Below are 116803 nucleotides of genomic sequence, written 5' to 3' on the forward strand. Positions count from 1 at the left end.
TCAACCCAGTGGTTTTTTTCAAAAATATAATTTATCTTTAAAATATTATAGAAACCCCCTGTAAAGCATGAAAAAAAGTTGTTTTTGTTTTAGGGTACCGTGTGTTAAAAAATTTAGGGGGGTACTTGTGATGGGAAAAATTCAAATTTAAGGGCAGGAAACCCGTTTCCGCCCCCAAAACCGAAAGTAGGGTGTTTTTATGAATTTTTCATTTTTTTTTTGACAATTTTTTATATTTCTTTCCATTTGTCCCGGGAAAATTTATATGAATATGAAAAATATTTAAAAATGTATGATGCATATAAATCAAGCCCCCCAGGTTCATTTCAGCCCCCAAAAAATAAAAGTCGAGGGGATGGGGCGAGACAAGACATGTCGATTTTTTGTAGGGTTATTTTTCTTTTACCTGTCCCCAAAGTGACAGGGTGAGCTTTTGTTGGGTCGCTTTTCGTTTCCCGGGGTCCGTCCGTCCCTCCGTCCGTAAACTTTGATTTAAAAGGGCATCCCCCTCATTTAAACCCCTGAGCCAATTTCTTTCCCAAAATTTACAGGAATGGGTTCCCCTTTTTGGTTGGGCACCTTTTTAAAAAAATTTTTCCCAAAAAATTTAATTCCCTTTCAAAAATCTGTTTTCCCTGGCAACCCCAAAGAAAAAAACTTTTAAAATCTTCTTTTAAAAAAAACCCTAAGAGCTAGAAGCTTTGATTTTTTTGGCATGAAAAATTTTCTTTGTGAAATTCTACCAAAATTTGTTCAAAAAAAAAAGCCCTGCGGTCCAAAAATTTGGGCCCCGGGCCCCGGGGGGTCATTGATTTTCCCTATAAAGCCAAAATAGTTAAAAAACTTAAAAAATCTTTTTTTTTTAAAGAAAACCCCAAAAAAGCTAGAGCCCAAAAATATTTGGCATGAAACATCTTCTAGTGAGTTCTACCAAGTTTGGGTTTAAATAAAAGGGCCCTTTGGGTTTAAAATTGGGGCCCCCCCCCGGGGGGGGTCATTGATTTTCCCTATATGCCCTATTTTTAAAAACTTAATAAAACTTCTTTTAAAAACCGTAAGAGCAGAGGCCCTTTGATATTTTTTGGGCCCTTTAAAATTTCTAGTGTAAAGTTTTACCAAGTTTTTTTTTCAAATAAAAAAGCCCTGCGGTCAAAATTGGCCCCGCCCCCGGGGGTTTTTTTTAAATTTTTCCCCATATGCATTTAGTAAAAAAAATTAAAAAAAACTTTTTTTTAAAAAAACCATAAGAGCTGAGCTTAGATTTTTTGGCATGAAACATCTTCCCAGTGAAGTCTACTAAGTTTGTTCAAATAAAAGCCCTGGGGTAAAAATTTGGGCCCCGCCCCCCGGGGGTCATAGATTTTTCCCATATTTCATAGTATAAAAACTTTAAAAAATTTTTCTTTTTAAAAAACCCAAAGGGGCTTTGAGCAAGATATTTAGCAAAACATCTTCTAATGAAATGTCTTTCCAAGTTTGTTTTTAAATTTAAAAACCCTGGGGTCAAAAATTGGCCCCGCCCCCCGGGGGTTATTGATTTTTTCCCTTTTATGCCCTATAGTAAAAACTTTAAAAAAACTTCTTTTAAAAACTCAAAGAGCTAGGCTAAATTTTTTAGCATGAAACATGTTCTTTAAAGGGGTGTCTACCCAAATATGTTCAAATAAAAAACCCCCGGGTTTAAAAATGGGCCCCCCCCCGGGGGGTCATTGATTTTCCTTTTAAGGTTTTTAGCAAAAAAATTAAAAATCTTCTTTTGAAAAAAAACCCCAAAAACCCAAAGTTTTGATTTTTAAGCCCTGAAAACCCTCTTTAAGTAAATATCTACAAAGTTTTTTTCAAATAAAAGCCCGGGGGCCCCAAAACTGGCCCTGTCCCCGGGGTGTCATTGTTTTTTACTATATGGATAGTAAAAACTTTAAAAAACCCTTTTTTTAAAAAAAACCCAATTTAGCCCAGAACTTTAGATGTTTTGCATGAAAACCCTCCCTTTTTATGGGTGTCTACCCCAAATCTGTTCCCAAAAAAACAAAATAAACCCTTGGGTAAAAATTGGCCCCGGGGGTGGGGGGGGCCCAATTTTCAGGGTGAGCGACCCCCCAGGGGCCAAACATGGCCCCTTGTTGTGAAGTTGTGAACATTTAAAATCGGGCCCACCTTTAAAAAATAGCACATAATTTTAAAAATTCTAGTGTTCCCGGGGGTATTAAAATTTTTTTCTACATGGGCATACCTCCTTTCCTTTTTACAATGAAATTTTTTTTGGATTTTTATCCATTTGCTTTGGTTTTTTTTTAGCCCGAGAATGACCTGGGGTAGGTTCAGAAGGGTACCGTTTGAGCAGATTTTGCAAAGAGGGGGACCCAAAATTTGGGTATGCACCGTTTAAAGTTTGTTTTTTTTAAAATTTTCCAGGGCAACGAGCATGTTAATGAAGAAAAATCAATGATTTTTAAAGGGAAAACCCTTTTTTTATGAAATGAAACCCCGCGGTAAAAAACCTCCATCTGGAGCTAAACTATGCCTCCATATATTGGTTGGGCCTGAGTTCTTGACACCATCTTTTTTTTAAGAATTCTGCCCCCGTTCTTTTTTTAATTGGAGTTTGGTTTAAAGAGGATTTAAGACAATTTTAAACCGATTTTTTGGCATTTCAAGTGAATGCACTTTATTGAAGCACTAAAGCAGTGACCACCCCAAAAATGGGTTGTGGTTTTTTGTTTTTAAAAAAAAAAAAAAAAAAAAAAAAAAAAATCATATACAATACGTCAACATATATTGTTTTTCAGCCCCAAAAATTCATCAGATATTTAAAAATTTTTTCCCATGTTTATACATATCTTTCATTGATTTTTCAAGCCAACTTTAGTTCATGTTTCATTAAATATAAATTTCAAACTTTTTTTTCCCATTTTTTCATCTTCCTCCTTTTTTAAGTCGTACAATTAACATTTTGGGAAAAACCCGACATTTTAGATGGGGTTTTTTGTAAACCCAAAGCCTTTCCCAATAAAAATTATTTAAAATTTTTTTTTTTTCTACGGATAAACCATTCCCTTCTTTTTAAAAGGGAATTTAAATTATTTACACGGTTTTTTTTTATTTCATTATTAGAAAAGGAAGTTGACGTCCATATATTGTTTGTTTTCTAAGGTAGTATACACAAAAATTTTGCGGGTACATCAAAAGGCATTCGAAAAAAATTTAAGCAGTATAAGGGATAACCAAAATTTATTTTTTTATTAAATATGACAACACGTTCGGGCACTTTATTCAGAGATTTTTATTCGGGGCCTCCTTACATGGGTTATGTCATGGGTGATTTACCCAAAAAAATTTATATTTATTGTTTTGACTGGATACATTTATCCCTGTATTAATGTAGTTCCCATGTCAAAAAAAATTTTCAGTAAATGTATGTAGATAAAAATTTTATTGTCGCATTCTTTAAACCCCCTATAAATTCCTAACTTTTATTTTTACATTATGTTTTTTAACGCATTAAAAACGAGTTTCAAGGCGGGTTTTAAGCAGTGTAAGTTAAAAACCTCTAAATCCCTGTACGTATATATCGCCTTCAGTGGGCCCACCAAAGGAAAAGGTGACCTCCAAAAGGGGGTTTTGTAAATTAAAATATATAATTTTTGTTGTATAGATTGGGATCTTTCAAACGAGTCCTTTTAGTAATCTTTTTTTTCAAAAAGCACATATTTTAAAGGGAAGATTTTTTATAAAAAAAACAAAACCCCAAATACACCCATTTGTTTTGTTTAAAATTGGGTTTTCCATATGATTTTCCCCTAGAAATTTTAAAAAATCGGGCCAATGTCTAAAATTTGGCCCGAAATTTGAATTCATTGAAAGAAAAAAACGATACTCACACCCCACACAGCGACACACACCAACCCCACGCCCCACCGCACGCACCCCCACGCACACACACACATTTTGGGAAAATTCTGAATAAAAACCAAACCCATAGTTCAAGTATTATTTTGATTTAGTTTTTTAAACGGTATTTTCCATTTTTTCTTCTTCCGTCTTAAAAAAGTACACATTAAGGGAAAATTGAGACTTTTAAAATGCCGACAAAAAACACTTGCCCAAATGAAAAACCCAAAGGGAATTCAATCCACAATTTTTTTCATTTATTCCCCCCCCCCAAACCCCCTCTTATCCCTTATTAACCGTTTTAAAAAACCACTTTCAACCAAATTTATCCCAGTGTTAGTTGAAATAAACACTCCTTTTCCCCAAAAGCAAGTACATGTTAAATGAAATTTTATGTATTGCACTTAAGTCAGGATCGAACCCATTTTGACCTCCAAAAGGGGGTTTGTCCTTTTCCCCAAATTTTTTTTCACAACCTCTTTTTAAATAAATTTAAAAAAGTTCGCTATTTCATAAACTTCCCCTTTGTTTGAAATTTTTATATAAAATGGCTAAACACGTAATAGAATAAATAAAAATGAATATACATTTAAACCCTAAGATTTCTCCGCATCCAGATACTGGCCTTTTTCAGAATTTCATTTCCCAAAATGCCCCCTTTTTTTAGTGATCATCCAATTAATCAGTTTCCCGTCCCCCGACCGGTAGCCCATACGCTGGAAAAGCCCCAGATTGACCCCTGCAAAAGCCCCCCCGGTTTGATCCAAAGGCCCAACCCAAGGGCGATCCAGGCCCTTAAGCTAGAAATCCCCGTGGGTTTAAAACGCGCCCAGAACATGATAACATGATTTTTTAAAATTGGGGTTCCCAAAAAAAAATTTTTTAAATTTTTTTATTTTAAAAAACAGTAATGCCCCTAAAGATTTTCTGAAAAAAACCCCCCGAAAGACTGGATAGAAGGAAAATGGGGGAAAGGGGAAAAAAAACCCCAAATGCAATCATCGCAAAATTTTCGGTTTGGGTTTTTTTTGGGAAAAAACCGGGGTTTATCGGGGTCTTAAAACCGGGGTCCCAAACCCTTTGGGTCCATCCCCAAACCTCCGGGGTCCCGACGGGATTCTCCGAGGCTTTTGCTGGCCCTTCTCCGGGGGTCTGCCCGCATTCCAAGAGCTCTGCCGTAACCCGCCCCTACCGCTTTTTATCATACCCCCGGTCATACCCCGGGTTTTTTCCGACAGAGGGTATGGTGCTTCCCCGGTGTAAAACCCCGGGTTTTTTCCGGCAGGGGGAAAAATTAAACTATACTCCCCCGGGTTATCACGGCCCCCCCCCCCGGTGATATTAAATATTTTTTTTATTTCCCCGGGGTCGAAAAAGCCCCAAAATTAAACCCGGATCATCCAGGACGTTGCCCGGCCCCGGTTATGGATTTATTCCCGGGCCCTTCCCAATCACCTTTGGGGCGTCCCACCCGGGGCTTTGCCCGGGGTGTAAGTGAGACTGTTTGCTTAAAAATTAAAGTACTTTCACTTCAGGCAAAAGGGAAACAGGGCAGGTTTTACCTCAAAGCGGGTTGTCCCTTTTTCCCAAATTTAAAATGTTCTTAACGTAATCTTAGCTTATTAAGTACCCTTTTTATAAACCAAAAAGATTTTTAAAGTAAAAAGTATATAAGTAGATTTTAAAAAATTTTTTAACCCCCCCCGGGCCTTACCCTCCGTATATTGGTTTTTTAAAAAAAATTGTCAAAAATTTTTAAAAACCCTCATTTATAAATCAAAAAATTCAAATTTCCTAAAATTGATTATTTTTAAAAAAGAAGGGTTTTATATTTAAAGGCCTTTTACACTAATAGAATTTAAAAGGAAATTAATTAAAAGGGAAAAATAAAATGATTTTACATTCAGACATTTTAAAATTAAATTTTCTACATTTCCCGATACGGGTTTTCAAATTGCATTTTAAAAATTTCACTTTTTTTAAAGGGGGAAAAATCATTCAGTTTTTCAGTCTTAAAAACCCCCGGGAGGCTATACACTTTATTTTGATGTATAAGGGTATAAAAAAGATGAAACCTCCATAAAATTGGTTGTCGTCATTGATATTTTAAAATTTTAAATCTATCGATTATGGGCGGAAAATGTTTTTTATGTTTAAAATTTTTACAGGTAACATGCGTTTGGGGTTTTAATTGAAATTTCCTACCAAAATTTCTTATTATTGGTGGGTACCCTTCCGGGAAACATGTCCCTCTCAAAATTTTAAAAATTGCCCCTTTAAATTTTAGGTTTCTGTGGGGAGGTTTACCACCCTAACGGGTTTTTCCCTCTTTTTTTTACCCCAAAAAATATTTATTGGGGTAATTGATTTTAACCCTTTTAAAAAAAAAAGGGGTTTCCTTTAAACCCCAAATTTACGACAATTTTTTTGTAAATTCAAATTAATAAAAGTAAAATTTAATTTTGTTTTGGGAAATGGGATAAAAAATAAAAAAAGCAAGTTTAAAAATAACAATTTTACAATTATTAGGCCCCTTAAATTTTACAGTTAAAAAGACACGCCAAAATATAGTTTGTGATGCTTTAAGTTGCTTTGAAAAATAAAATTCCCAAATTTAACGAGATCTTAAAAAATTGCGATATAAACAGTTTTCTTTATTTTAAAAAAAAAAAATGATGGAAAAAAATAAAAGTTTAAAATTTTTGCATATTTACCCCTCCCTTTTTCCCTTCACTATAGCAGCGTTTTACCAGACGTCTTTTTAAAATTCGCCCCCAAAAAAAAACGCTTATAATAGTAAAAAAAAATGATAAAAAAGATCGACAAGGGAAAGGGGGCGTTCCCTGAAAAGCAGCCCCCCACCCGACCCCAAACAACAAAACGCCAGCGGCCCAAAGGAAACCCAAGGACCCCAAAGAAAAAACCCGGACAGGGCACAAAATCCGCCTTACTCCAGGAAAGGGATTTTCTTAATTTGCCCCCACCGAAAAAAAAGGCGTTTTTTGTGAACAGGGCCCCCCGGAATCGGTAAAAATTTAACCAATACATATTTTTTATATACCAAAATGTTCACAAACATTCCTCTGTTTAATCAAAAAAAGCCGAAAAATTTCCATCACCTGGGTTTTTGACAAATAGTACATCCATGAAAAAAAAAGCAAATCGTTCGGCTGTTTCGGATCACGTGAAAACCTTTTCCCTACTGGGGGTGTTCTCAAAAAAGGACAACTTTGGACTGTCAAGACAGCTGGATATTCAAGTCAAATTGATGTTTTAATAATTGTAATCTATAGTGTATTACATCTCGTATTGTATTGGGTAGCGTTTTTCCTGAGATTAACTGTGCTGGTGGATTTATTGAGGATGTTATTGTGTTAAACTGTGAATTTTTTGTTAGACTGTTATCTGATGTATTTAACATACAACTTTATTTAACAGACGACTGTCAGGAGTTATTCATTTTGGAAAAAGATGATATTTAATTGTGTTCGTCATTTTTTAATTGTGCCTGTTTGTATGGTGAAATTAAAAACAATTGCAAATAACATCAGTTGCAGCTTAAATATGGAATAATTTTATTTTCATAGAAATGGGGGAAATGCCGCGAGAGAACATCGAGAGTGCCAGGCTGTCAAGAAAAGAAAACGGGAGGCAGTTAAAAGAAGTACAACAGGGGCTCACCTGGAAATCACTCCAGCGTGCCAAGAGAAGTTCTGGCCATGAGAAATTAAAAGAGGTAGACTGGTGTAGGGAAAGCAGTACAGAACTGTGAGTGGCTTATCTGATGGTTATTTACAGTAGGCGTCTTTCCTGGAGGAGGTTGAATAGATAGCGAATGGTTCCACAGGGCCGATTTCAAACTAAAACTAGGAAGAAAGAGTATGGGTATGTGAAAGAATGGCCAGTCCGAGGCATGGGTTAATAGCTCGGGTAGAACGTTTGTCGTGTCGAGCGATGACGTGTGTCTATACAAGTATTGAAATGGTAGGACCAATGCGCGATTATAGATAACAATACACCGATGTGCAAATAATTTAGGGCTCTGGATTGAGTGTGGACTTGGTACTGGATGCATTCTGAGGCGGTATAGTAATGTGGTCACGATGCGGTTTTGATATGAAGACCGAGAAAACCCAACTGGAAACTTGTAGAGACTAACATTACAGAAGAGGAAGACAGACAAATGGTCAGTTCATTTAGAGAGTTTTTTGTATTGAAAGGATTTGATTGATTAATTAATATATGTATAAGTGTATTGAATTTTAGCTAATTATAGTAGGTATGTGTATTTTCTAGTCCTTGTTGTATGTTTTCTTATGTTGATTATTCTTGTGATTAACTGTGATTCGGACTGTTAAGAATGCCAATATATTTAGATTATTGTCTCAATCAGTGTTTACATGCTTTTAATAATCTAAGTCATTTGTATGGTTGTCTATTTGACTATTGGTGCTTATGTTTTTTATTCAATTTTATAAATCATGTCTCAATCAGTGTTATACATGCTTTGAAGATGTAGGTCATGTATTGTATAGTTGTCTATTTTTGTTAATTCTTCGATTAACTGTGATTGAGTGGGAGCCGGAGTCTGGTTCAAGGGATCCAATTAATTTAGAGATCATGATCTCAACCAGTGTTTAGGGGGTGGCTTAAAAATACTTAGTCTATTTGGTATGTTGTTCTAGGGGTCTAGTTTGATTATTTCTTTGTTAACTGATGATATAAGGTTAATACCAATTATTATAATATGATTATCTCAGAGTCTAGGTGGTATACATGCATTTATCTGGTTAGGCTCTGAGGCTTGAGTGTACCTTGCTTGTTTAATAAATAATCTCCTGAATATGATAGTTTAGATCATTATTCATATAATTCGACCCAGTGTAAATGGCCTTTGTCTGGTTCTTGCTGAAATTAATGCCAATATACACAAAGAATATTAATTGGCACTACTGATTATAACCCTTGAGATTTTGAAAAATGTTTTGGAGAAGGAATCCCCAATATGGTCGAAAGCTGCCTAAAGCTGTAATTCGAAAGGTAACCAGATAATAGGGTATGCTTGTTACGATAGGTACAAAAGAATGAAAGCTCTAGCTTTTTGCCAAAAACTATGTTGGGTTAAAAGAGAGGAGAAGAATTTATCTTTCTTCTATGAAACAAATAAAGATTCAGACAATGCTACTTCTCAGCATGTTGAGCAATATAATTGTGTTAGCGATCCAGAACGACACGGTGCTAGGAAACGTGTGTATGTTATATTACATATATATGAAATGTCCCTTAAGGACAGGGTTGATATTATATTACTTTGGCTCGGAAATGTCAGAACGGCAAAGAATAGTGTCAGTTTTGTAATTGCAAGCTCGTTCATCGATGTGTCGTTTGGTATTTGATATTTATAGAAGTATGTAACATCCGTGAGTTCTTTCCTCCGGGATACGACATTACACCATTATAAAATATTCCATAATTGACTAGAGCATGTAGCTATACGTACTATAGGATGTCCCTGTCTTTAACAAGTCCTGTACAAAGTGCCATTTAGATACATACTTAATAATGTGTCATGATTCACAGTCGTGGCCACGACTTCTATTGCGGGTGCCACGACTCACGCCTCACTCTCGCCACGGATAACTATGGTCGTGCCACGAGTTACTAAGTGTGGCCACGAGAAAGGCGTAGTCTTGGGCCAACGAAGATACTCTTTGCCGAGTTACTATCAGTAGGGACACGTGCATATTCGTGGCCACATAGAAATAATAACAAAGAATACATCCATTTTATAATGGAAATTTTCCTGAATTATAGCTAGACGTTTAGCTAGATACAGTGAGAGCAGGATTGCCCCCTTGCTTTACAGAACCTAGTGGAAGGCTTGAATTGAACCCCCGAGAATCCGTGGTCGTGATATATATTTATATTGTGTTCATGGTTGAAAATATAATATTGTCGACAATGGGCGTGTTTTTAAATCATGGTTTGATGGAGAAACATAGAATCTTTACAACATCGCGTTGTAGTCAGCCATGGTCGACATAACATTATGTCTATTATAAAACAGGACGGGACCATTTGAACGTCATAATGATTGAATTGCGGAAAAGTAAAATCGCTCCCGCCATGCGAGTAAGTTAGCTGACGTACTGTGGTAATATTATTCGGGTTGATTTTATTTATAACGCAAATATTATGAATCGTCGCTTTAATTAAGGAAACAATTTCGGTCGCTATATTAAAGTTTATCAGTTCTGAGTGTTTAAGTTGATCTTAATGTACAATTGGGAGTTGATATTTGTTAAATATCAGCGTTTGATCCGGTCAGCTGCACTTTAATTTCTCACCCTGTGACATGAATTTAATTGGGGTAATAACTGCTAGTTCAGTTAACGCCATATAAAAATGCACACAGAAACGGACATATACCAAATTTTATATTAGAAACAGCAGAGTGACCTACCAAGTGTCTACCACAAATATGTTTATTGCAAAAGGATGTAACCATTCAATGTACTGAAGAATTTTTGTGTTATGGTGGAAGTTTTACCTTTCCGAATATTAGCATTGGGTCTTGTCCGACACGTGCCCGTGCATATGTATTAGTAGGCGGTGATATGTAATTGCCAGTGAAGGAGCTGTGAGGATAAGATACATTGACAGTAGCATTATGTATTCTGCTTTCCGCATTAACACTCATATCTGACAAAAAAATATTCGCATGCCTTAGGCACCATTGCCCCCAGCCACCGTTTTTATCTCACGAAACAATGGATAGACTAGATGGTCATAGTCGGCGTTTAGTCGACATGTAGACGCCATTGAGTTGAATACGGTAACACGGGCATTAGAGGGCGGTCAATTCAAGCTTCCATACTAAATCCTGTAAAAGCGCCATTTATAACAAACTTAATAAGTGTGTACAAGTACATTCGTGGCGCACGGACTTTAGCTATCCGTAGGTCACAGAATTAGTACTTTCAGTGCCCACGCTAGGTAACCGACCGCCAACGACATACAGTAATCTCGTAGGCCACGAACTTAAGCAATCATACGTGGCCACGACTTATTCAATCTCATGACCACGACATAGGTAAATCTCGTGGCACGACTTAGATGCGTTATCCTCAAGTGTGCCACGACTTGAGTAACGTCGTGGCGCACGCAACGAGATAATACGGCACACATGTACACCTATTGTTGCCACCACCAGTACTTTGACTAGTTACTATGATCAGGTAGTTTATGCATAACGTTTTCTCACCAATGGTGAAAGCAAAGACAATGTATTGTGTGTGTATTCTTGCATATTCAAGCTCATGACCATGAGAAAAGCGCTGAAGTAGGCATCACCTGTGTAAATGTTTGCAGAGCAACGGGATCACATGGAACTTATTTTACACCTTAGTATTTATTTAAACTACTCCTTGTACTTCTGGTATTTTATGTCGAGGGGATGTACATGTATTTTACAGGTAATGGATTATTTATGTAATGTTTTAAGATATATTAGATATTCGCATGACGATATTCAACTGTATTAGTTTGAGGGAACCTAGGGTCGCCTACGCAGTATTTATTCAAGACACCAGAGTATGCACCTGAGATAGAACAGCCAATACGTCGATAGTTAGCTGGATAAAGCTTATTAACCATGAATTATGTGAACTCGAATAATAAATAGCATTCTCTCAGGCGTTATGAGATCTTAAAGTGTTCTGTGTAGTTATAGAGTGGATTTTGCCGTGATTGTGATTATTCAGCTCACTGATTGCGCTGCGGCTAATGATGTAGAATTGAGTAAATAAACTGTGACACTAGATATATCTTTATATAGTATATGAAATTTGTGAGATATTCTTTGAGTATTAATGTGATGTAAATATTCCTATAGTGTGATGGATGGAAACTGCGATTGGTATTACTTTAAATGTGATGAAGCTCTGATTGTTTTTTCTTTGAGTGATGAACTGTGATTGATAATTTCTATGGATGATGAATTGGACAGTGACTATATTATAATATTAAATTAAATGTGATAGATATTTTTTGCGTAAATGGTACTGTGATTCTAGTTTTGAGAGAATGAACTATGATAAGTGGATTCATTAATATAGCGTATGAAGTAATTAACTGTAATGCGTATTCTTTTAAGTGGGTGAAACTGCGATGCATGTTCTATATGTACTGAACTGTGAACGATATAAATGGATATTTGAAGACTAAAAACAAAGAACTTTCCGCGAGTCAGATGTTTCGCCTTGCTGAACAATATAGCTGTCTACTGGAACGGCATTTTCTTGCTAAAACACTGCTCTTACAATGTACCATGTACCCTTTCACCTTTACGTGGGCGATTTGAACTGATCTGTAACAATGTTAATCATCAGGATTTATATAAAAACATGGTAACGAGCCTTATAGTCGGAAGAGACAAAATCAGGAAACACTATAATCAAGTACGAATGTACGTAATTGAATCTCCTCGTCCAGTCACTGGGTGCGGTGATGTGCAACATAGAGAAGTTTATTCACATAGGAAGAACAAATAGACCATGGTATGTTAAGTCTATTGTCTTTACCTTTAAAAACTTTAATTTTATTGCAATGTGAAGATATCTGATGTAAACAATTATTGTCTCTACTGGCAACAATGACGCTTCTTGTCGGATAACATCTGTATACATTACAAAAACACTCGTCAAAAATGACTATTTTCATCTTTTAAAAGTATGTTTCACGTGCTAAATTAAACTTTAATAATTAAGCTAGTCTTACATCTTGTATTTTATGTCAAAAACTAATTCATATGCCATTTTTCATCGCCTCTTGCTTAAAATCTGGTAGTTTTGAGTAAAATTTTCATATTATTTGCCAATTCACAAGTATTGACCTGTTTACTTCTTTAACCTTGCCATACATAATTACATAATTAAAATGCAAAATTACAATCATAAAGCACCGGCTAACAGATTTATACCCGATTTTTCAAATGTTCTGGAGTTCTTGTGATAACTCTGAAGATGTCACAGGGTTCTTATGATAACTTTTGTTATTGCCAGTGTGTTTCTTGCGCTAAATCTCGGCACGTTTTGGCGTTTATTATTTTTCAAAAAGATTGTAAATCATTCGTTGCAGAACACGACCGTTTTGGCTGGGTTCAGTCATGGTGTGGGCGGGAATAAGCGCTTAGGGGAAAACGGACCTACACATCATTAAAAAGGGTACACTGACGGCAGTAAGGTACGTCAATGAAATCTTAGACGTCCATGTACGCACGTACGCTGGCTCAGTCGGTCCTGATTTCATTCTTATGGATGACAACGCCCGTGCACACACAGTCCACATCACAAACCGATATCTTAAGGAGGCAACTATAGTCGCATGGATTGGCCAGCGAGGTCCCCGGATATAAATCTAATAGAGCATGCTTGGGGTATGCTGCAGAAAGTCATTTCTTCACGCCTCGGCAAACCAACAACAGTTCAGGAGCTAAGACATGCAATCATAGAAGAATAGGCCTAGATTTCTCATCACCAGTCAGCAGCATGCGGCGGCGATGCCAAGCGTAATAAATGCCCACGGACACCATACTCAGTATTAAACACCGCAAGATTTTTTTATTCCACTATGTGATCTCCAAAATGTTGATTTTCGTCCAGCACACTCTTTCCGCAACAGGCACACGTCAAGGAACACTTCCGTTGTCATTATTTTCTTAAAATCAATTCCTAACTAATTATATTTAATTTCTTTTAATCAATTTTCACATTTATTACAAATACACAAAAGTAACGCACTGTATAAAAAGTAATCCTTAAAAAAATTTCAGTAGTATATATATATATGTAGATCATCTTCAAAACCAAAAAATAGTTTACACAACTTCACCCATATGAACCCTGCACTATCAGTCTCTTGTACTATTAGTCCTTGCTTAAGACTGTGTTTATAGAAATGACAAATTCCACCATGACCTCTCTTAGATTTTAAACTCTCAGGCCTAGTTACATAAATAGACTCATACCCGTTCAATGAAAAATTAGTATTACTTTTTTGTCATGTTTCATTCAAAAATATGATGTCAAAATTATACACAAAGTTGAGAAAGTCTGTGTCATTTATGCTCGTATATTCCACGAAATAATGCTCACAGTGTCACACTTTTCTCCACCTACCTAAGCATTATTTTTACCTCTATATTGTACATTGTCGAAAAACAGTTTGTCCCTCACAAGGACAGCTCGCTTGCCCGATTTTCTTGCCTCAAGCATGACTGGGATCAATTCCTTACGCCGATCTTTGACTTCTTGCAGATATTGTTCCGGCACGATATAGTCACTTTGATGAAGCTTAATCTTTTTCAGAACACTTTTGATTAACATCTAAGAGTAAGTATCAAATTTTGCAACGATTGGTCTTGTTTTACCAGGTGTCATCTTACCAATTATGTGTGCTCGTATTACGTAGTAGGATCACTAATGTGTAAAATTTTCTCACAAAACACTTTTTCAGTACAATTTTCAGTTGATCCACTGGTACCATGCAGAATATGAAGGAGGGTCGGAAGAAAAAGTATAAGGGCTGCTATCCTGGGTGCATGTAAAGCCATTCTCAATGGATCAAGATTCAAAAGTCGAGACTATGGGATCGAACCTTGGACCTTTGTTAACACCAAAAAACAACAAAGTATCCCTCTTTGAACGACACTTTAAATCAATGATACTTTCTGTAAATGAGTGATTGTCTAATTACACAACTCTGCATTTGCATCTTGATAAAGACTTTACTTCAGCCTGTAATTTTGCAATGTTATGTTTGTTTGACACGGAGCAAGCGTTTATTTCGTCATACTGATCGCTCATGAAGTTTTGACTACGCTTTATTGAATTTATTTGATGCTCCATGCTCTTCAGTCGGTCCTTCATCTTAATGACACTAGCCTGTATGGAATTTAGCTGATCTAGTTTGTTGTCCATGCTGTCTAGTCGTTGAATTATACTTTGTAATAAATCAGAGTTCATCAATGGCGGAGGCTGCATTGGCTGCATATGAAATACAGGAGATGTGTGCTGGTAGTTTTGTTTGTTTGTTTTTTGGGGTTTTACGTCACATCGACACAGTATAGGTCATATCGCTACGTTCCAGCTTTACTGGTGGAGGAAGACCTCAGATGCCCGTCTGTGCATTATTTCAGGCACGAACGGGCACCTGAGTAGAACCACCGACGTTCTGTAAGCTAGCTGGATAGCTTCCTCACATGAAAGAATCCAAAGTCCCTGTCGGGATTCAAACCCACAGCGGTGAGGGGCAAGTGGTTTGAAGTCATCGACCTTAACCACTCGGCCACGGACGCCCCGTGTGCTGGTAGTAGTTAGGTGCTGAATACATAGGAGTCATTGGAGTCATTGGTGTTATAGGCGGTAACGCAGAAGATTGACCATTTTTGTGATGAAATATTATTACCGTTATTACTTGACGCTATTTTCTTTAACAAGTTATAATGGCGGGGGGCTCAAAGCAAAATCACGCAAATAAGCGAGGCGCTAATCAGCATCTTTTCGCTCCTTGCATTTGCCGTTTTATTTCTTTATTTTAAATCTCGCTCAGCGCCCCCGCGGGGTGAAGTTTTATTTATTAAACTTCATTCCGCGCCCCCGCTAATTAGCGACTTTTCGCTCCGATCCCCCGCCATTTTAACTTGTTAATTTTCGACTTTTCGCTTGGCGGGGTCGCGGAACGAAAACAAGAATGGCAAAAATTAGCCACCATTTATTTGTACTCATCTGCTGACTTTTATAACTTTTTCACTTTAATATTGAACATGAATTGTTCCAGAACATAAGTTGCTACAATATATCATAAAACATAAACGAAGTGTTGAAAACTCGTAAGTAACACATAGATCTATGGAAGGTACAGGGGATGACAGTAAAAGGATATGTTCTGCTATTTTAACGGAATAATTAACTGATGACCGCATATCGAGTGAGTGTACTATGCAAAAATACCCTGATTACAGAGTATTGTATCAAATTTGTTGGTCGATAAATAGTATGATTCCTCAGAGCATAATATATTACACATCTAAAATACTGGTACATAAGGATATTTCAAGTCATCTAAAACTTTTATCAAGGTATCGATAGCGCCAATCTTTAGGTCATTCGGTCTTGTACTTTAAAATTTAATGAGTCACTTTGGATACGTCAAAATTACGTCAGGTGAAGTACATTAAATAATCAGAGAAAATATACTTGATAATGACTTTTAAAGAGAGTGCAGTGCATTACAGCACCTGTTTCCCTTCAATACAATTACCTGAGTAATACACGGACTGTGCTCAAAGACGATAAAAGAAAAGGTCAGAAATATGAATGTTTCTAATGTACGATCACAATAACAACTCCGCTGGCAAGCGGCTCATTGAGTTCAAAACATACTTCACCCATTCTAAAAAACATTGTAACATGTGCATATAGGTTATTTGGCTGGTTTTTTACTTAAAAGTTGATGGTTCAAGGCAAAAGGATTTCGTCTATACAATGCTTTAAAATATTCGAAAGAAAATATTCAAAACATCAGTCACCATTTGGCTAATGTGGAATATTTCAGCGGTGGTTTGAAACTATTTTGGTACATTGGTCGAATATGACAAGTCAAATCCATAGGCCCAGGCCTATCGTTCCAAACGTTATGAAAATTCAGCCTTGCAGATTATTGTTGGGTGATTATTTCAACCATTTTATATTAAAATACATGTTTGTTATAATATTTCGGTTATTATTTAAGAGTTGGAAAATGTTTTGAGCAAAACTACACAAAGTTCCTATGCATGTTTATTTTTGGTGACAATACTATCTAAAATAAGCAAAATACTGTTTAGGAATAAAGTTAAACATTTGAATTATCATGCTTCTAAAATACAATTGGTTATTCTTTACAATGATTTTTCTCCCTTTTACAATTTTCTGCCGTGTAAACTATATTATAATGGATGGGAAACTAAATCTATCTTTTCTTGTTTAAGTGTCTATAAAAAGATGATGTTCTCAGGGTAAGTATTTTGCCGCTGGTTCTTGTTGTTGGGTCGTGTGGGTGTTGCGTTCATTGAACGCCGCCCTTCCTTGTTGATCTTGCGTATCATGTAAATTCCTCTACTTAATCTGAAACTTAAAACTGATAACAAAGAAATTGAATGCCAAAAATGGGAAGATTATTCCGATGTAACATATGTTGATGTTCACGGGGTTTTAAAATGTTTGATCTTTTGTTTATTACAAAAGTACTTTTTTCTATTAAAAACTTTGTTATTCCTCTACAAAGACGAAACTCTCCTATACTGAAATAGTAATAAACGGAATCTCTAAAGAGCGCCCAAAACGACAATGTTGAAAATGTTGCGGGCTTTGTTTGATTTAGCCTATTAATGAACGGTAATGAAAAGCGCAAGTTACCGTCCTTGCCTCCTAGCACCGGCTTTTAAAGCAGAATTCAACTTTTAAACATGGAATGGTGAAATTTTGAATTTAGAAACATCCGCAAATGTGTTTGTGAAGACGAATAATTAGTGGAGGAATAAAATACATTTTGTATTGAAAAAGACATGTTCAAGAAGCAGTGTGCTCAACTTTTCTCAGTACTTGATAGTATGGTTAAAGTTCAAAGCCGGGCATTTATTGATGATTGTGAAATGCTTTCTTCTTTTGATTTTTGTTTCTTTATTTAATTAAATAAAATTTTTACAGTTCCCGAATTAAATATTACGGAGTATGTTGATAATTTTTGAGAAAAATTACAAAAAATATGTAAGAAAGATTTTTTAGGTGAAAGGTAAACCTGCTCCTTAAAGAAATGCATTCTTGTTTCTAATAGTTGATCATGTATTTTAAGTTTAAAGTGAATATACTTGATAGTTTTTAGTTTAATATAAGAAGGGCATATTGAATTAGGGAGATATAGAAATAGGACCAAACATGTTTAAGTCTCTCCAAATATTACGCAGTGATATGAATAAAGAAACAAAAACAAAAGATTTGTAAATATAAATGAACCTTTCAAATTACGATACCAGGCCAGATTGTTAGTAATGTTCATGTAATTCAACCTATTTTTGTGCACTTAACATTTCCAAATATGTTTTACAGTAAATTGAAGATTGTAATTAAGTGTCATGTTTATCTCTATGTTGTTATATGTATTTAAAGTTTTGTCCGTCCACTTTATCTTTGTTAAATTATTTAATTTCATGAAATTTGCACTTTTCATGCCATTATGTGCATGCTTGTAAAATTGTAAATGACATAATACATATAGATTCTCATTCTTCTTCTTATATTTCTTCTTCAACGTGGCAGTGTTGTACGATATTTAATGATTTCACTTTGCAATATTTGACAGCAAATCTTACTTTACTTTCTAAACTTAATACGCATCAAATTCCTATTACCATTATATTAATTCATTCGACTGCATGTATTTAGTTGATACATAATTTATATTTGTTCGGTTGTGTTGGACGCTATATATTTGTAGACACACTCTTGAAATCCGCTCCTGGAACCAACCATTATTAAGGAATGTTTGTAAAACATCTTGATCAAGACAACAACTGGGCTTGCCTCTTATGGGGTTTGAACCCGCGCAGCCTGCCAACCTAAGATTACTAGTACGGTGTGTTTATCATTTCCGCCACTCTTATATGTAAAAACAATATTAAATAAGTTATGTTATATAGTTAAAAAAAGAAGCAGCTTTTCATGCTAGATTTATTCTTAAAGATTTAGTACATGTATAATAGCAAACTTTATAAAGCATGTCAGAGAAAAACTTCAATGTTTTTTGGGAAAAATTCAAAGGGCCCTTCTAAAGACCCTGGTACTTTAAAGGGTGTTCGGGTTGTCCCAAATGTGTCAAATTCTTTAATATGTAATCCTCCAGAACCCAAATTTTGCGTTGGGAATCTGCCCTAAAAAATTAAAAATTTAAAAACACCGGGATTTAAAAAGCATAAAAAACCGTTTCATTTTTGGGGATAATTGTTTTACATGTGTTTAAAAAAAAAAAAAAGATGTAAATCCCTTAAACATTTTTTTCAAAAAAGAAAATTTTGTATTGCTTCAAAAAGAGTTTTTTTACCATTTTTTTCAAAAATTTAAATTAACAGGGGAAATTTAGCGTGATTTTAAACCCAAAACCCCTTTTATACCCCGTATAGATAGATAGTTTTAATTTCCCCCAAAAGGGGAAAAGGGAAAAACAGTATTTACAGAATAATAATACAAATATAATACAATTTAATGATATGCAATTACATAATAGCAAAAATATATGATAACAGAAACAAAAATCATATATAACGGAATTCACACTACTTCTTAAAGCGATAAAATGTTGGTGGTCTTATCAGCATATATATAATTGATATATACGATATTAAAGTATTTCATTCTATGGACACATGCTTTTTTATTGATTTATCTTTTATCTAACAACAAAAATGTAAAAGAAAAATGACTACTACTAGTATATCCTTAAAATAATTGTAAGCATTTCTCCTTTATATAGCTTAAACGGCATCTAAACTAAAGCTTTTAAAGTCTGAAACACATTTAATTGATTTTTTTTAAAAATAATTACGGGAATGGGCATATAAGTCACATCATCTTAACAGAAGATATAGAGATATATAGTTAATATAAAGCTGCTAAAGTTTATCAAAGTTGTTTTTTTTTTTCATTTATCTTTAAAAAAAAAAGAAAATTCTTAAATTCATGAAAGTAAATACCGAGTGGTTAAAAAGTAAAGTTACTACGACAATAAACATGTTAAAAACTTACATGGATAGATTGCTGATTACAGGCCAGTAATATACCGGCTGACTGCTGATATGTTGAGTGATGGTCAAACACGGCCACGGGCTCATACTGTCCTAACTGATTACAGTTCTCCGTCACCTTTGTATAATATAAAACATAGAAAAAAGCAAAATTTTGACGATGAAGTTGATTAACATGTATTACGTCAATAAGTGTTCTGACCTGGAAATTATTAAACACATGACAAGTCTCTGGAACAGCCAGTTCAACTCAGATCAAAGTCACAAAGGTGTTCAGATTCCGAGCAATAGATTACAAGGCCGCAGCACAAACCATGCCGACACACTTGTAAATTCCTTATCTACTGACTTGTTAGGTTTCTATACAAATTACCTTTATTCCTCTTAGCCATAATGAAGGGTCTGGCGCGCTACAAAATGCGACAACGGCGGCGTCGGAGTCGTGGTTGGTAGACCCGGGGCATTTCAATGAAGTTTGTATACCAACGTTCTTCTTGTAGGCGATATCACTAAAAAGTGCGAGCTTGTTGCAACGGGAAGGTCGAGCCGTTGTAGTTGTCACTATAAAGACGAAAATTGTAAATCATGAATAATGTTTTCATAATAATCGTTAAATTTATATTGTATATTAAATCTGTTAAATTTATGCGATTGGGATATCTTTTGGGGTATTAACACAAATTATATCTAGAAACATAGTTCTGTATGAAATATTGTTAACAAGATCAACAAGGAAAGGTGGCGTTCACCACACGACCCAGTCGTTTACAGTTTAAAATCATATTTTCTTGTAATGTTGTATAGAATGATATAAACAAAACATCCATCATTATTTTTTAATCATAAATGAAAAATAAGCTATTATGATCGGTGAAACATTCGCGTCAAGTTTATATTTGTGGAAGGATATTTGTGTATTTTTGTTTTTTTACCATTTTGGTCATTTTTATCCCCTACTTAAGCCGGTGCTAGGGACACCGTCAATAGATGCACTCAATCATACCAAATCTGCAACATTTTGAATTTTGACGTGATCGCCGACGTAATATTTAAATTTACATTTTCTTATATATTTTTCTTTACAGAAAACAACATCACGTACGTCTGTCATACTTCTCCGTGACGTATGAAGGACATGGGCTAACGTTTGTGTTTGAATCATTGATGACGAAACCAACCTGTTGAAAATAAAAAAAAATCTCACATGTAAATACAAACAATATCAAACATAATAATTTTACATGTATATCATAATTATATAACTGGTTCTGCCACAATGACGGTTTTTGAAAATACGGATATCATTTTGTTTAACACCATAATGCGATAGGAATTCATTATATCATAATATACCTAAAATAAATTACCGAGGTTAAACTTGTTGCTTTTGGGGTTTATTTCAGTATCAACTCGAAAGTAACTTTTCTACGTTAATCATACTTGAATCGGCAGTAACGGAGCAACTTGTCTACGGTATATGTTTTCTTTGCGACCAATAAAAACAAACGCTTTTCTTAAGCTTTCGACGTTTAGTCTTCTTCATAAAAAATTGACGTTTATAAAATGACAAATGACGCAACGTCCGTTTAACTATACGCTAAACAGAACGTGACGTTTTTTGTTGTTGTTTTTGTTGTTTTGTTTTGATAATCAAGGATAATAATACCAGCCAAATCGGCAACATTCACCAATGAAAAAACATAGAATATGATCATCATTTTTAAATGTAATTTATGCCTAAGAAATACTTTCATTTTTATTTATCAAATGCTGTTTATTTGTGGTGTACTTTTATAGTTTCCATAGTTTCCGAAAAGTTACTTATTGGCCAATCTCATGAAACATCTATTCCATCTGGTTTGTTTGTTTTTTTCGTGGGAAGGGGTTACTACAGTTATAGTGATGAAGTATTTTGTATGGAAGTCAACATACTACTTTGCTTCACATTTTCCTTTACAACCATCTAACATGCTCAAAAACCTTATTCAAAGGTTATAAACTCATGCATGTTTGCTCTTCTAAAATAGTAAATATTTACTTGTTTCTGAGGCATAATGTGCCTTTGAATAAGAATTTTATATTTCCTGGACAAACAGTAAAAGTTTTATTTACTCTTATTAATTCATTAATCTGTTAAGAAGTGGAATCATTTAAAATTAAGTTCTATTTTATTTCTAAATGTCGTGCTTCATTTTATTTATTAATGTAATTTATCACACACCCGTGCCGATTTTGCGACTCCGTTAGCGTTATACTATAGGCGCGTCAATGAAAAATGACTCTTATTTCACTTTAAACGGTCTGTATATTGGGTATGCGATAAATAGAATATTAAATTCGTGTAAGTTCATTACTGAATTTATTGCACTCGTTGAATAAAATAATATTATGCTCGCCAGAGGCTCGCATAATATAATTTTATTCAACTCGTGCAATAAATTCAGTATTGAACTTACACTCATTCAATATCCTCTATGTTTTAGATAACGATGGCTATATAACGTTCCGTATATATGTGCTAAGATGGGTATATACCTGATGATAATGTAAGATAGGCAGATACCCAGGTGTATGAAACTTTTCTTGGTAATAAAAGATGGGTATATACCTGATGATAATGTAAGATAGGCAGATACCCAGGTGTATGAAACTTTTCTTGGTAATAAAAGATGGGTATATACCTGATGATAATGTAAGATAGGCAGATACCCAGGTGTATGAAACTTTTCTTGGTAATAAAAGATGTGTATATACCTGATGATAATGTAAGATAGGCAGATACCCAGCTGTATGAAACTTTTCTTGGTAATAAAAGATGGGTATATACCTGATGATAATGTAAGATAGGCAGATACCCAGGTGTATGAAACTTTTCTTGGTAATAAAAGATGGGTATATACCTGATGATAATGTAAGATAGGCAGATATCCAGGTGTATGAAACTTTTCTTGGTAATAAAAGATGGGTATATACCTGATGATAATGTAAGATAGGCAGATACCCAGGTGTATGAAACTTTTCTTAGGTAATAAAAGATGGGTATATACCTGATGATAATGTAAGATAGGCAGATACCCAGGTGTATGAAACTTTTCTTGGTAATAAAAGATGGGTATATACCTGATGATAATGTAAGATAGGCAGATACCCAGGTGTATGAAACTTTTCTTGGTAATAAAGTTTACAGTCTCCAAGGTACATGTTCCCTAGAGGAGTCGAATGAGTACTCGGTCGTTGAAAAATTATCAATTCATTATGCTGTGTACAAACACATTGTTGTTGCTGGGTGTGGACCGGTGAAGCGGGTGCCGGGGTTGGAATCTGAAACAGACCTGCTACTGGGTGTGTCCAAAGTAGTGATGCCAGGTACGGTAAAATAACCCAAATAATGTTGATACCAAACATTTGTACGCTGTTTTCTGAAACTGTTGTTTTCATACAGAATGTTAATATAAAAGTTACATGACTCCTTAATCAATCTGCATGCCTCCAGATGAACCAAAAATGTTTCAAGAAATATCAAACTTGAGCAAAATGTAAAAGTAAAAGTATTCATGATTTAAGTAATAATTTACATATTATGTGTAATTAATGCTTTTGCAGTATTATCGTTGGAATGTTAACCTCCTTTTTGTAATTTACGTTGATTGAAAATGCCGTTTCCAATGTGAAAATTACTTTCGTTTCACAATATTAATTTTAACTTTTAAATACATTTTCACTATTTTCATGAAAAATAGCTTGATACTGAGGGCATGCAGCTTTAAAGGAAAGCAAAGCTTGAAATAAGTATCCAATTTAGAAATAAATACAATATGTATTATAGTTCTAAGTAAGAACAAGAATATATACTAAAGGAAATGAAACGCACAACGCTTTGTATAAAATTGTTTTCACTATCAAAAAGGCATTACATTTCATACACGTTTGTTTTAAACTATAAATTACCGTAAATTAGACACCGGCATATTTTAAATTGATCAAGTCATAATGAAATAAATAACTTTTTTGTGAATAGACTGCTTATATAAATAATTTCATGGTTCCTAAAAAGATGTGTTTTGATTCCTAATTTTCAAAACTGTTACATTAATTGTTTTCGTAGTTTTTCAGTGGTTTAAAATGCTGCAAAGTTTTGACGGACTAGTGTACATACAGCGTTGGATTTTTTTTATATTTTCAAATGTCATGTTACAAATGTTTTATCAACCATTGGACGGAAACCTTTTTAATTTGTTTTCCTATAAAAACACATGTGCGTTTTCAAAGTCCTTCAGTATACTGTATATTATTACTGGTTTTCCTTGAAGAAAACTATATGTATTTTCATCTCTAATGATAATTAATGCTTACCCCGTGTATCCCTTAGACAAGACTTCGTGTCTACGTGTAAATTTGGCTGTGATATGGTGGCTGATTTGTTCACTCCGCGCCCCCGCCATTTTAACTTGTTAATTTTCGACTTTTCGCTTGGCGGGGTCGCGGGGCGAAAACACGAATGGCGCAAATCAGCCACCATACTGTGACGCAGTATGTTAAACTTGTTTCATTTCTCATCACTAAATATCAACAAGTAAACTACGTGTATATGCAACACATAGATTCACATATTAGTTAATTTGAAAGTCACTACATTTAATACCCTAAAATTAACTTGATTAATTATTATATCATTTTTAATATAAGAGAATCTATACGTATATGCACGTGTACAAAATATAAATTTTACAACAGCACAATTTTTGTTTAAAAAAATGATTATATCACTTTAAAAGACAGTTTATTCTCACCTAAATCTCGATAAAGGTTCCCAAATTTTCACCGTGAGAAAATTATAAAATAGATAAGAATACGATGCGTACAGTACTGTTGACTCGTTGTATGGAAGGCCGTTGTGGCAAAATTGTAACAGTTATTCGTTGACCCACGTGTTTATGACTTTGGTAGACCACGATGTGGCGGTAAATTCATTTGGCTAACTGCGGTTATCCGGAGCGAAAACTACCAACACTGAGATTGGTAGGCCACTTAAACAACTATACTTAAATCTATTGTCCATTATTTATGGCCTTAACCCTTTCCCCCATGAGCATATTGTGAAAAATGGCCGTTTTCACTGAAAAGCCTCCTGTTACAAGTTCAAACTGCTATGAAACTCTGAAAAATGCTTCAATACTAATCAAACTTGGCACAAATGTGGACTGGACCATTGCCTTTGTAACGACATGCTCAGTCTTAAATTTCCTGTTACCATGGCAACGAGGGGACATCTCAAAATTGCCAAAAATCACTATTTTGCCTCGATTTTTTCCATCAAAATTTATTTCAAAGTGCTGCAACTTCTCAAGGGATTGAGATAGAGTCAAAGGCTTTTCAGCGTTGGTTAAACGTTACATTATGGTCGACCTGGGGTCATTTTTAGCCTCTCACAAGTCCAAAATTTTCTTGGCGATGAGGGGGACTCCGCCCCCCTTCAAACCCCCCTAACAGAAGGGGGCACATCCCCCTTCTGGCAACCCCCTGATGTATCTTTTGGATGGGGGGCGGCGCCGAAAAAGTGCTCAATTTTTTTAGCAACATTTCTCAAACGAAAACTTATGTTTAGGGCCCAAATAGGACATTTTTTCACTATTTGAGGCCCCAAAAAGGGGGGGGGGGTCGAAAGTGCGTTGTTTCGCGTATATATGTGGTAAAGGGTTAACAAAAAATGATGAAAAACTTTGGAATCACCTAAAAACTAGTTTTTCCATGTTAACATGTGGTCTTTCACCTAATTTTGGTGAAAAATTGTGGTTTTGTAACTTTTTTTTTTTTTTTTAGTTAACCCTTTCCCCCATGAGCATATTGTGAAAAATGGCCGTTTTCACTGAAAAGCCTCCTGTTACAAGTTCAAACTGCTATGAAACTATGAAAAATGCTTCAATACTAATCAAACTTGGCACAAATGTTGACTGGACCATTGCCTTTGTAACGACATGCTCAGTCTTAAATTTCCTGTTACCATGGCAACGAGGGGACATCTCAAAATTGCCAAAAATCACTATTTTGCCTCGATTTTTTCCATCAAAATTTATTTCAAAGTGCTGCAACTTCTCAAGGGATTGAGATAGAGTCAAAGGCTTTTCAGCGTTGGTTAAACGTTACATTATGGTCGACCTGGGGTCATTTTTAGCCTCTCACAAGTCTAAAATTTTCTTGGCGATGAGGGGGACTCCGCCCCCCTTCAAACCCCCCTAACAGAAGGGGGCACATCCCCCTTCTGGCAACCCCCTGATGTATCTTTTGGATGGGGGGCGGCGCCGAAAAAGTGCTCAATTTTTTTAGCAACATTTCTCAAACGAAAACTTATGTTTAGGGCCCAAATAGGACATTTTTTCACTATTTGAGGCCCCAAAAAGGGGGGGGGGGGTCGAAAGTGCGTTGTTTCGCGTATATATGTGGTAAAGGGTTAATTGATATTAATCAGCAAATAAGCGGAAAGTTTACTACGATGCCATGTCATTACTGCAGTAATTTGCTTTCTTTGTGAGTTATGATGAGGTCTTAATTTTGAAACACAGTCTTAATGAGATTGTACTCCGTCAGCTTACTGCGGATGAAGTTTTTAATTCCCCGATGACTAATACTGGCTGACTGGACAAAAATACCCCGTATCTAAATCCCAGTTTCTTTATCACTTTAATAATTATATTTATTTTAACTGGGAATCCGTTAAGAGAAATCAATAAAACATTGCTATATACTTAAATATAGGTCTCCATCTATTTGGGGGAAAAAATACAGTACTGTATAAAAAATAAAAATTGAATCGCCATTATAATATAGTTGTTGTAAATACCGGAATAATCCAAGAACTCTAAAGACAACCCCATATGAGATTCTTGCTTAATAATGTAGTAGGTTTGGTGATATTGCTCCTGTTAAATAAATCGAAATTGTTCCATTTTAAAATATTTCACTTTTCCTTACGAATTATTGACCGTGACAGGACAGGCTTTATCACGAGTGTGTTTGTTGTTGTCTATTTTTAGAATTACGTACCATCACATGACAATAAGATAAAATCTCCCTACGCATGATTCAAACTTTTAAATGCTAGGAGTCTAGTGTCAACAACTATTTCCTTTTACTTAGTTTAGTTTCAAACACAGTGATAAAACATAAGTTAAATTTTAAGAGTCTTCCTTACCAATTTTTTTCAACCACTTACAAGAACTATATTCAGTTCGCAAGAAAATAGTTCGTTTTTCAGGAAATGCATAATTAGGCAAAAGGTGTAAACAAACCTTGCAACAAAATTTGACATCTCACAACAAACAAAGAAATTTACAGAGTATAAGGAACTGCTAGCAACAAAATGAAGTGGGAATATAAAGAAGAACACCCCTTTGAGAAAAGGAGGGCGGAGGGTGAAAAGATCCGCAAGAAGTACCCAGACAGAGTGCCAGTAAATATTGCTAATTTATTTTCAATCTTTTGCGCAGCCATTTTCGTTTTCGATGTTGATTACTTTAACTTTCAGGAGCAAGATGGTCGTAGATTTGTTAAGAGTACAGTGGATTCAAATATACACCTAGTCATTAGGAAATAATAAGAATAAGGTGGAACGGGGAAGTTCAAAATATTTTGTGGAAAAAAAAAACATATGATGACCTTCCTGCTTTATAATTTTTGTGTCCAGGAAATTATTTACCAATGATAGGGAGATTTATATCCTTTATGACACTAATTAAGATAGCAGGCACTTTAGTACGTTTGTTAATCAACAGATTGTTTTTCAGAGACCTGATGTGGCCTTCATTTTATGAATATTATGATACAAAGACAAGATCAAAAAAAAAATATAATTTTCACTTATGTAGTGGCTAACTGTATTGATTGATTGATTGATTTATTTGTATATATATATATATATATGTCATATTACAAAACAAATTAAGACAATTTAACACAGATATATCTATCACATTGTTTTTAACACAGTAATTAATTGAAAAATAATAACTTTACATTCATAAAATCAAAGATCTTGTTGACTTCAAGACAATATAAAATAGAGAACTAATTATTCCAATGGGGTCCTTTGATGTATGGGCGCGTATTGCTAGCCAAAAGTTCTATTCGTGTGTGAGACATGTTTAACTAGCCTCTAAGTACTGTTTAGACTTGTGTTCTTTAAAGATTTTATTGAATATCATGAAAACTTTTGTCACAGCTCAGAACTGATTACTATTTACTAATTTAGGGGAGATGATCTGAAAGCACCCGGTCAGGCTGCATATTTTCTCACCCTGTGTAATTTGGCGCCCAACATGGGGCAGTGACTGCATGTAGGGCAGAGTTTAATTTACATTGCACTGTAACTCTGTGAAATTCAAGGATAAATTACAATTTAGCAGGGGAGTATGTCACAGTTCAGAACTGTTCACTTCTTAGGCGAGATGATTTGTAAGCAGCCGGATAGCTCAGTCGGTAAAGCTGCGGTACGGTATTCCAAGGGTCCTGGACTCCCTGGTTCAAGTGGCAGTCAGACTGCACATTTTTCTCACACTGTGACACTTTATCAGTTACTATTGTTACATTAATATTATAATGATAAATTTTTTGGCGTTTGATGATCAGAAATTTTTCATGTGAGAATCAGGGATTTTAATAATTAAAGTCTGTGCGAAAGTACAAAGAGAAATAAGCTGAAACATTATTTTATCACTTCTTTCGACAATGTATATATATGTAATACATTTGTATTAAAATAAAATTCTTTATTTGATCTATTTTAGCTGGCATTGAACTTTTTCTTTTAATGATGCAGCCTTTTTTCATGATATCTGGTCAATCACAGACTTTAATTGACTTGACATTAAAGTATGTGGGTCTATTTCCTTATAACAAAATATTTTTAACAATTATAAATTGTAAATAACACTAGTTAAATTTACGTCAGCTTACGAAAACTAATTAAAATAACAGATTTATCTGATATCTTGTCATAATATAATTGGCCGAATATCATATGTTGAAATTATTTAGAAAAATCATTCTTTGTGAAATTGTAATTTAAGACATGTATGCAAGTTACTGACATCATCATTGCATGGTTTTTGAATTAATGTCGCAGGACTAGTCTAACCAGTGCATATAGGCTAAACTCATGTACAGCTAGAACTTTTAGCCAGCAGTATGGCCCATACGGCTAGCCATTTCCTTTCAATGAATCAAATAACTTCAATTCAATTGCATTTAATTATGGCACCACAATGCTTTGATCATAAACCAGTCTGTAGATCGTGACTGATTATTAAGCGATTACTTATGTACATTTCTCATTGAAATGTTGTTTCCCAAATTCCTTGTAAACATAACATCAGTGATGGGTAATCTATTTCTGGCAGTGGAATCACGGCTTGTTTAAAGTTTAACAAGCTACAAGCCTTCTTCACAAGTGAGGCAAACAACTTTTAACGTAATGTTGTAACTTAATTAAACCAGATAAATAAACATACAGTTTGTTTCCTTTTCATAGGTCATTGTAGAGAAGGCACCAAAGGCAAGAGTAGGTGATCTTGACAAAAAGAAATATCTTGTTCCATCAGATCTGACTGTGGGCCAGTTTTACTTTCTCATCAGAAAGAGAATACATCTGCGACCAGAGGACGCTCTCTTCTTCTTTGTGAATAATGTGATACCCCCAACTAGTGCAACAATGGGATCTCTTTACCAGGTATGATTTCCAACTTTTCTTTATGACTATTTCATTTCCATTTTACGGTCCATTTCTATCTATTTATTTTTGATTTTAAAGTCAAATTTAATATTTTCCATATCAAAAGGGCAGATAATCTTATCAAGACAAGTGCTGGCAGTGTTATCTGTGAAATAATGACCACCAACATTTTCTTCTAATTGAGAGTCAAAACTCTGATCCGGATAAGGTTGTTATGCCCCTGTTAAAACCTTTTGCAACAGTATGCCTAAATAAATGTCTTAATAATGTCTTTATATGTTTGAATGGGGTTGGGGAGGGGATAGCTAAGCAAGATTTAATGTTTCAAGTTGAACTGTGTAGCTGAATATTTGAAGGGGAAAAAAATATACTTTTCATAGAGAATACTTTCATCATTTGCTCTGCTATGAAATTTATTTATATACAGTTTATATGCAGTTGACCCTTATCCTGCAAGAACGGAAAATGATTTTCCGCCAGTATATAGCCAGCCCATCCTGCATGTCCATGCAGTCTGTACTTTGGCTGACTTAGAATTAAAAAAAATGTTTCAAGTTAATATTTGAAATTGCGAATAACGCACATGATGACTTAAACATTTCAGCAGTCAGCTTCCGTTTCATTTCATCTTCTGTTTAATTTAATAAAGAAAGATGATTAGCCCTTAAATAACAATGAACATAGTTTTATTTTATGACATAAATATTAACCGCGGTGCAGGAGTGTAATAAAGACATTTAAATAACACTTTGATGTGACATCATTTGTGTCATATATAAACATAGCGTTTAAACGCACTAATGTGAGAGTTAGGCACATCATTGAAAAATTACTCTTTTAAACAGTTTATTGTTTTTATTTTATATATGTGATAAATAGAATATTAGATTCGTGTAAGTTTAATACTAAATTTATTGAACTCTTTGTATAAAACAATACTATGCTCACCAGAGGCTGGCTAGCATAATATGATTTTAGTTTAGCACATTCAATAACATCTATGTCTATTTTATTGATTTATTTATTTTATTATTCCAGGAACACCACGAGGAGGATTTCTTCCTATACATTGCATACAGTGACGAAAGTGTATATGGCGCTTAAATACCACGGGACACAACCATCTGTAATCATCTTCCATTTAATAAACAATTTATCTTTTACCCATACAAACTTTTAAACAGTTTATATCAATCAGCATTGTTGTTAATTAGTACTGGATTAATTTTTGATGACATCAGCAGACTTGGAAACTGGTTTTTTTTTGGGAAATTCATGAAAAAACTTTTCAACTGTTATTGTGATGCACTTGTGATACTGTTTCTGCTTTATTTTGCTATAATTAAATTATAATACATATATTTTTTATTTTGGTATTGTTTGATCTTGCAGTTGAGATTTAGGTGCAATATTATCTTGACAACAAAATGAAATATTCATTGTAACTTGGGGTGTTGGCCAAAAAAACTATATTAACAGTTTCTTTAATCCCAATTTGAGCAAAATTGCAATTGCTTAATTTGTGTGTAAGAAGACATTATTTTTTCAATGAAAGTAGTTCTTAAATAATTAGAAGCACCATATGATCTTTTGTTTGAAATTAACATGTTTTCTAAGGGAGGTAATTAAGATAATGTTACAAATATCTCAAAAGTTGTCTTTCATGCAATAATAAGCATTTTAAGGTAAAATATTAGCACAACCACTGATCTTCAAGTATCTCTATATTTGATAAGGTTAAAACCAAGTCTTGAAAAGGTTTGCATGAACCAATACGCAATTTTTTAATAATAATACCTTAGTTCTGAGGTTATACCTTGAATCAAATTACAAAATCATGAATTATTGTAATTTATGTAACATGGTTGTCATGGATACAATGTACCCTGACTCGCATGTTTATACCTCTAACAGACAGCCCTGTGTGTAACTCATTTCAATTCACCTGTGTAAACGGGGGATAAAGTTTTCAAAAGTAACTGAATTTTTACTTGAGGTAATAACACGCTGTATAGGACAATAAGAATTAGTGAAAGTTTAGAAATGAGCTTGATACTAACATCTTCGTCCTATACTCTGTAAATTTCAACAACTTTTACAGAGTAATCATTTTGAAAGTTGAAGAACGAATGAGTGAATTTATATATAAGGATTATTTTATTATATATGTATGTTTGAATGTCTTAATTTTATTATTGTAGACATTTATGTGTATTTATGAAACAGCAGAAAGTGTGCGAGAATAAAAGTGGTCTACGGAATATTGTTTTGTTAACTATACTAAAGTTGTATGGATGATTCGGGTTGTATGGAAGTTGGGGGGGATGTTTTATTTTATTGTTTTATGGTTTTATTTCAATATAAATGTTAAATTGTACGATTATTTTTCAGTTTATTAGATTCACCTATATCACTATGTAAATATAACTTTATCTATTATAAAACTAATAAAAATGTCTTTGTTCAGTCAAAATTTGAAAAAAAATAATCTGAAATTAGATTGATTGTTAAAAATTGAATCTTCTTAATCAGTAAACAGTACAAAGAAACTTTGGATTTTTAGCTCACCTGTCACAAAGTGACAGGGTGAGCTTTTGTGATCGCTTTTCGTCCGGCGTCCGGCGTCCGTCCGTCCGTCCGTAAACTTTTACTTTAAATGACATCTCCTCATAAACCACTGAGCCAATTTCATCCAAACTTCACAGGAATGTTCCTTTGGTGGTCACCTTTAAAAATTGTTCAAAGAATTTAATTCCATGCAAAACTCTGGTTGCCATGGCAACCAAAAGAAAAAACTTTAAATATCTTCTTTTAAAAAACCATAAGAGCTAGAGCTTAGATATTTGGCATGAAACATCTTCTAGTGAGTGTCTACCAAGTTTGTTCAAATAAAAGCCCTGGGGTCAAAATTGGCCCCGCCCCGGGGGGTCATTGATTTTCCCTATATGCATATAGTAAAAACTTAAAAAAATCTTCTTTTAAAGAACCCAAAGAGCTAGAGCTAAGATATTTAGCATGAAACATGTTCTAATGGGTGTCTACCAAGTTTGTTCAAATAAAAGCCCTAGGGTGAAAATTGGCCCCGCCCCGGGGGTCATTGATTTTCCCTATATGCATATAGTAAAAACTTAAAAAATCTTCTTTTAAAGAACTCAAAGAGCTAGAGCTTAGATATTTGGCATGAAACATCTTCTAGTGAGTGTCTACCAAGTTTGTTCAAATAAAAGCCCTGGGGTCAAAATTGGCCCCGCCCCGGGGGTCATTGATTTTCCCTATATGCATATAGTAAAAACTTAAAAAATCTTCTTTTAAAGAACCCAAAGAGCTAGAGCTAAGATATTTAGCATGAAACATGTTCTAATGGGTGTCTACCAAGTTTGTTCAAATAAAAGCCCTAGGGTGAAAATTGGCCCGCCCCGGGGTCATTGATTTTCCCTATATGCATATAGTAAAAACTTAAAAATCTTCTTTTAAAGAACTCAAAGAGCTAGAGCTTAGATATTTGGCATGAAACATCTTCTAGTGAGTGTCTACCAAGTTTGTTCAAATAAAAGCCCTGGGGTCAAAATTGGCCCCGCCCCTGGGGGTCATTGATTTTCCCTATATGCATATAGTAAAAACTTAAAAAATCTTCTTTTAAAGAACCAAAAGAGCTAGAGCTAAGATATTTAGCATGAAACATGTTCTAATAAGTGTCTACCAAGTTTGTTCAAATAAAAGCCCTGGGGTCAAAATTGGCCCCGCCCCGGGGGGGGTCATTGATTTTCCCTATATGCATATAGTTAAAACTTAAAAATCTTCTTTTAAAGAACTCAAAGAGCTAGAGCTTAGATATTTGGCATGAAACATCTTCTAGTGTGTGTCTACCAAGTTTGTTCAAATAAAAGCCCTGGGGTCAAAATTGGCCCCGCCCCTGGGGGTCATTGATTTTCCCTATATGCATATAGTAAAAACTTAAAAATCTTCTTTTAAAGAACCCAAAGAGCTAGAGCTAAGATATTTAGCATGAAACATGTTCTAATGGGTGTCTACCAAGTTTGTTCAAATAAAAGCCCTGGGGTCAAAATTGGCCCCGCCCCGGGGGTCATTGATTTTCCCTATATGCATATAGTAAAAACTTAAAAAATCTTCTTTTAAAAAACTCAAAGAGCTATGGCCAAGATATTGAGCATCAAACATGTTCTAATAGGTGTCTACCAAGTTTGTTCAAATACAAGCCCAGGGGTCAAAATTGGCCCCGCCCCGGGGTCATTGATTTTCTTTATATGTGTTTAGCAAAAACTTTAAATCTTCTTTGAAAAAACCCAATAGCTAGAGTTGAAATAAAATAAAAGCCCTGGGGTCAAAACTTGCCCGGCCCCAGGGGTGTCATTGTTTTTAACTATATGTGTATAGTAAAAACTTTAAAAAAATCTTCTTTTAAAAAGCCCAATGAGCTAGAGCTTAAATGTTTAGCATGAAACATCTTCTTATGGGTGTCTACCAAGTTTGTGCAAATAAAATCCCTTGGGTTAAATTGGCTCTGCAACGTTGGGGGGGGGGGGTTGGGGGGCCTATATACAGGTGAGCGACCTCAGGGCCATCATGGCCCTCTTGTTTATTATTTTTTTTTTGTGTGAAATTTGATGCCTTGATCTATGTACAATTGAACATGAATATTTTGGTTTATTTTTCCCTTCAATCTGATAGTAACCCGGTATAAATTACTTTTTTATAACAGTTTTCTTTTATTGTTTAATGTATAGTTTGACAGTGTTTTTTCTTGTAATATTGTCTTACATTGGTGTTAATAAACAATTTAAATGGTGTAGATTTTTTCTTATATTTTATAAGTCTGAGAATGGTCATGCATTGTTAAGTCATTTAAAATAGACAAATATTGGGGTTTTTTTGGACAATTTTTACATTTTTCATTCATTATCATACATAAATCGGTGTGAAAAGATGAATTACACCTTGTAAAGTTCATTCCGTTGGGTTAACAGGCAAGATGTTAGCATTTTATCATTCAAGCGCCTTGTCCAATATATACCGGAATTACGGTATTTAGTGTGGTGCTCCAATCCTTTTTTTAGTCTCACTCTTTTGGTTTTCTGTTATCTCAACTTTTCTGGGAGAAAAGATTAATTGAGGTACAGTCATGTCAGCATTGCCATCCGCTTTAACCATTGATCAGGTCAAATGTCTAAAATTTGCTTGACTTTTGCTATTAGTGGCTGTAATTATAACTGAGTAATTTTTTTAAGGGATTTTCTTCCAACTTGTACGCAACAATCTTTCAGGAGAGACCTTCAAGTTAACCAAACAGACTTTGACCTTCATCCATAAATGACATTGACCTTCAAGGTCAGATTTTTGAAATTTTCTTTCTCTTTTTCTGTAACTGGCTATAACCTTGTTATTAATGAATGGATTGACTTCAAATGAAGACGAAACTTTCTTCAAGAAAAGACCTTCATGCATAACAATCTCAAATTGACCTTAGCACATTTATGACCTTGACCTTGGAGGTTAAATTATTGAACTTTCACTGATTTTTGCTATAATTGACTGTAACTTGGTAATTATTGGATGGATTATCTTCATACTTGGCCAAAACAACCTTTTCGATGAGATATTGTGAAATTTTGAACTGACCTTGACCTGATCTTTAAGGTCAAATTAATTGACCTTTACCTTATCTTTAAGGTCAAATTGATGAATTTTGTTCAATTGTCATAGTTTTTGTAGTTTTTATTTATACTATGACAGAACAGGACTTGCTATCAAACAAACATATTGAATAATTTAGATGTGACCTTGACTTGTAATTGATCTTGACCATCAAGGCCAAATTTGTAAAACTCTCTTGTTTTTATGCCCCCTTCGAAGAAGAGGGGGTATATTGTTTTGCTAATGTCGGTCTGTCAGTCCGTCGGTAGACCACATGGTTTCCGCTTATTATCTTAAAACTATTTATTACAAAGTCTTCATATTTCACATAGTGATTGATCATAACTAGTAGATGATCCCTATTGATTTTGGGGTCACTAGGTCAAAGGTCAAGGTCACAAGGGCCTTAAATGTCAAAATGGTTTCCGCTGATTATCTTGCAAAGTATTTATCACAACGTCTTCATATTTCACATATTGATTGGTCATAACTAGTAGATGACCCTTATAGATATTTGGGTCACTAGGTCAAGGTCACATGGGCCTTAAATGTCAGAATGGTTTCCGCTGATTATCTTGAAAAATATTCATCACAAAGTCTTTATATTTCACGAATTGATTGGTCATAACTAGTAGATGACCCCTATTGATTTTGGGGTCAAAGGTTAATGTCACAGGGGCAAATGTCAAAATGGTTTCCGCTGATTATCGTGCAAAGTATTCATCACAAAGACTTCATATTTCACATATTGATTGCTTATAACTAGTAGATGACCCCTATTGATTTTAGGGTCACTAGGTCAAAGGTTAGGGACACAGGGGCCTTAAATGACACAATGTTTCCGCTTATTATCTTGAAAGCTATTTATCACAAAGTCTTCATATTTCCAATATTGATTGGTCATAACTATTAGGTGATCCCTATTGATTTTGGGTCACTAGTTCAAAGATCTAGGTCACAGGGGCCTTAAATGTCACATTATCTTGAAAACTATTTATGACAAGGTCTTCATTATTTTTCTTTTTTGCATAACTGAACACTTTCATGCTATGACATTGTTATTTTTAATTGGATTATTAAGACACAACATCTTTTAGGTCAAGACCTTCATGTATATCAAACTCAAATTGACATTGACTCCTGTATGACCTTGAAGGTCAAATTATTGAATTTTCACTGATTAATCACTGGATTATCTCAATACTTCGCCAAATCACCTGTTAGACAATACCTTCTAAAAGGTTGAAATGACCTTAGCTTTAAATGACATTGACTGATAAGCACAAATTATTGAATTCTTGTTATGTTGTCATAATTTTGTTATTTATGTAGGTACTTCATTCATACGTGGACAAAAAAACCTGTGACCAAACGAATTTGCATGACCTTGACCTTGACAATCAATGTCAGATGATTGAATTTTGCTAATATTTTCTTAACTTTGTCATTTATTTATGGAAATGATTCATACTTGGACGGAACAACAAGTGTGACGTACTAGTCAGACTTATTAAAATAAAAAAAGAAATCTTTTTTAAATAACCATTAATTTCATTTGTTTGCGTATTGAGGAAAATAATTTTGATCACTAAATTGTTTTTTAAACAAGGCCTATCAAAGTGTAAAGCCTTTACAACAATAATTTAGTTGTTACCCTGGTTCAAGCCTCCAAGCTAAAATGGTTCTGAAAGTGACACATATGTACAAATAACTCATTACACTTTATTTCGAGGAGGTAGGGGTTCGTGGCCGAATGGTTAAGGTCGTTGACTTCAGACAGGGACTTTGGATTCTATCATGTGAGAATGCTATCCAGCGGGCTAACAGAACGTCGGTGGTTCTACTCTGGTTTCCGTTCGTGTCTGAAATAAAGCACAGTGGGGCTGGTCAAGTATTTCCTAAACAGAATTAAGACGTCATGACCAATATCCTATACGTATTAAAGCTTGAAAGTCGCCAAAATATGACCTGTGTTGGTTGAACATACGGCATAACCAATTAAAATTAAAATCGAAGAGTTCAGAATTTAAATAGATATAGTCCTTGTCATACTACTGCTCTACTAAGATAAAATGGATAAGAAAATATTTATAAATTTACACATGTATCTCATTAGATATGATCGAGTCATTGTGATAAAAAATATCTTATAGTTGTTTTCAATGACGCAAATTTTCAAATTCTACAACTGATGTCAAGTGTTACAATCTACGATAGTTCACGGACAATAAAACTTCACTCAAATATGTTGGCATCATACATAATTGAACAGTAATTGTTGCTAAGAAAAAATACCTTGCAATGATTTGAGATATAGATGAAGTAAGTTCAGAAAGTATGATATCTGCTGGCTTAAAGTTGGATATAAATAAAAACATGTCGTTGCAATCTGTTTGGATGGAATCTCAAATGATATCAGACGTTTCCGTCAAAAAAGACTAAGCATGTATAATGCCTACCACATACTAAGTATGATTGACTTTTTTGGGGACAATGTTTTTTTAAATACAATTATAATACAGTATATTTTTCATCTCTGTCCAGAGTGAAAACATGATTCTTTTGACCACACATACATGTAGTTTTGACTGTAGAACTTTCTTTAGTTGTTCTATCCAAGGTTATCTGGCACCATTTTAATAGAATTTTGACATTTTATATATACACCCGAAGACCATCCGGACGTATTAATTACGGCATGGTGTCTGTAAACAGAACAAAAGAGAACAATAGATGTTATATATATTCTGTTACAATAGAATAAAGGACCAATTGCTCCCAAATAACAAATGCAATGGCTTCGTATCCAAATTTGGTCGCATGTCCGCCCATTCGTCCATTGGCGATTGCTGCAGCATAACTGATTGTTTTTTTATTTTGGCATGTATGTATGACTTGTATCAAAACACAAGTAGTTTCCATTTTTCGCTGCAGTCAACCCATTATGACAGTAATAGCATTATTTTCATTTGTATCATAGTTTGGAGACCTTTCTGTTGAAAATGTGTCAGGGTTAAATCGTATACATATACATGCACAGTGCGTTAACTGGAGTGCGGGTATTAGTTACCCGCACTCCAGAACATGCCCATTGATTGGTTCATTTTTGCTGGGGTTTACATATTGTGACGGCAGAGAAAGGGAAAGCGACAGAAATGTCATATTCAGATGTTCGTTCATTGGTTCATTTTTGCCGGGGTTTCATATTGTGACAACAGGGAACGTGCTTTTATGTTTGACTATGATACAAAAGAGAAAGAACACCAAAACACTCGGCAATCTGATTAATACTCGGGGGCTACGTACGCCCCCTCGTACAAATCAGATAGCCTCGTGTTTCGGTGCTCTTTCTATTACGTAGTTCATGTAGTAATTACCATATTATTATGGTGGCATATTTCTGCCACCAGATAACCATATAACTAACTAGTTAATTAAGAGGTTAACTAGTTACGTAACTAGTTAACCTCTTAATTAACTAGTTAGTTATCAGGTTAACTAGTTATGTAACTAGTTAACCTCTTAATTAACTAGTTAGGTATCAGGTTAACTAGTTACGTAACTAGTTAACCTCTTAATAAACTAGTTAGGTATCAGGTTAACTAGTTACGTAACTAGTTAACCTTTTAATTAACTAGTTAGTTATCAGGTTATCTGGTGGCAGAAATATGCCACCATAGTAATTATGTACGTAGTTCATATAATAGTTGCATGAGGCCGTAACATCTGTCAATGCCGCGGTGCTAGGCTTGGCTTCTTTGGTCGTCTTAGAGATTGTTTTCCTTTTTTGTTATTTCTCTTCCACTACTAGCGGTTCCCTACATATACATCGTTCTTTTTTCTTTTGATTATAGATCTCAGACTGGTAAAATTTACCTGAAGTGGCAGTGAATGCGTCATTACGGTCTCGTGCACGAGAATGCACGTGCAGTCAATATTTAAATTATTGACCGGCATAGTGACACACATAATTAAAACAACACATTATACCAAAACAGAATCATCAGAGTGACAAGTAGCACATTAAATTAACCAGAAAAAATATTTCAAAAACATGATTTGATTATCATAGAGTTGGGTTATGCCACAGCTACTGCAGTAGTACTTTATGAATATGATTTAATTATTTCTTAAAACGCTATGAACTCATCTTTTAACAGCAAAATGAAATCATAAATTTTATGTTTATTTCTTTTTTCTTTTTCTTTTTTTTGTTGTTGTTTTTTTGTTTTGTTTTAGTTGTTTGTTTTTTTTTTTGTTTTTTTGTTGTTTTTTTGTAGCTAGAAAATCGGTGAATTACCACAGACTTTACTTAAAGTCCGTGATTTTACCATCACGACTGTTTATAGATTATACGTATCTCTTCTAGACGATTCTGCTGATCTGTTATTTTCTGATGACATCTAGCGTAAGAAACTTCTACCGTACCGTGAAGACTTGGCGTAGTGATATGTAATTTTTGTAATACTTATAAACAATTGTTAAGTTCATATTCATTTCCAAATAATCTTAAAATTTAGCATTTTAGTTACGCGCAATACTTTTAACATTGAATTATTGTGTTTTGGCTAAAAGATAATCATTTTATTTAAGGACTACTTATTTACTAAATTACTTCCGCTAGCTGTTATAAGGCACAATGTTGACATAGTTGTGCAAGAACATGTTGTGCAAGAATTAGTGTTAAAAGTATATAAACAATGTGTCAGGCAAAACGTAGCATATATAATTGAGAACATGTTATAGCATAACAGCAGGGTTTTAAAAATTAAGCTTTTTCTTGACACCTAGCATCATTGCTAGGCCGCTTTCAAAACAATTAACAATTTTGTTATAAACTAACAAAGTTGCATCTAGGTCTAGCAACCCGTACCAGATTGTCTTTATAACAATTAACCAAAATCAAACACTAATTAAATAATATGCCTGGCAGAGGACGGGGTAGAGGGCGTGGACGAGGGAGAGGAAGGGGACGTGGACGATCTGGTGGTAGAGGAAGGGGTAGATCTGCAGGTAGGCATGTTTTACCTGTAATTGAATAAAGTTTCATTCTACATAAATTAGTTATTATATCTCTATTTGTTGAATAGATCAACTTCATACAGGTAAAATATATAAGAATAGAAATTTTTTTTTCCTGTATAAATCTTGGAAGTGCTGTCAAATTCAGTACAATAGTATGTTAAATCAGGTATGTTAAATATAAAATATTAAATGATCGACATATTTGAGCACTTTTATAGAATCTGTCTGCAGCAAAATTAGAGCTGTCATTGATTCAGTGCAAAGCATATCAACGATATATCGATATCAAGTGACTAAAATCAACGATACACCGATATATCGATCATATCGTATACTCACTTGTCTGTCATTCACTTTCATACCTGTTTCAATGATTTCAGTCAAAAACATGTTCTGTACAGTGGTCCACTGCATGATTTTTCTAGAAAATATTTTTTGTCACCATTGCTATGAAATAATTCAACTATATAACAAAAGCATAACATTAGATATAAATAACTGCTTCTGTATATATTTTGGGTGAATTTTATAATTTCTAGACATTTAATTTATTAGTCAAAAGTATCGATTTTTTAGAATGTGTATCGATTATTGATCGGCAAAAAAATATCAATGATACATCGATATTGTCGATATCGATGACAGCTCTAAGCAAAATCCATGTTTTATAATCCTAACCCTTACCGTTAACCCTAGAAGTAATCTGTGTGATTTTTAGAGAATCATAAACTAATATACATGTAAAATATTGACGAAATAATTTTGTGTAAAAAATGTTGAAAGTGTAGACGAGACATTCTATTTTACAATTCTTTCAAGAATCTATCATAAGGTTAAAGAACCAATAAAATTTTACTGTTGATGAATTTTATATGAAAATTTCAAAAGATATAGCTTTACACCCTTCAAAATATCCAGCATTTTAATGTTAATAAATGTCTTTTTTTTTTTTTTTTTTTTGGAACAAAAATTGATTCCACAAGTCAAAAGCTTCCCAAAAGTTGGCTTAATTTTCCTGATTTCAAGTTTGCTTAAGTTTCCTGATTTCAATATGTATTGGCCTTAACCATGAATTCAAATACTACAGTATAATTGCATTATTTTGATATCAATGTTATATGTTTAGGAGGTAGAGGTGGGTCTAGAGGAGGGTATCAGAATACTGGCTCCAGAGATAACGATGACAATACAAACCAGGTCGTTAAAGATCTAAATGTTAATGATGAGGTAACATCATATTTTGTTGGAAGTGTGTCAGCCGACCAGCACTTTGATGGCCAGGAACAAAACAGGGACAGGTATGCAGCTGGAATGGCGGTACTGGAGAAGAATGGAGTGGATATTGCGATAAGTAAGTATAAGTTTTTGACCCAGATCCAATTTTTTATTCAAAAGAACTTTACTGAAATAATGCTATACATGTATTTAATAAATGCATCAATTATTACATTTCTTTTAAAAATCAAATTGTGACTAAGTTTGTTTTTTGTTTGTTCAATTATATAGATGCCAGAGTAAGGGCATTGGCTGCAGCTTGGGCCAGACATGACTATGACTTAGCAGATGCCTTTCTAAAGAACAAGGAAAACTTTGGTCTCAATGAAGTATTGAAGGCTCTAACACTGCTTGACTCAGGGAGACAGGTTCGAGTCCTAGAAAAGAAAATGAAGAGATTACAAATGTCAGCTGGAAAGGTTAAGCCTAATACCCTGGGCAAGTTGAAGTCAGACATAGACAATTTGAATAAGAATAAGCCTAAGGTGAGTTTAAGTTTTCTTCTACCTGTAATCTGTTACTTCTTTGAGAGAGTTGAGTTTGATTGGATTGCAAGTATGTGATAAAATGATTCGTAATTATGTAGACTGTCATTTCATATATGCTGACATTAATGCATATCTTAGGAATGTTTTAAAGCTTGCATCTCTCCGAAGGTCTCGCTGTCTCAGTTAAGTTAAGTTATTGCATCCAAGTTGGTATTTACAAAACTACTGAAGGGAACAGATTAAAACTCTACACACTTGTTCTCTGTGATTATTTAACATGACGGGCACAACCTTTTTACAGTTTTATGCCACAAATATTTCTCACAAGCATGCTGTCATACTGATAGATCTTGTTTTTACAAATCCTAGACTTGTTGAACTTGAAATATCTATTTGTCAATCTATACAAAACCATTCAACATTAAAAGAGAAAATTTTTCAAAACATATATAGACTTAATAGTTAACAGTGCAGACCATTATTAGATGGCATACATGTGCTTGGTCTGCACTGGTTGCATGGTTGGATTTTATAGCCACCAGCAGGCTGAGTCCATATGAAAATTACAGCTCTTGTAAGATGATACATAATATTTTCTATTTTATCCTTTATTACATAAAGTTACCAGAGCACCTGTCAGAAAATTCCACAGTCCAAGTTGGGTTATAACTTTGTGTTAACAGTTTGATCAAAATGCCTTGTCCTATAATGCTTAGGAAATAGATATCAATTCTGAGTGCATTGTTGTAGAATAATGCACGGTTTGAGTTCAAATGCGTAGTAATATAATCACGAAGGCCGATAGGCCTGAGTGATTAATTACAACGCATTTGAACGAAAAACGTGCATTATTCTACAATAATGCACGAAGAATTAATATCTATTTCCATTCTAACACGTCAAGAAAAAGTATAATTATTATTATAAAGTTGGACTTTATGTTTGGTGGATAAGTTTGTTTTCGCCTCAGAGTTTCCAATAGAAACGTTCTTTAAAGGCTGTTCCAGTGGGTTGAAAAAAACTGTCGTTAAATCTACTGTGTGTAGAAACATTTTGAGAATAACGAATTTTGAAAACGTTGATAAAACTTTGTTTGCTCATTTTATTTCACTCTATAATTTTTCAAGCGAAATACAAATTATTAAAAGTGAAATAAATGTTAAACCTAACTCGTCTGCGATATTAAAAATAACGTACTTGATTTGATTGTTTTGCACGTGCTGTTTGGCGCTACATTGTGACGTCACGTAAACAACACTTTAAACGTCTGTACAGCGTTAACGACTGAATTAAAGATATTGGTGTTCGGATTCATTTTCTTAGTTAGACCATTTTCTATCATTCTAGATAGTTTTCACAACAAAATTCGACAAAAAAATTGTTTTTATTTATCAGATTTTTAAACAAAATGGCGCCCTCAATGTGAAAATATACAGGGAGATAATAAGAACGGCGAGTGCATTGTTGTAGAATAATGCACGCTTCCGGCCTTCTTTGTCTATATAGGAAAATTTCCGATAGTGTTAGAATATAAATTTTATAATGATTGCTCAAACAATAGACGAGAACATCTTATTAAACATCTGTGAACTTAATGATTATTAATTTAGATGAACCATGTTATTTTCAGAATGGAACAGCAAGTGGGGCAGTATGTAAGCATGTTCAGCGATGGGTAAAAAGGTTCACGAAAGAGGAACTAGAGTTTTATGCATTACATTACCCCAAGGAGCCATGGAAAAAACTTGCTGACATATGTCATTTCCATCCAAAGAAGGTAATGCAATTGAAAATGATTAGATTAATCAAGTATATTTGAAGGGTTGTACATGGAAATCAAAGTAATCTACTCATTTGCTTTTGCCTTGTCAATGTTTTCTTGGTACAAGTCCAAGTTCTTAAGATTTTGAAAAATAATATCGTGAAATCTTATTTATCTGGATAGCAAAGCTATGAAAAAAAGAAACAAGATTGGTTTTAAATCTTAAATAATTATTTACATACAATATTTTAGGAATTTCTAACAATAGCAAGCTGGTCTTAATAAATATAAGATGGATCTGCCAAAAAGGGGGAAAGGAACATTGCATTAGGGAACATGTCTGATAAATGGACCTGTCAAAAAGGGAAAGGAACATTGCACTTGGGAACTTTTCTGATAAATGAACCTGTCAAAAAAGGGGAAAGGAACATAGCATTAGCAATCTTGTCTAATAAATGGACCTGTAAAAAGGGAAAGGAACATAGAATTGGGAAAATGGTCTCACAAATTCATATGTTTAAGAGAAAAAAAAGAAACATAGCTGGAAAGCAGTATAATCTATTGATGACTTTATTTACATATACTATTCAAAATACAGAGTCAATATTTATATAAAGTTATAAACTTTTGACATGATATCTACAGCAGAAATATAAGGTCTTTTGAAATGCAAAAATTTTATGAGTTATATTTTATTATTTGTAATTATTACTTTAAAAAAATAGTTTAAAAGAATGCTAGATTAAATCAATTGATTTGTTTACTTCACATATTTTTTACTTTTCATATTTTATTAATAAAAAAAAATTAACACAAACCTGAAGGTATGCTGCTTTCAGATAAAAAGTTTATTTATTGTAATTTTCCATTTTGTAGGACTTTGAAGCACTAGACTGGTTCTTGGATTACTGTTTCGGTGCCCCGGCACCCGAGGGCACAATGGTTCAAAGGTGCCGGGATGTTAGTGATGATAATGTGAATGACTTGATAAAAGAGTTTGACATTCCATATGCACATATCAAACCTAAAGTGACCAATCTTGACAAATTGACCGAGGAATCAAAGGCTAGGATATCTGGTTACGAGGCAAAGTTGGACACTGTTATATGGTAAAAATTTTACCGAATTGTTAAAATATTTTTTTTTTTTTTTTTATTAAATGAAAGGTGTATATGATTATAAAACATAGTTCAACAGTCTAATGTTTACTTTAAAGTTCTCTTTAGTTAGGCTTTACAAAATCTAGTCTCAAATGCATCATGTATTTAGAATTGAACATTCAAGGGAAAAAAAAGAGTAATGACTGCTTTTAGCAAGCTTTTAATGGCTTTGAATTCATTGACCTTCTTCATAATCAAGGATTCAGATCCTGTCAATTTCTTTTTTATTATAAACCTAGTGATACATGTAGATTGACTGTTTTTACATCATGTATTTGATATTGAAATATCTTAAAGCAGCACACCTCCAGATTCATGTTAATTTTCATAAGATATTTTGGAAATGTATTTAAAAGTAAAATAATGGGAGGTAAACAAATAAAGTAATGTGCATATAGCAATCAGCACTTACAATCCACAAAAATTACCAAAAAGTGTTCAGCATAATTATGCAAAAACAGCCCTGCGTTACTTACGGAGTAAAATATGGTGATAAATTCTGCAAAATCAGTCTTAAACCTACATAACATGTAAAATAAAGTTTGGATCTTGAATGTTTTGACTTTCTTAAAAGTTTAGTGCACTGTTCTCAATATTGGTTTTCTTGAAATATTTTGGCTCATCTGTGTGCAGCTTTAAACTTTGAATGCATTTTTTCATATTTAAAGCTGGACAAGTGCTGTTCATGCATTCAAAGAGTTAAGGGGTAGTTTCAATGTTCATTATATGAGCCGTGTCACGACAAAACCAACACAGTGGGTTTGCGACCAGCATGGATCCAGACCAGCCTGCGCCTCCGTGCAGTCTGATCAGGATCCATGCTGTTTGCTATCAGTTTCTCTACTTGTTATACGGTTTGTAAGCGAACAGAATGGATCCTGATTAGACTGCGCAGATGCGCAGGCTGGTCTGGATCCATGCTTTTAATATGTTGGTTTTATTGTGACATAGCTCATATAACCTTTTTATTTTATCAACAGGTGGTACGAAGAATTAAAGTGTTCTGCAGTAGATGAAGTTATACAAAAACGAATCGACTCAGGGGAGACAATCAATCTACCAAACGGGAAGTTACTAGAAAGATTACTGGTCCTTAAAATGTACAGGGAAAATATAACAGCCAGTCGTTCTTATTATAGTGGCAATTCAGACAGTACGGAGAAACGGACGGCAGATGAAACAAAAGCACCATTCTTCAAACAACTCGTACCACTTGCTCAGAAGAAAATGGAGGGAATAAGGTAATAAAGATTGTTGCAAATTGTGTATACATGTTGCTTTATGTTATTTGCTTTGTCATATGGTTGTATACATAATGGTTGTTAACAGTCTCAAGATCTTATATACATCTTATGTATAGCAACATTTCTTAATTAATTTCTTTAAAGATATACTATGCTCATCCTTGAGTAAAATATTTTAATCATAGAAATTTATTGAAATCTATAAAATTCTTACTGAATATGTCTCATTTGAAAAAAAAATTGAATAAACTATGCATCTAAGCTACATTTTACCATTACAGGTTAAGTAAAGTTGGTCTTTTCTTAAAAAAAAAACTTCCAGTTTTTTTAATGACACTATATATTCATATTGTGACCACCTTTAGTGTGTAGAATTTTAAACATAACGTATCTATATATCTACTTTGTGCGAGCTCAAAACATGTTTATTTATGTTAACAAAGAGACTGTGTAGCAATTACTTATATTTTATAATATCAAATTTGAGCATAGTATATCTTTAACCTTTGTCTCCCAAACGATGATGCTCTGCACAGGTGGTGTTGTAATTTAAAAGTGCATTATGGGTAATGTGTCAATTCTGTTTTCAGTCTGTCCCTAGAGTCGCCAATAGTCGTCATTGGAGATGCGTCCGGTTCAATGCAGGTTGCGGTGCGAACAAGTACGATTATTGCGGGACTTTTGACTGCTATAACATCGGCAAAACTCTGCTTCTTTAACACAGAAAACAGATACGCTCCATATCTACCTAAAAATATTGAAGAGGTAAATAGTAGCAGAATTAAATATGATAACATGTAATAAGTCTGCGATTTTTTAGTTGCAGCTCTCTATTTTAACTAATCATTGCGAGTAGAAAGGGAAGGGTTCAAATCACACCAATAATTTAATGACATGCCATACAATGTATCGACTTTAGATCTTTTTTCTGGGTTGGAGCCATATTCTGATCATAGCCATGTTGTTTTCTTTCATTATCATTCGAAACAAATACTGATTAGTTCCAGTAAGTGGTCTCTAAATTTGTTAATCTAACAGTTTGGTGACACTTCATAATAAGCTAAAAGAAATATGTTTTAAATACGTTGTTTTTTGAATTTGTTTAACATCAAACATTTTTAGTGTTTACTGATCAGATTTTCTTATTTCATGATAGGTTCTTCAGCTAGCTGTAGACACACAAGCTGGAGGGGGCACAACTCCAGCTGCTAGCTTGTGGCCGTTCTATGAAAAGAAAGAAGTTGTTAAAACATTTATAATGGTCACAGATGAGGAGGAAAATGGAAATTGTCAAGGATTCAGGTAAATTAATGCGTTTGCGACCAGCATGGATCCAGACCAGCCTGCGCATTCGCGCAGTCTGATCAGGATCCATGCTGTTCGCTATCAGTTTCTCTACTTGTTATACGGTTTGTAAGCGAACAGCATGAATCCTGAGCAGACTGCGCAGATGCGCAGGCTGGTCTGGATCCATGCTGGTTGCAAACATATTATGTTGGTTTTGCCATGACGTGGCTCAATTATCTCAGTTTTTTGTGATCCATGCTCAGTCATAGCTGACATTGATGATAGGGCGTAATGCTATAACTTGCAGTATACTTTAAAAAAATTAAAAAGAAATTAAAGAAAACTGTACTTTTATCATAACTGACTAATCAAGTTTGATGCTGCTTTCTCAATCAAGCTTAAAAAGTTTTTAGTGTGTGTTTTCTTTACACTGATTTCAACTCATTTTGGTCATAACGTGCCTAACTGGCTTTTCTTGATAACCAACCAGTATTTACCAATTTCTCAAGAATTTTTGGTGAGAGACAATTGAGCCACGTCATGACAAAACCATCGTAGTACGTTTGCGACCAGCATGGATCCAGACCAGCCTGCGCATCCGCGCAGTCTGATCAGGATCCATGCTGTTCGCTTACCAACTCTATTACAAGTAGAGAAACTGATAGCCAACAGCATGGATCCTGATCAGACTGCTCGGATGCGCAGGCTGGTCTGGATCCATGCTGTTCGCAAACCCACTATGTTGATTTGATAGTGTTTCAATAAGCTTATAGCTTCCAACACAATCGAACTAAAATAAATTTGTATAAATTAAGGAGAAGTTTCTCCTTACTTGAGCCACCCCAGGATTACAAAATACAATGTAGATAATCCTTATACTATTATAAAAGAGATGAAAAAAAAGGAATATAATGATAATCATATTTACAGTATTCTCAGATTTTTCATTGTTTTGCTTCCAGGTTTCACGAATTGTTCAAGAAGTATCACGAAGAGGTCTATCCGGCTAAGCTGGTTTTCGTGTCATTCTTCTCCTACCAGCAGTCCAAAGGTCACATGGTACCTAAATTAGAGGAACTTGGATTTAAACCGCTGAGATTCGTTTTCGACCTCAATCGTCCAGACTTGACAAAACTGGACAAATTGTTTGGTATGCTGGCCACAGGAACGTCCAGCTTCAATGACGAGATTGCAGAAATGGAAGATATCATCAAGACAAAAGGAATTGCCAAGGCGTTTGATAGTTTAACATTATAAGAGGGCAGTTTTTATATATAAAAAAAAAAATGTGTTAAGGATATGAAAGCAAAATTCTAAATAATCTGTTAACTCCATGACATGGAAAATATTATCAAGATGAAAGCTGATAATAAATAGATTCCTACTTGACCAAGAAACATTGAGTAAAATGATAAAATGTTACTTGAAACAGATTAGGGTTATGTAAGGATCTTTGTAGAGCTGTCATCGATAAAGACGATATCAATGTATCTTTGATATATTTCTATTACAGATTCACATTTGAAAAAAAATGTCTCAACTTAGCTGTTGTTACATAATGGACACATTTCATAGCATTAAAGACAAAAAATGGTCAGAAAAAAACAAAAAAACATCCAAAATACATTTATAAACAAGACACAACATATCTGTATGAACAGAACATGTATTTTACCGAAATCATTTAAACAGGTATGAAAATGAATTATGTACAAGAAATTAAGAGTATATATCAGTGTATCGTGTATCCCTTATATTTGTCATACAATATGGATGTATAGTCAGTAATCAATGACAGCTCTAGATCTATGCATCTAGCAATATAAGAGACAAAGTTTCATTTATGAACAAATGTTGTGATATGAGAGGAGAATTTCAAAGATTTTTTAAAACCTATAACAGGGTGGTGAGCTTTTGTGATCTCTTTTCGTCCGGCGTCCGTCCGTCGTCCATCCGTAAACTTTTACTTTAAATGACATCACCACTTAGCCAATTTCGTACAAATTTCACAGCAAAGTTCCTTTGGTGATCACCTTTTAAAATTGTTCAAAGAATTTAATTCCATGCTGAGCTCTGGTTGCCATGGCAACCGAAAGAAAAAACTTTAAATATCTTCTTTTAAAAAACCATAAGAGCTAGAGCTTAGATATTTGGCATGAAACATCTTCTAGTGAGTGTCTACCAAGTTTGTTAAAAAAAAAGCCCGGGGGTCAAAATTGGCCTCGCCCCGGGGGGTCATTGATTTTCCCTATATGCATATAGTAAAAACTAAAAAAATCTTCTTTTAAAGAACCCAAAGAGCTAGAGCTAAGATATTTAGCATGAAACATGTTCTATGGCTATGGCTAAGATATTGAGCATCAAACATGTTCTAATAGGTGTCTACCAAATAAAGCCCTGGGGTCAAAATTGGCCCCGCCCCAGGGGGTCATTGATTTTATATATATGCATATAGTAAAAACTTAAAAAATCTTCTTTTAAAGAACCAAAAGAGTTAGAGCTAAGATATTTAGCATGAAACATGTTCTAATAAGTGTCTACCAAGTTTGTTCAAATAAAAGCCCTGGGGTCAAAATTGGCCCCGCCCCGGGGGGTCATTGATTTTCCCTATATGCATATAGTAAAAACTTAAAAAGTCTTCTTTTAAAGAACTCAAAGAGCTATGGCTAAGATATTTAGCATCAAACATGTTCTAATAGGTGTCTACCAAGTTTGTTCAAATAAAAGCCCTGGGGTCAAAATTGGCACCGCCCCGGGGGTCATTGATTTTCCTTATATGTGTAAAGCAAAAACTTAAAAAATCTTCTTTGAAAAAACCCAAATAGCTGGAGTTTAGATATTAAGTATGAAACATCTTCTAGTAAGTGTCTACAAAGTTTGTTCAAATAAAAGCCCTGGGGTCAAAACTGGCCCGGCCCAAGGGGTGTCATTGTTTTTAACTATATGTGTATAGTAAAAACTTAAAAAAAATCTTCTTTAAAAAAGCCCAATGAGCTAGAGCTTAGATGTTTAGCATGAAACATCTTCTTACGGGTGTCTACCAAGTTTGTACAAATAAAAGCCCTTGAGTTAAATTGGCCCTGCCAACGTTGGGGGGGGGGGGCCTATATACAGGTGAGCGACCTCAGGGCCATCATGGCCCTCTTTTTTTTTTTTTTTTTTTTTTTTTTTTTCAGTTTCGGGGCGCCCAGTTAAGGGGTAACCCCATTTATTTTCCCCGTCATTGGCATAATAGGGGTCGAGGAGCATCCTCCTATCAGCCTTACAATAATACAAGTATATATATTTGATTTCTTACAAAATAAGAATCATTATAGATAATGTGAAAAATATACAATTCGCAAACGTTTCATTTACTTGTCCGAAAAGCGAAAAATGACAAGGTTGAAAAGCGAGTTAACTCTTTATGAATTAAATCTATAATTTCACTTAAGTTGCTTCCCATATATTAAAGGTAATATTCATACAAATTACAAATATTTTAAAAATTCTGTCACTGAATCGTTTTTATTTCTACATTTGTATTCAAATTGGTATTTTATATCATTGAACAAATTTCTTAACAAAATAGGTATTGGTTGATATAAATAATTATGCTTACAATTGTTACGATATTTCCATATTGCCCATTTGGTTTCGAATATAACAGTATTGATCAATTTATCATTCATTGCGTGTTCAAAAGATCCAAAAAGTGCAGTAGATTGGAAATTTGAAAAATCATTTTCCAAAATTTTAGCGGACTTAAGTTTTTGAATTACATATGTCCAAACATTCTTAGAAAAATCACATTCCCAGAAGAGATGAAACAGAGTTTCTCTGTGAGATTTACATATACAACATTTACCGTCAGATAAATTCATAAGAGACAGCTTGTGTTCTGTATAAATAACATTGTGTAAAAATTTCCACTGAAATTGTACAGCTTTGCATGAAGAAAAAGAATCATAAACGTGGCACCATATTTTACTCCATGGTAACTCCATATTAAGTAGGGTTTCCCATTTACTTTCACTTTTTAATTTACCAGTCTTTTGATTCCATATATGAGATATTTGTTTTATTTTAATATTTTCAGGCAATATTTTTGTTTGCGTCTTGCTCGTTAAGACAATATCATCTAAGTGAGTGTAATTCGACACTGTTTCATAATGATGTTCTTGGCCCTCTTGTTTGATATGGCATAATATTTAATATTGCTAATGTATGTTTTTAGAGATTAAAATATATTTATTTATTGATTGATTTATTAACTCAGTAGATGTTAGTAATATGTTTATGAAAAGAAACTTGTAATTTTAGAAGTTGTTTATTTAGATATATAAAAATAAAGTTTTAGCTTGTCTGTTTCAAAGAAAAAGTAGAAAAAAAAGTAAAAAGAAAGTAAGTCATGCCATAGAAATACAATGATAAATGCTGCAAAATTAGTGTTTGTTATGGCACAACATATGTTAATTATCTTTTGAATCATAGATATTTTTACTTTTCTTAAAATGTAAGTATATTTTTATCAAGTTTGTCTTTCTTGAAACATTTTGGCTTATCTGGAGGCATGCAGCTGTAAAAGTTATCAAAATGAAACTTAGAATACTTGCTTATCTGGGTAAACTTAAGTTGCAGTTGTTTTACAAATGGTAAAATGTTGGAGTTATGCCCAATTATAACATTAAATTTTAAATATTTTCCCTAAAAATGATCATTGGTATTGCCAAGATGGGCTGTTAATTTGTGATCTTTATTGTGATAAAGGTTAATATAATTAAAACACATGTTGTATGTGTTGTACTGCCAGACACAACATGTTCCTGAAGCAACTGGATAATATTTGGTGCCAAGCCATTTAACAGGGAATCTAGCTAATGAAAACTTAACATTTCAGACAAAGGTGTTAGGGAATAACGTCATGCAAAATTCCACGATCATCTGCTAGAATATGACCAAAATTGTATTAAAATTAGCATAAAAAAATGGGAAAACAACAAAACATTCCAAAAAAAACAATATATTACATTTATTTAGAAGTGAACCTTTTTAACGCTCATGTTTTTATTATTGTTGTTGTTATTGTCGCATTTTATGATGGATATTTTCATAGATTTTGTTGCCATGTAGATTTCATAAACCATATTACATGTATACTAGTTTTCATGATGAAAATGAAGAAAAAAGTGTACTTAATAATAGTGTCAGTGTTGTTTAACTTTGCTTTGTTCTAGGTCATTATTATTAATATTAATATTTTGTGATATCATATTGTTTGTCTGTTATTGAATTATTATTTTATCAATAAATTCAACAAGTGCAAATAGATATTTTACATTTTACATACTAATTTTATTATACAAATTTGTTTAGATATTTTACAAGATTATTGTTTTAATTGCACATATTATTATTATTATTATTATTATATTATGTAGATTCATTGTCTTTCCACTTTTACATACTTATTACATTATGACTATCAATTAATAAACTTACATGATAAAATAGTTGTTTATTTATAGTAACATAACTACATGTATCCACCTTCGATATTTAGCTCGTCTGTTTTGAAGAAACTTTTATGATTGCTGTGTCTCCATCGTTATTGTCATCCTGCAATAGTATAATATGTAGTTCATTATTCAAACATTTTAAAAGTTATCAACATGAAAATTTGTGAACACCAGTTTATCATGACAAAAATGCAGTTGTTCAGACAAGAGGCATAATTCGGAAAGCTACATTTTTTGGAGTTATGTCCCTTTTCAACTAAGAATTTTTGTCAAAATTGATTGACCTTGACAGATGAGCGTTAACATCGAATGCGGTGCTCTTGTTTTAAATCAATCTACATTTGTGCATACCATCTATGTATATTTATTAATTACCTTATCGCATTTACAGTTATGGGACGAAAAATTCGTGTTTTTACATTATATTATTAAGGGTATTTTGATATATACATGTAACATGTGATAATTTTGTATTATACAAAACCTTAGTTTAATTATGATTTATTTAATGACAAGTTTATATTAAATAGCACAACGTATTCCTGTGTTTGTTGTTTTATTTATCGTCAATGACTGTAAAGTTTAAAGGGTAGAAATATATATCTTATGAAATATTTTGAAAAAAATTATCAACAGTAAAATTGTATTGGTTCCATTATTATATGGTTGATTCCTGAAAAAGTTGTAACATAAAATGTCTCTGTTATGTATTACACATGAATTATGTATGTAAACAGCAGGAACAAAATATTATTTTGCTATTTTATGTAGAGTTTTATCCATTTAGCAATGATTTTGTGTATGTGCCATTCGCTTTTAAGCAATATATTATCATATTTATTCCATACACGCATTTTGGAAGTATACTTTTTAAATTTAAACAATAATTTTTGTATCAGATATATATAGCTTTATACACTTAAAAGCACTTTTCCTTGGCTGATGTAATATTGAATCCTTGAAGACAGATGAGACAGTCATATAACCGGTTTGTCAGTGCTTCATCTTAAAGACCTGAAATTCCTGAATATTTATGAATAAATAATGTATTTATATAATATGATTGTGTTTAATTGACGTTACCAAAATTGCTATAACTATCTTTAGTTAAAAGGAGACACAGGCAAAATTTTCAGGACTTCGTTTTGAATTTTTCATTAATTTTCTTGTAAATCTACTGTAAATGTATACACTAGGCAGTCAAAGGAACACAACTTTTCTCCTTATAAAGACTAAAATGGTCCGCGTGGGTGAGGTTAGAGCGTTAAGATTTCACAATAGTTGTCACAGTAAACTCTGGTAAGGTTAAAGAACATGTCAAATGAATGACATACTTGCTTCAATCATACAATGATATTGTAACTTCCATGGTTTGTTCAAGGCACATGACTTATTTTAAAAGTACTCGCTTATTCTGTACTTAAGTTCATTTTTAGCTCACTTGTCACAAAGTGACATGGTGAGCTTTTGTGATTGCTTTTCGTCCGGCGTCCATCTGTAAACTTTTACTTTAAACAACATGTCCTCATAAACCGCTTAGCCAATTTCATTCAAACTTCACAGGAATGTTCCTTTGGTAGTCAACTTAAAAAATTGGTCAAAGAATTTAATTCCAAACAGAACTCTCATTGCCATGGCAACCTAAAGAAAAAACTTAAAATAACTTCTTTTAGAAAACTGAAAGAATTAGAGCTTAATTGTTTGGCATGAGACTTCATCTAGTCAGTTTCTATCAAGTTTGTTCAAATAAATGCCCTGGGGTCAAAATTGGGGGATTGGGCGGGGGTCATTGATTCTTTATTTGTATATAGTAAAAACTAAAATATATCTTCTTTTAAAAAGCCCAAACTGCTAAAGCTTAGATTTTAAGCATGAAACATCTTCTAGGCGGTGTCTACCAATTTATTCAAATGAAAGCCCTGGGGTAAAAATTGGCCCCGCCCAGGGGGTCATTGATTTTCCTTATTTGTATATACATGTAGTAAAAACTTGAAAAATCTTCTTTTAAAAACTGCAAAGAGCTAAAGCTTAGATATTTAGCATGAAACATCTTCTAATGGGTGTATACCAAGTTTGTTCAAATAAGGGCCCTTGGGGATAAAATTGGCCCCATCCCAGGGGTCATTGATTTTCCTTATGTGTGTATAGTAAAAACTTTAAAAAAAAATCTTCTTATAAAAAACCCAAAGAGCTAGAGTTTATATACTAAGCATGAAATATCTTCTAGTGAGTAGTGAGTGTCTACCAAGTTTGTTTAAATAAAAGCCCTGGGGTCAAAATTAGCCCTTCCGAGTGGGTCGTTGTTTTTCCTTATATGTATAAAGTAAAAACTTTAAAAAAATCTTCTTATAAAAACCCCCAAAGAGCTAGAGCTTAGATATTAATAATGAAACATCTTCTGTTGGGTGTCTACCAAGTTTGTTCATATAAAAGCTCTGGTTTGAATCTGGCCTTGGCCCAGGGGCCTAACTACAGGTGAGCGGAAGGGGCGTCTGTGGCCGAATGGTTAAGGTCGTTGACTTCAAACCACTTGCCCCTCACCGCTGTTGGTTCGAATCCTGACAAGGACTTTGGATTCTTTCATGTGAGGAAGCTATCCAGCTAGCTTACGGAACGTCGTTGGTTCTACTCAGATGCCTGTTCGTGTCTGAAATAATGCACGGAAGGGCACCTGAGGTCTTCCGCCACCGGTAAAGCTGGAACGTCGCCAAATGACCTATACTGTGGCGATGTGACGTAAAACCCAAAACAAACAAACAGGTGAGCGATTTCAGGGCCATCGTAGCCCTCTTGTTATATTTTGTCATAATTTGCCTGAGTATCCCTTTAACAAAATTGAAATACAATAGCTGTATATTATATATTTTGTTAAAAAATACAACTATTATTACTTGTGGAGTAATAAATTGACACCCTGAGATGAAATTGAAACATTCGGCATCATTTCTGACAAAAACATATATGTTATGTTTTGTCTCATAATTAGAATGTCGGCATGATTTAAACATCTTCATTAATAACTCGTAAATGTTTCATGTTACAAGAAAGTTATTAAAATATTGTCTTACTGTTATTGTATTATTATTTTATTTACACGCAACAAGCCGCTTTATGAGTTGTGATAAACTTTAATGGGACTTCAAAGTATATTATTGACAGCAATTGTTTTTGTATCTTAGCAACACATTTGAAACATATATCAAAACTTTTTGAGATCAAATATCCATTCACTTACCTATTAATTGCAACCACATCAGATTGAAAATTAAATGTTTATGTTAAGAGCCATACGTTATCAAAATATCCCCTTACACCCAATAGTAGCATTTCCTTTGTTTAAATTTTAAAGCAGCACACCTACAGATTTTTTCAACAAATATTAAAAACTGTTTGAACACGTCACATGATGTGTGGTTAAGTGATTGAACAGTCTTGTACGAATTGAATAGAATAGAATAGAATAAAAATTGTATTATTTGGTTTAAGCATAACAAGCTTATCACCATATATTACGAGTAAATTTCGTCATAGTTTGCATAACAAGGGTAAGCTATAAGAATCAAAGAGGGATACTCCGACGGCCGTAAATTTGGCTTATAGTATCCATGTGACAGTCACACTTAAATTTGCTCTTATCATTTCAATTGGTCCCTTTTAGGGGTCAACAGTGCTAAGAATAGAATACATCTTCTACTGAACTAGTTGATGGATGCCTTCATTCTTAGGTATAGTCTTTTATCAAAATTGCTCATATTAATTTGATTTGCCCCTTTTACAAATTTATTGCTTGTGCCTTATACCTGTCAGTATTGCAGTAATTACCGTTAAAATATTTGTTCCTCACTATTTCTATGGTTTGACGTTCAAATGAAAAATATCTTCTTCTACTTTCTCTACGAACCTTAAAGCATCATATTTCCAGATTCATGCTAATTTTTATGAAAACGTATATAAAATGAGTTATTGTGACCTGAACAAAAAACCGTACATTGCAAATAACACGTGCTATCCAAGTAAATTACCAAAAATTCAAATATTTCAAAAAGCCTTTTCTGCGTTATTACGCAGTATAAATTAGGTGACAATACTCCAAAATTAGTTCTTAACCGCAAATATTACTTATAATAGTTTTTATGCCCACACAGAGTGGGAGCATATAGCGTTGCACTTGTCCGTCCGTCCGTCCGTCCGTATGTACGTCCGTCCGTCTGTCCGTACGCCCCGAAATCTTGTGAACGCAACTCCTCTTAAACCGGATGGCAGATTTTGCTTAAACTTTCAGGGATGAACAACCTCAATGTGTAGATGGTAGTAAAGGAAGGAATTTTCGCTGCGACCAAATTTAACAGAATTATGGCCCTTTGTTGATTGTTTCACTATATACTATGTAGAAATTTTGTGAACGCAACTCCTCTTAAACTGGATGGCAGATTTTGCTTAAACTTCCAGGGATGAACAACCTTAATGTGTAGATGGTAGTAAAGGAAGGAATTTTTGCTGCGACCAAATTTAACAGAATTATGGCCCTTTGTTGATTTTTTCACTATATACCATATAGAAATTTTGTGAACGCAACTCCTCTTAAACCGGATGGCAGATTTTGCTTAAACTTCCAGGGATGAACAACCTTAATGTGTAGATGGTAGTGAAGGAAGGAATTTTTGCTGCGACCAAATTTAACAGAATTATGGCCCTTTGTTGATTTTTTCACTATATACTATATAGAAATTTTGTGAACGCAACTCCTCTTAAACCGGATGGCAGATTTTGCTTAAACTTCCAGGGATGAACAACCTTAATGTGTAGATGGCAGTAAAGGAAGGAATTTTTGCTGCGACCAAATTTAACAGAATTATGGCCCTTTGTTGATTTTTTCACTATATACTATATAGAAATTTTGTGAACGCAACTCCTCTTAAACCGGATGGCAGATTTTGCTTAAACTTCCAGGGATGAACAACCTTAATGTGTAGATGGTAGTAAAGGAAGGAATTTTTGCTGCGACCAAATTTAACAGAATTATGGCCCTTTGTTGATTTTTTCACTATATACCATATAAATGTTGTCAGTGGGGGCATCCGTGTCCTTTGGACACAGTTCAAGTTTTACTTGAATCTTAAATCTTTACACTTTTATAAAAAAAAACTTCGTTGTTTTTTTTCCTCAAGTTTAATTTTCTTGTAATTTTTTTGGCTCATCTTGAAGTGTGCAGCTTTAATGTTAATCAACACACAAGGAAGATTTACGTGTGACATGTTTATGGGTAAATAAGTAAACACAAAAATATGCTCCCATTTGCTTTTGTCTTTTATTACCCTTCTCAAGATTTCATATCGAACAAACATTATAATTATATATGGTCTTCATTTAAGACCAGATATAATGCTTCTTCGGAGTAAATGAGCCGCGTCACGACAAAACCAACATAGTGCGTTTGCGACCAGCATGTATCCAGACCAGCCTGTGCACCCACGCACTCTGATCAGGATCCATGCTGTTCGCTTACAAACCCTATTACAAGTAGAGAAACTGATAGCGAACAACATGGATCCTGATCTGGTCTGGATCCATGCTGGTCGCAAACGCACTATGTTGGTTTTGTCGTGACGCGGCTCAAATGTTGTTCATTTTAAACACAGAAATGAATCCAGAATAAAAAATAAAGTTTTAAGAGAACACCAGTCGTAACTTATCTCTGTTTACAAATCATTAATTCTTCTAAGGATCTAAGGACGTGTATTTTGTACTTTCTCTAACCTTACACTGTTTTTTTCAATCTCCTACGCAGTGATGTCCCCATATCAATACAGTTAAAGACCCTGTTTGTTGTAATTGAGATTGTATACCACACTTAGGTGAAATTATATATACGTATATCAGTTTCTCTACTTGTAGTAGGGTTGGTAAGCGAACAGCATGGATCCTGGTCAGACTGCGCGGATGCGCAGGCTGGTCTGGATCTATGCTGGTCGCAAACGCACTATGTTGGTTTTGTCGTGACGCGGCTCATGTATACATTTTTTTCACGTGATAAGCATCTTATAGTTCTATTTCAGTTATACATCATTTTAAAACACACGTTTGCATTTTCTTCAGAAAAAGTTTTATTTTTCATTTCTGAAACTTTGTGTATTTTTGCCGCCTTTTTTTGGCAAATACTATTAATTTTAAAGATCCTGTAAATTCAAATTGTTTTGGTTTTATATCATAAATATGATGCTCAATTGAAGATTTATCAATATTGTACATTATAAAAAGGATTATTTGTATTTACATTTCATGTTAATACAAGGGGGTAATTAGAAATTATTTTCGATAAAGTCTCAGAAGAAATAAATGCATATATTTTAATAACTACTTATGATGCGTATAAACATTTGCAGAACATATTTATCATATTCTTGGATGTTTGAAATTGTTTTAGAAGAATAATTATATAAACATTCACTTAAGTGTTGTTACATCCTTAATTACAACATTCAGGATCTAAGCATTACCCAACACAAGAAAAAATAACAACAAATTGGTTCGTTTGACGTGTGATCAGTGGTTATGGCAACCGATTACCTGAAAACTTACACTTTCTCAAATTAAAAATGAATATTTCGGATTAATATAAAAAAACGGACCAATTAGGTGCATGTAATATATAATAATAAATAATAACAAAATCAGATAAGAAGAATGAATTGTTATAGAAATTATCTGCTTTTTTCTCTCAAAACTTTCTGATCATCCCTCGTTGTGTCTCAATCAATATTTTTAATTGTTGTATAAAACAATGCCCGGATGTTAGTCGTCATCATTCTTCTGCAGACCTGACGACACTGAGGTTTCCCGATTGTTCTGAAAGGAATTTTCCGGAAAACTATGTTGTTGAATAACTATTTCTATTTTATTCAAGCGTTTTTCTTGTACGGTGTTAAACATTGCTTTACTATCAGTGATGAATCTAAAACTGTACCGGCGGAGAAATTTCAAGGAATAACTCCTTCATTTGATACATCGGAAACACTACCACCACACGATGAAAATATGGAAGTATCTCCGGTCGAAGGTTCACTTAGTACATTGCCAACAGGAATGGTGATAGGATTATGGCCAACTGGAAACACACTGGAGACAGTACCAACTGGAAACACACTGGATATATTGCCAACTGGGGATACACTGAGAACATTGCCAACCGGGGATACAATGGTGACAGTGCAAACTGGGGATACACTGCGGACATTGCCAACAGGAAACACACTCGGGACACTGTCAACGGGGAATATACTGGGGACATTTCCAACTGAAGGTACACTTGGTTCAACTAGAAGAACACAAGGCACATTACCAGAGAACATAGAAATGACACCGAAGTCCATTCCGACTGGAGGAACAACACTTGGATTATTACTAACTGGAGTAACTTCGGCAACAAAACCAACAAGATATAATACAGATGATTTATCTCCCGGAAAATCAACTAAGACGATGTCGACTATACAACAGCTTTCCACACCAAGTTTAACAGAAAATATTGAACAATCGACATCAGATTTTTCTTTTACTTTACCTCCTTTACCTCCTTTACCTTCTTTTACTTTACCTCCTCGGCCTGTTGATAATATATTTGTCCCTGACTTTGATCTAACCTTTTCTAATTTGTCAGATATTCTTAAAGAGAATGGCGATCTGATCGAGTCGTACGCTATTGAGTTAAATTCACTTTGTCCGCACAATTCATTTATTTGCAATAACAAGATTACCAGCTTGGCAACATCAACCTCAATCTCAAACTGTTGTGTGAGCTGTTCGTGTTCCGACTACTGTCAATTAGAGAACACGTGCTGTCCTTCAAAGACGAGTGAAATTGCTCGGTATGAAAATTCTACATATTTTACATCCTTATTTTGTCAATCAACTTATAAATTACTGACGGAAGACACAGCGTTTCAGTTGTATCTCAAGAGATATAAACATTACAATGGTTATTATTTCGTGAGTTCATGTCCGGCTTCGGCTTCCGAGGACAATAGGTTTCTTTGTGAAGATATGACCACATCAGACGTGTACTCCGTCATAGACAGTGTTCCCGTGACGGACATTTATACAAATGTACATTTTGCAAACGGGTTTTGTGCCGCGTGCCATAATATTGCTCAGGAGCGTACTCGACCATGGGATATTGCAGTTAGGTAATATATAACAAAGATATAAATGAGCCGCGTCATAACAAAACCAACATAATGCTTTTGCGACCAGTATGGAATCAGACCAGCCTGCGCATCCCCGCAGCCTGATCAGGATACATGCTGTTCACTTACAAACCCTATAACAAGAAGAGAACAGCATGGATCCTGATCAGACTGCCCGGATGCGCATGCTGGTCTGGATCCATGCTGGTCGCAAACCCATTGTTGGTTTTGTCATGACGCGGCTCAAATGTATATTTATAGTTTAAGAAACGTAAAAAACCTTTTACGAATATATTACAATATTTAATTACTTTATATGAAATATGTTTTAATTTCTAGTTTTATCTATATATTTTACCACGATTATAAAGAACCAAGTTTTATGAATCTGTTTTTTTTAATCTCTCGATTATATAAACGCAGTAGACTAGCATAAATAATCCTAAATATGTAGACTTTTTGATGAGTAGCAAAATTTTCAAATTTCATAAAATGTAATACAAATCAAAGGACATGGTGCTTGAAACAACATTATTTTATTGGAAACTTTGACAGGACACCGGCACAAAATGCTTTTAAAAATAAAAAGTGTGGTATTTTAGTCCTAATTTGTCTTTAAATGATTTCCAATACAATAGTATGTAATAATATGCGCCTTTTGTGTAATGATATTTATCACATACCCGGTGCCGATTTGGCTACTCCATAGAAATGGTATTGCACGGACGTGCATATATTTTGACGTGACGTCATTTGCTTTTCACAATGGTCTTTTTCTTATTTTTGGTAAGTGATAAATAGAATATTAAATCCGTGTAAGTTTATTTCTGAATTTATTGAACTCGTCGAATTAAATAATATTATACTCGCCATAATTTTATTCAACTCGTTCAATAAATTCAGTATTATACGCACACCCATTCAATATCCACTATGTCTGTGAATTATGTGGTGTTTTTTTTCCAGTTGCTTGAATGATGACACTGTTTTGGAAGATGATATAGAAAATTTTGTGAGACGAACTCCTGACTGTTTCATAAGATATGTACCTCCAGAGGGTGTATCAAATTCAACCCTTGTTTTCTGTCAGCCTGTCATAGGTAGATGTAACACTTCCGGTACATGGAAAACTTACGACGCAAAGGTCGAGTCGTTGTGCCACGACGCGAGGCTGGAGCAAATTTACATTGTCAACATAGATTTTGTAGAATACTCGTAATTATCTATACGTCATTTTATTTGTTAGATGTTGGTATCGAAAATGTTGCATTTGAACCTCAAAACTCAAACTCGCCTTATTCGAAATACCGCATTAGTCGATCTACAAAACTCAAACTCGCCTTATTCAAAATACCGCATTAGTCGATCTATATACAGTATATGCATATATTTTAAAGAAACATAAACAGGCGAGTCGTATCAGTATAATCTGGCAAGCGTGCGTTTTATAAATGCTTATTAAAGGGTATCGATCTATATCTTATGAAATAGTTTTGTAAAATTTATCAACAGTAAAATTATATTGCTTCTTTTATTATATGGTTGATTTCTGAAAAAAAGTTGTAACGCAGAATGTCTCCATTATTTAACACATAATGTATGTAAACAGAATAAATGTTCCGGAACAAATTATTATTTTGCTATTTTAAGTTTAGCAATGATTTTGTGTATGCGCCATTTGCTTTTAAGGCGATTAACTATCTTTTTGACTTTGGAAGTATGCCTTTTTAAAATTCAAACAATACATATTGCAGTAGATATATAGCTTTATTCACTTTAAGGGTGCTTGCTCGCCAGTAAATTACAAGTCCAAAATGAAGGAAAAATTCACATTGACGTTAAGAATAAAATGTTCATTTTTGATTCATTATAAATTCAATTTGCGTTAATGATATTAATCAGAGTACGGTTTTTTCCAAACCCTTATACAGCATTTATTTATTTATTCATTCGTTCGTTCGTTCATTCATTTTTTCATTCATTCATTCATTCATTCATTTATTTATTTATTTATTTATTTATTTATTTATTTATTTATTTATTTATTTATTTATTTATTTATTTACTTATTTATTTATTTATTCATTCATTCATTCATTCATTCATTAACTTAGTTATTTATTTATTTATTTTGTTAACATTTGCATTTTCATCAAAAATCACTAATTTATTCATAAAATTTTATGAAATTGACATTTTTTTATTTGGAGTTATTTCAACGGTGCATTACGAAAAATGCCGAAACACAGCGAATTTTCACGAAGTTATGTCAGAAATACTTTTGTTTTACAGTTTCAAGAATGTTTTCTGTGCTATCTGTAATGGTAGAGATGCTGATCATATAAATAACTGTATGCCTGTAATCGTTGGACCACTCAATCCTACAGACCTTCACGCACTTCTTACCTTCAGTGGAGAAAACGTCGCCGGGATGGGCTTTAACAAGAAATATTGTCCCGTTGGAACGGTTTATATACCAGTCCTGGTACGGTTAAATAGGCTCATTTAGAAATTCCTCAGACATTATCTCAGACTGGACGGAAATTTTCTTCCTTTTTACCTTTTCTTATTATGTATTTATCTTAGTTGTTTATTTATTTATTTTTGAGCCACGTTTACAGCCCGTTTATTTCAAGAAAAGAAAACAAACATGATAAGTATAGCATTTGTCCAAATTGTTACAAATATTTATAAGACATGACCTATAACAAAGCATTTTTACATTTTGTTCCATACCGTTATTTACTTTTTTATAAATTGTCTTAATATCTTTTGTGTATTTTCAGTTGATGCTATTTATTTTTATGATTTTAGGAATCATGTAAGAGTGTACACTGCACGTCTCCATATGTGGTCGATATTCTACGTAACACGTGCGTTCTACGGTCGTTGGTATCTCAATCTGTAAGTGTACACATACCTATCTTGGTCAGTCTAAACCAAAGTATTCCGCTCTTCAATTATGGAGAGTTACATAATGACGTCACCAGTATACTAGCTGCTCTGTATACGACGTCATGTATAAGTGACGTCTTTTTTGTCGATGAATTAGACACTACCTACACACCTGACATGACCAGTGATTCGCTCCTAACTACACGCGTGCAAGCTCTTTATATTTCTTTGCACGTGATAGAATCCACGCCACATCTCAACTACGATGAATATGTAGCAACCGTCAATACAGAACACAATCAAGTCATCCATGATTTAAATGTTTTGATGAAATTTAGCTACCGCCAGCTACCGCCAGCTGGATCCATTATATGTAAATCGGCAAACCTATATCGACAGTGATATGATTGTGGAGAGAAATCCGTACAATGGCGCGGCGCTCGTATCTAACCCACTGATCACAGTCAATTGCAATTGCTCAGAAAAAGGTGAACTTGGAATGGACTACCCGTTGCATTTTATGGAATGCCCTTCAGCATTGATATCACTGGCAGAATTCGGTGTAACTCGGATGGACTCGGGCCTAAGATTCGGAGAGAAAGGAGTCATAAGTTTCAGTGAATTCAGAAGCGTTAACTCTTCACATGTTTACGTTTGTATCGATTCCATGAAGAAAAAAGTACAAAACTGGTCTTCACGTGGAAATTTAATCTTTGATAGATATGCTGTGTTTCTCATTTTTACTTTGCATCTGTTAATGATATTGCTTTGGTAAATCAAAGCACTGAAAGGCTGAATTACTGGAAACCAGCGAAGCACGTGGAACTATTTTTGTATTAATCCGCCTGATATTTCGCTCACGTGATTAGCAAACTGTCGGTTATTTGACAACGGTATTTGTGACTCGTATAATAGCCGAGGAGTTCCGATGAAAAGCCTCGTTTTTACTGTTATTTTTCTGTTTGTTTGTTGTTATAACCAGTTGCATATTATATGCCTTGGTTTAATAAAAACTGAAACTGAAAACTGAAATGTTCATACTGATAAAATGTGATAGACTTTTACTAAGTATTTTCGTTTTCTCATATACATTGTACTTTTTATGTTCTGCATTCTCAAGTCATAAATACTTCAAACATTATCCGCTTTCCCCATGAAATGCAAAAACACAAAAATTCCAACAAAAAATATTTACGCTATTTGCAACCATGTTTTTCCCGATAATATATATGTTCGTTGCTTTTCGTTTACATGTTATTACCTATAAATGTTAAAACTGTATTATGTAGTTTATGACAATATAAAAATAAAATTCTTGTATTGTGGTGTATATTTCAATTTTGCAATATAGTGTTTTAAGAAATTAAAAATTACTGTACACAGTTTTCTGAACTTTTTAAAGCTGCATGCATCCAGATTCATGATAATTTTTTGAAAATTTTGAAAATGTACTAAAAAGTATAATATTGTGATTTAATTGAAAGGAAACAATTACATTAATTATCAATGGCACTTGCAACCCAAAATTAAATTACCAAAAAGAGGTTACAATTTGCAAAAAGTACCCTTACTGTGTTAGAAATTGTTATAAAAACTGAAAAAATTGTCATTTGTCACACAACACATGTAAATTATTACTTGAATCTTGAATCTGTTTACTCTTTCTATAACATTAGTACATTTTTCTCAAGTTTGATTTTATTGCAATAATTTGGCTCATCTGGAGGCATGTTGCTTTAAAGTTTTATGTAATAGATTAGTTTCTAATATTCGATGTATTCAAATGCTTAGTAGAGTTGAACAGATCTTTTGCTAGAAATTTCCACTCGCTTTGATATTTATAGACGATGAAAAAATGAAATATAATCCTACATTATTGTATAAAGAAATATATGGCGCAGAGAAATCATCGCAGAAATGTGAAAGACATTTTAAACGTTGTTAGCTTGTTGTAATCAAAAGAAATATATCTACAATAACGTCAATCACCTAAGTCCACGAAATTTGTCCGGCGTTCGTCACAATTTGACTAATGGTTAATCTTTTAGATGACATCAAATTGTTTATGAAGTTGATGAGTACTGATTTAATGTATTATTTTGTTATTGCATTTCTTCCCTACGCAAAATGCGCATGCGCGAAATGCAACATCCGTTTCTATGGACATATCCTTTTGTAAATAGGTCTATAAAAAGCCATTTGGCCATTGCGGTCCCTCATATCTTTCGTCATGTGTAATATGTAAGCCTAATATATATGACATGCATAATGAATTCAAACACATAACTTCTCCCTGCCCAATACCTAAATTGTGCCAATGTCTTATTTAAATACGATGGATATTTCAATATGAACCAGTTACGAACAAGTTACCCTGACCCTTCTTAGATACTTACAATACACTTAGAGGCACTTATAACCCGACACTGACATTTTTCGGCATAAATTGGTCATTTATTGAAGGATTTTGATCAAATTTGGACCATACAAAATACAACGTATTATACTTACTATTTAGAATTTTATTTACAATTCATTGACAAGAAAATAGGAAAAATAACAAAACAAATAGACTTGGTGAATATTTCGCCATTCCTAAACAAGGCCTTGCTCGAGTTCCCGTAAATTGTGGCATGAATTGAACAGGTGTGTGATAAAGCGACTTGTATAGCCCCTCGAAATAGAGAAATATTCCCCAAACCTTTTTCAGAAACTACGTCATTTCCATGAGACGGAGGTGTTTAAATTTTGTTATAGCTATGGCAGGACACACACAGTATTAGATCCGGTTAACATACAGATTTAGTGCGATTCAGAGACTGCTCGTTTTGTTACGACTTTTACAGCCATTCTGTGATTTTTCATTTAACAGTAGCCTATAAGTATTTGTTTTTTTTTATTTTCTTGTCATTGAATTGTAAATAAAATTATAAGTTGTAAGTATGATATATTGAATTTTGTATGTACCAAACTTGAACAAAATCCGTACACAGATAACCAATTTATACCGAAAAATGTAAGTGCATCTGAGTGAATATCTAAGTCTATCAAATATATATGAGCCGTGTCACGACAAAAACAACGTAATGCGTTTGCGACCAGCATGGATTCAGACCAGCCTGCGCATCCGCGCAGTCTGATCAGGATCCATGCTGTTCGCTAACAATCACTATTACAAGTAGAGAAACTGATAGCGAACAGCATGGATCTTGATCTGGATCCATGCTGGTCGCAAACCTATAATGTTGGTTTTGTCGTGACGTGTCGTGACGCGGCTCAAAGTGACGCTTGTTGCAATGTAGGCATACTTCGGAATATGATTATTAAAGAAAAAAAATGTCAGCGAAGATTTCCTTTTTACTTTCGTACCTTAATAAAAACAAGTCTTTTTTTTCATTGAACTGCTATAAGAATCGGTCTGAAAATGTGATATTGACTTTTTCCGTGTGGCAAATGACTGGTCTCTTGACGGACAATTTTCTATTACACTTTGTTTCCATTTCAAACAATTCGTGAACAAAAAACTAGAATTAAATGATATTATATTTGACATGTAAGTAACATCAGCTGACCAGGTAAGGCCAAGAAGGCCAATATAAGGAAAATGCCTGCCAATCACGCTCCTTCACATATGCTAAGAAGTTCAAAAATATAAACCTGTCATGGAAACACCTTTTACTGGAAATGCAAGAGAAAAAAAAGAAAGCGGATAACTTGTCCATGAAAATTGTAAAATGATAATATAATTCCTTTAAAACAAAAGGCAAGCATGCTTATTGATAAAGGGTGGACTCACAATATAAAATAATGATTTAAGATTGAATTTTTATTGAATCTATCTGGACTATACTTTTTTGTACGTTAGATCCTTCTCAAGATGATGAAGAAAGCTCGAACCTACTAACTGGAACACAAACATATACAAATGTGACTTAATCACCAAGGACTCTTTAGCATAAACGACAGTCGTCAATTTATAATACACTTTATAAATACGCATCTGTTCACAAAAACTACTACATTCTTTTGACGATTTTGACTTAATTTCCATTGAAGTCATTACGAAGTCGTGGCACATATTGCCAGGGTTTATTTTTCAAACATTTTGGCGGAGTTATTGCCCTTTGTTCTCAACTGCTACCAATCGTAATAACTCGGCAATCTCTGTCAAGTTGTTCTTGAAGTCGCCCGAGGTGTTCCGATTGAATTGCTGGTGTATTTTACAGATGAGCACTGGCGCATATTGTCGGTATTGGCAGAATTATGACCCTTTGGGAGTAGAGAAATAATTATACTTCTGTGTGCAACTTTTTTTTTTATATTACAAACAACTCGAGTTTTTATATTACATTAAAATTTTATACATATATTGGCCTAATGTAATATATCATATAATATCACTGTACAAATTCCATAACACTTATTAACATTTTAACAGAATTTTTTGCCCTTTTTTTGGCATAAGAAGTTTAAGTTAAGATAGGAGTAAATCACTGTCACTGATAGCTCCGGATTATAATATATATAAATGCATAATAGATGATACATTTATAAAGTAAATAATAAACAAGTAAATGTTCAAAGCAAACAAAATGATCAAGCAACGTAATATATTACTATATATTAAAGAATGAATTAGAATTAGGAAAATTTTTAATTTGTTTAATATGCATCTAATTAGATAAATTAGCATTTCTAATCTGTATAAAATACAAGATTCTAATTAATATTGGCTGATATGTTACATATTTTTAAAAAAATAAAAAGGACATAATACCCCCAGAAATGCTCGAATTGCAAAATTCTGACAACACATGTGTAGTAAGCAAGTCTACAAGATATAATAAGCCACGCCTTTAATATCAAATATCGTTATTGTTACTGTGTGTATGTTTACTTGATGTTTGGGAGTTTATGAGTGTATACTTGGATGCAACACATATAATAAAATATATAAACCATCCTTCGGGTCTTGTTTAGTTTGTGTGTTAGTAAGCCATCCAAATAGAAAATACAAATGTTACAACATGCACCAGGGTATATCTGTGAAACAAAAAATGAAGGTTGATAACCTGGTGTTTGTCTCATTGCATCATTTGCGGATGTGTTCTTAAACTGACCTAACATTTGTTAGATTCAGACATCCAGGTTAAACTGACCTAATATTAAAGGATAATCTAGACTGATAACAAAGATTACGGGGTTATTGGACTGTGTCACCGCACAGATAACCGGTTACCTAGTTTGTCGTTATATTAGGTCACATTTTGTGTAGACATACTCTCTGTGACAACATGGATATATCCTCACTAGGTATGTATAATTGTTGAAACAATTTTGAGTAATTCTTCCGCAATATTTTGTATGGGTCTAGTTTTCAAAAGAAAAAAAATCATGTCATGAAAATATGTCTCCTTTCCTAGTAGTGCATGCTTTGAATTGTCAACCAAAAAAAACACCCTGATATTCGTAGGTTTATTTGTTGTTTTTAGGGGTGGGGGAGTTGTTGTCTTTCGAGATAGGTTCGACCTTTCCAACCTGAAGTATTATTATCACTGGTTCATTGACTTGCATAGATTAAATACATGTCTCAGTCAATACCAGCAACTTTGAATTAAAGTCTCATCCAAAAATACTGTTTGAACGACTATTATAATTAGAGTAGTGGGCTATCAGACCACTCAATAAACATAAATTTTCGTAGCAAATAACAGTTTTATCCATAACAAATAAAATCATAGAACAAGCTTATTATCTAGACTCGTTCACAAATCAGCTGTTGTCATCGCTACCCGGCATCCCTTACCCCGGAGGATACCGGTGACTATTAGCCAAGATTTTACCAAACGTCTGACACTGCAGTGGTTTTCTAACCCTGAATATCTTATATCCAGCTCGCAGTGTGGGGACTTTTAGCGGGGATGTGACCTTGAACCGTAGGGCGAGAAATTTGAAAATAGTTTGATTATCCCAAAGTCGGAGTATTCTGCGTGATAGGACCGGGATTATAAACATCTTAATACTTGCCTTAGTGCGATTCAGTATTGCTAAACACTAAAGCACAACAGAATATATAGGTCGATTGAGAGTTTTATATTTGAAGATATTATTATCAAACTTTCAGATGCAAAATTCCAGGAGTTGATAAAAGCTGCAGTTGATGTGAAGAATAATGCATATTGTCCGTACAGTAATTTCCGAGTTGGGGCTTCAGTTCTATGTACGGACGGTTCCATTTACGCTGGTATGTATGTCATAAAAGGGGAATGGATAACGATTTGAGATTAATCGACTGTTTAATAACTAATACGGCCACAGTATGCGATGTTCTTTCGTTCAATTTTTAACCATTCAATTGTGTATGAAGATATCCGGCTTTAAGTTTAGAACAGTCCATTTAAAGTTTTAAAGGATTTCAATATCAAAATACATGTACAAAAATTGAGCTACCAAAGCATTAAGCTGGTGGCAAAGGTTAATCACCAATCGCATCTTCTCGGCCCTTTCCGTCAAACGGCAATTAATGAATATATGTAGTTAATGAATATATGTAATTAATGAATATATGTAATTAATGAATATAGGTAAATAATGAATAAAGTAATTGATGAATATAGGTAACTAACGAATATATGTATTTAATGAATATAGGTAATTAATGAATATATTTATTGATGAATATAGATAATTAACGAATATCATTAAATATATGTAATTAGGGATTTATGTAATAAACGAATATTTGTAATAAATGAATATATGTAATTGATGAATATATTTGATTAATGAATTTAGGTAATTAATGCATAGAGGTTATAAATGAATATAATTATGCCATAAATGAATTACAGGCTGTAATGTAGAGAATGCGTCATATGGTTTGTGCGTCTGTGCGGAGAGGAACGCCGTCATGAAAGCGGTGTCCGAGGGGAAGATGAATTTTGTAGCGGCAGCTGTCTCGTGGTATGTCAAACCCTAGTTTATATTACATGTCATTAAACTATAGTTTTAAAATCATATTATGTTGTCATAACACTTGAATTATAGAAAAATGTGGACATTGTTCAAAAATAAGGAAAAAACGTGTGAAATGTCTAGTGGCTACACTTTTTACACTTTTTGGGCACGATCCTGGTGAACCTTGGTATACAAACAAGATACTTAAAAACTATTCTGCTTAAATAATATTGATATGAACAGGTACGTATATACGTACCTGTTATGAAGGACAGATTAAAGGAGATAAATTAAGACTTTTCAGAAAATATATGTATATCAACATTCCTGTTGTTAGTTTGGCCTAATACCTATGTACGTAAGCTCGATTGCAAAACAAGTTCTTGCAATTTATATTAATTACTTTCGAGTCCGCTTCCTGGAACTAACCAGTACTGGTGTCATATGAAGGAACATGGTCGTGACCCGATTAGGGCTCGAACCCACGGTCCCTAGGTTGAAAGGCAGGCACCTTAACAAATAGGTCCCCGCTCTTCTAGTTAGTTCACTTGTTATATGTTCTCTTATCATATGTAGGCACAATGGTTATCTACACCTGTTTCAAAAGTCTACTAGCGATATAAACAACAAAATTCTGTTTGCAAGCGCCTTTTGAATGTTTACGTTTTAGTTAAATAAAACCCCACGGATGGCCACCTGAGTCATTCCTCCACCGGTTAAGCTGGAAAGTCGCCATATGACCTTTACAGTGTTGGTGCGACATCAAGTCAAACAAAAAAAGAATGCCGCTGCTGCTGATGATGATGATGCTGCTGCTGCTGATGATGATGATGATGATCAGTAATAATATTAAGAACGTTTAATTTGATTTTCAGTGACATTAAAGGCGACTTTAAAGGTCCGTGTGGAGTCTGTAGACAAGTATTTGCTGAGGTAATATAAATCGTAATTTCCTCGACCCTTATGAATAAAATAGCCGTTGTGTTCCGAGTGAGATGATATCTTTATTACTCTGCTGCAACAAAATATCACGCCTGTTTAACTCACAACGAGTGTAAAATATCCATTGGTAAAAATGTTGTGAGCAACTTCCGTTCCTCGTTGTGAGCACCCATCTATGACGTGTAACACGATAAACAAGGTGAATTTTCCATAATTTATGAAGATTACAGACATTAATATAAAAATATCGGAATGCAGTTAGCTAGCGATGTGTTTTCCGAGTATGCACATGTAAAGACAATGCCTGTTGGTCGACACTTTGATGGAAATACCGTGCGACGCAGACACTCGGGGTAGCTGTAAAACTGAAGACATCTTCTCTCCGGACCAAATTTAAAATTGAAAACGTCGATTCTAGTGAAGTTTTGTGCATTCTAACCTGAAACAGATGCCCACAAGTCTTCAGCGTAAATTATTATCTGAAAGTCTTCATAGAAATGAAGAAATACCCTTTTTTGCTTTAATCCTCGTTGTGAGCACCATATAACCTCGTTGTAAGCAAGACAAGCGCAATGCTTGTCTGGTTTTAATATGTAATTCAAATGGCGAGAATACAATTTTCAATCTACCAAAAGCAATCAAAACGTTTATGCACAATAGTTTTCCTTTGCAATAGTTTTTCTTTTTCTACATAACTTGGCCAGTGTAACATGAATGAAGCTCAGGATAAATACATGCATGTTTATATCACACAGACTGCCCTCGATGTAGGTATATGTAGGGTTTTTTTTTGTTTACCATTATCTATTAAGCTAAGAATATATTTGTGTAGTGTTAAAGTTACAACACACTATAAACTTGTAAGTAATCCTCCGTGAAAAACGATAGTCGCATAATAACAGATTCAAATAGTTCTCAGCGTTTGTTTGCTATGTAAAGCATTTTTCCTGATTTTAGTTGCACTGTCTTCCCTAGAAAGCTCATGACAGTCTGTGTTTGACATTTAAATAGCATTTTCATCCTGAGATAATGGCATTTTTAGAAATCTTCTTGACTTCTTAGGTGTAACACCACTAGTACAATTTTGGGTTAGCTGATTTCAAAGTTTTTGGATTTTCTAGAAGGTCATTCAGGGGTCAAGGTAAAAAAATATAGATCAGTTTGATGGTCTTGTCTATAGGGGTGTTGTGTCCAAATATGAGTATTATCCGTATACTAATAAGGAAGTTATGAGCAATTTTTAAGTTTTTGGACAATTTGACCTTCAATGTGAATGTCATTCAGGGGTCAAGGTCAAAAGAATATAGGTCAGTTGGAAGGCCTTGTCCAAAGAGGTGTTGTGCCTAAATATGAATTAAATTGATTTACTAATAAGGACATTATGGTCAATCTTAAATGATTTTGGACAATTTGACCTTCAAGGTAAAGGCCATTCAGGGTTAAAGGTAAAATACAGGTCCGTATATGAAGGTATTGTGCAAAGGGATGTTGTGTTCAAATATGAATCAAATCCGTTTACTAATAAGGCAGTTATGGCCAATGTAAAAGTTTTCGGACGGATTGACGGACTGACGGACGGACAGTTCAAAACCCCTTCGGGTATATTGCAAAAAAAATGCTGCTGTGCAAAAAAGTTTTAATTGCTTTGGTAGATTGAAAACTATATTTTCACCATCTGAATTACATATTAAAACCATACACGCACTGCGCTTGTCTTGCTCACAACGAGGTTATGGTGCTCACAACGAGGATTAAAGCAAAAAAGGGTATATCTTCGTTTCTATGAAGACTTTCAGGTAATAATTTACGCTGTCAAAGACTCGGGGCATCTGTTTTAGGTTAGAATGCACAAAACTTCACCAGAATCGACGTTTTCAATTATAAATTTGGTCCGGAGAGAAGTTGTCTCCAGTTTTTCAGCTACCCCGAGTGACTGCGTCGCACGGTATTTCCATCAAAGTGTCCACCAACAGGCAATATCTTTACATGTGCATACTCGGAAAACACATCGCTAGCTAACTGCATTCCGATATGTTTACATTAATGTCTGTAATCTTCAAAAATTATGAAAAACTTACCTTGTTTACCGTGTTACACGTCAGAGATGGGTGTTCATAACGAGGAATGGAAGTTGCACCGATGGATATTTTACACTTGTTGTGAATTAAACGGGCGTGAATATGGCCAAACACTACCATCAGTATAGAGCCAAATCACCTTGCACATATTTGCAGTCTGACCAGGTTCAATACTGTTGGTATTTTTATATTTGAATCTATTATATTTAAATGGACTGTTCCAAATTTAAAGGAGGATAAGTTCATTACATAAATTCACGAGGTGAGAGGTTAACAATTTTTGTTCAATATGAATATGTTTTGTACGGCTTATCTTTTCATCCCAGCTGGATTTTGGCGTTCAAAAACACCTTATCCAAAATGGCCGGAAAGCTGCGTTCGAGAACAATGGTCATTGTGTCCACAATTTCATTTTGTTATTCGTATATTGCTCGGATTTTTATGCTCCCCGAAAATTTCGGTGGAGCATATAGTCGCCGGGTTGTCCGTCAGTCCATCCGTCCGAACGTCCCGAATACGTGTCCGGCCCATAACTTCGTAATTTGAAGTCGGATTTTACAACTATTTCACAGAAATGATCACCATATTGAGACGCTTGTCGCGCGCAACATTTGGGTCGCTACCTTGAAGGTCAAGGTCAAAGAATGACCTTGCAGCAAAATCGTGTCCGGCCCATAACTTTGTTAATTGAAGTCGGATTTTAAAAATATTTCACAGAAATAATCACTATATTGAGACGACGTGTCGCGTGCAACATTTGGGTCGCTACCTTGAAGGTCAAGGTCACAGCATGACCTTGCAGCAAAATCGTGTCCGGCCCATAACTTTGTTGTTTTTTTTTTTAAAGTCTGATTTTAAAACTATTTTATGGAAATGATCACCATATTGAGATGACGTGTCACGCGCAACATTTGGGTCGCTACCTTGAAGGTCAAGGTCACAGCATGACCTTGCAGCAAAATTGTGTCAGGCCTATAACTTCGTTATGTGAAGTCGGATTTTACAACTATTTCACAGAAATGATCACCATATTGAGAAGATGTGTCGCGCACAACATTTGGGTCGCTACCTTGTTTTAACACTTTGAACTTTGACTGTGACATAACTCACAACAAGAGGTATACCTTCCTGTGTCCAAAACCTATTCGGAGAGCATCACCCGGTTCAACCGGCTCTTGTTGAATTATTCTGTACTTGACTAGGTATTGCTATTGAAAAACATAATATATTATGATCAGTCAAAGGGGAAAAACTTGTATCACTTTAATTTTAGACAGACAGAGTTATTTACCATTGCAAAGGTGTCCACATCGTCGAGTATTTCAATTTTTAAACAGCTTATATTTATTTTCATACCACATTTATGTTTATGTTTATATTTTCAGTTTAACTTGGACTTGGATCTTTATCTAACCAAGCCAGACATGACGTACAAGAAAGTAGTTCTCAGGGAACTTTTACCCATGGCTTTTACCCCTAAGAGTTTAGAAGAGGAAAGAATTTAGAAAAATTAAACATTTACAAAGACAGACCGTCCAATAAGGAGTGCTAGGTGGTTAAATGATACATTAAAACGTGTTTTAATTTCTTTTATTATATATGACACGTGATATATAATCGGGGATTTAGATGGGTGAAGAAAGAAATATAGGAGCTTACAACCCGTTGTTTTTCTCTCCTTGAACTTGTTTAATCTCTTGAATTTAGAAAATAATAAAATATAAAAACATAGTTATTGATCCTACATCGACAGTGATTGCCGTTTAACAAAATACTGAAATGTTTGAACAAGCAAATCATGGTCAAAATTTGTACTTTTAAATGTTCTAAAATTGAACGTATCTAGGGCAGGTGTCTACTAGTGAGCTTTGCGGACGACCCTCATATAAATATGAGCCGCGTCACGACAAAACCACCTTAATGGCTTTGCGACCAGCATGGATCCAGACCAGCCTGCGCATCTGCGCAGTCTGATCAGCATCCATGTTGTTCGCTTACCAACCCTGTTACAAGTAGAGAAACTAATTAGCGAACAGCATGGATCCTGATCAGACTGCGCGTATGTGCAGGCTGGTCTGGATCCATGCTGGTCGCAAACCCATTTTGTTGGTTTTGTCATGACGCGGCTCATATAATTTGGAAGTACGTTAAAATATCAACTTGATTTGTGTTCATATATATGTATATACACAAAATTATAGAGGCTATTTAAGTTTATTTTTCTACGACTACATGACTTATTTTCAACAAGTGGTATGCAAATAAATTGTTTATGAGTGGCGGTAGCCACGAGTGAGGTATGATAATTTTCATAACACAAGATGGAAATAAAACCTGGATTTTTAGGGAAAAAACTTTTTTGTTTATTGTGATTATATTTTTTTCATTTTTATGACATTACAATTAGAAAGAGTTGTCCTTCAATTTTGTGTATTGGGAGAATATAATTAAGAGAAAGTAATCCAACAAGAAAGCAGTAAAAAGACCGTAAATATGTTTCACTGCAGTGAAAAATGTTTTACAGTGAAAATACGGAAATGAACACACGCATTTTATTCAATATTTCATTTATAAGTACATAATAAATAATCTTCTATATGCACATGTACAATGGTATGACATATGTCTATGTATATATCCATAACAAAATGTTTGATGTAACATTACTTTACATTAATGTACAATTTGATCCAATTAGTTGTTCTTAATTTCCTATGACCTACTCATATCTAAAATGATATGTATTAATAATGAATAATGCAATACATTCACAGGGGTGGTATTAAAGATGTAAAAACATATCCTCGTAAAAAACGTTTCTTACTACAATCAATGAAATGATGAAACTTGTAATTTATATTCAATCAAATCTTTTTTTATGTTGCCATAACAATATCTCATCTAACAAAAATAATAATAACAACAACAACAACAACAAAAAAACAGATAATAATAATTGCACTGCTCTTAATCCGAGACAGTCGGATATATTAAGTAGGTATTAAAACGCATATTTAACCTCAAAATACCGTTCTAGTTTTGAGACAAGTTAACTTTCGGAATATAATAAACGCATTGATATTTGTATAAACCAAGTTAACAATCTTAAAAATAAAAATCCAGTTAATTTGAAAGATACAAATTTACTGGTGTTGAAATATTTTTAAACAAAAAAGAACCGGTTTACACGGGCATTGTATGATTATTTAATAATATAAAAAATGAACATATTTCAAAGGGACTCCGCCAGATCGGACTGGAAATGATTTTTCGAGATTAATTTTCGATTTGGTATCTGTCTCGACCATTAACTTGCGTAGAAAAAATCGCTCCCTCCGTTTTCCCAGAATAATGATTCTACTTGTGAAAGATGATCCCAAATTGAAAAAAAGTGTATATCAAATCGGTCCGAGAATAACACAAGCAAACGTATTTCAATGTATGTCTTAGTATATTTCTTAATTACCGTGTGCTTAGATCTATGTAAGACATTTAAATGTTCTCGGGCTTTTGCAAATGGACCTCATTGGAGTTCTTTTTAAACACGTACACAGAGGTGTAGCATGGCTTATTTGGCTATGAGGATGTTAGAAAGTCATTATTTAATAATAAGAACGGCTGGAGTGGCTTCTCTTCCCCCAATGATGACGATGTTAGTTTCAGATACGCAAAGTGATGTTTAAGTTCAGAAAATACGAGTTTATTAATATACTAGTACATTTCTTGTTTAGACACTGTGAAATCGATGTCAAGACCACATGATGGATTTTCACATTTTACTTTGGAAAGATAATCTCATGTAAATTTGTTATTTAAAGCATGAATCGAACCAGTGATTTTAGTTTAAAGGCAGTTGCCTGAAACATTTTCAGTCAACCGCTCATCTTTAATCTTCTCTTTCAGTTGTCAGAGATCCTAAGGCTACACTTCTCTTCTTACAATAATTTCTTTTCGTTTGTACATGGGTGTTTTTTTTTGGGGGGGGGGGGCAGGGGGGGGGGGGCTTCAGTTTTTGTTTTCTCTATCTTATTAAGATTTACCCTTTACTCTTAACCCGTTTCACGTATAAATCTTAAAACACTGGTCTCGACTATATAACAAACTTACGCCACTGCAGAGTGTACTCATCCCCTCAAAATCTGTCGTTTACAGATATAACAGCTACGCTACTGTATTGTTTACAGTTGCTCCACTTCACATGTATAAACCGCGTCAATAAGTAGCCTAAATCATTTACCATAGTACGTGAGAACTTAAGCAATGGATGTTTCAACTCTAGGTATGTTGTAAATTAGTTATAATATAATGAATTAAAATTGTATGCATGCACGTTTTATTTCAATTTAACTGTTGCTAGCTTTAATTGTAATGCAATTGTTGCACAATTATAGAAAAAAATGTACGTTACACGATAAAGCTTAACTGCAATAATCGATCTCCGATAAGAGTTCCTTGTACCATATATTTTGCCTAAAACGTAGTCGTGGTTGTGTATAGAATGGCTGAATACTTTACAATGAATGAGAAACGTTTTGTTAAATACAAATTTAATGTTATGATGCAAGTGTACTTAGTTTAATTTCAATGTTTTTTGTTGTTATTTTTTTTTGAAAGCACATTATCGACCTTAAATATACAAATATACGTTATACTTATAGATGGCAAGCTACAAGAACTGATTAAAGCTGCGGATAAAGTTAAAGAAAATGCTTATTGTCCGTACAGTAATTTCAGAGTTGGGGCCGCCGTGTTGTGTGCTGATGGGTCTATATATGCAGGTATACTTACTAGTATATAGAAAATATTTAGAAAACAAAAAATATTATAATTTTCTACAATGTATATCCCTGGCAGATGTATTTTATAGTTTATGCATTTTTAATTTGATTGTTGTTAGATGTAATTGCTTGTTTATTTTTTTATTATGTAAAATGTAAACTTTCATTATCATGAATGTATTATCATGAAGATATATGTATATTTTGTATTCAAATAGACTGTAAAATGCTGTATCTCATTACAGTTAATGATTAATATTAAATTAAATGTGCAGATACATGTTCAAGTTTAGCAAGAATTCTTAATGGCCGATAATAAATTTAATGTTCATCACGTGCTATGTCAATCTGTGTATATTTCCACAAGCGCGAGTTACACTACCAAATAAACCAAGATAGTATGCATGATTCAATCGTTCATCCAGTTTAAAATGTAATTATATACATGTAATTTAATCTAGTTAATGCATATCACTGAAACCTTTCAGAAAAAAATGTACATGTGTAATTTGCTCTCCTAACAATTATACGACAAATATGATATAAAGTCAAACCTTCACCAAAGGCCATCTTTTAATAACGGCCATACATAGAAGAACATGTAATGCAAGGCCAGCATTGAAAGATTCCACTTTGATCAGTTAAGAAAACTGCCTTTGGAAAATAAAGGACATTCTTATTAATGGATCCCTAAATCGGCCGTTGAAGACAGGGTTTTGTAAACATGTCAAATTGTCAATATGATTTACAGGATGTAATGTAGAGAATGCATCTTATGGTGTCAGTGTGTGTGCGGAACGTAATGCAGTAATGAAAGCTGTAACAGAAGGGAATAAATCATTCAAAGCATTGGCAGTGTGTTGGTAAGTTTACGACCGGCTACCTTTCTAGAACGACCATATACTTTTCTTTAGAACGACCATATTAACTTCTGTTCAAACGATCGTCTACATATCGAGAGTAACGTATTTTCTTCTAAAACGGTCATCTACATATCTATAACAAATTTGCATTCTTCCTTTACACCATTAACCTTTCTAGAACAATCGTATTTCCTTCATAAACGACCATCTTAATATATAGCCTTCTATAACAAACGTATAACACTGATTGGTCGTTTAACATTCTAAAATGACGGCACTTTTGATAGAGCGACCTAATTTCATAATAAAACATTGTACTCTTTAAGAACGTCCATATTTTTTTTCAAAATGGCATACAACCTTTCTTGAACGACCACACTGCATTGTAAAATGACCATTTTCTTTTGATATATTAATTTAAAAGTAGGTAAAGTTCGTCAATACAGACTTTTCGCCGTTGTTATACTTCTATTGATATCGTTCGATAAAATTTTCAATAAATTTCACATACATATTGTATAATATATAATCTTCAAATTAAACATTTACATATATTATTTTATAATTCAGTGACGTGAAGGGAGAATTTACAGGACCATGTGGTATATGTAGACAAGTGTTGTCAGAGGTAACTATATAATAAAATGCACTGACCAGTAAATATGAATACATAAAACAATTGTGTCATTGTTAATAGACTTAGATTTACAACCGGAAATCCTAGTCTCAATGAATTGTGTACAAGTTTTATCTCCAAAGCTACAACTAAAGTAAATTTTCGCCATTTTATCAAAATTTATTACTTTTTCAACAACATGTATATTGTAAAAATATAAATCAAACTGTGATAAGATCCATAAATACATTTTAAAAAGGGGATAAAATGTATGTTCCTCCATTTTCAAGTGTTCGGGAAGATAAAAACTCATTATATTTGAACAGAATTTACTCCCCTTTTGATAAATTGATAAAATCGGTATAATTTTTTGTGTACATGTATACATAAATAACGCGCACGTGTTGTGAATATTTCAGTTCAACATGGACCTGGAGATTTATCTAACTAAACCAGACATGACGTACCAGAAAGTAATTTTCCGGGACCTATATCCATTATCGTTTACTCGACACAGTTTGGAGGAGGAGAAAATCTAGAAAATATATGTCTCATACTTGAGAATAAAGTGGTGCATCTATATCCATTGTGCAGCTATAGGAAGATTTGAAGAAAATAAAACTTTTACAAGTACAAACATTCGTCAAGTCATACATATATACATCTCTCAGGAACCTTATAGTTTTTGGTAAGCTTGGAGATAAGCCATTTTTGTCGTCAGTATATGTACATGCAGGCATACTTGCATATCCGTACAGTTAACGGTCCTATACTGTAGGTATTTTAACATTTGAAATCCCTTGAACTTTGAATGGACTATTCCAAATTCAAAGCAGGACGAATCCATTATACAAATTGAGCAGGTTAAAATTTATCAGCTGTCCGTACATGAGTCTGTCTACAGTGTTCTTATATACACTACAGAAGTACATTCCAGATATCAGTAGATGTACAAATCTAAATATAAATAACTTCTTCATATCATAGTAAGGACTGGCTACATGTATTGCATAGTTCCAGCACTTACAGACCACAGACACTTTGGGTGTGTAGCTCAAAATGCCTTTAAAAAAACCCAAAAAGTATATTTTTTTCAATTTGGCACATTACTTAATCAAAAATATATCATTAAAAAATTTTAAAAGAAAGGCCCCGAAATAAATTAAAAAAGGGCTTCGAAAAAATTTAAAATTTTTTTTAAAAAAAATTTTTTTTACTTTAATTTTAAAATATTTAATTTTTTTTGGGGTATCCCCGGGGTTGGGGTTTTACAAAAATACATTAAATTTTATAATTTTATATACATTTCATTTTTGGGTTTTTAAAAAAAGTTTTAAAGTTTTTTTCCCGCCCCCAACCAAAAGGTTTTTCCCGTGTTAAAGGGATTTTTCATTAAAGAAAAATAAAAAAATTCATTTGTTTTTTTTTTTTTCTTTTCCCTTTTTGTTTTTTCAGCAAATTTTTTTTGAATACTTTTAAGGCATTAAATTGGGATTAAAGAAAACATATCCCGAAGTAAAAAATAAAAAGGGGCTTTTTAAAAAAAATTTTTTTATTTTTGCATTTTTTTTTGTTTTTTTTTTAAAAAGCAGCCCCCTTTTTTAAAAATGCTTTGGTTTTTTTCCCCGGGAAACCCGTCCCCGATATAAAAAAAGCTTTTTTTTTCAAACCCCCGCCCCCCCCTGCCTTGGGAATTTCATCCCCCCAAAATTTAAACGTGGAAAAAAGTCAAAAGTGGGGGGTGGGGAAAAGGGGGGGTCTTTTAAAAATTTCCCTTTAAATTAAAAAAAAATGCATACACCTGGAAAAAGGGGAAAACAACCTTTTAATTTTGTCTAAAAACAAAGGTTTAAAAATTTTCCGAAAATGGGATAAAAAAAAACAAGAGGGCCCTGAAAGGGGGCCTGAAATCGCTTTTCCCCCTTTTAAAATAGGCCCCGGGCCAAAGGGCCCAATTTTTTAAAACCCGGGCCCCTTTTTTTGAAAAAAAACTTGGGGAAAACACCCCCTTAGAAGATGTTTCATGCTAAATATCTTAGCTCTAGCTCTATGGGGGTTTATAAAAGAAGAGTGTTTAAGTTTTTACTATATACAAATATGGAAAATCAATGCCCCCTGGGGCAGGGCCAAATTCTTACCCCAGGGCTTTATTTGAACAAACTTGGTAGACACCCACTAGAAGATGTTTTCATCCTTAATATCTAAGCTCTAGCTAAAAGAAAGTTTTTTAAGTTTTATTATATACAAATAAGGAAAATCAATAACCCTCCCCCCTGGGCGGTGCCAATTTTGACCCCAGGGCATTTATTTGAACAAACTTAGTAGACACTGACTAAGATGATGTTTCATGCCAAATATTTAAGCTCTAGCTCTAATGGTTTTCTGAAAGAAGATTATTTTAAGTTTTTTTTCTTTCGGTTGCCATGGTAACCAGAGGTCTGCTTTGAATTAAATTCTTTGAAAAAACATTTTAAAACAGTCTACCTAAGGAACATTCCTATGGAGTTTGGATGAAATTGGCAGTTTATTGATGAGATGTCGTTTTAAAGTAAAAGTTTACAAACGGACGCTGGACGGAAAAGCGATCAAAAAAGTTCACCATGTCACTTTGTGACAGGTGAGCTTAATAACGATTTATTTAAATTAATATGATAGTAGTGGAGAAACGTTCATTTTAAAAAAGGAACTCCACTGAGGTACAAAACATAAAATTGACAACCTTACAAGGCTCAAGTTAAAACATTTAAAATTGGAAAAATCTTTAAACGATTATAAAGAATAATACTTAGAATTAAATAGAAAATCGATTTTTTGTGCAATTCTTTAGCCGGATTTGAGTGAAAAGCTTTTCAATTTTGTGTCATTTTGGAAAATAAAAATTATTCTGGAAAAAAAGTGGGTTTAGGGGAAAAGACCCCGAAAATTTTGGGTTTAAAACGTTTATAAGTTTTTAGTTTTATAAATTTTTTGGAAAAAATTTAAAATTTTCCCAAACCATTCATTTCGAAAAAATTTAAAATGGAAAATTGGGCCCTTTTAACCCCAGGCCCTATAATAATTTTTAATGGAAAAATATCAGTCAGAGCCTAAAAAGAGGGGTAATTTAAAAGAATTTCCCAAAATAGCCGCATGGGGTTTAAATCCCCCCATAGCAAAATTTAAATTTTTTTCCCTTTAGCCAAAAAAAACTTTTAAAAACTCATTCCCCTTTCTGGTTGGTTTTCCAAGGTTTGGGTTCCCAAAAATTTCCCCCTTCCTTTAAAAACCCCAAATCAAACTAAAATAAATTTTGTATAAACCAAAAGAACTTAGATGACAAATTTAAATTTCATATACATGTATTTATTTCAAATCATATCCATGTGCAACACTAATGTCTCAAAATGTGTTAAAAATATATCAGAAATTAAAACAGTAGAATGTATAAAATTTAACAAATTATTTAAACATTTTCTCTGTATCAAAATTGAATTTTATGCAAAATATGGGGTATTGTAACAAAAGAAAATCTTGCAAAAATAAATTGACCACTATTCTAATGCAACGTGGTTAAAGAATGTAGCACTTTAATACAATGTATGTTAAGTAAATAGCAATTTTAATAGAATTTTTGTTATTAATAATTGACAAATTAAGTTAGATAAACAACATTTTCTCTAGTAAATTTGTATTGTCACAGATAGCACTTTATATAGGAGGGCTATCCCAAAATATCGTAGACAATGTCTGTAACTCAATCAGTTATAACACAATAAAATAATCCAGCTAAGGAAAAGTCAATACACAGTGTATGCTAAAAACAAAATAAATATAACAAAATTGTTCTCCTTTAATTCCTAATATAATTACATGTATATAATTGTTGTAAATCTGTGTAACAAAATAAGATCTTTTAACTTGAATTTTTAATATAACTTTTTACATCACTAAATCTATATTGCATTTTAAATAAAAACAGACATCTTTAACACATAATTTATGTGATTACTTAAAACTTAATTCAATAGAGCAGCATCTTTAACAAATTTAAATTCCTTAATATCTAGGTCAGACTAACAACAGATTATATTCTATCCCAGTTAATATCAATCAAACTTCATGAAGATATAAAAACTTTTTTTTAACTTAAACTTAAATTTGAAATTTCAATAAAACTTCATTGTTACTAAGACAACAATTACAATAATTACAATAATACAACTGCTTAAATTTAGTTTAGTTCTTGTATAAAATTTTACATCTGTAACAGTATCTTCATTAAACTCTGAATATTATTGTGACTGATAACAAAAAAAAAAATCATTTATGTAATAAAATGACTTTGGGTCAATTTCAACTATAAACTTCTAAAACTAATATCTATTTATTCCTTAAAGGTCATTATTTGACTTGAAGGGAAGAGAACATCTTTAAATTCATTGTGCACCGGCTAACCCATTACATTGATAATAATTCCCCATTCTCACACCTAAGTCTGACAAAATAAGACTGGGATGTGTTATGGTTTGTCTTTTCTTCCCATTTATTAAGGCTTTTCATTTATACACAACAAAAACAACTGAAAAGTTAATTAGGAAAGGAAAAACATTTTTTGGGGGTTGTACATATAAATTGTCTTATAATACAGATTTGACTGTACAAGTTTCCCAAACGTTATCAGACAAGTTGTGTACCTCTTATGCACCTGTGCATTATAAAATATACTATAACAAACCCTTGTTATCACAAACCGTGTTATAATTCCTTTCAATGAGCCACAACAGAGCTGTCATTTTCATGCCATTTTAGTCATTAGATTAAAATCATTCTGTCATTTTCAGTGACACGAAAACCCACCCTTTACAGATTCAGGACCCTTAGCACCCATCCACAAAATCCCAGCCGTTAAGGATTCAGGACCCCTAATACCCATCTAAATGCCAGCTCTCATCATTTTGACCTTGTGGAGAGAAATGCTCAAACACAAGCTACAAACATACCCAGGACCCCCCATATGGACCCCAAAGTCACTTTGTGTTTGTATTTATAGTTAGAGTCCAAATATAGATGGGTCTTTAAGCTTGAGAGAGGACAAAACACGCTTCAAGTCATCGGTGTTCCATCGTGTAACAGACGTAGGTACAGCATGGTGACTGCTGCTTGCAACACTGAAAATATATAAACATACATTTAACTGACACATTTGTACATTAAATATAAAACAGATAATTAATTTCCTTAAGAAAATTGCAACGTAATTGGCAATTCCTGTAGAAGAATTCTTGAAGAGTAAAAAAAACTATATATTTGCTGCCTATAGTTTAATAAATTAGTGTTTGAATTTTTTAAAGATCATACCTGTATGAAAGAACAAGAGCTGTCCATAAGAGAACGCGCCCAACAATTCTCATCACTTGACAGTAGAAAAGGTGACATAACTCTATAAAATGGTAACTCAGAGTTACGGAAACTGTGTCCATCATGTTAGATAAACACAAGCATAGAACAAGTTTGGGAAGTTTTTACCCATTCCCTTCAATAGTTTTGGAGATACCAATATGCACACAAAAAAACCTAAACGGAAATGTGACACTAATGCCTGGGTGAGTACAAGAACTTTCCTTATGCTTCTAACAGTCAAAATTAAAGGTTTGTAAACTCCATAGACATAGAAGGGAATGACCCATCAGCAAAATCATTGCTAAATGGTTAACACCCAATTTAAAACATCAAAAGAACATTTTATTCTATTTACTTTCAAAATTCATGTGTGTTTAATAACAGAGACATTATATATTACAATTCATTTGAGAATTAAATTAACTGTTGAATCATAATGTTATGGAAACGACATGGTTTCACTGTTTACAAATTTTATAAAAATATTTCATTAGATATAGCTTTATACATTTTAAGGGTTAAATTTTAAGTTATATGTTCTCAAGTTAAAGTTGAAGAACCTGAGATAAAATCATATACATGTATATACTTAAGTTACTAAAATCAGTGGGTTTTTTTTTCTCTATATTTTACAGCTGTATAATTTCCCCTAAAAATGTTATATTTTCCCCTAAAATGCCCTGTGACCATGATTCTTTACCAAAACCATGATTTAAAAGCAGCTGACTTATATCAACTAGTTGATCAATTTAATTGACTAAAAGACAGAAATCTGTCTCTATAAAAAGCCTCTACCATGTACCATACATTTTCAATTCAACTGAAATTGAATATTTTGTAAAATGTGTGGGTCAACTTTATTCTCAGTAATTGGACTTTGATTTCAAGTTTTCCCCCTTTTCTGATTTATTGTTTTGTATTTTCCCCTTCAGAAAACCACAGGTTTTCTTGAAAATTAAAATAAAAATCAATGAAAATAGAGTCTAGTCACATAAAATTTAGCATGGATAGTATTACAGTTCTGGTTCTTACAATATTTGGTATGACAATAGCAGCTAAAATTCTACACAAATCATGGTCATTCAGTATTCTCACATCACAGTGAGAGATAGGTGGTCCAGGCCTATTGTTCTCAGATTACCAAATAAATCATTACACTTACTCTATGTTGATCGGGTCATTAAATGTGATCAGAATGTCTGTCGAGTATCGTCCAACACGAAGCAAGCCCATGTGTAGCTCCACTGTATTCTTCACTGCTTCGTTGAACTTGGCAATGTTTTGTTCGCCTATCACATACCAGCAACTGTCAGCCCTGAATAGTCAATAAAACATTTTACTGTATAAAACATATCAAAGTCATTAAAATTATATAGAGACATGTACCAACTTCTATCGTCTATTGGTCACACAGTTTTCAATTCCAATATAATATAAACTCTATCAAATTCCTGTTAATTCAGTGCATAAACATAAACTGTAGCATAATGGTTTTCCTCGACTGATATCATAATGCCAACAAGAACCTAAATGCACAGTTCCTGAAAAAAACAGTGCATGTGGATATAAAACTGAGCAAAAGGTCTTACTCTTCCATAGCAATATTGTCTTTCATCACTTGTTCTGTGTGAATAACTCTACTGTCATTCGCAGCACCATTTGCTGTGGCAAGGTCATCAAAATGTGTCCTGAAAATCAAAGGATTATAAATTTGTAACATTAAAACTGACTAGAATGTCAATGTTAGGCATTGTAACATGCTTCATATTACCCCCCTATTAAACCAGCAGAGTACGTTATTCCAAAATATATGCACAGCAGAAAAAACAGAATGGTTACACATCATATGATGTCAGATATGCCGTTAATTAACCAAACAATGTTAGGAAAAATACTTCTACGCTCAATTTAGTTGAACATATTTTTATCAATGCTCTATCTTACTAGTATGTCAAAGTATAATAATGTATGGTTAACGGTATTCGCTCCCAATGATTGAAATTAATCACTCAGGCCTATCAGCATTCATGACAATATTCCTACGCATTTGAATCCAAACTATAAATTATTCTACAACAACACACTCACAAATTTATATCTCTTTCCTAATTAACAAAGAATTTCAGAATCTATTCAATGGTAACTATTCTACTCACCTGGGTCACAAGAATAACAAACTGAAAGTAGGGCATTAACAAAGAAATTCTGAATCCAATTAACATGTACCTGTACGCCTATGTCACAAGTATAACAATGTAAACTTACTTAATAGCAACTTCATCTGGTTCTTGTGAATCAACTGCTTCCATCAGCTCTATAATGATGCTCTGATCAGTTTGGGGATGTGCAAATACTTCCTGGTTGTCAGGGATCTGGCGTATAACACTGAAATTATCATAAGTTTATCATTTTAAACGGTGTAACGACTTCTACCATATTCAAACATTTTAACTTTTTCTTTTTAGCATTACAAAATTTTATTTTTCAATTTTTTTTTTTTTTCAGACCCATGGCTTGCTAACAGATTCTACCCACACTATTAAGTCTGATTAAGTACATATTTTGATATTTTCCTTAAAAAAAAGTTGAATAGTTTTAGCTAGATTGAAAGATGGATAAGTGTTAGTCTTAAAATACCTCCTCAATCCAACATTAACTTTTAGAAGGCAATTGACCATAATCACTAAAATGCTTTGTGTCTGAAATAATGCATAATTCTGACACATTGCCAAAGTCAAGAACTGGTTTTAGCCTGTCAGATCTACTACAACTTAAAAAAAATATAATTCTTGGCTAAATTTCAAAATCTAAATTACCATTGATTCTCTTATATAAATCATGCTTCATTACTATTAATAAAAGTATTATTTCCATAAAAGGAATCATAAACACAGACCTTAGATCATCCCTGTTGTCTGGGAGAACAACACTAAAGGCGCCACCAAACAACAGCTGTTCAGACATCTGAAAAACACAATTAAATTGACATTAATTCATTAAATAATAAATCATAAATTAAACGGTAATAAAGTTTGTAACAAAACAAAACAAACAAAATGACTCATATTGTAAAGGTCTCCTGCTAGCTTGATTATCTTAAAATCCTCTCAATATTTCTATTGTACCAAGTTTATTGCTTCAATCACCTATTAAGTACATAAAACATGATAGATACACAGTTAATTGTTGTTCTTCTTCTCTTTAATACGGGGAAGTCAAAGACCGGGCCCGCGAAGCGGGTCCGGGCTTTGGCTTGCCCGGCTATAGACTACACGTGTATATTTAAAAGAAAATCAAATAAAAAACAATAAAAAAATATATAGAATTCTATACCTATCAACGAAATTTTCAGTGTCAGTTCTAGTCGGGCACCGCCATTTACAATATAACTCAATGATAATAGGCGGGGTATTCCGATAACGTACCAAATCTCAACTTTTCGGATAAATAATAATCGTCGAGTGTTCCGAGTGAAAACGGAAGCAGTGCATGTAATACCGAATGACACATTTAAAACGGAAGGAATGAAAGGAATATTTTAACGACTTCCCTGTTCATAGGCTTTGCCTAATTTCATATTAAAACCAGAGACATAGATAACATATGTCTCTGATAAAACTACAACTGAAAATGTAAATTTAAAAATTAATTCAAAGTTTTCCACTATACAGGTAGCATTTTATCACTCTTTCTTTATATTATTCATTAAACAGGTGAAGTTCAGTGAAGATTGATATACAATTTACACAGTCACATAATAATATAATAATCACATATTACATTATGTATATATTAATTATTAAAATATTACATGTCATGTTACAGAACTGTTAGGTGAAAAGATGTGTAAGCCACCGGAAAGCTCAGTCGGTAGAGCTTCGTAACTGTATACCAAGTTTCGCAGATTTAAGTCCTGATCAGGCTGTACATTCTTTTTCTCACCATGTGACATACCATTGATATAATAAGGTAAATTCTAAATTCTATTTTCTTTAAATCAAATTTTTTTTAATATATACACCAGCCTGTCTACACACATCATTCATCAATGAAAAAATATTGTGATAATTAATACGGGGAAGTCAAAGTCCGGGCCCGCAAAGCGGGCCCGGGCTTTGGCTTGCCCGGCTATAGACTACACGGGTATATTTAAAAGAAAATTCAAATAAAAAACAATTAAAAAATATATAGAATTCTATACCTATCAATGAAATTTTCAGTGTCAGTTCTAGTTAGGCGCCGCCATTTACAATGTAACTCAATGATAAAAGGCGGTGTATTCCGATAACGGAACAAATCTCAACTTTTCGGATTATTAATAATCGTCGAGTGTTCAGAGTGAAAACGGAAGTGGGTATATATAATACCGAATGACACATTTAAAACGGAAAAATGAAAGGATTTTTTTACCGACTTCCCCGTTCATAGGCTTTGCCTAATTTCATATTAATAATAAAACACTTAAATAACTCAAATGAGAAAATATTTTTATCAAGCTGATCTAGATACTGTACCTTTTCAGAGCAGCTCACAAATTAGTTTAGTAGATCTATCCAAAATTTCAGTTATCCGAATGTAAGTATTTTTTAAAATTCTTGACTGACGACTCGAATATGGAAATTTCATAGAAATATAAAAGTATATTTACAAAAACGATAACGGTCTTAAAGATTTTTCGGGTATTAGACGCAAGAAGAAAGTTATTGCTGTTTATTGTGCAATAAAGTCTGTGTCAATTTGGCGCTTTATTTTTAGGTGCGCGTAAAATTAGTACGCTGTAGTTATCATTTAACGGTTGAACACTACAAAAAGACATGACTTAAAAAAATCGGCCAAAAAGTTAATCTGAGATTAAAATAAAAAATAAATCCTTCAGTTAATCAAATTATTATATTTTTTCTGTTGTGCTTTTTTTTTACGAGACCTTTCTAATTAAAATAATTAACAATTTGAAATTAAAATAAAGATATTGGAATATAACTTTTGAATGCTATGAGGAGGCTTCGATCGTTCTCTACAGTGAATTAATACTTGTTTGGTTTTTTTCTTGTTTAATTAAGTTGATATATCTCGCGTTCGTGAATAACGTGAATAATAACTATGCCATATAAAAATGTGGTTGCCCAATACGAGCCTCTAGAAGACAAAGGAGAGTTTAAATTACGGAAGACGGTTTTCCTCGGCTACACGGATGTAGCGGCAGGTGGCATGTAAGTTCTTTGTTATTTTCTCACTCCACATTTGCAATCTGATAAAAACGCTTTGTAATTAAAACATCATATACAGATATTTGTTGTCCTTTTCTAAATGAAAGCGCAACATAGCTTGGAATAACATTCATTCATTCATTCATTCATTCATTCATTCATTCATTCATTCATTCATTCATTCTTATTTATTTATTTGTTTGTTTATTTATAAAATGTTCTTTTTAGAGTTAAGTCGTGTGTCCCATGTTACTGTACAAAATACTTCAGTCACTTTGTTGTTCGAAATACAGGGTCATGATTTTTATTCGCAACATTATTCTTTGCAAGCTAGGTGATCGTATTTGATATGAGAATGAATTTCGCGTAGTTTTTTTCAGACGAGCTCTGCTTGGCATCAACATGAAGAAAGAGTTTTTAACAATAGATATCCCGGAACTGGGTGATGTAAAATTAGCGGTAGAAAGCACGGAGAAATTAGACCCGAGGGATCAGCCATATGCACCTTTTCAAATCTGGAATCTTAAATATGAACTGGTAAGCATGAGCACGAAATAATAAATTGTCACAACTCACCTTGCATTTCTCGTTTGTGCGTCCGTATTAATGCAGTTGAGAAAGGAATACTTTATCAAACATATAATTCCGATATCTAGAAGATCATGTTCTAATTTAAATCCAAGAAAAATACATGCAACTATAAACCGAACTGAAATGTTGATAAACTGGTGCAAAATAAACCAACAAAACCAAACCAAACCAAACAAAAGGAAGGAACGAACGAACGAACGAAGGAACGAACGAACGAATGAAGGGTGGTTGGTTCGTAGGAAGGAAGAACGAATGAATGAATGAAGGAATGAATGAATGAATGAATGAATGAATGAATGAATGAATGAATGAATGAATAAAAGAAAGAAAGAAAGAAAGAAAGAAAGAAAGAAAGAAAGAAAGAAAGAAAGAAAAGAAAGAAAGAAAGAAAGAAAGAAAAAGAAAGAAAGAAAGAAAGAAAGAAAGAAAGAAGAATTCTTCTACCAGTCAATCTGAATAAATGTTGTTTATTATAATCTTAAAGACCAGTCTACTAGTTAATACATTAAATCAAATACTGAAATGTTTCGAATGACACATTGTATAAAACTTTGGTACACTATGTATTTTTTTAATGCATTTTAGAGTGCTGTTTTAAAATATTAATGATGATGTTTTGCTTTTAAATGGCACTTAAATCTCAAAGTGTCTTTGCAGCTAAGAAATAAATAGCCAAATATAAAATCAGTTTTTGAAGTGTCACAATTAACGTGTGTCTACATTTTAAAATAGGGCACTTGATATATTACTTTGTTTATGTTCTTACTGTGCAATAAAATCAATGCTGGTTTTAAGATTTGATTTTATAACTCGGTTCGATTTAGTAATGCCCTGTATGAATTTAAGTAAACGATTTTCCTGCTGTAAGCATGTCTCCACTTTGACAAGAATAAAACAAATTTCGCATACATGCATGTTGCCTTAAATATTTTTTTGGTATGCATGTAATATTATACTTTTAACTATTAATTAAGCTTTGTAAATTTGAGTAAGTTTCCCTATTCGGCCATTTTATAAAAACAAATCACCGTGTCCTATACATGTAGATGTGCAAGTTTAACATACAATGCATATGATGAAAGTTATGGTTATTTTGTATGAAGATACCAAGTAAATTGTTATATTATTAGCTATAAAAAGTATATTAGCTATAACAAGTAGATCCATTGGTAGCTGCAGGTAAAATCTTATCTTCTACATATAATACATATGAATATGTTATCAATTTTAAAACATATATATGTTTTGTTTCAGTTTTCTGTTATTCTAGTCAACACCAAACTGAAAGCAGACAAATGCCACTATGTATGCTCCAAAATAATGGATTTATGCACTCGATGGTAAGCCACTTTTTAAAACCCTTTATCTAATTAAATTTATTATTCAAGACAGTAATTTAAACACTTACAATCCACGTTAACTACAAAAGGAAGGTCAAAAGGTGCAAAAGGAGCCCTTACTGTGTTAGTTATGTGGTAAAATCACAGTAATAAATACTGCAAAGTCAGTCTATACTCGCATATAACATGATAACATTATTACTCGAATCTTATTTCTACTTTCTTAAAAATCTTAGTGAAGTTTTCTCAAGTTTCTGGAATATTCTGGCTTATCTGGTGACATTATATGCAGCTTGAACTGTAAGAATTTAAGAAAATTATAAACTAAATCAACCAATATAGACTTACAGACATATGCGTTAGACGATTTCCCCAAAGACAAGGGTACAAAGTAAAGGGACATCGTCTAATTAATACGAAAATGCTTTTAGATTTATATCAATTGTAACTTTAAATTGAAGTTATGAGTTTTAGCAATTAAAATATTTCAAAGCTACTGTTAATGTAAAATACAACAAAAGTATCATATTTTTTTAATGTTTACAGGTGTGTAGATAAGCTGGTTGTTCTGAGTGCACTAAGGTTAGATGTTTCCATGGATAATATTTCTGATATATATGAAACTGTCATAAATGACATGCCACGTAAGAATTATTTATATGTATATACCTGTATATGTAGTTTACTAAATTCAATCAAAGAATGCAGGGTCACCCAAGAGGCGGTGGTTACCTACTTATACCTGTACATGTTTTATCAAGTAGAAGTTGAATGTTAATGGACAATATACATTTATTCATAATTCATTATGACTTTTCCCGCAAATGCAACAATTCAAGTTATAAAGTTGACTAGAACACACGTGTGTCTTTTCTCTTTGTGGACCACATGGATCTCCTTTATAATACGAAGAATATTACATCGTGATTGGAAAATATGCATGCATTATTAAGATATGTAGCTTGAAGTTTTTTAACAACTCCATCATGGAGATAATAAAGCACAAAAAGCATTACAAATGTTATCCTTGTTCTTAATTAAGCAATTCAAAACAAAAACAATAAGTATATTTTAGTTATCTGCGCTGATATGTGAATATTTCAGTTACAAAATGTCCGGAACTTTCCGGGGATACCAGGATGAATGACCCATTTCTGAGTACATTAATACAAATGGTACAAGTTGAATACATACCGACATGCTTCCTGTTAATACCTGCCCACAGGGCGTGTCTTGGTGAAGCACGTGAAACTGACGGCAGTAAACAGGTATTCAAAGTTAATGATAAAAATTTAGACACTTCAATTTAAATTAGAATAATGTATTTAATAGATAAACAATTATAAGTACTGCCGTTTTTTATAAAAATTAAAGTTAAAGCTTCATGAAATGAGAAATTGCTTAATGAAGTAGAAACGATGCGTAGTAAGCAATAATGTAACACTTATAGATCTATTCTAATGGCCTAGGTTTGTCATCTGTATTGCTATTAGATACTAGGTTAATATACGCAAGTTTCAGGTGAACTTCATAAAAAATATTGTAAATTCCTGTAAGTCAATTATAAGAATGAAGAATTTGCAGATTTTTTTAAATTATTTTATTTCAGGTGATTAAGACATTTCAACAAACCATCAATACAGCAACGAAAATAAGCTTTGATCAGGAGTTTAGTAATAACTTGGTTAGTATACATGTATATACGAGTACTTGCATGTCATATGAATTTAGTGTATACTTTACAAATTCATTTTAATTTGTTGATCAAAATTCATTTTGACGCTACTGTATGTGATTAAGGAATATAAGTACATGTATATAGGTTATAGTGATTTCATTAATGCTGACTAACAAAAACTAACAAACTTAGGATTGAAATTATGCAGGATTGAAATTATGCATCGTGCGACTGTGGTACGCTGATTGAACGGGGAAATATTAAATGATATTTTGCACCGATTAATTAAATTTACAAAAGAATTTGAAAAATGGAAATATCTCATTTGACAAAATATATTCAAAATTAAAACAAATTTCCAATAAAAAAATATAGTGTTTCGTCAAAAGGTGCACGTTGTGACAAAAAATCAAAAATGTATAATTTATGCTGTTCTTGTTATTCAACACCTTTTCAGATATACATGTATAGTATGATTGTTTATTCCTTACCATGCTAAATATCTTATATGAATTTGTCTGTCTTTCAATCATAACCATTCATCACTTTAGGAGGAAACAATTTACCAAGAAACTAGTGAACAGTGAAGACCCTGATCAGACAGCACAAATGAGTTATTTAAATTTTCAATATTTCTAAACATTTTTTTTCTTCAGATATACAAGGGAGATAATGACCAGAAAGATTCCAACAGTGTCTCAATGATCTACTCGTGAAGATGACCGCCATCATATTTCGTGACTTCCTTCATGTCCTTGGCAAAGATTGGAATAATAAACTGAAAAGTCTATAATGTCTTATTGCATTGTAATGCAATTGTTAACAGTGCATTCCTTGCAGACATTTTGAGATATCAGCAAAATGTTATCATAAAATGGTCTTATTATCATAAGAGTTCCACAACTTAAAAACATATAATTTGAAAATCTTACATAATTGTAAATCAAATGGGACAGTAAATCCCAGAAATATGAGAAAGATAAAGAAATATGTACAGTATTAAATTGAAAATAGACGTTTAGTGTGAATCTTTGCTCAATTTTCACTTGAATTAACTTGAAAGGTTTTCATTTTCCACAATAAAAAAGATTATTTTGTAAAAAGCAATGCCAGTGAATTAATGTTCAGAAATTTTGCACACATTTTAATGATACACACCTTCACCAAATGGTATAAAAATCTTGAAAAGATATGTCCAGTCCTGTCTAGCAAAAAAAACCTCAGTGGAGTCGCTCTTATGAATTTGTATACAATAAATGCCATTTTTTTTTTTATCTCATATCAATAAATTTGTTAACATGAAATCTAAATGAGTATGCTGTCGTACTATGTTAATAAAATCAATATCTTGTAATCAATAAGTAATTTATTTATTTAGTATGTTAACTGTTTTTCATCTTGTCACACCATCATACTCATTTCATTATCTTATAAAGTTAAGTTAAAACAGAGTGGTTATTCCATTTTTTACACACACATATTTGCCCCTTGTGGCTGAGGGGCTGCCTTAAAGGATCGAGGGATCAGAATTTCACCCACCATTTATCCCTGCGTGATCGTAAGAGGCGATAAAATGGGTTCAAATAACTGAAGTCTATGAATCCCTTAGCTCTAGGTTGACCCAGGTATTGATTTAATTTTGTAACACCCTAGGTAAAACAACTTTCCTGTTTCGGTGCCAAATGACCTAAACTGTGGTAGTGCACCATAAACCCAAACAAAGCAAAAACATATATTTTCTGATATTCAAGTTTAATTATCTTATAATGTGTAAAAAATCACATTGCTTATTTCATTTTTATGACATACATTTTTCACATCCAGGGGACATGGACCTGAATTGATGTTTCATTAGGAAACAAGGATATAAATGAATAAAAAATAAACAAATCGGTTACCAATCTTATATATTTTATTTGTTTCTTAACTTTATACTATTAAAATAAATACAATTGCATGATGAAAAAAATTATCACAGATTTATCTAAATACATGTATATACTTTCACTACAAAATGCAAAAACTTGTGTCAGTAACTTTCAAAGCAAATCATCATATTTTGTTAACGGTCTTGGCTAACCCACCCATCACATAGACTTCTGACTATGACAAGTGTTTAAATAAGGATTTTCTTGTTATTTAATGTAAACTAAATAATATAGAAAGGTTCAACAAGAGCCGGTCGAACCGGGTGATGTTCCCTGAAAAGGTTTAAAACACAGAGAAGTAGTTTCTTGTTGAAATCTTGAAGTTTTGGTTATATCATGGACAAAGTTTACAGTGTAAAAATGATTAAAAACCCAATAACTCCAAAATTAGACAAGGCAGAGTTACTGTTCTTTTGCACTGTACTTCTACTTAATGAGATCTATCTACCTACAAAGTTTCTTGTTGATATCTCTTGTAGTTTCAGAGTTATGTTCCTGACAATGTTCAAAGTGTAAAAATGAATAAAAGGGCAATAATTCAAAACTTAGACAAGACAGAGTTATTGAATTGCACTTCTATTCAATGAGATCTATCTACCTACAAAGTTTCTTGATGATACCTTGTTTTGTCCTTGACAAGAAAAGTGGAAAGACGGACGGACAAAGCCGTGAGGCTTTCCCTTTGGAAAGCATTAAAAGTGAATAAGCAAAATAAAGAAAACAAACTTGTTTAATTTGATCTGGATAGGGTATAAAGTTTTTGTTCATTTCTGAACAAACGGTTATCTTTTACCATAAACAATAACTGTCTCTATAATTATTGATTTAAGCAAATCATAAATTCAACTCAAATTCATCAAAAATATCAAAATACCACTATAAAACGGATTTAACTCAAAACAAGATTGGAGCAGTACCTCTAGACGCTTGCAGAAATCATTATCAGAAAATAGACAAATATCGTTTTTTTTTGCCAATTTTCAATTTTTACATTTATTATCATACATAAATCGGTGTGAAAAGATGAATTAGACCTTTTAAAGTTCATTCCGTTGGGTTAAAAAGCAAGATTTTAGCATTTTATCATTCAAGCGCCGTGTCCGGTATATACCCAAATACGGTATTTAGTGTGGTGCTCCAATCCTTTTTTTAGTCTCACTCCTATAAAACAAGACACATTTAAATACACATGGAAATAAAATGCATTATTGCCCCTTTCTTATCGTTATGTATACAAAATGAACTTCAAAAAATGGTTCATTTGTACTAATATTCTAGCAAAAAAACCCAAATTTTTTTCATACTTATAAAATAGAAATATTTTTTTAGAAGTATTTTGAAATATGAATAAAAATTTACACTAAAATTTACTATAATCTAATTGGGTCATCACTTCTTTCCATTTTAAGTCGTTTCATCTCGTACATCAGTGAGTAGGTAGAGTTCAATAAATCGTCTGTGGCCTGTTTAAGTCCCTGGGAAGACTGGCTAAATGCTGATGTATTAGTGTGTACTGATGGCCATATCGTGTCCGTGTACTTGGCCTCGGGACGGTAAGTGGGTGCTGGCATTGGTTTACAAATTGATTGCTCCGCGGCGTCCCAGTGGTACGGGTAATTAGCTGCCAGCCTCTCTGCCTCACTCAAAGTCTGAAATAATCAAAATATTGAAAATAATTTTTTTTTTTTTAAACTTAACCCTGATTTGAATTTGGAACAGTCCAATCATATCTTAGGGTTTTCAACATCAAAATACAGAAAATAAGCTACCATCAGTATAAAGCCTGGTCAAACTGCAGCATTGATTTTGATCCTAAACATTTAAAATTTCCAGATCAAAATATTATTTCAATGACTTTGTTACTATTTATATAACTGTGTTTTATATAACTGTGTTTTATATAACTGTGTTATATATAACTGTGTTTTATATAACTGTGTTTTATATAACTGTGTTTTATATAACTGTGTTATATATAACTGTGTTTTATATAACTGTGTTATATATAACTGTGTTTTATATAACTGTGTTTTATATAACTGTGTTTTATATAACTGTGTTTTATATAACTGTGTTTTATATAACTGTGTTTTATATAACTGTGTTATATATAACTGTGTTATATATAACTGTGTTTTATATAACTGTGTTTTATATAACTGTGTTTTATATAACTGTGTTATATATAACTGTGTTATATATAACTGTGTTTTATATAACTGTGTTTTATATAACTGTGTTTTATATAACTGTGTTTTAATTACATAAAAAATATTTGGAATACTCCTGAATTTCATAATAATATTTAACTAACATAACATCACTATTTTTTGTACATAAAACCTACAAAAAAAATATCTTTAATTCAGTTTCCAGTTTATTTTTATTTTTTCCTCTTAGCTTCCACACATGAAGTAAGTTCCATGAAACATACCAAATAATACAAATATTTCCTTGATAAAACAAAGCAAAACTTATTTTTTTCCTTTTTATAATTATGTATAACAATCAACATTGGTACATTATAATTGACATGATGAGTGCAAAATGTCTTACAGTTTTCATGGAGGATTTGATCCCAGTGGTGGCATCTCTCAGAGCTATGTTAGAGGAAGCTGGTACCATGGCAGGCTGTGTCGTGTTCCAACCCTTCAAACAATGCTGAAAAAATATGATAACTTATAATTAATATAAATATTTTCAAAGTTAATATTCATCCTTACATAGAGATCCATATTTTGTATTTCGATGCAACCCATCAGAAAAGTATTGCTTAATCTTCTTGCAAGAACTCAGTAACTTGTAATCTTACAATACATTTATATCATTTTCAATACATTTTGTTTGTTCTGAATTTGTATTACAAACAGGTAATGTACTAGTCAATTATTTAGTTTATCCAAATTTATTTTAGTTTCTGTCTGAATCTATAAACTTATTGAAACACTCTAAAATCCCTGACTAGGACCCACCAATAGTAAGCAACAAGTGTAAAGTTTCTTGCTGATAGAAACAAGGCCTTGCCCCCGACAGGGTTTTAACCTATACCACAAGCAATCCTTAGATGACTAGTCAGTTGTAATCACATCAAAGGACAGTAAGATGGTAAAATCCTCAATCCATTCAAGGTTAACACACACTAACATACACACTTGAGAACACCTACCTGTGACAAAGCCATGGAATCTGTGCCATCAAAACTATTTCTACGATGAGGTTTAACTCTGTGTGGAGGCATTAACGTAGATCTTGGTATACTCACTCTGAAATAACAACAGTTCTGATTACTAAATTATGAAGCTGTTTTGGTTAAGACAGTAAGACAAATTTTATTTATAGTCCGTTGTGGTTAACAGTACAAAACATAAGCTTTAAGCTTGTATCAGACATGAAAATGTTCTAGTATGAATAATGCAAAGTGTGATATCATTTAAGTATGAATAATGCAAAGTGTGATATCACTCTAGTACAAATAATGCAAAGTGTGATATTATTTAAGTATGAATAATGCAAAAAAGTGTGATATCACTTAAGTATGAATAATGAAAAAAAAAGTGATATCATTTAAGTATGAATAATGCAAAGTGTGATATCATTAAAGTATGAATAATGCAAAGTGTGATATCACTCTAGTACAAATAATGCAAAGTGTGATATCATTTAAGTATGAATAATGCAAAAAAGTGTGATATCACTTAAGTATGAATAATGCAAAAAAAAGTGATATCATTTAAGTATGAATAATACAAAGTGTGATATCACTCTAGTACAAATAATGCAAAGTGTGATATCACTTAAGTATAAAAAATGCAAAAAATGTGATATCATTTAAGTATGAATAATGCAAAGTGTGATACCATTCAAGCTTTGCCTGGTATTTATATAAAAAAATTTTAATATGATAATAATCAGATTTTAGTTACCGCACAAATCTTGGTTCATCATAGGTTGGTTCCTTCTCTTTCACATGACTGGTATCTGGCTCCTGATAATCATAATCGGCAAAAAGACTTTTCTTAATTGGCTCGGGAAACAATCTGTTGTTAACAACGTACGGCTTCACCTCTATAAATATCAAATATAAAACTGTTTGTAAAATCTATTTTCATTGAATGACTGTAATGTCTATTCCATTGGATGACTTTTCATGTACATATCAAAAATGCAAAGCTGCAGTTAATCTAGAAATTATTTTTCATTTTCCTCAAAAATAAAGGACTTGTGTGTTATTATAGATTAGTTAAAAAGATTTTGTGACAGGTATGGCCAAATGCTACAAAACCCCTACCTTGGTTCTAATGTTAAATAAACTTCATTAATACAGGGCAAAACAACCTTTCAAACAAAATCTTTAAAATTAATGATATACAAAAGTTTACATCCTAAAAAACACAAATGTGATGACATCCTCGCTATTCTATACAAATACAAGTCTTTGGTGGTGGTGTTGATTTTCACTCAGGATCACGACAGTAAGCCACACTGAATTTATCAGAGCACAGTTCTGCAACCGCATCATTCCTGGGCAGGCTGTCAAGCAGTTTACCAGTACTAGTTGCCTTCACTTCCACAAGGAATTAAAATTTCTGTTTATGGCAGAGCAGAGGTACAGTGCGAATGACCGTATTAAGTACAGTGCTAATGATCGTAGAAAAGATTTCTTGACCAATCACAACAAAAGTGATCTGCACCGTCCCCGAATCATACTCTGGTTGCCCGATTCACAGTCCAATGCATTACCTATTGAGCTAACCAGACGGAATTACTTTAATCTCCTAAATATATATATATCAAGGGAAACAATGGCTTAGTGTTTAAAGTGTCTGCTTCTCAACCCAGGAATCATGGGTTTGAGCCCTAATTGGGTCACAACCATGTTTCTTCTTATAACATCAGTACTAGCGGATTCCAGGAAGTGGACTCATAAGTGAATTAATATAAGTTTCACAATCAAGCTCTACTTAGCACAAATAAGTTCACAATACTTAGAATGCCATGAAAGCACTGTTTATCATTATATTATAAATATCATCATAAATCAGCATTCACTTCTAGGACAAATTTGTTTATAAGTAAAACTGATTTACAGAACATTTGTATGTTATAATGTATCACATATAGGATCTAAGTGTTAAACATTTATTACTAAAACTGTTATTTACACCTTAAAAAGAAATAACCATTATTCTAAACATATACACTAAAACTTCTATGATATCACTTTACCCTTTCTAAAACACAAAGAATCCAATTTTGAGACAAATATGTGTTAAAAGTTATTTTATACCTAAAATCCACATGTTTAATTGACACCAAACACAAAGCAATTTATATATTAATGCTGTAATACTATATATATCAGTATCATAAATAAAGCATACAATTGTACTATTTAATTTACTTTTATACAAAATGCCTAGTTTCATGAATGATTGACAAACATTATCTTAAAGCTATAAAATTTTGTGATCAATCATAAATTTAACAAAAGTTGTCACAGAGAAATTTCACCTCCCCAAACCAGCAACCCACAGTGGGTAAAGATTATTTCAAAATACTTTTAAGGGAAAGACTTGCAACTTAACATGACTAAAAATACAGTATAACTTAAAACTACGCTTATAATATGCAGATATATATGTAAATAATACAAAAAAATAATACTTTGAATATAACCACTATAGGTAAATATTTGGTAATTGGTATTGATACTTTTTGGTATATAATAATTAATTGTAATATGGTAAAAAAGCTGGAATAATCTGTACAGCAGCTAAAATTCCAAACAATAGTATTTTGAATAACTTTTCAAATATTATATTATTATGTTTAGTTTATTGCTACATCAAATATGTTTGCAGTGAAATCAGTTATCCACAAAAGTGGTTTTCATTTTCAGCATGTTCTTGATTTATGTCATATTACTTTATGCCTAGGAATTCAATACATTCATAAATGGGGTGCGCAGGAATGACGTCATTTAATACATGCAACTTGTCTTACACAGAAGTTGTTACACAGGTGCTTTTTTTTAAATAGCACTGGCGTAAACAGTAAATACTTACACCCTCTACCCCAGTTATCATTTAATACAAATGTAACATCTGACATTGTACAATAAATGATTTCCTGTTAAAACATTAAAATTTGTTATATATAAGATATAAAAAACCTCTAATAATAAGTTATGGAACTGCAAACTACCTGATACTGGGTTCTCCTTTTGTCCTGGTACATTAAACATATATATCAGTTATAAATATCATAAATAGAGGATATTGAATGAGTGTAAGTTTAATACTGAATTTATTGAACCAGTTGAATTAAAGTATATTATGTGGGCCTTTGGTGAGCATGACATTATTTTATTCAACAAGTTCAATAAATTCAGTAATGAACTTAAACAAATTTAATATTCTATTTATCACATACCAAAGCAAAAGCGGCATGAGTATGTGATAGAAATATCATACAAGGTATAGTGCAACCTCCGTAGGAGCAACCCTCTGTTGAACAGTAACCTCTTTACAAAAACCAACTCTCAATTCTTCAAATTATAAGACCATACAATATTTCAAATCTTTCTAGTGCAATACCCATAAGCGACAACTAAAATCCTGGTCTCAAAAGGTAAACATCCTGAAAAGTTAGTACTGTAATTGCTAAAAACTTAAACATCATTTTTCTAATTTTACTGGAAAAAAACCTACACTATTACAGTAAACTGACAACATTTCACAGTAACCGGAACACCATACATATATTTGAAATGTATGTGAAATGGGATCAGAACATGTAGGTCTTTCCAAAATCAAAATATTTTTTTGGAATATAAGCTGACAATAGAAATGTGTTCAGCATTGTATCTTGATGTGAATGTAATAATGTATTGTATATGGAATAACGTTATTCGCTCTTACTTGTTTCTTCCAGGGCTTTCTGTACAGGAAGTGGCTCTCTTTCTGGGTGTTCCCACAATTGCTGGGGACTGCTGTTATAGTGAAAACAAAAAAGATAAACATTAGAGAACATAACTCATAATTCATTATGTGCAGTATGAACATATTGAAAAGATAAACATTAGAGAACATAACTTATGATTCATTCTGTGCAGTATGAACATATTTAAATGATAAACATTGGTTAAATGCACCCTGTTTTGTCTGTTGCTTGTTTTCTTTCATTTATCTGGCAATGTTCCACTGTTACCTGGTTTTCAAGAGAATATCTAATCAATCAGAAGCCTGGTGATTAACATGTCTGCCTTTCAACTACTGACTGTATGTTTAAAACCTTAAATGGTCATTGTACCTACATGTATTTCTCTACAGGGTAAGGTGGTACACAAAGTAGACTTAAGCATGTTGGCTTATGAAAACTGTAGGATACATGTTAGTTAAGTCCTTTTTTTTTTATACAGTTGCAATAATAAAATAATGTGATGAAAATTGAACGTGTACATGTACATACATGTATGATTTAGGAAAATGGCATAATCATTCTACAAAACAAGATACTCTAAGGACTCTGTGATCAGAATGAAAACATATTTCACAATTATGAATAACTTACTCCATGTACATAGAGTTTACACATTCCTCTAAATTCAGACGTCTAAATTCTTTCAAATCTTCAAAGAAAGTCTCTGATTGGTTGATGGCATTGGAGTCGTTGTCAAGCAAGGCCGCTATCCAATCATATCCCAGCATTTTCTGTTGTTGCTTGGAGATAGAGTCCATCTGAAAGGTCAAACTTCCTGATGCGTCCCGTGTTGGACTTCGGAAACTGACCCGACTTGTGTTACTTGTACCAGATGTAGACTGAAATAGAACACAGAATGACATATTTCAGGGTGTTTTTCTTTTTTTAGTATTTTGGGAACATGATCCATACCCATGGAATCGGGAATTTCAGTGATGTCTTGTTAAAATTGGGAAAAAATACATGTCATTGACTTAAATTTTGCAGTGATTAAATGATTATGAATACAAAGAATCACTGTCTAGAATGGCATCTTCGATTCATTTTTGCACCACCTTATTTTCAAAGATTTTAGAATTTGTTATTAAATATTTTTATTTTGTAACTTTCAATTGGGAATTTTTTCCCATGGATTGGGAAAATAACATACTATTTTCAATTGGGAATTATGGCTGAATATCGGCTATAAAATAAGCCAGAAAAAAATCCCTGTATAATTTGTATATTCTTTACAAGGTTATTGAGCCCTTCATCTGCTGGTAGCAACTGGATCTACCAATGTGATCTGAGCCATCTGATCATGGTCTGCACTGTTCACTACTCAGACAGTAAACATTTTGAAATTTTCCCTTAGTTTTGTCCAGACTGAAAGATGGACAAGTCTTTGATTTGAGATTTTTAGCATTATTTAAGTGTTAAGTGATGCCCTTTTCTTTCAATGCAATGTGGTTGAGCCAAATCAGACTTAATAAAGTTGGCATGTTGATATTAACTTTGTGAAACAGAAGCAGTTAAAACTATTTGTGCAACATTATGTTATCTGTTAATACAAAAAATAAACTATAAAAGTATCACTTTACTCTTTCTTGTTAACTTTTATATATAAATTAATAGAAGGCAGTGCTTAGAAAAATACTTAGAAAAATACTTCTGTTCTATGTTTGCCCTTGATTTTAAAAGATTAAAATAGTTATAAAGATAAAAAGAAATCTTACCCTGTTTGATCTGTTGCTAGTGGACAGCAATATTGATTTGGGCTTTTTGGTTTCTTTTATAAATTTGGCAATTTTCCTACTGTTACCAGGGTTACCCAGATTTTTGGAATAATTCTCTTCACCAGATATTGGATCTGTATCTCTTACAGGTATATCGTCATCATCACTAACACCTGTACCAGTTCCCAGTCTCTCCTGCAAGAACTTCAGATCACTGTCTTCCACATTGGAATAGCTGTAGTTTAACCGAGGATACTCATCTTCACATTCCTTCAACAGCTCGCTAGCGTTCAGATTCGCCATTCCATTAACTTTCACATTCTGATCAATAATTCGCCTCCTTCGGAGAGTATTTGGAGTCCCCGAACCTTTTGCCGCAGTCTCTGCATAACTATCATGATGAGCATTTTCTTTAAGATCATCCATGTAAACTTCCTCTATGTCTTTTCTCAAGTTAGATAACTCTGTATTAGTGTCCCTGCTTAAATATTCTTGACTTTCTACATTTAAATCTTTACTTTGGAATGATTTCTTTGGGGAAGTCTCAACAAGATTTTCTTTGTTGGAATTGCGTCCACGTTTCAAATCTGCCTGATCTGTTTCTTCTCTTGATTGAGTTCTCCTTCTATGTAGTCTGTAAACAAATCCAATGTCCTAGTTTACAAATTTTAAGTAGTAACACCATACCATTTTTATCATCTAACTCTTTTTAATAAACAAATTATTTCATCTCATAGTGCTCATTATTCGCAATTCAGGACAGTTTTCTTTTTCTTAATATCTTTAAAAAGTCATGGCAATTAATAATGAGGAAAATTGTGCATTTTTTAAAAGAATTTTTTACTATATACAATCAATAGGAAATGCTCGCACCCTGACAGAACCCAAATGACATTGTTTATGACAAATTTCACACTTAAAATAACATAACATTTTTATTATTTGAGTATTTTTATGAAATTTGGACTATAAGTAAATGACAGACCATTAACTGACTAGTAGACCACTATAAGTCTAATACAGTAAGCAAAGCATTGATAAAATTGTAGAAAAATTAAAATTTAAATATGTAAATATTATGATATAAATATAATGTAATGTACTATATTATTTCCCACCAGTTATTTCCTGAAAATTTATTAACTTCAATATAATTCTGACAAACTGAATTCTTGTTTTTTTAAAAAAAATGCTAAGAACATTCAAAATTTATTTCAATTCAATGAACAATGAAAGAGTTTTTCATTTAAAAACTACTCAATATTTACTTTGACAAATATACATAATGATGAATTTATCTTATATGTAAGACCAAAATATTTAACTAATGGCTCGGGTGATATAAAATCTTGACAGGTAATATATCCACATATACGTGGGTTGTCCCAAAAGTCTGTGACAAATTTTATAGCCGGTTCATTTTTAACGCCAATAGAAAGTAATTCACACATATAACCGTTAAGTTTATTATTTAACATTACAACAAATCATTTACAAAAAATTTATCCTAGTTACTTAGAAATTTTCAATATTTACGACATTGGTTTGAGTTGCCGGTGCACGTCAAATAATTTACATTTTGCTATGAATAGGCTGAAATTAATTACGTATATTTCAAATATCTGATGATGTGTCTGCACAATGTCACGTTGACTTCCTCTGCTGCTATGTTTAAATCATCTCTGAAAATTTTAGTTAAATAACTTAAACAACGAAAAAGATACGAATAAATGAAAATATCTCATATAAAATAGGAAAGTTAAAATGGCGACGTTCGAAAAATTTGTGGCGCAGTGAACAACATGTCACTCAGGTTTCATGACTATTTCGAGATGACACATGTAACGATTTTCAACAATTATACCGAATATAACAGTTTAGCAACCTATTCTGAGCATTTGTGTACAAAAGGCATGAACGGAACCATAAATTTGCGCTACAAAAAGCGAAAATAAGGAAAACACGGATAGGAAGACCGATCTTCGTCGCCTATTTCCTACAGCTAAAAACAGGAGTAACGAGATCGGAAGTTCGCGTATAGCAAAAATTAATGTATGCCATCCAAACATTCAACAGACATTAACAACCACATGATTTAAGTCAGAAATTGACGATTTATGGGTACCATTATTGCGTTGAAAGCCATTGAGAGTATTTGAGAACGGCGCCTTATATAGATTTAACGCCGTCCTTTGACGTTGGACGTGCGCCGAGATTCAGTTAGTTGCCATGGTGTTTATGGCATATTTTTGTTGTTTGTTAATATTTTTCTATGAAAATTTGTGAAAATATTTAAATTATATGGGTTTATAACATATTAAAATATCAAATTCGCACCTGTTTAAGTTAGCTTTTTATCAATCTTGTCACAGAATATTAGGACAACCCTCGTATCACTCCAAAACCAAAATAACATATAATATTTGTAACACATTACCTTGCTCTAACTTCTCTACTAGGAGTGTTTGAGACAGACTTCTGTAAACCTGTATCCATTCTCTCAGTTAAATTACTTCTACAATTTGAGTCTTGGTTGTTTCCAAACCTCCGTACTGGAGACCTCTTAGTTCTCTCCCCTCTAGCTTGTTTTGTCATGGTTACGCTGGACAATGAAGATTGACCCTGTTCACCATTGTTATCATATGTAGATGGATCCCTGGTAGAGGAGGTACTAACAAAACTTTGTTGTAATCTGGACTGTTTATCTTTCAGCTTACGAAGAAGAAGCTTGCTCTGCTCCCTAAGATCTTCATCAATTTCCACGGACATCATTCTTCTTCAATGGCTTGACTGAAAAATAAAAAATTATTAAGTGTATGTTACGACAAAATCAAAACATGTAGTAGGGGTAGTTGCAACTTAAAAAGTGACAAATTTTTACACCGCTTATTAATTAACACCATTCAAAGCTGACAAATTCTGATAAAGAAAAGCATAATTTAATTCAACATATCAAAGTTCTCAGGGTTAGCATTTAGCAAGATTTTCTACTTGCAGATTTTTGCAAGTGATCAAATGTTAAACTGGCAATATAAGGTACTCAACTGGCATTTCCATGTCTGATGATCACGTATCTTATTATTATTATCATTATTATTATTATTATTATTATTATTACACAATACACAATGACAATGTTTTTGAACATCTGGTATATCAAATGATAATAAGCTTGAATGTCTATTAAATATCAGAATCATCTTTATCACCGTTAATCACAGATGTCTTCTTGTAGCAAACACATTAATTTATAAATTTTAAACAAATTTTTAGAGATCAGATTTCGTATACCTACACTTATAAACTTGTTCATGTTATGTAATTTCTTTGGACCTTCATTAATTTTTGCATATTTTGTACTTGATTACACCAACAGCCTGAAAACTCAGAGGTACTGATCTACTTAAATAAATATTTCAGCTTAAAAGTAAACACTTTACAGAGGATTGCTACGCATTTACATTGGACCCTGATAAAACATCTTGGATGCTCTAACAAATAGTGTTTGGCTGTTATAAATAGTCAATCAAAATATAGTCACAGGAAAAATAAATAGAGCAACCAAAAATTGATTTTTAAGTTTTAAAGGTAAACGTCATCAGTTTCTGCAGCGGGCACTTGCCAATCATCAGCTCAGAAGATAACAATTATGTAAACGTCCAAAATTAACAGTAACTTGCAAATAAATGCCAGCTAGAGTAATTTTTACTGGCATTATTAAATTTTAACTGGCATTTTGCCAGTATGCCAGCTTAAATTCGAACCCTGGTTCTTACATATCAAAGTTTGCTGCTCCAGTTATTTATATACTAACATGGGGAATGCAGAAGAAGGGGAATGCAGAAGAAAAAACAGCCCAGTGGTTGAAACTGAAATTTGTTTCTTTTCAAAAATAAAAAAAAAAAAAAATTTAATAAGGCTAATTAAGTATACATAGAACAAGAGCTGTCACAGGAGACAGCGAAGCTCGACTAATAAAATACTGGACGCAGTAAGGAGGACAAAACTATGAAAGAAAAATCAATTATGTATAATTATGTATTAAGTTATAGTAAAAAAATAACATTTGTTAACATAAATTCCAGATCAAGGGGAATAATTCTAAAAATAGTCATGCTAGAGTTATGGACCTTTTCACACAACATGTGTGTTATGATAAGAAATATATATTTGAAGTTTGAAGTAGATACCTTAACAAGAGCTGTCACAGGAGACAGCGAAGCTCGACTAATAAAATACTGGACGCAGTAAGGAGGACAAAACTATGAAAGAAAAATCAATTATGTATAATTACGTATTAAGTTATAGTAAAAAAATAACATTTGTTAACATAAATTCCAAGATCAAGGGGAATAATTATAGAAAAAGTCATGCTAGAGTTATGGATCTTGCCACACAACATTTGTGTAATGATAAGAAATATATATTTGAAGTTTGAAGTAGAAAATTACCTTAAAAAGTAAAGAAGTTATTATATTTCTTAAAGAAAATCCTAAGTTCAAAGAGAGATAAATCTGTAAATATTGCTTCAAGAGTTATGAACATTGTCACATAAAATGTAATTAATGATAAGGTATAAGTATTTGAAGTTTGAGGTAGATACCTTTAAAAATAAAAAAGTTAAAATAAAAAATAACATTTTTTCTAGTAAATAAATCTAAGTTTATGGGAGATAATTCTTGCAAATATTGGTGCTAGAGTTATGAACCTTGTCACATAAGATGTGGATGATGATTACGTAATTATATTTGAAGTATAAAGTTGATCCCTTTAGAAATAAATAAGTTACAGTAAAAAATAATATTTTTTATGGAAAATTCTAAGTTCAAAGGGAGATAAATCTGAAAATATTGGTGCTAGAGTTATGAACCTTGTCACATAAGATGGGGATGATGATAACGTAAATATATTTGAAGTATGAGGTCGACCCCCTAAGAAACAAAGAAGAAACAGTAAGAAATAGTATTTTTTGAGGAAAATTCTAAGTTCAAGGGGAGATAAATCTGAAAATATTGGTGCTAGAGTTATGAACCTTGTCACATAAGATGGGGATGATGATAAGGTACATATATTTGAAGTATGAGGTTGATCCCTTAAGAAATAAAGAAGAATCAGTAAAAAAATAGTATTTTTTAAGGAAAATTCTAAGTTCAAGGGGAGATAAATCTGAAAATATTGGTGCTAGAGTTATGAACCTTGTCACATAAGATGTGGTTGATGATAAGGAACATATATTTGAAGTTTGAAGTTGATACCTTAAGAAATGACAAAGTTATAGTGAAAAATATTTTACTGCACCAAAACTTTAATCTAAAATCTGGACGCGGACGCCGACGCCGGGGCGAGTAGGACAGCTCTCCATATACTTCGTATAGTCGAGCTAAAAAGTAAAGAAGTTATTATATTTCTTAAAGAAAATCCTAAGTTCAAAGAGAGATAAATCTGTAAATATTACTTCTAGAGTTATGAACATTGTCACATAAAATGTAATTGATGATAAAGAATAAGTATTTGAAGTTTGAGTTAGATACCTTTAAAAATAAAAAAGTTATAATAAAAAATAACATTTTTCTAGTAAAAAAATCTAAGTTTATGGGGAGATAATTCTTGCAATATTGGAGCTAGAGTTATGAACCTTGTCACATAAGATATGGATGATGATAAGGTACATATATTTGAAGTATGAAGTTGATCCCTTTAGAAATAAATAAGTTACAGTAAAAAATAATATTTTTTTTCGGGAAAAATTCTAAGTTCAAGAGAGATAAATCTGAAATTATTTGTGCTAGAGTTACGAACCTTGTCACATAAGATGGGGATGATGATAAGGTACATATATTTGAAGTATGAGGGTGATCCTTTAAGAATTAAAGAAGTAACAGTAAAAAATATTATTTTTTAAGGAAAATTCTAAGTTCAAGGGAAGATAAATCTTAAAAACATTGGTGCTAAAGTTATGACCCTTGTCACATAAGATGGGGATGATGATAAGATACATTTATTTAAAGTATGAGGGTGATCCCTTAAGAAATAAAGAAGTTACAGTAAAAAATAGTATTTTTTAAGGAAAATTCTAAGTTCAAGGGGAGATAAATCTGAAAATATTGGTGCTAGAGTTATGAACCTTGTCACATAAGATGTGGTTGATGATAAGGAACATATATTTGAAGTTTGAAGTTGATACCTTAAGAAATGACAAAGTTATAGTGAAAAATATTTTACTGCACCAAAACTTTAATCTGAAATCTGGACGCGGACGCCGGGGCGAGTAGGACAGCTCTCCATATACTTCGTATAGTCGAGCTAAAAAGGATAAAGTGCTTCAGGAACAGACTGGTCATTCTGACAGAGGTGATTTTGACACTTGACGGTTAAGCTTAAAGGAAGCAGAGCACAGTCATGAATGGTATAGTCATAATAAGATAACCAGTAATTGTACCTGAAATTAAGATGATATCTAATTTAATTGAACCCACCCGCCTGCAAAAATTAATTTGCTTAAAATCAAATTTTGGGATTAATAATTTCATTTCCAATTAATAATTTTCATTTTACGGTAAATAGCTTATTAGCTAATATTTCTTGTAATATGTAAACCTACTTAAATAGAATAAATTTCCTTAAAGTTTCTTGTTTCCATTCAGGGAAAAAAAGTTGTCACGAAATGTAAGCATATAATTTGACTCGACACCTAAAATTAAGTTGCGTTAAAGAGTAATTTCAGGGCTTGAATTTAACTTTTTTGGCCACTTGCAATTTTTTGCTAGTGGACAAATTTTTAACTAGCATAAACTGAATTCAACTAGCACTTTTAAAGACAATGATTTTTTAATTCCAAAATTGTTTAAACTTTTGTATACATTCATTAATTGTTTAAATTATCATGTACCATAATAATTAATTCATTGTTGTTACAATTATGTATCATAATAATGATTAAATTAACACGATCAATATGAAAGATTACTTTTTTATTTCTGCATAAAAGGTTTAAACATATTTTGTGACAGCTGACTTAATCATGAAATTGGGCATGAAAAAAATTAGAATACTTCACTTTTAAGTTTAATTATTTGATGTGCTGAAAGACAAAGTTGTTGCTGGATATAGAGAATAACAAAATTAAAATTGTAATTTATTTGGACGAGTTCGAACTGCCCGGGGTACGAATCAGCAACGTAACTTTCTACTCAAAAACTTGATTTAGGGGACAGGGATTCTTATCAAATGTCAATCTACATGTAAATAAATAATAATGCAATATTGTCGCCATATCCACGATGTCTGGTCTGGATTATGCGCACAACAATCGGCGCAAAATATTTTGGCAACATTTCCATCTACGTAAGACTGACATGCAGTTCTTTCTTCCATTTTTTAACAGTTCTAACTGAAAGTCTGATTGTCTTTCATTTGATAGACTGTGAATCATCTTCTGTACTCGGAGTATTGTTATTGGAAGACACATTTGCTTCAGTAAGTGGGAAGAAGTTTGTTACTTTTCATTTAGACATTTTATTCCGATCACGCTTGATTTACACGGACAAAATGACATTTGGACTGGTTTAAATTTGTGTACTTTTTTAAGCGAGGTTAAGGTATAGAAAATGTAAACCAGACAGCAAGTGCGCGCACAGTTTATAACTCGGCTACCTGCGAATATTACGCCCCATTTAAATTTCGGATTTTCCAGACAAGCGTATTCTGTTTTTTCTTCAACTCGCAAAAAATTGCGGGTAGTCATAAATCTAACTCGCAAAATCATTTTTCAACTAGCATTTTGCGAGTGTTAAATTCGAGCCCTGAATTTTATTGCCTGTAGGAACCGGCGATATAAATTATTCTTGGTCAGTAACGTGTTAACAATATATGCTGGAAATTGATCAATTCCAAAGGCCAATGAATTTCGTGCAAGGAAATGTTGAATTTTTTAAGAGCTATTTATCATTTTATGCTTGATACCTGACCAGTGCATAGCTATTTCTGAAAATTGTATTCAAATACATTCAGGATCTTTTCAGTAAATACATTAAGAACTATTCAATAAGAGAACATTTAAAACTTGTTAATGCGATGATAAAATTTTATTTTCTAACCCCACCCACTAATCTTGACAGAGGCAGAACTGAAACAAGTTTTGACAAGTTGAAATATGGAACCAAATTTACATGCAAGGAACATGATTAAATCAAACTTGTAACAGGATGTTAGCTTGTTTAAATTCTTAACAAAAATCATAGAAAACAGACACTCAACCTTTGAGTTATTAAAACATGCCACAAATATTGAATAAAAAGTTGAATTTAGTTTCAATCATCCGCCATTGGAGTTTACATCAACGACGCTTTCTGATTGGTTCGATAGATCTCGCAAGATCTCACGTACCGTGTTCCGTAAGAACAGTAAGATCATGGAAGTTGTACAGATACTACAAAATCGTGTAAAACGATCTAAAATTTTACAATTGCTCGTGGTTTTAATTGCCACTTTGGCAATATATTCGTTTTATAAACTTGGAAGCACTCCAAAGATTTCGGGTTTGAATACAAGTTATCATGAGAGAGACAAACATGTTGTGCAAAACCAAAAACAAGTTAAAGAAACTCTACTTTCAGTTTCGGATTCAGCTGTAAACAAAGTTGTGAAAGACGAAGATGATCACCCTATCGATGTAATGATAACTTTTACCAAAGCAGAAAACAATAACAATCTTCAAGTCAAGTTTAGAATGACTGTCATGTCGCTATTCAAATTTGCTAGCTCTAAAATTAATCTTTACATACTTGGAGATGTGAAAAGTGAGGAAATTGCCAAAGATATCCTTTCAGAAGTTGCTGATAAACAAAAATATAATGTAAGTATTCTTAATGATAATGAGTGTGAATCTGGTATGGTATAAACATGCAGCATTGCATTGGTAACATGCCAGAGTGGCCATATTTTTGTAGTATTAAAATGGTAGTACTTTAATCCTGTGACCACTCCAAAATTTGGAGTCCAAATGTAAATTTTACCATGTTCAAGATAAGTGTTGATTGGATTAAAATGGTCTTAATGGCAGCATTATAGTCTTAATTCTGGCATAGTATTACGTAGCTAAAGAGACTTCAGCGAACAGGTTTTATAGTACTGCTAGACCTGTCGCACAACGTCAAAATAAAAGCGACATATAAAGTTATGGAAGCCAGAACTACGTATTACGTACAGTTTCTACTGTACCATCATTGAATGATATACATGTAACTTGATTTGAAAATAGTATTCCATATGAATCAAGGGAATATAATAATAAAGGAATTTTTCAAAAGGGTAAAAAAACTTGATTGGATAACTATGGTACATGGAAGAGGCTATCAATTGGGACAGCCTTTCTAGCTGATATAAGTCAGCTGCTTTTATGTCATGGTTCTGGCGAAGAATGTGCTTTTGGCATTTCAGCAGAAAAATATAGCATTTATAGGGGGAAAATACCTACATGTATTTTAGACTTTGGGAAACATCCTTTATTTGGCTGTAAAATACAGGAAAAAAAATCACTTCTGTAAAAACAGGCCATACTATGGAATGGATTATACTGATAGATAAAAAGCGACTCTGACATCTTAGAAATGAATTATTGATAATATAATTTTTCTAAATGCAAGTTAACATTTTTATCTATCTTTCAGGTCTTGCATTTAGACATAGACACTTTAGTTAAAGAAGTCCACGAGATAGTATCAGAGATGCAGAAATATTTCAGCTACAAACCAGGGGCGTATTACAGCGATTCCTTGTTCTTCATGTCACTTGTCATTCATAAAGTTCTACCTGACATGCATAAAGTGATCATGTTGGATTGTGATTTAAAATTTAATGCAGACATCAAAGAATTGTTCAACCGGTTTGAATTATTTACTGACACTAACATAATGGGAATAGCTAGAGATGCACAACCTGTTTATAGACACAATTTTCATATGTACATAAACAAAAACAAAGGGACAAGAGTTGGTGCCCCTCCGCCTGACGGTCTAACTGGTTTCAACAGTGGCGTATTATTACTAGACCTTGATAAGATGAGAAAATCTGAAGTTTATAACTCACTTTTATCTGCTGAGTCTATCAAACTTCTCACTGAAAAATTCCTGTTCAAGGGCCATCTTGGTGATCAAGATTTTTACTCATTGATCTCATTGGAACACGAGGAATTGTTCCATGTGTTACCGTGTACTTGGAATAGACAGTTATGCACATGGTGGCGTGATCATGGTTATGCTGAAGTATTTGATCAGTATTTTAAATGTGAAGGTCATATCAATATATACCACGGCAACTGTAACACTGCAATACCAAAACTTGATTGGGAATCTTAGCTTTGGAAACACATTATTATTTTTTTTTTATCTTAAAACACTTTTAAGGAAAAGTGAATGAGATTCTTGAAAGCGTTGTTACATAAAAAAACAACTGTTATTTAGTGTTTGAAATTATTTTTTGCCCAATAGGATTGCAGTACATGTATTTCAAATGAATCGAACACATTTACATTGGTAAATCGGAAAACTGTAAATCAGACTGGTAAATTCACTGTTTATAAAAATAATTTAAAAAGTTTGTAAACACATTTTAATAAACTTTAACCTATACATAATCATTATATACATGCATTTTGAAAAAATTGCATAATGGAAGTTGAAAATTTTTGTCAAACTTATTTTGTTAGCACAAATAAAATGAAGAATAATAATGTAAATTTATTGTATTGATAATCTTATTTTGATAGTGGAAATAGTCCGATGGATTATAAGATTAGATTTATTAAGGTTAAGAACTGATTATATTCTGCTGACTTGACATTTATCTTTATGCTTAATATATTGCTTTGACATTGAAATACTTATTTTGTAAGATCTAAGTATTGGGGGGGGGGGGGGGTGAGAGAGAGAGGCTTGGGTATAGGTAGACCTGTGTAAATAGATACTGCTTGGAACTTGGCAAATGTTGGATGTTCTCATGTAGTCTAGGATACAAACAGAATTTAACTGTTCACACTGCAGTACTGTTTACATTACAGTGATCACGGTGTTATACTTGTTAACGCTACCTTAACCAAGTTGTAACTGTGAAAGTTTGTACCCAGAGATTAGATGGGAAAAACCAGCATTCACTGAGTTCCATAATATATCAATTGTCATTTACCCTACCATTGACAGCATTGTACTTGCGGAAGTATAATTATAGTGTATTTACTTACTCATTAACAAATATTTGGTGTTTGAAATTATTAATGTTCAATAGGACTGTAGTATTTCAAATGAATCATAACACATCTACTTTCGTATATTGGCTAATCATTAACCATTAAATTAACTGCTGTCTTTTAGACTTATTTTATTTATCTGGAGGCATGCCACTTTAAAGTAATGTAAATGTACAGTCTCACTGTTCAGTAAAAGCTTCAGCTGGAAGGTTAGGTCTTTATTTACAGAGGTTGACTGTATGTAAAATGATAATCTGATTTTATTTCAAAGTAAAGGTATACCTGTATTATTGAAATCCAATTATTTGTTGTATATAACCAAAAATTTATTATGTATTTACTTTTTTATATACAGTATTATTTGCGTTTCTTTAAAGGTAATAATAAAAATATGCAAAATATACATTATTTTGTTGTTACTTTCTGTCATAGAAAAATACAATGAAGATGTTATGTATTTCCTGGTAATGGAATAGTCCTGGTTGTAAAATTTGGAACAGTTCATTTGTATTCAAGGGATTTCAGTATGACAATAGTAAAATTTGAGCAGTCAACAGTATGAAGCCTAGTCTGACTTGCCAGGCTC

The 116803-nt window shown here is 33.0% G+C and overlaps 10 protein-coding genes across 13 annotated transcripts; 7 read left to right on the plus strand and 3 right to left on the minus strand.

Annotated features, from left to right (window-relative positions):
* Window positions 1–19730: 19730 nt before the first annotated feature.
* LOC132748356 (uncharacterized) lies at window positions 19731–26976 on the minus strand (the record flags this gene model as incomplete). The annotated part of the gene is made up of 5 exons (XM_060737942.1): window positions 26568–26976; window positions 22850–23154; window positions 20832–20907; window positions 20103–20290; window positions 19731–19847 (listed from the first exon to the last, which is right to left on the minus strand). Coding segments are annotated over exons 1-5 (720 nt in total), but the record flags the coding sequence as incomplete, so codon positions are not given.
* Window positions 26977–26978: 2 nt separating this feature from the next.
* LOC132748357 (gamma-aminobutyric acid receptor-associated protein) lies at window positions 26979–34261 on the plus strand. Its single transcript, XM_060737943.1, has 3 exons — window positions 26979–27176; window positions 29253–29450; window positions 30492–34261. The coding sequence occupies exons 1-3, from the start codon at window positions 27087–27089 to the stop codon at window positions 30555–30557; spliced, it is 354 nt and encodes a 117-aa protein (XP_060593926.1). The 5' UTR covers window positions 26979–27086; the 3' UTR covers window positions 30558–34261.
* A 5464-nt stretch (window positions 34262–39725) lies between these two features.
* LOC132748358 (uncharacterized) lies at window positions 39726–49245 on the plus strand. The gene is made up of 10 exons (XM_060737945.1): window positions 39726–39960; window positions 39997–40118; window positions 41257–41481; window positions 41637–41890; window positions 43524–43670; window positions 44532–44764; window positions 45796–46056; window positions 46650–46824; window positions 47216–47361; window positions 48309–49245. Exons 2-10 carry the CDS (start codon window positions 40028–40030, stop codon window positions 48601–48603), a joined length of 1827 nt encoding a protein of 608 aa, XP_060593928.1. The 5' UTR covers window positions 39726–39960; window positions 39997–40027; the 3' UTR covers window positions 48604–49245.
* A 10356-nt stretch (window positions 49246–59601) lies between these two features.
* LOC132748365 (uncharacterized) lies at window positions 59602–64324 on the plus strand. The gene is made up of 4 exons (XM_060737953.1): window positions 59602–61027; window positions 61994–62242; window positions 63320–63512; window positions 63842–64324. The coding sequence occupies exons 1-4, from the start codon at window positions 59715–59717 to the stop codon at window positions 64322–64324; spliced, it is 2238 nt and encodes a 745-aa protein (XP_060593936.1). The 5' UTR covers window positions 59602–59714.
* A 4756-nt stretch (window positions 64325–69080) lies between these two features.
* Window positions 69081–75630, plus strand: LOC132748352 (cytidine deaminase-like). Its single transcript, XM_060737940.1, has 5 exons — window positions 69081–69235; window positions 70047–70166; window positions 70774–70885; window positions 71755–71812; window positions 75285–75630. Exons 1-5 carry the CDS (start codon window positions 69217–69219, stop codon window positions 75402–75404), a joined length of 429 nt encoding a protein of 142 aa, XP_060593923.1. The 5' UTR covers window positions 69081–69216; the 3' UTR covers window positions 75405–75630.
* Window positions 75631–78038: 2408 nt separating this feature from the next.
* On the plus strand, window positions 78039–80775 carry LOC132748354 (cytidine deaminase-like). The gene is made up of 5 exons (XM_060737941.1): window positions 78039–78178; window positions 78558–78677; window positions 79429–79540; window positions 80111–80168; window positions 80576–80775. The coding sequence occupies exons 1-5, from the start codon at window positions 78160–78162 to the stop codon at window positions 80693–80695; spliced, it is 429 nt and encodes a 142-aa protein (XP_060593924.1). The 5' UTR covers window positions 78039–78159; the 3' UTR covers window positions 80696–80775.
* A 3598-nt stretch (window positions 80776–84373) lies between these two features.
* Window positions 84374–91465, minus strand: LOC132748360 (ran guanine nucleotide release factor-like). 2 transcript variants are annotated; one of them, XM_060737948.1, is made up of 6 exons: window positions 91319–91465; window positions 88432–88499; window positions 87801–87920; window positions 87125–87223; window positions 86698–86850; window positions 84374–85303 (listed from the first exon to the last, which is right to left on the minus strand). In XM_060737948.1, the coding sequence occupies exons 2-6, from the start codon at window positions 88497–88499 to the stop codon at window positions 85186–85188; spliced, it is 558 nt and encodes a 185-aa protein (XP_060593931.1). In that variant the 5' UTR covers window positions 91319–91465; the 3' UTR covers window positions 84374–85185. The 2 variants fall into 2 exon arrangements, with proteins under 2 accessions (XP_060593931.1, XP_060593930.1); XM_060737947.1 differs by lacking the exon at window positions 91319–91465 and adding an exon at window positions 90050–90307 and having other exon boundaries at window positions 84376–85303.
* On the plus strand, window positions 90540–95708 carry LOC132748359 (uncharacterized). The gene is made up of 7 exons (XM_060737946.1): window positions 90540–90745; window positions 91123–91279; window positions 92588–92673; window positions 93220–93317; window positions 93778–93941; window positions 94283–94357; window positions 95008–95708. Exons 1-7 carry the CDS (start codon window positions 90636–90638, stop codon window positions 95065–95067), a joined length of 750 nt encoding a protein of 249 aa, XP_060593929.1. The 5' UTR covers window positions 90540–90635; the 3' UTR covers window positions 95068–95708.
* Window positions 95709–96245: 537 nt separating this feature from the next.
* On the minus strand, window positions 96246–113356 carry LOC132748361 (uncharacterized). 3 transcript variants are annotated; one of them, XR_009628241.1, is made up of 11 exons: window positions 113232–113356; window positions 107413–107765; window positions 104976–105609; window positions 103852–104099; window positions 103200–103270; window positions 102484–102507; window positions 100203–100344; window positions 99446–99542; window positions 98836–98940; window positions 96878–97928; window positions 96246–96727 (listed from the first exon to the last, which is right to left on the minus strand). XR_009628241.1 is itself a non-coding variant. In XM_060737949.1 (10 exons), exons 2-10 carry the CDS (start codon window positions 107745–107747, stop codon window positions 97650–97652), a joined length of 1935 nt encoding a protein of 644 aa, XP_060593932.1. In that variant the 5' UTR covers window positions 107748–107765; window positions 113232–113356; the 3' UTR covers window positions 96246–97649. The 3 variants fall into 3 exon arrangements, 2 of the variants coding, with proteins under 2 accessions (XP_060593932.1, XP_060593933.1); XM_060737949.1 differs by having other exon boundaries at window positions 96246–97928; XM_060737950.1 differs by lacking the exon at window positions 102484–102507 and having other exon boundaries at window positions 96246–97928.
* Window positions 113353–116549, plus strand: LOC132748362 (xyloside xylosyltransferase 1-like). Its single transcript, XM_060737951.1, has 2 exons — window positions 113353–113829; window positions 114644–116549. Exons 1-2 carry the CDS (start codon window positions 113386–113388, stop codon window positions 115328–115330), a joined length of 1131 nt encoding a protein of 376 aa, XP_060593934.1. The 5' UTR covers window positions 113353–113385; the 3' UTR covers window positions 115331–116549.
* Window positions 116550–116803: the final 254 nt, after the last annotated feature.

Source organism: Ruditapes philippinarum, unplaced genomic scaffold (assembly GCF_026571515.1).
Source record: "Ruditapes philippinarum isolate M1 unplaced genomic scaffold, ASM2657151v2 ctg1690_1_1_1_1, whole genome shotgun sequence".
NCBI lineage: Eukaryota > Metazoa > Mollusca > Bivalvia > Venerida > Veneridae > Ruditapes > Ruditapes philippinarum.

What these genes read in the sequence shown, in the direction of transcription:
- LOC132748357 (XM_060737943.1), top strand. Translation starts at nt 27,087, where the DNA reads ATGAAGTGGGAATATAAAGAAGAACACCCCTTTGAGAAAAGGAGGGCG. An exon ending in AGTACCCAGACAGAGTGCCA is followed by an intron (nt 27,177 to 29,252) that starts GTAAATATTGCT and finishes TCCTTTTCATAG; the next exon opens with GTCATTGTAGAGAAGGCACC. An exon ending in CAATGGGATCTCTTTACCAG is followed by an intron (nt 29,451 to 30,491) that starts GTATGATTTCCA and finishes TTATTATTCCAG; the next exon opens with GAACACCACGAGGAGGATTT.
- LOC132748358 (XM_060737945.1), top strand. Translation starts at nt 40,028, where the DNA reads ATGCCTGGCAGAGGACGGGGTAGAGGGCGTGGACGAGGGAGAGGAAGG. An exon ending in GTCATTTCCATCCAAAGAAG is followed by an intron (nt 43,671 to 44,531) that starts GTAATGCAATTG and finishes TCCATTTTGTAG; the next exon opens with GACTTTGAAGCACTAGACTG. An exon ending in AAGAAAATGGAGGGAATAAG is followed by an intron (nt 46,057 to 46,649) that starts GTAATAAAGATT and finishes TTCTGTTTTCAG; the next exon opens with TCTGTCCCTAGAGTCGCCAA.
- LOC132748365 (XM_060737953.1), top strand. Translation starts at nt 59,715, where the DNA reads ATGTTGTTGAATAACTATTTCTATTTTATTCAAGCGTTTTTCTTGTAC. An exon ending in CCATGGGATATTGCAGTTAG is followed by an intron (nt 61,028 to 61,993) that starts GTAATATATAAC and finishes TTTTTTTTCCAG; the next exon opens with TTGCTTGAATGATGACACTG. An exon ending in CGGTTTATATACCAGTCCTG is followed by an intron (nt 63,513 to 63,841) that starts GTACGGTTAAAT and finishes TTATGATTTTAG; the next exon opens with GAATCATGTAAGAGTGTACA.
- LOC132748352 (XM_060737940.1), top strand. An exon ending in GGACGGTTCCATTTACGCTG is followed by an intron (nt 70,167 to 70,773) that starts GTATGTATGTCA and finishes AATGAATTACAG; the next exon opens with GCTGTAATGTAGAGAATGCG. An exon ending in GTAGCGGCAGCTGTCTCGTG is followed by an intron (nt 70,886 to 71,754) that starts GTATGTCAAACC and finishes TTTGATTTTCAG; the next exon opens with TGACATTAAAGGCGACTTTA.
- LOC132748354 (XM_060737941.1), top strand. An exon ending in AAAGCATTGGCAGTGTGTTG is followed by an intron (nt 79,541 to 80,110) that starts GTAAGTTTACGA and finishes TTTATAATTCAG; the next exon opens with TGACGTGAAGGGAGAATTTA. An exon ending in GTAGACAAGTGTTGTCAGAG is followed by an intron (nt 80,169 to 80,575) that starts GTAACTATATAA and finishes TGAATATTTCAG; the next exon opens with TTCAACATGGACCTGGAGAT.
- LOC132748360 (XM_060737948.1), bottom strand. Translation starts at nt 88,499, where the DNA reads ATGTCTGAACAGCTGTTGTTTGGTGGCGCCTTTAGTGTTGTTCTCCCA. An exon ending in GACAACAGGGATGATCTAAG is followed by an intron (nt 87,921 to 88,431) that starts GTCTGTGTTTAT and finishes TGATAATTTCAG; the next exon opens with TGTTATACGCCAGATCCCTG. An exon ending in AATGACCCGATCAACATAGA is followed by an intron (nt 85,304 to 86,697) that starts GTAAGTGTAATG and finishes ATATATTTTCAG; the next exon opens with TGTTGCAAGCAGCAGTCACC.
- LOC132748359 (XM_060737946.1), top strand. Translation starts at nt 90,636, where the DNA reads ATGCCATATAAAAATGTGGTTGCCCAATACGAGCCTCTAGAAGACAAA. An exon ending in GGAATCTTAAATATGAACTG is followed by an intron (nt 91,280 to 92,587) that starts GTAAGCATGAGC and finishes GTTTTGTTTCAG; the next exon opens with TTTTCTGTTATTCTAGTCAA. An exon ending in AGGAGTTTAGTAATAACTTG is followed by an intron (nt 94,358 to 95,007) that starts GTTAGTATACAT and finishes TTTTTTCTTCAG; the next exon opens with ATATACAAGGGAGATAATGA.
- LOC132748361 (XM_060737949.1), bottom strand. Translation starts at nt 107,747, where the DNA reads ATGATGTCCGTGGAAATTGATGAAGATCTTAGGGAGCAGAGCAAGCTT. An exon ending in GAAAGCCCTGGAAGAAACAA is followed by an intron (nt 102,508 to 103,199) that starts GTAAGAGCGAAT and finishes TTAATGTACCAG; the next exon opens with GACAAAAGGAGAACCCAGTA. An exon ending in ATTCCATGGCTTTGTCACAG is followed by an intron (nt 98,941 to 99,445) that starts GTAGGTGTTCTC and finishes ATATTTTTTCAG; the next exon opens with CATTGTTTGAAGGGTTGGAA.
- LOC132748362 (XM_060737951.1), top strand. Translation starts at nt 113,386, where the DNA reads ATGGAAGTTGTACAGATACTACAAAATCGTGTAAAACGATCTAAAATT. An exon ending in CTGATAAACAAAAATATAAT is followed by an intron (nt 113,830 to 114,643) that starts GTAAGTATTCTT and finishes TCTATCTTTCAG; the next exon opens with GTCTTGCATTTAGACATAGA.